The 144,179-nt window shown below is 38.4% G+C and overlaps 3 protein-coding genes across 9 annotated transcripts; 1 reads left to right on the forward strand and 2 right to left on the reverse strand.

Moving 5' to 3' along the window:
- Positions 1-3,800: 3,800 nt before the first annotated feature.
- On the forward strand, positions 3,801-7,287 carry Dkk4 (dickkopf WNT signaling pathway inhibitor 4). Its single transcript, XM_046443069.1, has 4 exons — positions 3,801-3,911; positions 5,224-5,374; positions 5,840-5,992; positions 7,037-7,287. The coding sequence occupies exons 1-4, from the start codon at positions 3,801-3,803 to the stop codon at positions 7,285-7,287; spliced, it is 666 nt and encodes a 221-aa protein (XP_046299025.1).
- Positions 7,288-8,904: 1,617 nt separating this feature from the next.
- On the reverse strand, positions 8,905-33,601 carry Polb (DNA polymerase beta). Its single transcript, XM_046443089.2, has 14 exons — positions 33,342-33,601; positions 32,936-32,993; positions 30,630-30,696; positions 26,867-26,941; positions 25,813-25,871; positions 23,637-23,686; positions 21,455-21,506; positions 19,651-19,705; positions 19,481-19,553; positions 15,671-15,741; positions 14,658-14,744; positions 10,662-10,726; positions 10,036-10,175; positions 8,905-9,139 (listed from the first exon to the last, which is right to left on the reverse strand). Exons 1-14 carry the CDS (start codon positions 33,400-33,402, stop codon positions 9,045-9,047), a joined length of 1,008 nt encoding a protein of 335 aa, XP_046299045.1. The 5' UTR covers positions 33,403-33,601; the 3' UTR covers positions 8,905-9,044.
- Positions 33,602-41,272: 7,671 nt separating this feature from the next.
- Ikbkb (inhibitor of nuclear factor kappa B kinase subunit beta) lies at positions 41,273-90,253 on the reverse strand. 7 transcript variants are annotated; one of them, XM_046443090.2, is made up of 22 exons: positions 90,096-90,253; positions 89,352-89,474; positions 78,813-78,907; positions 77,690-77,807; positions 74,959-75,028; positions 65,478-65,566; positions 64,372-64,461; positions 62,142-62,266; positions 58,215-58,322; positions 56,738-56,867; positions 56,103-56,297; positions 54,498-54,612; positions 53,321-53,444; positions 52,588-52,739; positions 52,335-52,396; positions 51,199-51,308; positions 50,018-50,067; positions 49,815-49,914; positions 49,463-49,610; positions 46,267-46,394; positions 43,605-43,695; positions 41,273-42,610 (listed from the first exon to the last, which is right to left on the reverse strand). In XM_046443090.2, the coding sequence occupies exons 2-22, from the start codon at positions 89,454-89,456 to the stop codon at positions 42,545-42,547; spliced, it is 2,271 nt and encodes a 756-aa protein (XP_046299046.1). In that variant the 5' UTR covers positions 89,457-89,474; positions 90,096-90,253; the 3' UTR covers positions 41,273-42,544. The 7 variants fall into 7 exon arrangements, with proteins under 7 accessions (XP_046299046.1, XP_046299047.1, XP_046299048.1 ...); XM_046443091.2 differs by lacking the exon at positions 90,096-90,253 and adding an exon at positions 89,895-90,047; XM_046443092.2 differs by lacking the exon at positions 90,096-90,253 and adding an exon at positions 89,663-89,842.
- Between the last annotated feature and the right edge of the window lie 53,926 nt (positions 90,254-144,179).

A 144,179-nucleotide genomic window follows, 5' to 3' on the forward strand; every position in this document is an offset into this window, starting at 1 on the left:
GTAGACGCTGCCAGGAGGGCATCTCATCTTCTTTATTGCCATCCTAGCTGAGGACTGTTACCGATAGGCAAGCAGCCTTGGCAAATTTGAAAATATATCAAAAGTCATTTTCTAGGGAGTACTCCACCTACCTACACCCCTCCAAGTTGCTCTGACCTTTGAGAGACACAAATAGTTTTTGTTTTTTTTTTTTAAGCATTGTACAAAACAACTATTGAAAGCCTGCTATGATATGGCCATGTGATTGCTAGGTGCTAAAGATTATATGATGATGGAATATTCTAGCCTGGAAAATTGACGAGTGACAATTGCTTAGAGTTTTATGAGTGCTAGTTACCCCACCAGGCCCTGTGCATGTATTCAGACACTGAACCCTTAGAATATTGTCTTCTTCAGTTAAATAGTGCTAGCTGTACAGTTGAAGAGATTACAATCTAGGAAGGTGAACTAATTTGCTTGAGGTCACAAAGTTTTGTAAATCCACTCATTTGTGCATTCTTGCATCACATAAAAACATTTATTATGTGCCAAGCACTCAAAACATGAGAATATAAAGATAAATTAGCTATAGGCCTGCCCTCACAGAGCTTAACATTTAGATATAAAGACAAATAACAAGAGTTTTGTAAGTGCTTTGATAGGCATATGGAGGCACAGGGGATGGGAGTGGAAGGAAGCCCAAGAAGGGAAGCAAGGATGGGGACCAAATAAGGTCTGCCTGACTCCAAAGCCAACACTCATTCAGTGCTGACAAAGAGAGAGAGAGAGAGAGAGAGAGAGAGAGAGAGAGAGAGAGAGAGAGAGAGGAGATTAACTCTTCTGTTTCTGGGAGACAAAATGGAGATCTCTATCATTCATGCAAGATGTTAGTTAATCTTATACTTCAATACTACATATTCAGCAAATACTTGATTATTTGAATAGCTTTTCAAGGCAAACTGTTGTCCTGCCTCCCCCAACTTGCTTTCTAGCCTAAAATCCCAGTCCCAATCCCATGACCCCAAATTAGAAATGTCAGATTTATCCTTGGCTCCTCCCTCCCAATCACTTCCCACACCTATACAAAATGGTGTAGATACAATTTCAGAACTCCATCCATTGTTTAGTTCTCATTGCCATGAGTCACTGCCAGAGATTGGACCTCTGCATTGTCATAGAGCAGTCACAGCTGAGTCTTGAATGACCTCCCTGCATCACCTTTTATCCACCACAACCTCAGTTCCACACTACCACCAGCACCATCTTCCTAGAAAGCAAATTAGGGCATGCCATTTTCAGGTTCAAGTATCATTAAGGACTTTCTATGGCAAAGAGAATAAAATCTAGTTTACTTGACATGGTTTATCAGGTGTGTCACAGTCAGCCTCATCTTGTCTCCCCATTATCTGCCCCAGCCACACAGAATCTCTCACTAGAACCTACATACACTTCCCTGCACTTGTCAGGACCTGGGGTGAGACCAATCCATGCCTCTCAACCTAGCAAACCTCTATTCAAAATACAGCCCACAAAATACAGCCCAAATATTACCTGTTCTGTAAACACATTCCTTTGTTTCTTCAGAAGATCTAAATCATGCCCTCCTCTGTATTGATATGTTGGTAGGTCCTCCAACTCTGCATTTATTTTAATGTTTATCATAATATACACAAGTCACCCATCCATATGTCTTCTGTCTGGACTCTGTATACTCAGAGTTTTCATACATTATTTCCAGCATTAAATACAGGTTCTACTACATCCTTAAGATTCTGTATTGTGTTACAGCATCTCTTACCAGCCCTTTTGTCTGTATAGCATCAGTGGCCTTTGGTACCCTGACATTTTTTCTGCATTTAGGCAACAGGAAGTGGAGAGACTCAGCAGACAGGGGACCCTGGGGCTCTCGCCTTTATCCTTGGTCATAATTGCCCAACTTCAAAATAAATTCTGTACCATCCCTACTTGCTGGCTTATCACATTATCAAAGGGTGTTTGATGTTGTCAGTTTAAGTGATTTAAAAAAAATAGTAGTTGACAAAGAAGGAACTCCCAATGTACCACATGAGCAGTACCAAATAACACCAACGCAAGGAAGAGAGCCAAGTAACCTAAAGGCATATTTCCCAGTTCAACTCTTGACCCACGTCGTGCCTTACTCAAAGTGAGAAATGCAGCATGGGTCAAGTGCTCCATAGTAGAGTGCTTGCCTAACATGCATGAGGCCATGGGTTCCATCCCCCGCCTCTCTCTCTCTCTCTCTCTCTCACACACACACACACACACACACACACACACACAGCAAGAATATTCTCATTACACAGAATGTCAAGATCCAAGACCAGGGGCTGATGTGAGGTTGTCCTGGAAGAAGACCTGGTAAAACTAAGGTTGCCACTTATAAAAATGGTATAAAAAAACCTGCCTTTTTTAGATTTTAAATAATATCTTACCTGAGGTACTGGGATGGATTTATCCTGAGAACATAGAAAACAATGAAGAGAGGAAAAAGGAAAATTTTGACCCAGATCTAGATTGTTCTACCCTTAAAGTACTCAAAGCAGCAATACATGACTTCTCTGTCTTTCTAGAAAAAAAAATCAGATAGTGCCAGGCAAGGTGGCACTACTTCTCGTGCAGCTACTGGGGTGGCTGAGGCAGGAAGACAGCCTGAGCCAAAGAGTTCAAGCTCAGCTTGGGCAACATAGCAAGACCCCTGTTTTAAAAAGAAAGAATTTAAAATCAATAACAAAAAGACTAAAACAATTTTTAAACATTCAAATTTGGAAAATTGGAAATGCATGAAATTTCATCTGGAATCAGCTGGAGACTTAAAGACCAGTTCTGCTTATGTTAATTTAACTTAATGCAATACAAATACATTGTTCATAAAATGAATCAAAAACATTCTAATGATCTGCATAAATCTATATAAAATGGGCTTTCTGTGGTTTCCACCATCAAAAATATTTTTAAATGGGATTTTTATATACCCCATTATTTTCCTCATTAAATATCTCTGACTTTAAGCAGTTCAATTTTCATTGTAAGAATAATTTCCCTATTGCCATTTAGTCAGAACAGGCACTATTAACGTTCATAATTATTTTTAAGCTATTGAGATTTTTACATCCAGATGCCAGAGCTAATTGAAGGCATTTTCTCTATCTGTCCACACTATCTGAAACAGTTTAAAGCTTCTCCGAAAATTTGGTAACATTCGCTTTTGGCATCTTCTACAGCATATTGGCCAGTATGATTCATTCTTTCTTTGAGCACAATTAGCTGTGAAAACAGATCTTAGACTCCCCCCACCCCTCCCCAAAGGATTATTGAAGGTCAGAAATGCAGGTGATTATCATAGTTTGCCTTTGATACAGACATCCTGCTCTCCTGCAGGCCCTTTGAACTAACTTTGATATGCAATAATTAAGAGGGATTCAACCCCTGGAGGAGAAGCCGCTGCAGCCCTGCCTCTTGTCTCCTTCTATCTAGTCCTTGTTTTGAACTATTGATCAAACAGATTTGAAAGGATTTGTTGAAGCCTGTGTGGGGTAAAAAGGAAGGAAGCGAGGAGAGGGAGGAGAAGGATGAGGGGGCACATCTGGCTATAAATAGTTGCAGAAAGAACCTGTTGATCATACCTGCTTCTTCAATTTCATACACCTTCCGTAGGCAGAATTGCTTCTCTTTCAGAACAGGGTTACAGGCGACTTGTAGTTTCCAGCTTGGCAGAAGCTCTGCTGTGGGTTTGGAGCATCCCAATTTGGGGGGACACGCAAAGTGCTGTGAACATCAAGGAGACCCCGGGAAACTGAAGGATGGTGCTGATGGCCTTGCTGGGACTCAGCTGGTTCTGCTCACCCCTGGGAGCTCTGGTTCTGGACTTCAACAACATCAAAACCTCTGCGGACATGCAAGGGGCTCGGAAGGTGAGCACACCTAGGGTGAAAGCGCTGGCACTTGGAGGTGGGTGATGGGTGTTGCATTCAGGTTTAAATAAGTTGTTCAAATTAATGTGTGAAATAGCTTATCTCAAATAAAATAAATAAATAAATAGCTTATCTTAATAAATAGCTTATATTAATGTGTGAAATAGCTTATCTCATTAAAAAATTAATGTGTGAAATAGCTTATCTGAATTGATTGTGGAATTGGGAAGGTTCCCAGGGAGAATCCAATTGCCTCAGCATTAACTTACTAAAAGAGCCAAGTGGTTTTTCAGGACATTCAGCTCAGGGAATAAACTAACATTTAAAAAACTCTACCGTGTGCCAGGCTTTTATACACAATATCTCACTTAATCATCCCCACAACTTGAGATAGATTCACATTTACAAATCATAGATGAAGAAATAAGACTCAGAATGTTGAGTAATTTAACCAAGACCACATTGCCAGTAAACATGGGGAGGGGTATAATTTAAATGCAGTAACATGATGCATTGTTATTGTCACCATCTTGCTTCACAGAATTGTTTTAGGGATACATAAATGGTGGCCTTGCTGGGACTCAGCTGGTTCTGAGTCCCAGCAAGGCCACCATTTATGTATCCCTAAAAGAGCATCAACTATGGATGAAAAAACCTGGTCTATGGTATCTTTTTCTCTGTGCAAACGAATGAGGCATCACTAAAAATCAAAGAACTGTTAAATTGGGTAAGGATCATTGAGACAATAACTGATTCAAGAGTAAAAAAATCAAATAAGAATGCTACAAATGCCAACTTTATATTTAACTGAACTGTAGCACAGCCTCTAAAGTTGAAATATAAATTAGACACTTCATAGTCATCTATAAGACATACATAGGAAAACATTTTCTTCCCTTTTCACAAAGAGAATGAGGAAATTAAAGTTTTGGAAAGTATGACAATTTTTCAAACATAAACAACCTTTGCAGTGCCAAGGTCTCTTTGCAGGTGATTTGATCTCCCCTTTGTGGGAGAAAACCAACTATACTGAAAAATTAAAATTCTGCCTAAGTTTTAAAAAAATTTTTCTTTTAATTGTAGATGGACAAATCCTTTTATTTTATTCATTTATTTTAATGTGGTGCTGAGGATTAAACCCAGTGCCTCACACATGCTAGGCAAGCACTCTACCACTGAGTCACAACCCCAGCCCCTGCCTTTGTCACAGCGTTCAAAGTGCTACTATGACTTGGCCTCCTCCATCTCCTTAAATAAAGCCATCTTACTTCTTGTTTGATTACCTAGCCTTGTGACAAGTTTTCCTTCACAGGGTTCACAGTGCATGTCTGACAAGGACTGCAACACTAGAAAATTCTGCCTCAAGCCCCGTGATGAGAAGCCATTCTGTGCTACATGCCGAGGGTTGCGGAGGAGGTGCCAGCGAAATGCCATGTGCTGCCCAGGAACACTCTGCATGAATGGTGAGCAATCAAAAACCCAGCAGGACTGCCTTGCTTCAGTCAAGTGATTTATAAACTGAAGACAGCAATGGAATCTCATAGACTAGAAGATTCCAAGAAAGGCACTCTAAGGGCTTCCTAGAGTCATGCTTGAAATATATTTATACAGCTGTCTCTTCTTGATGAAACAAAATAGTTCATCTCCTGGCAAACAACTGTAGCCAGTGCCTTGGAATGATGATTTTAAAGGAAACCTTCAAGTTAGAATCATTCAAATTTTTCTATTTTTCATTTGGATTCTATTAATTATTTAATTACCTTCTTTGACATATGTCAGCATGTAAATATTTAGTGTATGTCCCAGATATCTAGAAAGTTATGTATAACTGGAAGACAGAAGTGATGCCAAATTGTATAACAGCATAACTAGCATGTCTGTTGTTCTGTTGAAGTTATTAACTCTAGTGCCACCTGCTTGTCCCTCAGATGTCTGCACTACAATGGAAGATGCAGCCCCAATACTGGAAAGACAGACTGATGACCAAGATGGCACAGACACAAAAGGAACAACTGAGCATCCAATGGAGGAAAACAAACCCAAGAGGAAGTCAAATATTAAGAAACCACAAGGCAGTAAGGGTAAGAGAGCATCATGAAGGCATTTTTGTTTTAAGAAAAATATCTTCTCCTTCCAGTCTCATAAGAAAAGGCTGAAACTATTCTTCTCTGCCTTGGAAACAGGGAACGTGTCTTGTTTGTAATCTCTTTCCATAAGAAGTTGCAGAGAGCATGCAAGGAGCAGTATAAGGTAGTCAGTAGGCCAAGAGGACAGGAGAATGGCTGTTAACAATAGACTGGTTAGCAAGAAAACCTTTTATTGAGTTCAGTTTGACACACATACACCTTTTTTTTTTGGTCCCAGGGATTAAACTCAGGGGTACTTTACCCACTGAGCCACATGCCCAGCCCTTCTTATTTTTTATTTTGAGACAAGGTCTCACTAAGTTCCTTAGAGATTTGCTAAATTGCTGAGGGTGGCCTCTAACTTGGAATCCTTCTGCCTCAGCCTCCCAAACTGCTGGGATTACAGGCATGCACCACCATGCCTGGCAAACATACAGCTTTCTTCTGCCTATATGGTAATTTAACAAGTCGTAGTTTCCCTTTTTAGATCCTGAGGATATAAAATAGAAATGAGAGTAGATGCATTAACTTTTCAGCCTTGTACAAAGTTTTTTTTTTTTTTTTTTTTTTTTTTAAGTTGTAGTCTAAAATTCCTCTCTAACATAGCCAGAATGTTTGAAAGTGGTAAACTGGCCATTCTTATTTGTATCTTCAGATTAAGTAGGTCCCTTCATAAGTAATGAAGGGTCTCTCCATACACTATAAATCCCATCTAATAAAACATTGCCAAATGATATTTCATTTCTCAAGACTAGAAATCCCGTTTTCCCTTGATGAATGTTTTAACTTTATACGACAACAATAAATGCTCAGATGGACTGAGATTTCCACTTCATTGTTGCTTTTAGTGTGAAAATCTAACTCTATATGTCCTGAAGACTATTCTTATTTTTACTTTGTGGCCTTCAGTTCTAGATCTCTAATCTTGTCCCATTAGCAATTCGCCTACATCCAGCTTTCCCCCACTTACCACTAAAGTTCATATCAATCTTGTTACAGGACAAGAGGGAGAAAGCTGTCTGAGAACCTTTGATTGTGGCTCTGGACTTTGCTGTGCTCGTCATTTTTGGACTAAAATTTGTAAACCAGTCCTATTAGAGGGACAAGTCTGCTCTAGAAGAGGACATAAGGATACTGCTCAAGCTCCAGAAATCTTCCAGCGCTGTGACTGTGGTCCTGGACTATTATGTCGAAGCCAAGCGACTGGCAATCGACAACATGCACGGTTAAGAATATGCCAAAAAATATAAAAAGCTGTAAACACTTCAACATGAAGAATTTTCATTGTCCTCAAGCAGATTCTCAGACATTAATTTTAAAGTGCTTCCATACAAATCTCTCTTAAAATCAAATCTTTCAGCAACAGAAGTAGACTGAAACTAGAGAACTATGAGATGATACATTGTGATGAATGGAAGCCATCTTTGGCTTTTCATCTGATGTGATTCTGTAAGTTAAAAAAAAAAAAAAAAAAGAGGGGCTAGATTGTGGCTCAGCGGTAGAGCGCTTCTCTCGCATGGGTGGGACTCAGGTTCGATTCTCAGCACCACATAAAAGTAAAGGCATTGTGTTGTGTCCATCTACATGTAAAAAATAGATATTAAAAAATTTTTTTTAAAAAAGAATTCTGATCTAGTGACTCAATTAGTTCAAATAAATTTTTTTTTAGAAAAGGAAATAGTATACCTTAAGGTACACAGAATGATGGTTTGATATATACTATATACATAGATGACTGATTACCATAGTCAAGCCAATTAACATGTATATCCTCTGCTGGGCTCAATGGTGCACGCCTATAATCCCAGGGGCTCAGGAGGCTGAGGCACGAGGATCATGAGTTCAAAGCCAGCCTCAGCAAAAAGTGAGGCACTAAGCAACTCAGTAAGACCATGTCTCTAAATAAAATACAAAATAGGGCTGGGGATGTGGTTCAGTGGTCAAGTGCCCCTGAGTTCAATCCCTGGTACCCACTCCCCCCACAAAAAAACCACATTCCCATAAATTTTTATGTAATTCCTAGTGCAGGGCTGGTACCTAACAGTATCTTAGGGGAAAAATTAGTGATTGTACCTGACATTAAACAAATTCTCATATCTTACTAGGGAAAATTATCAGAGCAAATATAGCAATTTTCTTTAAAAACTCTATTGTTTATTTCCCTTCATTTGTTGAAAGGGAAATTATATTTCACCACAAAATAATTTATGACAAAAAAATAAGACTCAAAGGTAATAATATCTTCTGTTTGGATAGTCCTTTGCAAGTTACAAAGCATTTTCACATATTCTGTTTTCAATAACTTTCCTAACCATTTGATAACTTTTCCTATTTTATATTATTTATCTAATGTTTATATTTGAGAGCTAGAGCTTTCAAGAAATGTTTTTACTTATACATTTTGACTGCTTATACTTAAAAGTTACTTCAGAGGAAAACTCAGGAATGAATTTTTTGTTTCTTTAAGATTAAGAGACTGTCTTATGTGCATAATAGAAGAGGACTTGCTTCAGGAAGCTCTAATGGATTCCAGTCAGGTGCTACAGAATTCACTTAAGAGATAAATCATACACCTATTCTATTTAAGCCATAAGTGTGTATTACAAAAGAGAAAATCAAATTTATGAAGACCTCTAGTTTCTAAAAAAATCTTCCTCAATATATATTTCCCTAGTAAGATATTTGTAATCCAGAAATAGGAGGAAAAGTAGTAATGTGGTTTATAACATAGGACAGAAAATAAAGAAAATGAAATTCCTATTCAAGACTTGCTGTCATCTCATCTCTACCCATACTAAAGTGTGACCGTGAACATAATATGAAATTTAAACTATACAAATTTGCTAAGAAATAAGAACATCACCATCCATAGTAACAAGAGGTTTTATTGATTCTAATGCAAGCTAAGCATGGGGAAGAAATAATCACTTAAAAACACCAAAGACCCTTACATAGCAAAGGTTAAGAAAGACTCCTATTGGGCTATGTCTGGAAGGAAGAATAGGCCTCATTCACTTCGATCCTTGGGTTCTCGGTATTTCCACTGAATGTAATCAAAGATGTCTCTCTCACTGTCTACCGGCAGGGGTTCTCCAGCTACTCCTAGAAGTAGAGAGGGAAAAGAAATTTATTTTAAGAACCAGTTTAGCAATTTAGTTATGAGGGTTCAGGATTGAGAGCTGTGTGAGATTTGCTTTCATAATAAAAAGGAAAACCAAGCTACTAATCCTCTGCATACCAGCTTGTACTTGAGTTTTATTACATATACATTACCAATGCTACAAAAAGAACCTGAGTTTTCCAACTATTTTCACTAAAGTTACCCCAACTTGTGATTTTCCTCTCTGCTGGATCTCCATTATAGCTATCACATTATATAAAATACTCTAGTTAGTTCCTTTGCAACTCAAAATGTTCTAGTACTAGCAGCAGTGGCATTCTGTGGAAGCTTATAGAAATGCAGAACCTTGAGCTCCAAGGAATTAGAATCTGCATCCCATGAAGTCCCCAAGTAAACAGTATGTATGCTGAAATGTGAGCAGCACTGCCCTAGGAATAAAAGCCCTACTTTTTTAGGGCAAAATGGCAAAAATTCATTCTCCAGTAGGGAATAGTAAATCATACAGTATGTTGTGAAATGTTAACAAGATCTATAGAGTTAAGAATCCTTATTCTTTAAACTTTAAAGCATAGGTTTAAAGTTTGGGAGGCATTAAAAGCAATGATATCTCAGAATTTTTGGAACCACACATCAAAACAAAAAAACTCTTTTAAACTAATATAATTTTTTAATAACTATGATGGACAGGAAGGATTTAATAAATGGTCATTACTAAGGAACTGGGAGCACATTAAGCATTCAAGCCCCCTTTGTTCTAAGGGACTAATAATACAAATACATTTGACCAGCTTTTTAGAGAAGCTAAATTTGCTAACCCCTTGAAAATAACTTTCTCTCCAGATAACATGGATCATCTCTAAGGCAGTCACATACTCACCAGTGACTCCCAAGGGGCGGATAGTGTATTCGTTGATTGTGAAACCCTTTTCTAAGGCATGAGCTCTCATATTTTTATTGAAAATGTCACTCCCAGTGAAATAAAGAACCCCACAATAATACTGATCTTTGGGTATCAACCTAAAAATAAAGCAGATAAAGTTTTTATTACACTTCTCAAATTTAGCAAGCATAGAACTCCTAACTAAGCAAGGAACAAAACGCCTAAAATAAATCTTTGTGTCCTAACAATCTGAAGAGAAGACTATCATTAAGTGGAACATTTAAATCACAACCTTGCAATTGTTTAGGTTTCAGTAAACTTTCCTCTGTAAGAGGTGTGGAGAAATGAAAAGCATTATCACTTAGTATAACTCACTTCCCCATGCCAGAAATTTTTTTTGAGTTATAGAAGACACTCTGGTAATGTGCAAATCCACATGAAGAAAAAAAAAATCTGTAGATAGTCATTATTATTTATACTTAAGGCAAGAATATATGGTCCTTCAGAATAAAAGAGGGTTCTATACATACTTGTAAACTTTAATAAGATAATATACAGAGGGAAGAAAGACAAGGATTCAAAAAGGAAAAAGCAAGAATGTCAGAAACAAAGTTTGAGCACACCTGATATCAATTCTTCTGTGAGGGTATTCCTTTTCATCATTTTTACTGGGAAGCTGGCAAACACCCTGAAAAGGATATTTTAAAGAATTTTTTAAAGATATTTTTAAACTTAAGGCTTAATTTTAATCAAATTTTAAATGTGAGGCTAGTTTTGCTTTTATTGGTGGCAGTTTTAGAATTCTGAGCACTTTCATCTTATTAGCTAGCTTCTCTAAGCTACATGTTATCATGAACTTCCTGTGACATTCTATGATAATTTGAGAACTACATGAATCAACAAAGGTTCTAGCCATAAGAATTTCACCTGTATATGATTCTAAACAATAAATAAATCAAGTAAAGCATCATATATGAAAGAGCACAAAACAAACAGGCAAAAGCAACTTGGGAGAAATAATGATCATGCAGAAATAAGAAAATAAACAAAAAAGCTACAATAACAAAAAAAGCGATATTTTTCTCAGACAATAGAAGATATTCAACACATGAATAAGGGCAGAATACTACAGAAAAAAACATTTTGGACGGGTTTAAATATGACGGCAGAAGTAGAAGGGTCTGAGGAAATCTCTTAAATAATATGAGAAAGGTAAGAAAAAATTTTAAAATATAAGAAAATCTGGGTGTAGTGGCACACATCTATAATCCCAGCTACTTAGGAGGCTGAGGCAGGAGGATCACAAGTTTGAGGCCAATCTGGGCAACTAGCAAGGCCTTATCTCAAAATGAAAAATAAAAAGGGCTGGGACTATAGCTCAGTGGTAGAGTGTACCTAGGTTTAATCCTTAGGAGTGCAATAAATAATAAGAAAATTAAAGGATCATTTTTTACCCTTCTTTACAGGTGAGTGAAAACTTCTTCAGTTTCAAGCAAAAATCATCAAAGCCTATGTGGTCATTTTTTTTTCCTTTCCAGAAAAATGGGCAAATTTCTGGACTTGGCAGCAACCCATGCATATGTGAAAAAGAGCTATACACATCACCAGATTTCAAATTACAATTACCTAATACCACATTCTAAGAAAAATAAACAAGTGACAAGCTTCTTATCCTAAATAAAAAAGTAGTCAAGTTAATACACATCACTAAAAGCTGTATTTTTTCACTCAACAAAATAGAAAAATTAAAATTGAAAATGGGTATTTTCTTTAGCCATTCCTATGGTTGGAAGATTAACAAAACATATTTACCTTCAAAATATGAAACCTACCTTCTTAGGCATTAACAAGTTCCAACTCAACTTCCACTTCAAATGGTCAGAATAACTTCCATCAGAATTACCATGAAGTATTACTTATGGGTATAAATGTCTGGATGCCATAGGCAATGATTTTGCTGTTTGTTACATCAGTGATAAGATTTCATCTAATGGCTTTGTTTCCCTTTTCAAGGCTAATTTTATTTCCTGAATTTTTTCTGAAGTGTTAATGTTAAAGAATATTTCTGTATTATTATAAATGCTTTATTAGACTTAATGGATTAGTATTGTTTGGTATTTAAATTCAATAGCTTCAATGAGTGTTTGAAATAAAGCCATTCATTTCCTCAGGGTAGTCCAGGTATCTTCTATGGTCCCTTGAATTCTTAAAGTGGATATTCTATAGAAAAATCACCCAAGGCCAAACATGCACAAAATACTAAAATTTGAATGGCACATACCTAATATGAAACTAACAGAATGTAGAGAAACTGTATATTCTTCCAAATATTATTATATTCACAGTAAGAACAGTTCAGTTGTCTAAAGACCATGATTTTACAAAATGATCTGGAATAACTTTGACTAGTTTCTAGAATTTGATTACTACTAGCTTAAAGGAATCCATGTTTTGAACTTGGCAAGCACATGGATAGACATGTCTTTTTTTAAAAAAATATATATTTTTTAGTTGTAGTTGGACACAATACCTTTATTTTATTTATTTATATGTGGTGCTGAGGATTGAACCCAGGGCCTCGCACATGCTAGGCAAGCACTTTACTGCTGAGCCACAACCCCAGATAGATATAGCTTTAAAACTAGTAAATGGCTATAGCAATAAAAGGCTTTGGAATCAAGAAGAAAAAGGAGAATAGTTTTTTCAACTTCATGAACTGAATTCATTTTGCAGCCAATTTCCTTTCAGAACCTAGAGACCTTCACTTCTTTGGATGTCTCTGCTACTGTCCGTAACTTAGGCTACTGCTCTGACTCCTGCCTAGCCAACTCTTTCTCTAGATAGGTATCTGCTTGGCTAAGTCCTTCACCTTGAGGCTCTAAGTCAGTCTGACCTTCCTATTTAATATTGCTTCCTGCATTCCCATATCCTCCATACCTATTCCCCCATTTTTGAGCACTATTTTATTTTTTTTTGAGCACTATTTTAACCTAATATATTAAATAATTTACCTATTTATTTTGTTCATCACTAATGATCAGTTCCTTCCATGAGTCCTAATGTAAGTTCTACTTAATTAAACTCACTGATTTATTCTCAGATCCTAGAACAGTGCTTGAAACATAAGAGATTCATTCAGCAAATATATACTGTCGAATTGACTGAATACACTTTCACAGCTCATTTAAAATCACCATGAGGAACTTAATGCAATAATTGTGTATGCAGTAATTATATATAACATCCAATTTACCATATTAATTTTTTTAAATCATCTTGGCCATTTTTAAGTATATAGTATTGTTTTATAACCATCACCACCATCCATTTCTAGAATATTTCCCCAACTGAAACTCTGTATCTATTTAAAAATAACTGCATGTTCCCTCTCCTCAGGGACAGGCAACTGCCATTCTATTTCTATATGACATGATGTTTTATCTTTCTCAATCATCTTTTTACTTTTAGCTAACACTCCTATCAAATCTATTGAGACTCACAAATTTTAGCATGTCTAGGCTCTGACAGCACAGTATCTTTCCTTTAAGTCATATAACTTCATAAAAGTGGGGAATGGAGAAGAGGGGACCCAAAGAAGTCTTTAAGTGATTAGAAGAAAGTAAGCCTAAAGAAAGAAAAATCTTGATCCTACATTTTTATTGGCTTTCGATTGGTTATTATACTGGGCCATTTATTAATCTATTTTTAATCCACTTGCCATTGGTTTTGAGTCTTTAGGTTTCTAGACAGCACATCGTAAGGGGTTTCACTGTGAAAATCTTTGCAAGTGTCCCCCTCTATTAGCTTCCCTGTTTATCATTTCATGTAACAACATCCTTTATATAAGACAGACCCTGATTCTTTTTCTTTCTTTGAGGTTGTAATAGATAAATACCCTTCAGTCAATTCTAATCTCACTCGTTGAAGGATTTTGAGTCAGAGAACATGAGAACCATTTGTGATTTTAGGGGAAAACCTACTATGTGTCAAAGTCATTACAGATATTATGCAAAGGCAAATTATGCCTAATTACTTACTTTGACAGTATATATTATTTAGAAATGGGGAGTTTAAAAGAAAATCCATATATATATATATTTTTTTTTCACAGTGTTAGGACCTGAACCCAGGGCTCATGCATGCTAACAAGCACTCTACCACTGAGTTAAATCCCAGCCCCTGAAAGAAAAAAGTTCTTAACTAAAACATTGTAAGAGTAGCTATAAGAATCAGGTGTCGTATCAATTATTTTTCTCTAAGGTCTCAAGGACATCCTTTTTTTTTTTTTTTTTTACGGGGGCGGGGGGAGAGGGTTTGTACTGGGGATTGAATCCAGGGGCACTCAACCACTGAGCCACATCCCCAACCTTTTGATATTTTATTTGGAGACAGGGTATCACTAAGTTGCTTAGAGCCTCACTAAATAACTGAGGCCAGCTTTGAACTCATGAACCTCCTTGCCTCAGCTTCCTAGCCACTGGGATTACAGGTGAGCGCCATCCTGCCCAGCTATTTGTTGACCTTACTACAAAGCTACAATAAAGTCACATACTCAGAATGGTTACTAAGCAATCTCTAAGGATTTTTTTTCACATATGTTAATTCAAATGGGTACTTACCATGAACTTTGTTTCCCCCTTGGATAGCATATCTGTAATAAAATGGACCTTTTTTAACTGCTCCACAACACGATGTAACAGCTTTGGCTGCAGAATCATAATCAGGGAATAAGAAAAAAGAGCAATTATTCTGTCATATGAAAAAATCTTTTTGTTTGGTGCTGGGGATTGAACCTAAGGCCACTGAGCTACATGTCCAACCTAAAATATTTTTAACATGAGTTTTCAGATTATTTATGGAAAAATCTCTATGATTTTGTTTTATGTGAGGATTTTTTTTTTGGGGAGGGGGGGGGATTGCTAGGGATTGAACCCAGGGCCTCCAGCATGCTAGGCAAGCAATCTACCACCGAGCTACATCCCTAGCCCCACACTCTTTTTAATGTTCTGATTAAGTATCTTTCCCCTCAAACAAAGAATTCATTTTATCAAATAAAACATTTTCAGAAACTAGTTTCTCACCAATCTCATGATACCCTAAAACAAACACAATTTGTGTTTATCTGTTTCATTAAAGAGTTAGCTGCTTTATCTTTAAAAGGCATATGTCATCCAAAATCAAAAATGTTTTGTTTTTTAGGATTGAGGTTGTGGTTCAGTGGTTGAATGCTAGCCTCGCATGTGTAAGGCACTGGGTTCAATCCTCAGCACCACATAAAAATAAAGGTATTTGTTCATCTACAACTAAAAAAAAAAAAAGTAGTTTCTCAATACTTTTTTTTTTTAAAGAGAGAGAGAGAGAGAGAGAGAGAGAGAGAGAGAGAGAGAGAGAGAGAATTTTTAATATTTATTTTTTAGTTTTTGGTGGACACAACATCTTTGTTTGTATGTGGTGCTGAGGATCGAACCCGGGCCGCACGCATGACAGGCAAGCGCGCTACCGCTTGAGCCACATCCCCAGCCCAATACTTTCAGAAAGATTAAAATGATTTGTTGTGAAACAATTTAGAAAATGATATTTACTGCTGCACTGCTGTATGACAGAACATATTTGATTATAAGTTCTAGGGTACCTGTTTGGTTGATTCCGAGGTAAAGTTTGGATGGGTCAGAAGAACATCCATGTCACCACTAGATTCTGCACCTACAGTAACAAGGAATATGGAAGGTATTCTCCATGTAAATCTATCAATTAGGCCAATGAAGAACAAAACTAATGACATACATAGAAGAGCCTTACTTCTTATAGCCTATTATTCTATTTCACTGTGCTTCATATTCAGAATTAGTTAAAAGATTTCAATTTTCTGTCCAATAATTCAGGTTTATTGATAGAGACAGCAGAATCTGGGATAACAACAGTAATTGGCATTAGATACATATTGCATACAACTTGTATATTTAATGTGCTAATAATGCACTTAACCACTCAACAATAAAGACAATTTTTGAAAATGGCTTTGGAATACATCTATGAACAACTAAATATCTAAAAATCTCAAACAATATGCTCTCTTTAAAAGGTAATTTATTTAAATTCTTATGACTGAAGTCATTTAATAAATATTGGTAAAAAATTATTATTATAGTATCATGGATAAGAACACAGCACTTTATAATGACTCAGGTTTTGATCTTTATAACCATATAACTTCAGGCAAGTTACACATAGCTGTTTGAACCTTACTTTGAACTATGAAATTTTGACTCTAATTAGATGTTTTTCACTTTTAGTACTGCAAATGAGGACTCTTACATTTCTCTAAACCTCAGTTTCTTTGTCTGTAAACTACTAAAAACTATTTCATAGGCTACTGTGCAACTAGATAAGAGCTAAAGCATCTACTATTGTGCCTCATTCGGCATAAAATAATCCTATCTCCTCTCTTTTCATTTTGATAAGTATAGTACATGCAAAACATACTTTAGGTGACCATGCAGATCATCATCCTATGTATCAATCTTTAACCAGATACAGTAGTCCCCCTTTTCTGCAGAGGATTTTAAGGCCCTCCCTCAGTGGATGCCTGAAACCACAGATAGGACCAAACCCTATAATTTAATACCATTTCTATATTAACTCAGTACCTATTACACACCATGGCCATAATTTTTGCAGTTTGAGATGTGACACCAAAACTAGCATAAATTTCATTTTCCTTCTTCATAATTTCATGGGTAGAAGATGTGTTCTTAATGTAGACCTTAACAAGCTTAGCATACAAGTTTTTTCTTTTCCTTATTAAGTCATGAACTTTCCCAATTTCACTTAAAGGACATACTTTATAGATGTTCTTTGGCAGATTTGAATCATCAGCATCACTACTCTTATGCTTTGAGGCCCTTATTCAGTAAAATAAGGCCCTGTGATTTCAATAGTCAATCTGAGATCAGAGATCCAAGATGGTTAAGTGACGAAGTGCAGGACAGGTAGAATAAACTGTGGATATACTGGACAAAGGGATGATTTACATCCCAGGCAGGATGGAGGGAGATTTCTTCTTGGTACCCATAATAACTTAAAACTACAAATTGTTTATTTCTGGAATTTTCCATTTAGTAGTTTCAGACTGTGGTTGTCCTGAGTTACTGAACCCTCACAAGGCAAAACTATGGATAAGTGGGGAATTCTTGTATTTACATATAAAAAAGACAAGGGTGAATGTGTACTGATTTCAGGATATTTACAAAAGCTATTTTAATAAAGAAAATTCTATTGTGTTCTCATTTCTTTCTCCTATAAGTTGAATGCTTTCACTATGCAGTTACCACCAAAATCACTTTATTATTTTTAAAAAACAAAAAGAAAATCATATTAGCAAAGGAAGACCGGAAGGAAAGATAGACTCAAGGGTCCATTAATAGAGGGCTTGATAAATAAATTATGGCAAACCCACAAAAGCAAATATTATACAACTATAAAAAAGAATAAAGACAATCTCTGTATACTGATATGAAAAATCTCCAGGATATATCTTTAATTTTTTAAAAAAAAGGTATAGTATTATGCAAATATAATGTTACCTGGTGAAAAAAAGGGAAAGGGAAGTGGAGGAGAAAATAAAAAATGTATACTCATATTAGTTGTTATCTTTAAGCAGAAACATTGAAAAGAATTCAAAAGAAAGTGATTATTAATGGGACAATGGTGGCATGTAGTATACAGAATGAACAGAGACAGAGTAAAACTGAGACTTCACAGTGTATGCCATTTTTTTATATATTTAAAAATTTATTTTAATTGTAGATGGGCACAATACCTTTATTTATTTATATTTATGTGGTGCTGAGGATCGAATCCAGTGCCTCATACATGCGAAGCAAGCGCTTGCCACTGAGCCAAATCCCAGTCCCCTTTTTTAATATTAAAGCATACAGCCATATAACATAGTCAACAACATAAATAAAAATAAAATATATAAATCCAAAAAGTTTGTCATATTCAGAGTGTGCATTTCAGCTTGCTTTGCATCAAAATATACATTTTGAACTGGGTGTGGTGGTGCATGCCTTTAATCCCAGCGGCTCAGGACGCTAAGATAGGGGGATCATGAGTTAAAAGCCAGCCTCAGCAACTTATCAATGCTCTAAGCAACTTAGACCCTGTCTCCAAATAAAATATTAAAAAGGGTTGAGGATGTGGCTCAGGTGTTAAGCATCCCTTGGTTAAATGCCTGGTACAAAGTATGTATATATATATATATATATATATATATATATATATATATATAAAAAATATGTATATAAAAATATACAAAAATATATATTTTTTACACACATATATGCACGTATACACATACACACATTTTGAAAATAGATAATCCAAGTCCCCACCTAAGGTAATTTTTATTTAGTAGGTCTGTAGCAGGGTATAACAATGTATATATATTTTTTTTAAATTCCCAGGTGTTTCTGATATTGACATACTCAAATAACTGGTTAACTTTAATCCTTTCATTTTGAAAATATGAAAATTAGGATAAAGCAAAGACAGATTTACTTAAAATCATATAGTAGTAAGAAGACTTGGCCTCAGAACCCAGGTCTTTTTATCCCAATTCAATGTTCTTTCCACTTATCAGCAAATATGGATTTAATCCAACTCTAAATTCTTACAGAAAATACCTGGAATATTTCTGATAGCCCATTGCCTACTTTCTACCCAAAATTCTACTGGTGACCAGAGATTCAATCTAGGTATTTACTCTAAAATGTTTTAAACAAAATTTTTCTATTCCAATTTAAAAAGCTATGTTAGCCTCCAAAGAGACTAGGATTGTGTGGTTCTCACTTTGCTTGCTCTCACATAGTAAGTGAAAGACCTGAAAAACCTGGTGATTGTGAGAATGGGTTTTGAGCTGGTGATTTTGAGACACTATTCTTAGATTCATTAGAGAAAATGTAGAAAATTTAAAAAGTAAATAAAACTACCTACAACTCCATTAGCGTATAACCAGATAACCACTATTAGTGTTTTTTTCTTATAGTTTTTTTTTTTTTTAGTTGTAGATGAACATAATACCTTTATTTATTTATTTTATGTGGTGCTGAGGATCAAACCCAGCGCCTCATGTATGCAAGGCAAGCGCTCTACCACTTGGCTACAACCCCAGCCCCACTATTAGTGTTTTAATATACCTAAATAATTTTATAAATTTTGTTAAAAGCAGTTAAAAATATTATTCTATAATAAAATTAGAATGACTCTCCTCTAATTATTTATACATATTCCCATCTATGAACAAATAAATAGCTAATACTATAGGGTCTTAGTAAATCCAAGAAGTAATATAAATGACACATTTTTAATCCAAGTTTTTCACATATTCTAGGCAATTTTAACATTGAGGCATGAAATAGCCCAAGATTAGGAAGTATGTTACCTCTTCTGAAACTGCCACAGACTGTAGCTATGTATTCAGAATCCACTTTTTTAACTTCATTTAGTACAATATCCTAATAGAAGAAAGATTAAGTCAGTATTCCAAAAACAGCTTTTCACCAAGTGATGTTCTCAACAGTAATCAAAAAATACAGTTCAGCATATTCTTACTTGCATTTGTAACATCTCTTCACGAGGGATTCTTTTTTCAAAGTCCTCAAAGTATCTATAAAGACAGAAAAAGTACACAAAAGATTTTTGCAAAATTTAAATCTTTTTAGAAATTAAATTGCCTACCATACATAGTGTCCTTATACCAGCAGATTACAATTCTCACAAATCAAGAATAGAATTTATTGAGAAGACAACAGCAAAACTGAGATGGGGTGTCTGTTTCTTAACTGGATCAAAATCCTGAAGTTCATTCTTTGTAATATTCAAGAAACTGCATCAAAACTTATATGTAAGTAAGTTTCATATTCACATTACAATAGTAAATAAACATATTTAAGTTGGGACATGTTTTCAAAGTACTGCTCTTTACTGGTAAATCAAGGGGTTGGTTACAGTTAACTGCACTTAAATCTTGCAAAAATAGGAGTAAGAAATTCTGTTGTGCTATTGCACTGTAGGATAACTATAGATAATGAGAATTTGCTATATATTTTAAATAGCTAGAAGAAAGGATTTTGAATGTTTTCACCATAAAGTAATGATAAATGTTTAAGGAGATATGTTTACTCTAACTAAATAACACAGCATATACATGTATCAAACATCACATGGAAACTCCCAAATATGTACAGTGCTATTATATATCAGTTAAAAAATAAATATAAATTCAAAAATAACACAAAAATTCTGCAAATTGTTGCATTTTAAAATATTAGCCTAAAACATGGATGAACCTCGTCAATAATATGGCAAGTGAAAGAAATCAGTAAAGACCACATATTGATTTCATTTATATGAAATGTCCAGAAGAGGCAAATTTGAACAGCAGATTAGTGGTTGCCTAGGGCTGAATGAGGATAAATGGGGAATGACTGCTAATGGATGAGTTCTTTTGAGGATAACAAAAATGTCCTAAATTTGTAATAATAGTTGCACAACTCTGTGTACATACCAAAAATCACTGAACTATATCCTTTAAATTGATAAATTGCATGACTTATGACATATCTCAATAAAGCAGTTATAAAGATATTATCTCTGTTTGAAATGATATCTAAGCATATGGCTAAGAATGATAATGTAATTCTTCAAAATCAGTTCTCATGATAGCCACGTTCTTCACAATACCTCCATTTACTATATAAATGCAAAGAAAGTAAGAATCACACCATCCTGGTCTCTTAATGGCTCAAAATTTTAGAATAATAGTATAAGTTTAAGAGGAAATACATATACTGCTTATACACTATCATTGTAAATAATCAATATCTAGCACACAAAATAATTATTGATACTGATAGAGAAACATACATACTAGTTATTTATACTGTTTTTAGTTGTTTAGAGATTTTTCTTCTTATTAAAAAACTTTAGTTTTTCATGTTCATGTAAACTGATGTTTACATGTTTCATGTTCTTCTCAGACTAAATAAACTGCTACACTGAATCTCTTTAGTATTCTTCCCCCAGACCTAGTACAGTGCTGTGTACTACAGAATCATGGAATGAACACCCAATGACTGTCTAAGTCACTGCACTAAGCTTTATGTATTTTAAGAGGGAGTTGTCCACTAAAGTCAAGTGAATGAGGGAAATTCTTAAAATAAGTAAACTATAAAACAATAACAAAATGTACGTACATATACATAAACTCTACAAGAGTCTGCAACAAATCTTAGCATTCCTAAATTGGAAAATGCTTGTGTTTACCTAATTTGAGGAATTATTATGGTGTATAAAAGAATGTCTATAAAAATTTTTACTTTCACATCTCAAATATCAAAAGAAAATTTGCTCTTACTTCAGCCCAATTCGTTGATGATGATTCAATTTATCTTCATTTTTTCTGAGATCTGAATAGAAGATAAGTTTGAGGTGTTAATTTGAACACTTTTGGGAGAAAAAATACTAAACTCAGCTACTTTTTTTCAAAGAACTAGCTGGAGGGAAAATACATTGAAATGGTTTTGATAAAAACAAGGAGAAAAAAATTTTTAGATATTAAGAACTAGAAAAAATGACTCTTCAAATCAATATAGTAAAAACTTAACATCTAATTTTATGATCATTTCCATTTACTGACTCAAAATTTGAATGAGAGTTACATGAAATGATAAATATACAGGAATTATATCAAATTTTGCTGGCTATCATAAAAGGCGACCTTATAAGAACTAATATTGCTTAATTTACTATTCATAGCAGCAGCAATCACAACTTCTGAAGACTTTATGATTACTTAGGTTCATTCATAGTGTACATTTGTTCATTCACTCCACTGAATTAGTGTTGAATACTGATTTGTGCATTTTACTTTCACATTTCAAATATCAAAAGAAAATTTGCTCTTACTTTAGGCATTGTACTAAAAATCCTGTTGAAAGTAAAGGTATTAGCTTCATTTTTAAATTTGCAAAAGTTGTCCTAACACTGTATCTTAAAAGTGACTGAGTTCCATTAGGTGTTCTTCTTTTTCTAGGCATGAGTACAGTAGTGAACCTCGTTAAAGAAAACAACAAGCATGGTTTAAAAGCAATTCCTATGATCACCCTTAGATTAACAAATACATAAATTCACTCTGGAGATATAAAACAGAGAAAAATAAGCATCTTTATGACACATCGAACATTTAACATCTCCCACAGGAAATACTAAATATATATATCTGAAAATGAAATGGAAATAGTGATATATATGTATATATCTATAAGTTAAATATATAGACATTACATAATTATGAAGTAATATAAAAACAAAATGTTTGACACTACCAAGAGATAAAACCTGAATACCTTTGAGAAACCCACTTTTTTTTTTTTTCCATTTTCTTTCTATGTTGCCCAGGCTGGCCTGACTCAGCCTCCCAAGCAGCAACCAGCTTGAAACCCACAAACTTGAGTGGGTTTAAGTGCTTTAGTCAATCATTTTCTTCAGATATACTGTATATGTCACAAGGAGAAAAGCACATAACCTCTCTGAGATGCACAGAAAGAGATCAGTCTCTAGAAATTCTCGGTTTAGTAATACTTAGTTTAGTGAACAGTATTTCATAAAAGTAAGTTAATCATTTTTCAGTACTTACTATTAAGCACTCTGCTAAGTGCTTTACAGACTGCATTAAATTATATGAAATATTTGTTTTGTAGCTAAGAAACTGAAGCACAATGCTCATAAAGGCCTCTGAGATAATATGTAATATAATATAATATAATATGAAATTTAAATGACAAAGAGCCAGCTATGAAGGATCAAGGGAAAAGGGAAAGTCAAAAGCCCTCAGGCTGGCATGAGTTTGTTGGCTATTCAAGAAAGGAGAAAAACAAGTATGGCTAGTTGGGATTCAAACCAGGTCAGTCTCCAAAACACGTTCACCTAACCACTGTGTTGCTTATAATAGTTGAACCCACAAATACTAAACCCTTAATGCCATGGATGTACTATAATGAATTCATATATATATATAGTATACACCTTGAAAAGTATGAAGAGATAAATTAAATTGAAAGGATTGCTATGTTAAGTTTATGTGTTTTAAAATTACTTGATTTAGGCTCTATTTTTAATACTTCCTTCAAATTAAAAATTCCTTCAATAAGCACTCAACTCTCAATATATATAACTCAGCATTTAATCTTAACATATAAGATTAAATGTTTTATTATAGAAACAAATGTTTTTGTTTTATTATAGAAACAAAAGTAATTTAAATCTTCTAAACATCTATAAATGAGAACTATTTTCATTGTCTTTAAACCAAGAAATCACTTCCTGGTTTTGATTTTCTTCTGAATTACAAACCTAAAAATGTTTAAGATGGGACTATAAATTATACATCTATATTCTACTACAGAGTTAAAAAGAAAATTTTATTTGTATTTATTAATTGAGAACAGGTTTTCCAGGTTTTAGTTTGTTAGAGTATTTATTAATGGTCCTTCAGGACCATATTTAAGCTGGAATTAGCAACCTGTGGTCATACTTACCCTCTAATGTTTTAATTCCTTCATCTACAAACTTCCTTGCAGCAGATGGACTACAAAGAAAGAAATGCATTGTCTCAATATCGAATGGAATTCAGGGTCACTGTAACAATCAAATATTTAAAAAATAAAATAAAAGGGAAGGTCAAACATAAAGACCTGATATTATGCTAAATAAGACCTACCAAAATGGTTACTTTGGTAATGTGCAATTTTATTCAAAGTAAGAATTTTTGAAGTTTCAATCATTAGGAAGATAATCCTGAACTTGGACAGGGAAAAAAACACCTAAACAGCTAGCCATCATAATATCCACATTCAAACATATGGGCACTTGAAAATTGTTCATTCACTCAAATAAGATTTACTGAGGACCATATCATATGCCAGACACTGTGCTGAAGATACAGCATAAATAAGATAAATAAGAGCACTAGATATCATCTGCTTACATTCTAGTAAGGGGACACATAAATACATATACAAACAAGAAAAATATCAAGTGGAGGAATTCAAATCCAGACATAACAGAATGACTGAGTTCTGCTTTAGACTGGGTGGTGAGTAAAGGGCTCTGAGATAATACATAAGCTGAGATTTAAATAACAAAGAGCCAGCTACAAGGGATCAAGGGGAAAGGGAAAGGGAAGGTCAAAAGCCCTCAGGCTGGCATAAGCTTGGCTTGTTCAAGAAAGAAGAAAAACAAGTATGGCTAGAATGAGATATCACTGAGCAGTACACAGGGGCCACACATTATCATGTTTTTAAAGCCAGGGTGGTAAGTTTGGGTTTTATTCTGAGTGCAATGGGAGGCTGTTAGAGCATACTGAGCAAAGCAGTGATAAAATCTGATTGGGTTAATGAACAATCACTGTGATTGCCATGTTCACATAAATAAATCAGAACATTAGAAAGAACTAAGGATGGGCTGGGGTTGTGGCTCAGTGGTAGAGTACTTGCCTAGCATGTGTGAGGCACTGGTTTGATTCTCAGCACCATAAATAAATAAAGAAAGGAAGAAAGGAAGAAAGGAAGAAAGAAAGAAAGATCTATTGACAACTAAGAAAATATTAAAAAAAAAAAAGGACTAAGGATGCTCTTATGGAATGGCAGGGACAGAAGGAACCTTAGAGATTAATCAAATCTCCATCTCATTTTATAAAGAAGGGCATCAGAATCTAAAAAACTGAAAATAATTTGCTAAGGTAACAAATTTAGTTGGTCAGGACCAGTACTCAGTTTTCCTGATTCTCTTCCCTTATATCAATTTACAGTAAAAGTGAGAACAGAGATCAGAAAGAAAAGCACACATACACATTCATGTTCATATAACAGCCCGAGTCATAGTTTTTGGAACAGTGTGCAAACATTATGATATTATAGTGTGGTATAATTGACATGGATATTAGTAAGGCAATGTGGCAAACAAAAAACAGAATTGAACGCAGAGTCAGGAGACAAGAGTTCTAATTCTGGCTCTGCCACAGTACTTTCTACACTCAAGTTTCAGCTTTCTTCCTTAAAAAAAGAGGATAATATAACATGCTCTCTAAAACATCTTCTAATGAAAATTTTAAAATAGCCTTGGGTCCATAAGGAGTCATGATAATTTTCAGTATATTATGCTTAAGAATGTAATACAGTTTAGAATAACTTCTATCTAAAATGTGGTCACTTAAAGGAATAATCATCATATAATGTAAAGGAATGCCTTGTTTCTTAAAGATAAGAGGTAAGGAAAACATTATGGCCTTAATATTTCAGTGTTAATCTTTCCTTTGTCCAGTGTCAAAAGACCTTTTCAGTGCTAGTTCCAAATCTGAGATAAAGATTCCTGCATTAAAAAACATCTGAGTGCTTATTCCAAATTCATGGTTCTAAAGAAAAACATTATGCTTAGAGAAGCAGAAGAGACACAATCTGAAGAGGGCAAAAGGTGTACACAGCAAATACTAGTAGAGTTTAGAGGAAAGAAGAGAGAAGGTAACATTTGCTTTAAATGAGGCATCATGTGAATAATCAGCTTCACATCCATAAGCTATGAAAAGGTGAACTGTATGAGTAAAGGCAAAGAGGTAGTGAAGCACAGGTTTAGAAGAAAAACAGCAGGTAACTTAGCTTGATTGACATGAAAAATATAACCAATCTATGACTATGTCTGTTAAAAAGTAGTTCTTACCCAATGCCACTAACTCGAGTTAGGAAATTGATGGATGAACTTGTATCATCCTGCCGAATCTTAAAGGAAAAAAAAAAAAAGTCTAACAATGATTTAAGAATGCTTTGAGAACTTAAATGATCTTATTAAAAACCAAAATCATTTACATTTACCTGGTTAACACATAGTGAAATATTCATATATAACCTAGGTAGTTACAGGCGAATAACAGAGCAGCTGAAGATGTCTCATGTCTAATTTATTCAATACTTTTGGATGGGGGTATAGTACTGTGGTAGAGTGTGTGCATTAGGCTCTGAATTCAATCATCAGCACCAAAACAAATAACTTTTTTTCTTTAAATTGACAGATAAAATTGCATGTATTTATCATATACAACACAATGTCTTGAAATATACATAAGTTGTAGACTGGTAAAATCCAATAAATTTGCTAATTAACAAATGTACCACTTCATATAGTTATTTTCATGGGAAGAACATTTAACATCCAGTCTCTGAATTTTTCAATTTTCTAATACTTTTAAGAGGCCTATCCATAAGAGACTAGAAATGATATAATTATTATCATTAGAGTGAAATAAAAGCATAAAAATACTTGGAAGAATTAAAGAACAGAAATTCTAAATGACAATGACCTTTTAGTCAAAATTTATAATCTCTTTTCTGAATAGTAAAAAAAATAAAGAGCCAACTGTATCATGATGCTAAAAATCTCTTAAATGTCACATAAAATAAGAGGGATTTTTTTGTGTGTGTGTGAGACAAAGTGGCCCAGGCTTATCTCAAACCTGTGAGTTCAAGTGATCCTTCCATCTCAGCTTCCTGTGCATAAGGTACTACAGGTTGCACTACCATGCCCAACTAATAAGTGAAAATTTTATAGAAGCAATGTTCACATTTAAAAAATAGAATACGTAAAGCCATAAAGTCTACTCATCTCTTTCCTTCTGGAAAAGTGAGTAAAGACATCAATTGCCCTGTAAGGACACTACATGATAGTTGCCATAAAGGAAGCCACTGTAACCAAATAAGTAAATCAGTTAAAATTTTACCTTTTCCAGTTTACGCAATTTTCCAGTTGCTAAATACTCATCAATTTTTTCAGCAATTTTTGTTCCTACTCCAGGCTACACAAAAAATGAAAAATATAAAAATCATATAATTGTAATGCTTACCAAATTACTAAATGATAAAGTGGGAAAAGATAAACAAATGCTCATAAGCGACAAGTTTTCAAACAATGGACAGAAAATTGAACCCCAGTAATGAATTCTCCCAGCAGCAAAATGCTTAAATGATTGACAAAAGAGAAACCTTTATAAAATAAGTCTAAATGACTCATTTAAAATTAAATTTTGTTGTAGAAAAATTAGAAAAGTTACACAAATAATACTAAAATCACTTGTCAATCTCATTGCCCTGGAAATTATTATTTGATTTCTTTTTTACTTATAAATATACATCTTTACATATATGCTTTTTCCTAATACATTATGAACACATTTTTATATCAATAAATAAATACAATGGTGTCTTTAGTATATCATCTTACAGATGTATAATTTACTTAATACCCTACATGTAAACATTTAGATGGTTTCTAATTATTTGATAGTATAATAATGCTATTATGAACTCCCTTTAGAACAGAGGTGCATGCATTAGCATCACCTGGACACAAGCAAAGTGTCTACTGACACACCTGGGTTCTCTCATCCAGAAATTATAGAAACAGGGTCTATCAGTGACAGAAGTCGGGTTGAGTTCTACTTGGATGACAATGCCAATTACCCATTCATGCTGCCCACCCTAGGCAATGACACAGAAGCAGTATCTATATCAGTTCCACATGAACACACACATATATATACTCAATAACAACGAACACTAAAGCAGTTGACTCTTGTCGCTGAAGACATTTTTTTTCCAAATGAAGAATGGATTTAATTAAACTATGTATTGAAAAAAAAAAAAAACAACAGCCTAAGTATTAGAGATGGTGATTATATCCAGTTTGAGTTACAGAACCAATTTCCTGAATTTTAGCATTCAGTAAGCTGCCAATTTTGATTTTGTATTGCTCTTTATCCAAATGACATTTTCTTTCTTTTTTTATTGGAGGAGGGGGAAAAAGTAGTAATACTGTGTTTGAAAATTATACTCTGTATCTGGCTTTCCTGTGTATATAACCATTTCGGTGTTATTATCCTGCTTTGGTTTTATAGTGATTGTGAGGCATTTGATGCAAGTATACAGACATTTTCTCATTAAAAACCCAATATGTGTTGTGTCTGTATTAAAAAAAAAAAGCACAGTGTCAAGTCCCACCTTAGCGTTTCTGATTCACTTTATCAGGGATATGCCAAGGATTTGTACTTCTAAGTTCCTCAGTGCTGTTGTTGCTGCTGGTCTAGGTATCACATTGGTCTAGGAATCATTGCTCTAGAACTACAAAGTCCACATAATGACAATTTAATTAAAATTTAGAATTCTTCAGTTACACTAGCCACATTTCAAGGACTAAATAGTCAAATGTGGTTTATGGTTGCCATATTGGACAGTACTGTTCTAGAATGTAAGCTCTAAAAAAGCAGAGATCTTATCTGTTCACTGCATATCCCTAATGCCTGGTATATAGGTGCTCAAAAGTTGTAAGTTGCTTAGTCCTTGTGTACACATAACTCTACTGGTTTTCTTAGAACAAATTCCTCAAAGTGGAATTGTTGGGTCAATACATACAGTATGCCAAATTTTCCCCAGAAAGGCTGTAACAATCAAGACACCCTTCAGCAGTAAATGAAGGTTCTTTTTTTTTTCACAACCTTATTTACATTTCATACTAGTTTGATAATTTGAGAGGCAATATATGGTATATTGTTTTATTTTCCAACTTAAACTTTTTTTTTCACATTTATTGGTCCTTTTAAACATTCAACAAGCAAAATAACATGTGTGTCAGTTATTTCCTACTGACCTTTAGCCCTAATTCACCCTTGTGTACTCTCGATGTCTCAAAAACTACTGAATGCATATTCAAGTTCTGAAAAAGCAATAACCAAGTAGAAATGAACAAAAGATTTAGGAAGATTAGAAAAGGAAAACTGCTCAGACTTCTCATTTCTAATATTAAATGATAAAAAGGTAATTATTTTTTCCTTTACAGATAGTGCTACAACAATTTCACTCAATAAATAGACCTCAAGCAATTTAGACCCAAGCTATTTTCTGTATCTAACATTAAGGAATAAAAGACAAACAACTCATTCTGGAAATGTAAGATTTCTGGAATTATTGAGAAGCACTCCTATGGGCTAGATAATAGGTCTTTGATTCTTAAGTAATAGTAAAAAGAAATAATGTTGATATTTTTATGTGAAGTCCAGTCTAATGGAAAAGGAGTTTTGGATACTTTCATGCTTTTTTTTAGGGTCATATCAGGAGCTCAGATTCAGGATGAAGTGTATCAGAGCTTTTCAAAAACTTTAATAAAATTTATTTGCAATCAGCACAGAAAAGGAAGTTCAGGAGTTTCAATGAAAGGGGAACAGAATGAATAGGTGTGGTCTCTGAGGTTAACATTGCAACAGTTCACTAAGACAGAAATTCAGAATAAGAAGTAAATGTCTAATGTATTTATAACTTAGTTGGACGCTGTATTGGGGGAAAATATACTATTGCTGGTAATGGTTCATGGCACAAAGGATTTAAAACCCATGCACCAAAGTAGGATTTGTATTGGTTAACAAATTCAAGGTTAAGATGTGGCACGTGATTAATGTAAGAATCACAAGATTCATGGGTGACTATGAAGGGTGAGAGAACAAAGGGCATTTATGGTTCATACTTTTAAGGCTCTCATTAGAAAAATTAAGGATGATCAAATATAATACTTAAAATTCCAGAGGACTTTTGTAAAACACAAGAACAACAAATGGAGATGATAACTATCATCTGGAATAATCAAAGCCATGTCAGTTTGGCATTTTTAACAAAATGTAAGATATTTAAGCAACTTTGAATCATTTATGTAAGGTTAAATAAGAGAGAATCATCCATCAATAGGGAGATCTTCCAAGGACATTCTTAGTGATATTATTACAAATTACGTATTACTAGGACACTACTAGCACATAGAGTTTCATGGAAATGAAAACAGGGCTAACTACCATATTAGAAAAAAGGTCTACTCATGTGCCTATTTGTAGGTAAAAATCTCTTTGGGGAATACTCTCCCCAAATGTAACTAATGTAAGTCCCTATACCTGGGGATCAGAGAAGGATAGATAGGGACCAGATATGATAGTATCATTACATCACCATAGTTTTGGGGGGGCAGTGGGGTACTGGGGATTAAACCCAGGGATTCTTTGCCACTAAGCTACATCCCAAGCTCTTTTAATTTTCTATTTGAGAGAGGGTATTGCTAAGTTACTAAAAGACTCATTAAATTGCTGAGTCTGGCCCCAAACTTGCAATCTTCTTGCCTTAGCCTCCTGAGTTGCTGGGATTACAAGTGTACACCATCTGACAATGGCCACCATTGTCAGAGGAATTCAATGTGAGAGTCAGTACATGCATATGTGATAGAGTAGAAAAAGAAAAGTACAATTATATATCTATTCATCTCCAAATAAACACATTTTGAGCTTGAAAGAGTATGCTTTAAATGGCATTAATTTTATTCCAAAAAATTAGGAGTAGTGAAATCTGTTTGTGTGGGTCAAGACAGCTTCAGAAAAATGAGTTTAGTTTTGTGGGAACCCCCCAAATTTGTACACGTGTAAACTGTTCGACCAGTGTGTTCACTAAACTTACCAATTTCTTAGCTTCTGCTCCACTCTTTACTTTGTGTGGGTACTTTGCTATAACAGATGCTGCTTTTCTATAAGAGAAAAAAAGGGAAAATCAATTAAAAAACAAGCAAGATCTTAACTTTTCTTAAACTAAAATGCACATACAAATATCTACCTTACACTTTCACCAAGATAACTAATTTTCCATTCCCATGTAAGACTTAGAATTTAGAGAGCTGATAGATTACCTACTATATCTCTAATTCTTAAGTTTCTTGAAATTTCTCACAGATGAGGATAATTTTAACTGTTTATGTAACACTAGAGGGATCTGGGATACCAGTAGTCTTCTTTCTTGTAAATAATTGAAAAATAGCATATAACAATATATTTTAATTGTTTCTGCAGATGATTCATAATTCTTAATTAAAAATGTGCTAACAAACTAATTGAACTATTAGATATCAAATTTGCTTACAGATGGCTATTTTAAAATTCATGGCTTCAAACTGCAATTCCCTATGTCCTTATATCAATTCTTTTTAAAAAAAAATTGTTAACATTTCAGTTTAACATAAAGCAGTGATCATGTGTTTCTTGCCTACTTCTACGTACACCCAGTTTAATAATCTGATGATAGATTAGGTATACTCTGGGTGCTCAACAGGGTATTCTGTCTAAAATTTCAATGCTAAATGTAGTTTAGAATTGTTGCTGATAAAAAGCAATAGTACAACTAAATCTAAAGCACAAATGTTGAATAATCTTTTGAACCTGTGATTTTTACTCTATTCTAGCATATATATCTTTAGATTTGAATTATACCTTATTTATTAGCATATGATTGATGATGGCTCTAGAAAGGTTATAATTATAGGGGAAGCAACAGGCTAAGGCGGTTTATGGAAGGGATTAGCTAAGGAAAGGCAAGTAGATCCAGATAACTGGAACTGGGTACCCAAGCCTGAAAGGAATAAATTAGATCATGAAAGGCCTTTTGTATGCCATCATATATTTAGGCTTTATCAAAAAAAATATTGAATTATTTGATATGAAATACCGACAAGACTAGATTATTTTTAAAAATACTTCATTCACAATCAAGAGAAATGTATACTAGGGGTGAGTATGTATGTGAGTAGTACGTAGGGATAGTAGGGGATTATTTGCTTTTCTGGATTTATTTCCCACTCATGCTATATATAACCCTTAAGTCAACTGAATTACTGACTTTTAGAAAATGTTATATTCTTTCATCTCAAGGACTTGCCCCATTTTGTATCCTTTGTCTAGATTTCTGCTCCTGTCAACCTCTGATGAGCTCCTTCAAGATTAAACACTGCTGTGACCCAAACAGGGTTGAATATCTGTGTGAATTCTAGGTCACTAATGTATGAATGATAGTACAATTACTTTACATAGGAAATCATAAGAAGAAAGCATAATCAGTTTTGAAATATGTTTGAGTGGGAAGGAAAAAATTCTGGTGAAAGCCCAAAGTTTTGGAGTCTATGACTTAAGTGGTACTCAAAGGCAAGAAAGAGAAAGTATTGAAAGGGCTACAGGAAGACTTCTGGAAACTAGCAACAGTAAAAGCTAAGACAGATGAAAAAAATGAAAGAATAGAAGGGATTACCATCGTGAAAATCAAGGGAAAGACTTTCATGGAATGAGCTTATGATGAATGCCACTGAGACTCCAATAAGATGAGATGTAGGTGAGAGTATTTTCAGAGAAATGTCAAGATGGGAGTTATACTGCAATGACATAAGGGAATGACTACTGATGAGGAAGTCCAGAAATGAAACATAGATTGTTCAAGAAGGAAAAATAAGGTACTAGCTAGAGGGAAGTTAAGACTGTTTTCATTTTGCTGTTAAGAACTGAGGGACTTGGGCACATTTATAGGCTAAGGGGTTGAGACAGGTAAATGTGGAAATAATGGCTAGGAAAAGGCCCCTGATAATGGACAAGGACTAGATCCGACGAAGGTGACAGGATCAGCCACAGACCAACCAGATGGAAAGATATGATTCGTCGCACCACAAATGTTTGAGTACATATTGCAACCACTGCCTTTCATTATGGCTTAAAATCATACTGCATTTCCAATCAATCACGTTGGATAATTGGGAACTTATCTGAATTGATCCTATAGAGCTCTGTCAAAATTCTTCCAGAAATATTAAGTGAGGTACCACCTTCTTGTTGCTTTTTCTGCTCTTGCAGGTGGTCGAAATATCCATTGGAACCTTGGTTATGTTAAGTGCCACACAAAGCAGGTGTATACCAGATTGCATGCTAGCAAAGAATGCTGCACTGTCCCACCTGTAAGCATTGTACTTGTGGATAGCCTGGCTCACGTTCTTCTCAAAGTTTGCGAGTTCTGAAAAGGCAACAAGAGGCTTGGGTGAACAAGAATTACGAGTAAACGCAGGAAAACTGAGTTCCCTGGAAGAGGATGTGGCAGCATCTAAGGGTCAGTGGCTACCCATTTCTTCACAGGCAGCAAAGGCTGCCCAAGGGATGACCCAGAAATCCCCGGAAGAACTGACAATCAGCTCCCGGCACGGGTGCCTCAGGAAGAGCTCCAAGGAAGACCACCAGCTGCAAGGAGCTGACCCCACCCACTGGACTATAGCGGCAGGCGAGAAGGGAGGGAAGGCAATGGGGAGAAAGGAAGGCAATGGGTAGAAAGGAAAGAGAAAGCCAATGGGGCCGGGCCGGGACTAACCCATGAGCATGTCCGTGATTCCCCCGTTGAGAGTCTCCTGCGGCGCCTTCCGTTTACTCATGGTGGCCTGCACCCGAGGGCTCCAGGGTGTCCAGAGCCTGGGAGAGCCTGGGAGAGACAGGGACTAGCCTGCCTCCCCCAGCCTTAAGAAGGAACGGGGACTTGAGGAAGGGATAAGGATCAATCCAGCCCAGGAAGGCGGGCGCGACCGGCTGAACAATGGCTGCCTCTGACAGGAGGCACGGCGCGGCGCGGCGCGTGTGGTGACGTCACGCGCTGGGGCGGTTCCGGGGCGGGGCTACAGAGGAGCGTCCTTGGTCTGGTAGAAAAAGAAAGGGAGGGTCTTGGAAGCTGCTCTAGAAGCAAATGGCTCAAAGCTTGAGTTTTGCTAGAGGAAATGGGAACCTCAGAATTACATCCTGGTATGTTTCTTAGGGGAAGACCTGGAATCTTAACCTAAGAGATTCTGTTTTCCTGATGTTTCTCTGGAATCCTCTCCCTAAAGAAGGAAAAACAGAAGTCCAATTTTGATGGTAGGAATTGGGTACTGAAGACTGGTCTTGTGAACATATATGTGCACAATAATAGATATTGAATGCATGACAGATTTCATATGTGATAAAGGCAACACTAGCATCATACTTATTTCCAAAGGCTCTGGGAATGTCTTGCAATCCACACTTCAGTGAAATTCTGTACTCGGCACTGCAGGAGCGTGGAATGGTGGACACAAGCAGCTATCCACCAGAACTTTTTTTCTGCCAACTATTAGCTAAAGATATTTTACTTTTTATTCCCCTTTTGTGCTAGGAGCCAAAGTGATGAAAAGACCACAAGAAAGGGAGAATGTAATAAGCAAGTAAGGACCTATAATGAGCAATTAAATTTTCATTATACCATGAGAAGTCGAAATATGACATCAGCTCTATGTTATCCTAAAAGCGTAACACCTAGGTCCATTTATAACCAATTCTAGGCAATTGCTTTGTGTATAAAGTTAAACTTTTATTATGAAATGATACATAATTGCTGTAGAAAAATTTGATAAGTGAATAAAAGGAGAAGAAAATTTAGTGATCATCTCTCTATCCAGCTTGACTACTATCAGTATTTTGGAACATACATTTCTTGTTTTTAATCTTTGCCTTTTAAAAATCCCCATTATCTTAAAATAATGAAGTAAGGCTTTACATAATTTTTTTCTTTAAATAGCAACATATGGTTAATTTTGGTTTTTTGTTGTTTTTTTTTGCAATATCAGTGTACATGTTAAGTGATGCTTATTGAACATTAGTATTTCTTCTTTTGTGAATTTCCTATTCATGTCCTTTGCTTATTTTTCTTTTTTTTTTCTTTTAATACCTTTATTTCACTTATTTATTTTTTTTATGTGGTGCCGAAGATCGAACCCAGGGTCTGGTACATGCCAGGCAAGCGCTCTACAGCTGAGCCACTACCCCTGCCTTTGCTTATTTTTCTAATGGAGGTAGTTGTCTTCTATTAATTTTTTAGATCTTTTATATATTATTACTTACCTTCTTTTGTATATTTTTGACAAAATTTTGTAAATAGACTTGGACTAGTTTTTTTTTTCCATATTCATATTTTTCCTGTTAAATATTGATATGCCAGGTTATATTCAGATTACTTTGTTCGATAGAATGACTATCCTTCATTAAATAAAAGCATTTTTATTTACCTCCAAATTTACAAATGTAGGGAGTTGTGTGAAAAAATTTTATATGAATATTATGGCTGCTTTTTAAAAATCAATACTAGAGAATACAAGGAAAATTATTCCTGATCTTCTTAGACAAGCTACATATGATTCACTTAACTAGTTTCTTTTTGAAATAACTAGTTTTCAATTGACTTCTAAGATAGCACATACTCTGTGTTTTCCTTCCTCTTTTCTGTCCATTTTTCAGGGGCCATGTATGTACATGCTGGTTATTAGCTCCTCCTCGGCTCTCCTCCCTTATTGGGAAAGGAGCTCAGGCCTTGATTCTCTAAGCAGTTTTTCCACCTTCTCTAGTGTTAAAATGCTATGAGTAGCTTGAAGACATCTATATTTATATTTCTAACCTAACCTTTCCCTTGAGCTCACACATCAAACTGACAAAATATTCTAAAGAATTCTTGATTCTTACCTACTCGCTTCTCCTTAACTTTTGCCTATCTCAGTAAATGGCATTTTAATCTATTCTGTCATCGGGCCAACACCCCAGGAATCATTTTAATTGCTTTCTTTTCATACCCCACATCCGATTTATCAGCAAGTTCTTGTCTGTTCAGTCTCTAGAACACAGCTGGCCCTCAGTATCTGAGGACTCCACATCCACAGATTCAAACAAACATGGATCATATTTGAAAAAAAAACCTATCTATACTGAACGTGTACAAACTTATTTCTTGTTATTTCTTAAACCATACAACAGTACATAGCATATAGAGATAATTTAAAATATTTGGGAGGATGTGCATAGGTTCTATGAGAATACTTTACCACTTTATGTAAGGGATTTGAGCATCTGGAGACTTTGTTCCTGGAACCAATCCCCCATGAATATGAAGGGAAGCCTGTTCTGAATCAGATTCCCTCTCACCACCTCAGCTGCTACTATGCAAGTCTGGTGTAGCATGGTCTCTTGAACTATTGCCATAGTTGTCATCAATGGACATCCTGCTTCTGCCCTTTTCTTTCCACAGACTATTCACTAAATAGGACAAGAGTGATTTTTAAAGACATAATGCAAAAAATATCTTACATTTATTTAAATACCCTTTCACTGTTCTTAAAATAAAAACCAAACTCCTTTCTGTGGCCTGCAGGTCTAAGATGACTCATCTCCTGCCTACCCTCTAACTTTATTTCTTGCCAGTTTTCTCTTCATATTCATTGGAGGATGAAAAATGTAATGAGGCTAGCATGATCACTGCTATTGTATGGATCTTAAAAGTTTGCCAAAAGCCCAGGGAAGTGCTAACTGAACTTAAAAATAATCATAAGCAAACATTTTGGGAAGTGGTAGAAACTTTGTGGGGGCATAATGGAAGGTCTTTTGATCATTGGGGGTATGCCCCCAAAGGAGAGTATGGGATCCTAGTCTCTTCCTTTTTTTCTCTTTGTTCCCTGGTCACAAGGTGAGTGATTTCACTCTGCCATCTACTCCTGCCATAATGTGCTGTCTTACCATGTCCTAAAGCAATGGGGCCAGTCAGTCCTGGACAGGAACCTTCAAAATTGTGAGCCAAAATAAACCTTTTCTCTTTATAAGTTGATTTTCTCAGGTATTTGTTATAGTGACAGAAATCTGACTAACACAATCATTCATTTCTGGCTTATGAGATGGCAATTTCATTACCTGAAATAAAATTACAAATATAGGAGATTTGGGTGAGGTATTTGAATATGATTGGTATGACTAGATACAGAAATTTGAAGTTTAGGAGTAGAAATGTAGGTTTATTTAAAAAAGAAGAAGAAATGTAGGTTTGTGAGACATCAACATAAAGTTAAAAATATTGAGCATCAATCTAGGGAAAAAAAATCAGCATTTTCCTTAAACTTATAAAAAAAACTCATTCTATTTTGGAGCTTATGGAAAAATGTCGGCCCTTTTCAGATATAAAAATAAATGTAAAAATCCTAAATATTATCTAACTGAACTTAAAAATAATCATAAGCAAGCATTTGATAAAGTTCAAGTGAATTTATGATCTTAACAGGATTCAGAAAATGGAATATGATAAAACATCTTTCACTTGATAAATACTATCTGACAGAAGCCTATGGTAATCATCCTTTTTGGTAATATAATTTTGGTTTCAGTGGAGGACAGGAATGTCCAATATCATCACTATTGTACAACCAGTACTGGAGATCTAAATATTTACAGAAATTTTCTTACAATGACAAGAGAAATAAAACATCAAAGGGATTAGAAAAGAAAAAAAATCATATTTGCCATGAAGAGTAACTTTTATATAGATAACAATAGAATTAAAATAAACTATTAATATATAATTACATAATCAATGTGTTTAATTTATAATCAATAAAAATGTACCAGATGACTGGATTATTAACATTAACTTATTCCCCTCTACCACTAAAAACCAATTAAAAATTATAGAAAATAAAAAATATTGACAAAATGACATGTCACAAAAGTACAGTGTATAGGAATTAATTTTTTTTAATGTGCAACATCTAGATGGGTAAAATATTTCAGCTATTTAAAAGTTTTATGAGAAGATTTGAATAAATATATAGACCCATGATAAAAATGAATTGATTTTAGAATGAAATTTAGATACTTGAGTGTTATGTAGCTCTGTATTTTATTTAAATCTGAGTAGGCTTCCTCTGGCACTGTTCTATCAAGGGAGACAAAATGCCATCTAATTATTATCAAGTGAAAATGGTAATCTGCCTGTTGCCATCTGGATTGTCTGCTGGATATACTCATTGATGGCAGTAGAGTTCAGTAAAACTCCATTGACAAATACTGGGAGCAGGAGCTCCTTGATACTTAGAAAGATGTGGGAGTTTACTCTCTTAACTATGTCTCCATTAATACAATTAATGGGTGGTTAAAAGTGCCATTCACCATGTAGTCTCCCTTGATACCATGTGGAAGGGGACTTGTTAGCATCTAGCAGACATGTAAGTCCTAGCTCCTCAGTTGGTCTTCTTTTGTCATCACCCTAGTGGGAGATATGGGGACTCTTCATAACAATCTGATGAGTGTGGAAGTCAAAGTTCCTTGTTTGACCTTTGCTGACAGAAAAGCAGTTTTGCTGTGGTATTTGGCTGGAGTAGTCATTGTCTAAGATTCTTTCTCCTGGTCTTATGGCTAATGTAGTAATTTAAATGGTAGTACCCAAGATGATATGTTCACATCTTAATTCTCAGAATTTGTGACTTGCAGCAAAGAAGTAGATACTATCTTATACAACAAAAATTGTAATAAAAGATTTGGGAGGACCATCTTAACAAGTATCATGATAAAAGACACACCGGGGATATTTGATAGATAGGAGGCAGTAAACAATAGAGGCTGAGGCAGTCACCTACTTGAGGTAATTTATTATAGAAAACTAGAAAGGTGATATAGATTTTGGTATTAAGGAATAGGATGCTTTATAACATGTACTATAACACAAAGAGGTGGAAGTAGCTTTGGAATTATATAATGAATAGAAGATGAAGAATATTAAGGTACATGACAGTAAAAGTCTTGACTGCCTTGAATAATGTTGATAGAAATACAGATGTTAAAGACAGATGATGAAGACTGAGAAGGATATTAGGAGCATGGTCGAGAAAGTTTCTATCATCTTGAAGAACACATTTACTATGAACAAAATATTTACAGAAATGAATATACTCTTGGTGTGATTCAGCAGTACAGCCAGAGGAATGAGAAGTTATGTTCCATTTGTGTACAATGTGTCATAATGCATTCTACTGTCATGTATAACCAATTATAACAAATAAATACAAATGTTTTTATTGTGGGCTCAGAAAAAAATAAGAAACAAACAAACATAGTTGGACTCAGAAAAAAATAAGAAACACATTACTGGAAATTGAGGGAAAGATTATCCTTTTTATATAGAGAAGTAAACTGGCTGAATTGTGTTCTGATTTTGTGAAAAGCAGAATTTGTAAGCAATGAATTTGGTTATTCGCCTGAGATTCACAAGCAAAACACTGACAATACAGCCTGGCTTCTCCTTGTTGCTTATAATAAAATGCAAAAAGAATGAGATAAATTGAAGAGTTAAGCAAAAAAGAACCAGAACTTGATGGGGCTCAGTGGCAGAGCACTTGCCTAGCATGTGTGAGGCACTATGTTTGATCCTTAGCACCACATAAAAATAAATAATAGGGTATGCTATCCATCTACAACTACAAAGAATTTTAAAAAAAGAAAGAAAAGGAAAAAAAAAAGAATCAGCACTTGATTACTTGGGATGTCCTTGGCCTACCAAGATTGCAAAACTAAAATTTAAAAATTCACTCTGGGAAAGCGCCCCCCTGGAGAGAAAGTCAAGTGTGTGCTGGACAAACTTTCATAGAAGAGATTAGGCATATGACTCATGGCATATGACCCACTCAACCATTTCAGTAAAAGTCAGGAATGGGATTATTCTGGAAAATATGTGGAGGGCCCTCTTGTCTAATGGTGCGGAACTCCATGACATACATAGGAGACCTACATTATTTTTGAGAATGTGTTATCAACAGAAATCAGCTTAGATTAAAGGGACACGGGATGAAAGAAGGGAAAGGCTAGTGAAATTCCAAAACTACAGGCAGGAAATGGACTGATCAAACTATTAGGCTGCAAGCATGCTGTCTTTCTGGGGTGGGGCGGGGGTGAAGAAAGGAAAAATAATTTTAAGGGCAGAGTCATTGGCTGAGCAGATACAGAGTTAATGGATACAGACCTAGTAAGTTTCTGTGGGCAGAATCAAAAGTCTATAGAGCCACCATGGGCATAAAGAAGTCCATGGTGCTACCGTGAGCACACATGCAAAGATTAACAAAGCTGCTATAGGTCTAATAGGCAGAGCCACAAACCAATTTACAGAACTTGAAGCATAATGGAATTTGCCCTGCTTGAAATCCAAAATTGATGGGACTGATGACTTCATTATTCCTTCCATTTTTCCTTATTGGTTTGGGAATGTCTATCATATGCCTATTCTACCATTGTATTTTGGGAGCAGATTACTTGTTTCCTAATTCCACAGGTCCACAGATGGACAAATTTTGTCCTAGATTATAACTGGCCTGAATCTCACCCACACCTGATTGAGATGATGAAATTCAGGACTTTTAAGCTGATATCTAAGTGAGAATATGGCCTCAGAGTTGATTCTGTAATGGATAGAGACTTTTGGGGATGTTTGACAGACATGAATTCAGGGGATCCAAGGGTGACCCCAAATCACATCCAAATCCCCAGAACCTGTAAATGTTTACTCACATGGCAAAATGTGTGACTGCATAAAAATCCTGAGAGGAGGTACTTATCCTACATTTTCCAAATTGGCCCTAAATCTAATGACAACTGTTATCATAAATTATATACAGGGGAGATTAGATGGAGGAGGCGGTGGCAACATATCCTTGAATCAGAGTTGCAGCCACAAGTCAGGATTGTCTGGATCCATCAGATATTGGAAGAGGCAAGGAACAGAATTTATCTTTAGAGCCTACACAGGAGATATGGTCCTGCCTACATCTTGATTTCAGATTTCTGGCCTTCAGAACTGTGAGAATAAATTACTGTTGTTTAAGCCAGGCAATTTGTAGTAATTTGTATAGCAGGCCCAGGAAAACTCAAAAAAGAGAGCATGCTTTTCTTGGGACCTTTTTGTCTGTGCCCATTAGCTAGCTTCTCCAGCACCCAATCTGGGATATATGAAAGAGAAAACCCAAAAAACTCACTACCAATGTCATTCCTCAAATCCCAAGGTCCCTATACAGTCTGCCTTACCCTCTACCTTCTTATATTTGCTCATATATAATGTCCAAAGATTTTAGTTGTACTTAACAAAAAGAAAAAGCATATCTACTTCATCTTTTTGGAAAAAGAAGTCTTAACTCTTGGGTTTTCACTTTTTTAATTAGAATGGCCCATGACAAACTTTTCAAACTACTGCTTTGGCTATGTCATTTTCTTGTTCAAAATTCTTGAGTGATTTCTAATTGCCTATGAAACAAGTCCACAGCCCTTAACCCAGCCTTCCCTACTGTCCCAGGGTTTCTTGTCTTATTTCCTACTATGTCCCTAACCAAGGTTTCCAAAATCATGCTTTCTCAAACCATAAATCCTTTGGATATTAATGTTAAACACACATGGGGAGGGGTGAAATTCTATGATCAAATGACATTGGTCAATAATGAATTTACCTAAAGTTAAGCAAGTTCCTTTATTATAAGACTTTTCAGAGACTTTACCAGTATACAGAGCAAATCTCCAACAATAGTTTAAGCATGAAGAATTTCCTAAACTTATTTGACCAGGCACTTGCCTCACACTATCTCCATGGAAATTACTTCATGAAATTCCTCTACTTCAAGTCTTTTTTTTTTTTTACCAACAAAACATACCTGTTTATGATCATCTGAATTCATTTTTCTTGCTTTTACATATAAAATCGTTTTATGAAATGCTGAAGCAGAGCTACAACATTGTTTATGATCCAGATAATATTCAATTTTATAAAATTTTCCATTATGCTGGATGTTGAGTTCAGAAATTCTAACCATAGGTATTATAGAAATGGACTGCAGAATCCAGTCTAAGTATTTCAGTCACGTTTCAAAATAAAGAAACTATTTATAAAATAAACCAATTTAATAATACTGCTAGATGATATGAGAGGCTGGAACACCCCTACCCCACCACCACACAGAGACATTTTTTACAAGGTTAAAAAGGTCAGTAGGCTAGTCATTGACAGATACCCTTTTCTTCTTTCCCTCTTCTCCAGGATAACTTACTCCCAGGTCATCATTGGAACTCAAAAGAAGGTAGTAGCTCTTCATCCTGTCCCTAGGAAGTCACTCTGTAGCTGAAAGGACTGCAGACAATGGGGGGCTTGGCAATACTACAACCTTGCTGAAAGGGGGATGACCATGATGCAGTAGGTAAAAACATTTTTTTAGCAGCAATGAAATAAAAAGGAACAGAGATGGGTTCTGGCCAAACCTATGATTTAAAAGTCTGTTTAAGAGAAGCTGAATCCAGACAAAGTCTTAGCTGTAACATAAAAAGGGACAGTGGATTAAGGCCTCCCTGGAGCTCAGGAGAAGTCAGAAGAGGGCAGGCTGGCACCAAGTACCATTTCTAAAAGATTCAAGTTACACATCTGTCCAGTGGTCTGTGTGGCAAACCATACTCTGAGCACTCTTTTCATAGCAGAGGAAGCAGCTGCTGAGGCTCTGTTTCCCTGAAAACTTACAACTGGTATCAACATTTACTGGGCTTCTATAATGGAGGACTTCCAGTGTACAGACAAGGTACTGGCATGGTTTGCTGAGGGCCACAACTTTGGTCCGGGGTGAAAAACACAGATGCTGGGGAAGTAAGATCTCCATCTAGATGCTGGAGAGCACTGGGACGTCAATACCACAGGAGCCTCTGTAGGAAAGTGGCAGGTCAGGTGGTCTAGGCCCCCAGTCATGAGGCTTGCTCCAAAGCACTCTGTTCTTCGTCCTCTGTCTGTAACCAGCTCCAGTCCAGAGCCTGCAAATCAATACGCATGTTAGACATTCTTTCCTTTTCAGGAGGCAACCAATGCAATTTCAAAGTAAGTTTAAAGCCTTCTGTCAGGAACAGTCCTGTTATTGCAGGGCACTCTTGAACTGAGCTACATATTCAAACCATGCAGAATACTTTTGGATCAGCTCAAAGCCCTATGAAAACTAAAAAGAGAATTTTAGTACTACTAATAGCTCACAACACTTACATACTCACTGTAGGTAATACTGACAGTTATCACCTCAACTGTAAGTTTCCAATCTCACAAGAGGAAATGGCCTGATGAGAAACGCTTCTCTCCTGGCAGAGGTCAAGTAGCAGTGAAATGATCAAAATATATATATAGCACCAGGAGGTGAAGAGAAATAAGAGGTACAGAAAGCTCCCACAAAGGAGGACACTTGAACAAATCAGAGACGACTACAACTGGCAGTAGTGTCCTCTTTGATTTTTCTTGAAGTTAGGGAAGAGTTAGAAAATGATTATATTAGCAGAAAAAGTCTATTTAAACATCTAAGGGAAAGATTTAGGATCCTTGCAGTGATTTCAGTTTTGTCTTAATGTACCTCTCTGTCTTGGCTGGGTTTTCCTCATGTAGCTTCCCCATATCAGTACTGCCTACTGCTAAGCTAAGTGTCTAAGGTACAGAGCCATGAGAGATTGCTGTTTTGTCACCAGAATCCAGCACAGTACCCAACACAGTTGCTCAGCAATAGTAGCCAAGGTGGGGCAGGATCTTCTAGGAATAATGTTGCCTCCTCATCAGGATTCAGTCTTGTAAAGATTAAAAAGGATAATGCACACAATGTACTTAGAAACATGCAATAATCAACAGCCATTAATTATTATGAATCACAAAAAAAGTACTAGAAAATCAAATACATACTGAGACCAAGGCTAATGTTGGGTTGCCTTTTTGTTTTCTCTTTTGCTACAGGAAAAAAGGGCATGAAAAGATAGAGTTCCCACAAGTTATTACCATCAAACTCTGGTCCTGCTCCTTCATGGTGTCTTGCATGGCATTTTCTAGCTGGGTGCAGAGAGTATGTGCTTCAGCCACCAGTTCTTCACTAAAGATAATGATCAATTATTAGAAAGGGTCATAAGTATCTTATGAAGCTAATACTTCAGTTGAAAATATGCTAAAGAACCTTTGACACTGTTTTTTGAATGACGCAACAATTATTTTGATCCTAAATGTCTTAACACCATGTCACTGACTAATGATTCCATTCATCTGATTAAGTACTTCGTAGAAGCCCAAATCCAGTCATGAGTATTACTGTTCAAAATGGGAAAAAGTAAATAGATCTGTTTAATTAATAAAGCAAAACAGCTTTTTGACTTACTAGATAGCTATACTGAATTCTTTTCAAATTGCCAAAATCTAAAGGTATCCTCTTAAGTAAATTATTTCCCAGTTTTTGAAATGGAAAAGAAAGAAAGGGTGGGGGGAGGGGAGTAAGCAGTTCCCTGGGTTTCTACAGTTCTTTTTTAAAATTTTTTAGTTTTAGGTGGACACAATATCTTTTATTTTATTTCTATGTGGTGCTGAGAATCGAACCTAGTGCCTCACGCATGCTAGGAGAGCATGCTACCACTTGAGCCACATCCCCAGCCCTCCACAGTCCTTTTTGATCTGCTGAAATGCATAGTTCTGGGATATTATTTCATTGAATCTGATCTCTCTTTTCTATAGTAAGAAATGCATGTTTCTTTTCATGAATGGGCCACCATGAGACTAAGGAGATTCTGTCAAACCATTTGTCCTTTTCTGGCCTCTGCTTTATGACATGGAGAGACCAGAGAATCTCTGTGCTCTCAGTACAAATTTTCTGAACTTTAAGAATACCACTGGAGGAGAAACACCAATTATAGGTCAATGGTGCCCTGGAATTTACTTTGCCCTGTAAAACTTGGTGGGAAAGAACAAAATCCTGGGTAGGAAGGAACAAGCACATTTGTACTCAGGCTCATCTATGGGACTTCTAGCTAAGTTAAAGGCTCAGTATCAGCTCAGAGAGTCACATGACCTGTGACCAGATTACAGTCCTCCAGAAGTTTACAAGAGGTAGGGGACGTAATGAAGAATCTAAAGTTGTGTATGATTAAATACCAAAACTGGCAACAAACTCCCCAAGGAAAAGAACAAATTCTTTCAAAACATTTTGATATATAATTTATACACCACAAAGTGTGCCTGTTCAAAGTGAACAATTCCATGGCTTTAGTATATTTATAGGGTTGAGCAATCATTACCATGTCTGGTTTTAGAACATTTTTTCACCCCTAAAAGAAACCTAGTACCCATTATCAATCAGTCCTTTCCTCCTCCCCACTAACCCTAGGCAATCATTACTTTATTTTCTATGCCTACAGTTTTGCCTACAGGAACTGATTTAACCATCTCCAGTACCTAGGGATCAGCACATAGAAGGTGCTAAATAAATGCCTATGGAACTGAACTAGAAAACAAATCCTAAGAAGGGAGCAAGGCATGTATGGATGCTCAAGGCTTTGAAGGAGGTGGAAAGCAGAGAAAAACAGTGTGCCCAGTGTGTGGGAGGACGACCACAGTGAAGGGCACCTGAGGAATGAGAGCTTGCTCAGTAAGGACAGCAGTTCTCATTCTTCCACATGCAGCAGAATCATCCAGACAGCTTGTAAGACACAGACTCCTAGGCACCACCACTGATTCAGAGCTTTGGTGGAACCCAGGAATCTACTGTTTTAACAAGTACCTGGATGTTATTGCTGCTGCTGGTCTGGATGGGATTTTTTAAGAACTGGGCTAGTGCAAGCAGTTTGTAAGGGATAGTGGATAAGCCCAAGAGCCACAATGAGGTGCTTGCAAGTGCCTGAAAAAGTTCAGACCTGATCTAGAATGGAATGTGAAGCCATTGTTAATGGAATGTGAAGCCACTGTTAAAGTAACTACTTGGTCAGAATAGTATTTGTCAATACATGGCAGCAGGGTTGGGGTTGAAGCTTAGTGGTAGAGCTCTTGTCTATAATGCACAAGGCACTAGGTTCAATTTTCAGCTTTGCATATAAATAAGTAAATAAATAAAAGGCCCATCAACAATTGAAAAAATATATTAAAAAAAAAAGTCTAGGCAGCAGTAACAGATAGGAAGCAGAGGCAGAAAGCCTTGCTAGGAAAAGGGCTGAAATGTTCTGTTTGGGAATTCCACTGAAGTGGTTCAGGAAAAAGGAAGGAAAAGAAGGGATGAATGGGAGATGAAGAGAGGCCCTGGGAAGAAAAATAGTAACTTGCTAACTCAAAATGTAGGTGAATGGGATGGAGGAGGCCAGACAACCCAGGTGTGAAGGGAAGATGGTTTTGAAGAAGAGATGATTGTTGATAGACTATATGTAACAATATGTGACTGACTAGAACTGTATCCTCACTAAACAATTAGTAATCCACCTAGGACAAGGAAACTACTTAGTGGGCAAGTTACAAGGGACTATTCGGGTAAAATATGAATCACCTTTGTCACTGTAAGGCCTTGCATATATAACAAAGAGAAGCATGCACAAAACCAGTAGATGTTTATCAGTGATAAACATAATTTCCGTTTCCATGGTCTCCTGATATGCCCTGAATGTGATACTAGGCATTGTTAACTGTGACTTACCTTTTCTTGGCTGACTCAGGTAAGCTGTCAGGGGCAGTGGATGGCTGAGACATCAGCTGACCGGGGTGACTAAGTCGAGAAGCATTCATGCTATCTGGGCTTCCACTGACAGGACCACGGACCTTGCTCTGAAGGACAAAACCCCAAAACAGTCAACAAAACAAATTCTGCATTCACACCACAGTACTTCCTCTTGAGACAACTGCCTGTAAGACACCATAACTATTCCTAGAAACTACCAGTCAACATCTCTATCCGTGACAACAGCTGGGGATATTGCATTATGCCTCAAAAGTTGAGCTGGGGATACATCTCAGTTGGTAGAGTGCTTGCCTTGCCTCACATGTTCAAGGCCCTGGGTTCAATCCCCAGCACCAAAAAAAAAAGGTGTTTCTGTATCAACATATGTGCTTTTTGAAAAAGGACTCTAAATATAGAGAACTTGAACACCTGAATTTGCAGGCTTTATTTAATTTGATTCCTGGAGTACTCTTAAACAAAAGAAAGGTATTTTTACTCTTCCAAGGAGAATGAGACACACAAAAAGAATAAGAAACTGTGTGAATGGCACAATCTGCAGTAGAGTTAAGAAGAAAATGCAGCTGTTCTGAATCCCAGGAGCAATGTAGCCACTGCCCTTTCAAACAGGGGGTCAGCCAGTGGCTCTAGCTCCAGCTCTTTGTACCTCTTCATATATGCAGCCTGTGAACATGACCTAGTGTGGACATGATCTACTGTAAACATGACTTACTGTCATCTTCTCTGCACCTCAGGCACATCTATGAGTCTCTGGACACCTCCTCCTTCATCTGCTCTACACTCACCATCCCTGCTTCTTACCCTCGCTGGAGGCAGCAGTTCTGCAGTCTCTCCCTAGCTGTCAATCTGGAGACCTTTCTAAGCTTATACTCTTCTCTGGCTAAACATTGAGGTTGTCTTTAACCAGACTTTCAAATATGCTAACTTTTTTATATTTATTTTTTAGTTATAGGTAGACACAATATCTTTGTTTTATATTTAGGTGGTGCTGAGGATCAAAGCCAGTGCCTCATGCATGTTAGGCAAGCGCTCTACCTCTGAGCCACAATCCCAGTTCCTCAAGTATGTTAGCTTTGCTCTTATCTATCTGTTGTGCCTTCCAGGCTGATCAGCCACCTACTCCTTCATTTCTTCCCTGGGTCTATAATTATGGGTGGCAGATCATTTCTACACAATCTGCTCCTAACATTCTCCTGTTAGGTCCTGAGCACCCACCACTGCATGGCCCCTCATAGTTAGTACTGAGGTTTGACAGAGTGCCAAATCTGGACTCCAGCTGCCACCAGAGTGATTCCCATAAAACCCAAATAGGATCATATAGTTTTCATACTTGCATTCTTTGATATGAGGGAAGAACAAATCCTGTTATATTTCCTTAGACTTTGAAAACACAGGGTGGCCTACTTGAGCTAACCCTTGACCTTCCCAGATTTCATTCTTGGTGAAACCCTTTCTCCAACACCACTGCAACCTGCTTCTGCCACCCAGAATGCACGACTCTCTTCCAGGCCTCTATGCTTTCAATGAAGCAATCCAACTGTACTGGAATATCCTTACTGCCATTCCCCCACCTAACTCCTATGTACTCATCAGGAGCCTTTCTTGTCACTCCCTCACCTCTCAGATGAAAGCTGGCTTTCCTCCCCTGCATTCACACCACTGCTCATGCGTACTACAGCTATAGCTGCTTTTTAGCACTTCTTGCTCTAGATTGTTCTCATTCATGTCCTTGTCCATGGCCTTTGCCAGATTATGAACTCCCCAGGGCAGATGTCATGCCCTGTCCCCACTGTATCTTCAGTTTTCATCATACTGCTGAGCAAGTAGCACTCAAAGAATGCAGAAGGCAGGTCAAGTTATCACCTGTGCAGACCTCAACTTCTCTCTCCTTCTTGGATCATCTCCTCCTTTTTTCTTTATCATTTTTCTGATAGGAAAAAATGCTGCTCACACCTTCCAAGGCAAATCTATCACAATGCTCCTGATCCTAACTCTTTTTGGGTCTCAGGACCAAATTAATCAACTGTCCCCCACCTCTCTCTGATTAAGGATCTCCTGGTACACTGTTTTCTGCTTGGCCCACAAACATGCTCTATTCTCTAAGACCTTTGAAAAGCACCATCTTTGTATCTTGCTCCCACCATAAGCAACCATCTACCCTTCCTCCTCCCTTTGTTCTTGAAGCTACTTACTAGTAGCTTCTTATGTTTATAAATCAGTAATTCTGCTGGCAGGAATTAGTCTTCAAATTGCTCTCTTTCCATTCTTTCCAACCTCTCTGCAGCCTTTCATGATTGGGTCACTCTCCTAGTGGCTCTGGCTTCCATAACCAACTTTTACCTGGCTCTTCTTTATTTTTAATTATTTTTTTTTTAGATGTAGATGAACACAATGCCTTTATTTATTTTAATGTGGTGCTGAAGCCCAAACCCAGTGCCTCACATGTGCCAGGCAAGCACTCCACCACTAAGCCACAACCCCATCCCCACTGGCTCTTCTCTTTTCTCTGGCTTTTAAATTTTTATATTTTCACCCCAAGTGGATTTGATGGAATCACAGTTGCATTAAGATGGTATGCACAGAAAGTGCATGGTGGCCCTAAAAGATGTGGGTCCAAGTCCTAACGCCTGGAACCTGCAAATGTGACTTTATTTGGAAAAAGGGTCTTTACGGATATAATTAAGGGCCCCCAAATGAGATCATTCTGTACTAGCTCAGTGTGATCCAGATAGAGTATCAGGTGTCCTTAGAAAGACATCCAGATGGGAGACACTGAGTCATGTGAAGACAGATCCCAGAGTGACATGGCCACAGGCCAAGGAATACTTGGAGCCACCAGCAGCTATAAAAGGCAAGGCAGGTCTCTCCCCTGGAGCTGCTGGAGGGGCCTGGAACTCTGAGAGAATAATTTCTGTTGTTAGAAGCCACTTGGGTTGTGGTAATTAAGGCAGTCACTAGGATAAATAAAAACTACCAGCACAAGCATTCCTCTCATCTCCCCACCTAGTCCTCCCTTCCCTGCCCATTCCATTTCACAGAGATGACAACAGAGCAGTGGCAACTAAGGAGGGCTGTTGGTGACGCTGTGGCTCCCCTAGCAGAATGCTGTCAGTGGCATAGAGCAGGGAGGTGGCTGGCAGGCCAAGGGCTGACTCACACATGCGATCTTCAAAAGGTTCCAGAGCTCCTTCTGCCGCTTCTCCTGAAGCCGAACGACAGTCTTCTCATCCTCATTCATTAGACTCACCACTTCTTCCACCTTGGGCAACAATTCCAATGCCTTCTGCTTACAAACCACAGTTTTGCTGTGAAGAACAAACATGAAAAACTCGAGTGGGCTTTGGGCTGGAGCAAGCAGAACATCACCCCTAATAATATGGATCCAACTAGTAGTTGTGAATAGCTTTTATTGCTGTTAAGCAAATCAGATCAGAGTGAGGGAAATGGTCTCACCCATGGCCTTCCTGCTGCACTATATTCCATCCTCTAGCAGGAAAGAGGGCTCGTACCTGAGCTGTGTATAAATCATTCGCACTTTCTTTTCAAAACCTTGAATTGCCTGAAGTAGTAATCGTACCATCTCCTGACTGTCACCATCTGTTCGTTGGTCTGGGAAAGACAGGGGTAGTAACATAGTTGCTCCAGGTGCCTGGAAGAGTACCAGTGCCTCAAAATGAGATAAATAGGAGCCAGAGGCCCCCATACCACCTACCTCTCGGCTTTTCCCTTAGTCTCCTATAAAGCTCTCTTGCTTGTTCCTCTCTGAAATATATAGGAAGCTCTGTTTAGATTCAAGACCAAATAGGAACCCTGGAAGTCTTGGTTGCTAATTCCTGCCAGCAGAATTACTGATTTACAAACATAAGAATGATGATATGTCTTTCTGGATTGGAGAAGACTATTATTTCTGGTAATGTCTGTGGTAAGTGAATGATTGCCTTCATCATCCAATTCAAACATCCCCAAGCTATCACTAGAGCAAATCTTAAGAGAAGCAGTATTGGCTCCATCCTTCTGAATTCCTCTTCCACTTGAATTCTACAGTAGTGACTACAGGTGCTATCTCTGGATCTGAGCAAGAAAACATGCTTACCCTTGAAAATTTGAGCCAAGGGCAGACACAAATTCTTATCCCATTCCCCTAACAAAGGTCAGGCAATGTTCTCAAAAGAAGACTCTCATTTGAAAACTAGAGAATAAGGATTAAAGAATTAGAGAAAATATGGAACAAATAATTAAAGTTCTGATGCTCAGATTTTTCATCTCAAGAATCCTAGTAAAAGCATCAGGAAATACACTGAGCTCAGCCATGGAGTCCTTAATACACTGATCCTGCTTGCCTGCTTCCTTCTTGTCAGCACACAGGGGAAAGATGTTATTTCTTCAGGTAGGATGCTCTGCCTGTATGCCTCATTCCCTCCTGGAGCCAATGCCAAATACCTAATGAAGACTCAAATGAACCGTGTCTAGATCTAAACTCCTAGACTTGCCAGGCTCCTCCCTCCCTGTTTTTCTTCCTACTCTTTCAGTCACAGCTGAGCCACGGTAGGCAGGATGCGCAGTGATGTCTGATACAATGGTAAAGGATACTTGTATTTTATAGATCTTTATAGATTGTTTCTTATATGCAATTCACGAATGCATCCTCAAAAACTTTGTGAGGTCAGACAGTTTTCCCTGCTATTTAACAGATTTGGAAACTGAAATTCAGAGTGATGGTGATTTCCCCTGGCTCATCTCTGGAACATCTTGACATGATTCACCCGGGGAACATGCTCTGCAGGAGGCTGATTCTACCAAGCCTCCTGAGATGACACTAACACACAACCAGAAACTTGGGCAGGGGTATCAGTATGGGGGAGCAGAATTGGTCCTCTCCCAGGTGGTACTCACAGGTCATCCAGTGTGCCCCCCTGCTTCCGGCCCATTGGGCTCCTCTGCAAGTCCACGATGTCAGTCTGCAGTGCCATCATACGTTCCACCAGATGTTTTACTTCATTCTCCTAATGAAAAAGCTACACTAATATCAACTGATGCAAGAAAAGCATTCTGAAGAACAAGGTTTGCTTTGGGTTGCCAGAGGGAGAACCTCCAAACTCAATGGAAACTTTCAAATGACTGGCTGAAGGAATATGGACTCTGGAGTCAGAATAACTGGAGTTTGGATCTCACATCTACCTCTGTGTGACCCATGGACAGTTATTTAACCCATGAGTTGTAGTTTCCTCTTCCATAAAAAGAATTCTAGTAGGGCCATTTTAGAGATTAAGTAAGATAAAGTATCCGGCACAAAGAAGATGCCCCATGCACATTACTTTGCCTTCTCTCCATTTGTCCATCCCAGTGCCATCATGTGTGTGAAGGCCTGGACTCCTTTACTTCATAGATGATGTATGTAAATGCCAAATAAGGAAATGTCTATATGATATTCACTTCCAAACAAGTTTAAACCCATCAGGACTCATTTTTAAAAACAGACATCAAGGAACAGAGGTGAAAGTCCTCATGCAAGTGCACAGGGTGGAGATGGTAGGAAAAGCCTTGGAGCCCAGGGTCTTGAATTTATGCAAGATTTACCGAGTCACATTCCATTGACTCCATAATTGCTATTTTTTCAGTGGCATCTGATTTAGTGTCCTGAAACTTTCTGCCAAGACCTTTCCTTTCTTATGAATTTCATGTACCAACAAAATCAGGCAAAAACTTTAACAAGAGGGTGCGTTGATCATTCATCTAATTCTCTTCCTAACAACAAGAGGTCTAGGTTTTTCTCCAAGGACATTTGATATTTTGCTCTTTACTTAAATCTGAAACATTGATGTCTACCTTGAGTCTGCCTACAGTAGAGCTTCTTGTATTGGGTACTCTATCAGTTTCTTTCCAACAAGTCTGGTTAAGGAGAAAGGGCATGGCAAAGAAATTTGAATTCTGACATGAAAGATCAACCAGTGTTTGATGAGAAAGTGGGAAATGGTAGAACAAAGCCTAACACATATCACAAGAACAGAAACCTAAAATGAGTCTCCTACCCGCCCACACAGCTCCACAGCCTGTTCCATTTCCCTCCAGGCCAGTAGCAGTTTATCTGATGCTGGAAAAACAAAAATTGGGAAGAAAAAAAATGAAAAACAAAAACAAAAACACCACAAAACCAAAACAGAAGTAAGCAACTTAATTATAAAAGGACAAAAGAAACCTAAGGGAAAAAAATGAATGAATGAATGAAAGGAGAGAAAGAAAGGAAGGAAGGGTTTCTTTATACTCATTGCAGAATACACTCACTGATTCCAAACTCGGTTTGCTCACTATACTTCTCCAGGTCAATCTGAATGCTGGTTTTAAAGAAATCCAACTTGGCCTTGAGCTGCTGAGACATAGAGGCCATGGAATTCTTCATCTTGGAGAGGCAGCTGTTATTCCGGAGGAGATTCATCCTGCAGGAACCACAAGAAACAGAACCTTGGAGCATCTTTGGGATCCAAATACCATTTCCTGTATAATAACAAACCCCCCTCAAACACCTAGGGAGGTCCCTGCTATAATAATAATCATCACTATTATTAAAGAAGCCACTTAAAACCATAAGGACAATTTCCTAGCCCTTAGCAATACATGGGGTTCTACACCAAAATTAGAATTATATACAAACGGCCAATAAATTAAACTCTCTTAAATGAGGAAAGCATCTGTAACCCAGCATAATAATCAGGGGAGTTTTTCTAACCCAAATTGCAATGAGCTTCCCTGAGTTCCAAATTCTGTCCACAGTTCAGCCAACTCAACCCTCAGTTTTGCAATTCTGCTGCATATACTGACCACACTCACCTCATCAGGTTGAAAAGGGCTTCCCTCCAGCTAGCCCACCCAACCACTGCCTACCTATCCAAACCAGTGTCTCCCTCTTGTCTCTCAGAAGAGTTGCTTCTGGGTCCCTGCCTCAGCCACCTCTCTTAGAGCCAAAGCCACCAAGGAATTTTAAATAAATTAAATTTTAAAAAAATGTCTGGCACAATACATGGCAGCTCGCTGTCCCTGCTGTAGCCGGTTACAATCCTCCTTCAGGGTTTGGATGCTGTGCCAGACCTGGCCCCACACTTTCCTCAGCTGGAAGAACGAGAGATTCCTTTTGGGCTCTTGAACTGGAAAAAGAGATGAACAATTGTCAGAAAATAACTCTCCTGCAAAGAACCACATCCTGCTTTGAAACATCACTAGTATTTAAAAAAAATTTATAATTATTATACTATTACATAACTTTTTTGGTATTATACTTGGTTATTATCTTAAATATTTTGTGTAGCCTATTCACAGTATAAGCATGCACCAGATGGTTAATAAACAGCTACTGATTTGATTTGAAGATACATTTTGTGAACCATTTAAAGGCATGTTCACATGTACAGAGGCCCACATATTTTCAACAGAAAGTCTTTTATGTTCACAACATTTAAGGTTCATGAAGTTTTATAAAAACACAGCATCAGCTAACAGTACTAGAGATAATTAAACTAGCGAGAAGCCTAGAGATCTCTAAGACCTTGGACTGCCAGTCTGTTTATTCTAAGTATATGTATGTTTGTTGGGGAGATGGGAGTAAAATTATGCATTAAACGCTCATGCAATGGAATGTTATACAGCTATTAAAAAACAAAACAGCTCTGTATGTACCAACAGGGGAAAAATCTATATAATAAATTGTTAAGTTAAAAGGGTACTACCAGTGGTGTGTGAGGAAAAAAATACCCCTGGGTGGATATCCAAAAATTTGATAGCAGCAGTTTTCCTGGAAGGGGAACTCACAAGCTGGGGAGTTGGAAAGAGAGGCTGGCTTATTTTTTCATGGTATATTCAATCTTTCATATTTCTTCTTAAAGATACCATTTATATACATTAGTTACTAAAATATAAATGCAACTTCAAAAATAACTAAAATGGCTAATATGCAGTATTCTGTCCTCTGCTTAAAGCTCTATTATATTGAAATTAACTGATAATCTCCTTGACTTGTTTTGCTTGTGTTACTCCTTTCACATCCTAGGTTAAGAAAGCTGCCCTTAGGACTGGGTAAATGAATTTCCTTTATGTAGCTCCCTCCCCTGGTTCAAGTCTCTCTCTTCTGCCTTCATCCATATATTACAACTGATCTTTTTTTAAAAAAAAAAAAAAAAAAAAAAAAAAAATGATGTTCTTACGGATACAGCTGACACTTTCAGGTTGGGGTCGTGGGGAGATCTGAGTCTCATAGGCAATTTTACTGTTGTCAAAGAGAAAAACAAGATCCATGTCCAGTGTGCGGCCCTCATTTAGCTGCAAAGAGGCAAGAACAGAATGAAATCTTGTGGATCCAACCTTCCCATTTCCCAGCTAATCATGAGAGGTTCTGGATCAACTTCCATTGTTCAACAAGGGCATCATCTTTAGCCCCAGGTACTAAGCAGGTATGATGATTTTCTTCCTGACTCCAGCCTACACTCATCTTTCCTTTTATCCTCATAATTGAGAAACCAGCCTCTACCTCAGAGCAAAGCCTGTCCAAGGAAGGGGGCATGACCCTTGTCCTTGGAAAGACCCACAGAGCACTCCTAGGCACATACCCACCCTGCTGAGTTGTTTATCTACAAATCACAGGAGAGATCTTTGGCACCAGGTGTCCCTGACTCAGTCAGGCTAGGTGGGGACCCATAGCAACCCCCTAGCAGCCACCAATCAGCATGAGACAGGGAAAATACCTGGGATGCCAGATGACCCTCCAAGTAGTTTATGGTGGTTGATAACATGTTGGGAAACCATGTAGTTCAGCACATACACCCCTCGTGGTTTAAACCAATCAGTTCAAACGTGTCCCCCTCTTGTACTAACCAATCATCCTTACCCAACTTGTTCCCTGCCAGTGAGTGTGCAAATCATGTTTTAGAGTTGTTTTATGATTTTCCTGCGGTGTGTGATGATTGCTAAGTGATGCTATGATGTATGTAAAGTCCCTGCCTTCCCCAAAGAGTATATAAAACTGCTGCAAACCTGGGGCCTCTCAGCGTCACCAGTTGCTGTGTGCGTGGGGAGGATGGAGCTAGCTCGCAATAAACGCCTCCTTGCTGCTTACATGGATCTTGGTCTCTGGTGGTCTCTTGGGGGTCCCGAAATCAAGCATAAAAATAACCTGAACCTAAACCTTATTTACAATACATTGTATTCTATTTTGTTCTCTGATTAACTTTCCTGTCCAGTTAGAAGTTCACTGTATACTTCCCTATGCAATGACTATAAGTTAGTTTATAAGCTCTTTATGAGCAAGGACCATGTCTCACATTGAGCTGGTTAACACTGAGGTGCCTAACAGCTCTAATCATAAATTGTTTTGGTTACTCAGAAGACTAGAGAATCATTTTGGCAATAAAGGCAAAAGAAAGCAAATCTGGGGGGCTGGGGTTGTGGCTCACTGGTAGAGCGCTTGCCTAGCACATGTGGGGCACTGGGTTCGATCCTCAGCACCACATAAAAATAAATTAAAGGTATTGGGTCCAGCTACAACTAAAAAACAAAATATTTTTTAAAAGAAAGCAAATTTGGTCTGGAAACAACAAGTCAAGCATGAAGTCGCGTGTGTCTCCTAGTAAGCCACACAGGAGATCTCATACCCCAACTTAAAAAAAAAAAAAAAAAAAAGCAGGCATGTATATGTAATGCATGATTAACAGTCTATTTGATACAATAAAGTAGCAATCCAAAAGTGTGATTAGTTTACTAGGAGACGAAGTTAGGGGAAAATAGGGCAATCTTCAGGAAGCAAGGAGGCTCACCTTGCCATCTGAAATACACTGAATGGCAGGCTTGTCGGGGATCAACGCCAGACCTGCCTCTTGCAGTAGCTCCTGGTCCTTTTCTGGAATTCCTGTATCTTGCTGGATTCTAGTCTTTAAGTCCTGCAGACTCTCATTCTCTGTCACAGGATAGGTGTGAATGGTGCCCGTGACCATGTTCAAGATATGAACCAGCTACAACACAACTCAGATGTTATATTAAAAAACAAAACAAAAACAACAGTCTTTATGCAGATCCCCATCTATTTGTAGAGATCTTCCACTTCCCAACATTTCCCAGTCCCACAAAGTAAAGGCCTAACTTAAGGAAGGGAGGCTGGGTGCTAGGTTTCCACATTCTAGTCTTTAGTATTCCTGTTTGTATGCAGTAAGGACTTAACTGTCAAGGTCAAAGAGCTCAGTGTTTGCAAACAGTGAGGACTTAACTGTCAAGGTCAGTGAGCTCAGTTGTCAGCCTCTTTTGTGGAAAGACTGTCAGAGAAGCCTAAATTTCCTCCTTCAGCAAGCTGGCCCCTGACCTACTATGTCCTCCAGCAAATCTTTCTTGTCAGAATTGCTATGTCCCACCAGGGGACCCAGCAGTTGCCTCAGGGCTACCTTGCTTGCGCATTTACCTTTAAGTTTAAGATGTCATCCAAGGCCTTGAAGCAGCCGTTTGGACCATACTGGGGATCTGTGCCTCTTTGTCGGGCGTGCCACATAAGCATCAGCTGTAGCCACTTCTCCAGTCGTTCTGCCAGTACGCTGAGAAAAGCACAGTGTAGAAGAGATATTGCCAGCCAGTCTCAGGCTGCCTTTATGTGTAAATTTAAAAGTTTGACCCTGCATATGTCTTGTCATTATGCACATGGGTGGCAACCAATAAATGGTTATTGAAAATGAAATGGACTAATCTGAGAGAGAAAAAAAAACCCTAAGTGCTTCCAACCAATTTAATCATTCATGTGTCATCCCTCCTCTCCTGACCTGCGAACACAGTTCCCCTAAATCAGGGATTTCCAATTCATGGACCAGTACACATTTCTGACTGGCTACCTGTGAATGACCTGTGAACAATGATCTGTGAAGTTTTTAAAATGTACTTTAGGGGGCTGGGGTTGTGGCTCAGTAGTAGAGCGCTTGCCTAGCATGTGTGAGGCACTGGGCTCGATCTTCAGCACCACATTAAAATAAATAAATAAATAAATGATATTGTGTCCATCTATACCTAAAACTTTTTTTAAAAGAATGCATTTTAGGGCTGGGTGTGGCTTAGTGGCACAGTGCTTGCCTACCATGTATGAGGCTCTGGGTTCCATCTGCAGCACTGGACAGCCAGGGAGGGAGTGGTTTATAAGTAATCACTAGCCCACCCCGCAACCTAGCCCCCATACTGCTGGACTTAGCATCTGGTAGGTGCCCGTGACAAAATTCAAACCCCTTCTCCTGGACCCCCAGCACCTGCTTCCTAGATGCACTCAAGCCCTCCCCTGAGACCCACACAGCTACTCATGGCCTCCCTAAAGTGCCTTTGCTCACCCCAGTCTCCCCTCTGAACTTCTTTCCTCCAACCTTTTCATCTGTTCATAGCATACACATCCTCCCAGCACATCCAAAATCACCCCACATAACTCTACTGCTCACCATACCTCTAAATGCTCATGGTCATCATTCCCCAAGCCTTGTAACTTTCCTTTGTATTATGAAACAATTCTGATAACTTAATTAACTGCTGTATTCTGACTGGATTAGACTGGAATGCCATTCAAACTACAAGGATTTGTTGACTCTTAACACAGCATTAGGACAGATGAGGAGTGCAAAGAGAAATAAGGTACAATCTGCTCCCCTTAAAAGACTTACTATGGAAGTAATTACATTGAGTTCTGCGTGAGCTTTATCTTATATATAATTACAAGAAATGAATAAGAAAGAAAGAGAAAAGATGATTTCGAGGGAGGTGAGGGATGGGACTTCACCCTGTTTAAGATTGAGATAGATTATGTCAAGTTCTTAGTCACAGGGTAGTCTGTTTCAAAGTTATCAGATGTTACCTTGAACTTTTATTTCTGAAAAAAGGAAGATATGTAGTAAATTACCATGGTACCTTACCTGTTAAGATTATTGGGGTAGGGTAATGAGCTTGAAAACTTCACTGCTCCATTCAAATCTTCACAAACAACAATATCCATCTCACTCTTCTGCCGGACTTTTGAGTGCCTGCAAGTATGCCACTATCATTTCCCTCAAGTCACTCAGTGGCCTCAAGAGCCATTTAACATTTGTAACATCACTTTACAACTATACAGATGACTTGTACCTCCAGATGGATATTTAATCTTTTGGAAAAATGGTTGGTATCCTGGTAGGTTGGTTTCTTCATTTAAGAATGGTTAGTAGTAGGGTAGGGGAGGTGTAGCTCAGTGGTAGAGCATGTACTCAGCATGCATGTGCAAGACCCTATTTCAATACGCAGCACCACATTATAAGAATGGTCAGTACTACCTGAGCGAGTTTTTAAAGGACAGCCTCTAGTGGTCATTCACCATCTTGTGCCCTGAGTTCTACAAACAGCAGAACTCTCATTCTTGGCTCTTGCTTTTCATTTTCTCTACTTTCCATTCCACCCAATGTAAGTTCTCATGTTTGATACAGGATAAAATTAGGACTTCCAAATCAAGATTACCAAATGCAGGTCACATTTACATGAGATGTGCAATACATGCACACACATATATACTTCCCTTTAAATGTGTATTGCTAAATATTTTTTTCTATGGAGAAATGAACTTTTACATTTCCCAATCTATGGAACCTCTTAGGATATCTGAAGTAGTATTTGAAGGAAAGAAATTTAAAACCAACTGGCTTCAATCCTTCATGGTAACAAGAATACCTTATATTTCAACTTTAAAGATAACTATGTAGTTTGCCATTGTTTCCTTAGTTGCTCAAGTGGTGATATCATTTTTAGTCCAACACTTAGTGATAAGGAGATGAAGATGAAGTGATCTGTCTGAGGTCACACAACTAGAATGGCAGAATTAGGGTCTGAAAATTACTGGTGTAATTTATACTCTGCCTAAATATAAAAATACATCTTTTACTGAAACTCCTGAGAAATTCAAATTAAAAATGCTATTGTCCTGAACAATTCAGTGAACTGGCCTATCAGGAGCATGCATGAGATCCAGAATAGTTGGTGTCTGGCAGAGTCTTGGAGTTTCCACATCTGGCAGAAACTATGATAGGTAGGAATCAGAGGCCCTCTCACTTTCTAATTGAAGTAGGATGGTCCTCCTACAGAAAACTGTCTATCAATAGAAAATTACAAAAAAACACACTAAATGGAAAATTATGTTTTAGGCAGATCCTAAAATATATTTCAAAATTGCTCCTGTTCTGAAATTACTAAGGCCACCTGGCCTTCCAGTACTGATGAGGGTAGTTCTAGGAAGAAGATTCTGTAGACAATAGATTTAACTATGAAGATGCTGAGCCATTAGAGATATATTTTCAAAAACATTTGTTCCTGGACTGGGGATGTGGCTCAAGTGGTAGCGCACTCGCCTAACATGCGTGAGGCACTGGGTTCGATTCTCAGCACCACATAAATGTAAAATAAAGATATTATGTCCACCTAAAAAACTAAAAAATAAATATAAAAAAAATTTTTCCTGCAGTTCTAATGGACTCTAACTCATCTTGTTATAAATAATGGAAAAGTTCAACATCTATATTGAAGAAATGCAATAATCCCTTGATTAATTAAAATCACTATAGATACACAAATAATTTCAAACTTTTTTCATGATGGTTACAGTTAAAATGTGACTACAGTTATGAAATTCTCTAATATTCCAGAATCTATGCAGCTAAAAAAAAAGTCTTCTCCATAAGTCACCACAGGAGGGCATATTTTACCACTTTGCCAGACTCCTCCAGTGAAGGGACTTCATCTCTGTCCTCTTTACATTACCAGTGTCTGGGATACAAATACAGAATTGACTTGGGTTGCCATAACAAAAAACCTCTCTTCTAGAACTCATTTCAGAGGTTACACTTTATTCTCATCAATAAACATTCTCATGATGTAAACACTTGTCCTTTGAAAAGTTAATGTCTTTACTGTTTCCAAAAAGATATTTAGAAAGATGACAACAGCCAATGGCAATGATGTGGAGAAAGAGGCAGCTTTGTGTATTCCTGGCGGAAGTAAGTATTTAAATAACCTTTTTGGCAAGCAGTGTAATACACATCAAAGCCTTTAAAACGTGCATACTCTTTGATCTGTTAATTCCATTCCTACGAATTTATCCTAGAGAAATAACTATGAATGTGCAAGGATTTACATACAAGGATGTTATTCTTGGTTTTATTTTAAGAAGTAAAAATTATAAACCACCCAAGCTTCCAACAACAGAGCATAAGTTAAATAAACTACAATGCAGCCAGACACTCAATGGAACACCAAACGGACATTCAAACAACATGGAAAAATATAAAGTAGGTTCAATATTAGTTTGAAAAGCAAGGTATATCAGAGTATGTATAATAACCTATTTTTTAAAATTATAAAACACATGCACACACTGAAAATATACAAATGTTCATAGTGGTTATTCCCAGACTGTCTGATTATAGTTGTTTATTTTTAAAAATTTTATCTGTATCTTCTAAAATTACAAAAATAAAACAAAATTTATCTGAAGTAATCAAACTGGGCAGACTATTTAGGCTCAAGACAAGGATCTTTTTTATGCTGTAGATAAATTGGCTTTGAAGGAAACTTTTACAGAGTAAAATGCTTTAAAAGCACACAGAGAAAGTGTTCAAATTATGCCACCAGTGGTGCAAAAAAAGGGGGCAAATGCAAAATTGAACAAATAAATATCGGTCAATTTGGTTGAGAGGTTCTAAAAACATCCTCAGAAGTAAACAAAACCAAGTGGTATCAGGTGCCTGTGGGGAGGGGACCAGGTGGTTGGAGAAGGGTATGAGACGACTTTTGAGTACATACTCTTTCACACTTTTGAAGTTTGAACCATGCAAACTTATTACTGCTTAAAATAAACAAAAAAAAACTTGAAATAAAAACTTTTTGAGAAACAACAACATCATTTGAATTAGTGTGTGGCTTCCCAAGAAGTAATTTTCAGTGAAAGTTACTTGACTGGGGAGAATGTTAATTTTTAAATCATGTATTTTAGTAATGATTAAGCTTTTTTTCTTTTCCCTCCAGCACTTGAAGTTATTTTAACTGATAAGTAAAAAATAATTTATTAGATTCACATTTAAAGCCACTTTCTTATACTTTTTTAAAAAAATATTTATTTTTTAGATGTAGTTTGACTCAACATCTTTATTTTTATGTGGTTTTTGAGGATCGAACCCAGGGCCTCGCATGTGCTAGGCAAGCGCTCTACCGCTGAGCCACAACCTCAGTCTGACTTTCTTATACTTTTAAAACAAAAGTTTATATTCAGGCCAGGCATGGTGGTACACACCTTTAGTCTCATTTACTTGGGAGGCTCACACAGGGGAGCACTTGAGCCCAGGAGCTCAGAGTCAGTCTGGCAACATAGTGAGATTTGATCTCTTTAAAAGAAAAAAATAAAAATGTATATTAAGGTGCACTAAAATTTGTCAACACTAAATTTTCATGTAAATATTTCCTCACGTATAATGTGCAGGTATCCTTTATTTTTTACTAATGTACAGCATTTTAAGTACACACATTCACTTAACAGTGGACAAAGAGGCTGACTCGTTACTGCTGAACACAGAACAAGTAAGTAGCACTCACATAGTATTAAATTTTAAGAGGTTTCTTAACAACCACCCATTTTTCTAGATTTGTGGAGTTTGAAATGCCCACATGCTATATGTTAACGGGCTTTCCTCTCAGAAGATCAAGCACAGACCTCTCAGGCTCAGCTTTGGGGCAACCAGTGAATTGGGGACAAAGTGAAAGAGATGAACAGAGCCAGGGGTAACTCCATCTACTAGGCAGCCTTCTCTGCCCAGGCTCTCACTCACCACTGCACAGGCTGCCAATTAGGGAGGAAAGGCCGGAAGCCTGTGATGCACTCAAAGGCCAAGGTGCCAAAGCTCCAGTAGTCCACAGTTACCGTGTACTTCTGCTGCTCTAGCAGTTCCGGGGCCTGCAACAACACAAGATAAAGGCACACCTGAGCTGCCCTCTCTTCTTAGAAGTCACAGCAAAAGGTCCAAGTAGCTCATCTAATCATGTCCCCGCCCACGCAACCCCCATCTCTCTTGGCTCCATCCCAGAGGTTCTAGCACATCCACTCAAGGGTGAGGAGGTAACTACCTGAGGATGGTGGTCTAGCTGGTGGTACCTAAGGTTTTCCTGTAACTCACATACTCTCATTAAATGCTGAGAGAAGAGCTAAGGAGTCAGGGCCCTGAGGGGTTATATTTGGTAGATCAGAGTAAATCAATTATGCATTTCAATGTGCTTTAATTTCTCCCCTTTAAAAATGAGGGCTGTGCAGAAGAATTTCAAGGGATTATTGAAAAGCTAAGACAATGCAGGGCCCAGTCATGGATGCTCTGTAGAGATGCAAAGATACAATACATAAAACAAAGGAAAACAATACCAGGTTATGTATACCAAATAAACAATGCATGCATTAAATGCTGACTGAATCTCCTGAACCAAGTAACATGTGGCCACACAATGGAATGAGATATTTTCAATCAGGCAGGAAAAAGCCAGAAGCCTGACATCTGCCAAAGGTGAGAGAGTTAGGGTGATCCAGGAAGGCAACAAAGCCCAGGTGGGGCCAGAACTGGCCTCAGAAGGTTCATTGAATGAGCAGGAGACAGAGACATTACAGAAGGGACTTTCATGAGCAAGGGAGACAGAACTATGTACAATGTGGGTAGAAATGTGTTACAGTCAGGGAGTCCAAGCCAGGAGAATAAATTTGGGGATGGTCGGGTCAACCTCTGGTTCTGGTTATGAACAGATGTTTTAACTCACACAGGTGAACAACTGGTCACAGTTGTTAGGATCCCCCTAACTGCTGCTGAGCTGATGACGACTCCTGCAGGTACTCAACAGGACAAATATAAGTACACGTTCTATGGATACAAATGCCCGAATCACAGCTCCCCATGAGTCACCACTAAGAAACCTCTATTCCACTGAGCAGGTGATAAACGGAGAGAGTTCAGTAGTAGAATTGGTAGGACACGAAAGAAATATTAACACATGCAAAAAGAGAACAAATGGCTTCTTTCTTATTTAAAAAACAGGAAGATATTTAGGCTCCTCTAGCTTTCAACCTTTTTTATCTAATTATTCTCTACCACCTCACTGCTACCACCAGCTCTGAATGGGCCTGTGGAAATAGGCTTCTTACTGCTTGTCTCTCTTGTTCAGTGCAATCCATTCTCTACACCAAAATGAAAGTAGTCTTTTCAAAGCCTGCTCCTTTTCCAAGGTAAAGCTCTTTAATGTCATTCCAGAGGGTTTAGGATATAGTTTAAGACCCTTAACCAGCTAGCAGGCCCTCGATCTGTCGTCCCTCTCCCTCTCCCTCCCCAGCATCAACTTCAGACTCCCTCTTCCTTCTCTAGGTCTCAGTCATGCTCTTAGGTCTTCCAATGTGCTATTCCTTTGGCCCAAATCTCCCCTTCCTCCACCTTTGCCTTTAATCTCCAGCCCTTATCTACTCATCCTCTGGGGCCCAGACTAGGCTAGGTCCTATATACCCCCATGACATCCTACAGTTTTCCTCTGTAGGGCTCAATGAAATGTAACTCTTAGTTACCTGTGTATCAAGTTAACACCTACTTTCTTGCTAAATTTTAAGCTCCTGGAGAGCAGGGGAATGCTTATTTTCTTTCCCATTGCATCACCAGCTCTAAGCATAGCACCTGGCACACAGACTGCACTGGATCGATATTCTGGAATAAATGGAGTAATTCAGAACTTAGATCACATAAAATAAAGAAGGGTAAGGAAAATACTGAAGGACAGTGAGGTTACAGTTCTGTGTAAAGGCACACTGGCTCAGCCCTTCTGACATCAAAGAAGACTACATCCTTCTGGAGGGCATCTGATGGCAGAATATGCTAACTTGAGCAGATTATGGTTGTGAGCTCATGAGACAATTTCTATATATCTAGGAAACATCCATGAATCTGGCAGGACTTAGGTTCAGGCAGGTAAGGATGGAGAGGAGCCCTACAAACATGAGAGAAACTGATAAGCAAACATGTAAATCCCATTTCTTACCAGGTATTGCAGGGTCCCCACAAAGGAAGTACAAAGACTGCCCTGATCCAGTTCCTTGGCATATCCTAGGTCAATAATTTTGTGTATTAACTGAAAAAAAAATGGAGGAGAAATCTGAGGGTTATCAGAATGTGTTGTTCTTCTACAAAGATTCAGATAATTTGTCATTATAGCAGAGATTATTACAGAATTCCCAGAGAGTATTAAATCCTAGATTCCTAAAGCCAGATACATAGAAGAATGCACTGAATATGGTAGAGAAATCATTCAATGTAAAAATGCTAGGCATATATTCTCCCTCATTCTGCCACCAATCACAAAAAGGCCAAAATTAACTGGTCATGGACCAGCCCTCAAGATTGCTAAACCTGGACTTCTTAATGTCAGAGATCAGGCAAGCTCCTTCTCAGGAAATACTTTAGTTCTCAAATTTTAGAACTACCAGCAAGAATGAATATGCCCTGGAATGAAAGTGAATCCTGTCATAGGTATGGGGTCAGGTCTAGGATGCTGTCAGAGTTGTACCAGGAGGGATTAGTGAACTGGAGCTGAGCTGCTGTATTCCCTTCATCAGCCCAGTCAACAACAGCATCAAGTCCTGTATGGTGGTTACCACCATACCTAAGCAGAGCAGCCATTCAAGAGGGTCACAAGAATTCTGGGGGACTGCAGGCTGGACAAGGCTTGAGATGGCAAATGCCATTTCCAAGCATCTTTTCTCAGACACACTGATAACCAATTTACAGTTGGTTTCCATTTTAGTATTAAAATTTAAGGCTCTTAAAACAAATGGAAAACAATAAGTCTACTTCCAAGAAGTACTAGCCCCAAAGTTTGGGAATAGAGGTAGGACAACAAACAGTATTTTCCTTATCAGAATCCTGCAACTTGGGCAATTAACAATGTGAGCCATTTAAACTTGCCTCAATCTGCCAGTAAGAACTGTTTGCTGAATTTTGTTTCAAATAAAAAAGTATGGCCAGAGGATCAAAGTGTGACTCAAGGAAATGTGAATATAAACAAACCTACAAAACATGTTCCTTCTCTACCAGGCAGCTTCCCTGAGGCAGCCCCTGAGACTTCCTGAGTACAGGAAGGTCACTCACTCTTTGCTCTCCTTGCTGAAGAACGATGTTTTCTGGTTTTAGATCCCGATGAATGATTCTGTTTTCATGAAGGTATCTAAGCGCAGAAGCTGAGGGAGTGGAAAGGGGAGTGAGTTTTTATTAAGTTTAAGAAATGCTTTTCATTTCAGAATCTCCTATCCTATATAATGTTCCCCTGAAATGCACTCTATAACTTTTAGTGCACAAACTCACTGCGGCAGGAAGGGGCCTAGGACAGATGCTCCTCAGTGGGCTGAAGAGAAGCTCAATGGTAGAGCACTTGCCTAGCATGCACAAAGCCTTGGATTCAGTCCCCTGCACTATAAGAAAAAAAAAATTCTTTGTGTCTTCTAATTTGTATCATTGGTCTATGTGTCTATTTTGGTGTCAATACCATGCCATTTTTGTTACTATAGTTCTGCAGTATAGTTTATGGTCTGGGATTGTGATGCCTCCTACTTCATTCTTCTTGCTAAGAATTGCTTTGGCTAATCTGGGTATCTTATTTTTACAAATGAATTTTGTGATTGCTTTTTCTATTTCTGTGAAGAATGTCGTTGGGATTTTAATTGGAATTGCATTAAATCTGTATAACACTTTTAGTAGTATGGCCATTTTGACAATATTAATTCTGCCTTGCACCCATGAGGTCACCAATTATAGTTTAGAGCAGTGATTCTCAAACTGAATTACCTGGACCAGTATCACCTGAACTTAGAAATGCTAAATTCTCAGGCTTACTTCAGCATCACAAGTTCTCTAGTTGTACTGACACTGAAATAATCTAAGTGGAACTTCTCTGGTCTTGAGGTATGAAAATCTAAATTCTGCAGGGAGGGCAAAAAGGCCATTTGGGCAAAGAATACTATGGTCATTAAGACCTAGAGTCTAACGAGGCTGGAGCTGGCTTTAAGAAGATATTGGGAAGCCTGAGAGGAACAGAAAAGGAATGCCTTCAATACATTTCGAAAGTTCGGCAGGTATTTATAAACTGTGCCTAGTTCTCTAGAAGGTTCTGCAGGGGATAAAACAAAGGACACAGCTCCAAATCTAAGAATTTATGTGGAAATCGAGCCTATAGAAAACTGCCTATGAGGTCATTTGACACACACAGCTTCTGCTGTGAAGAAGAAATGGGATATTACACAAGGAGGGCCATGGCACAGAGCAACAGAGATCCATCCGTAACTTGGACTCCAAGAAGAAGTGATTTTTACCTGTAAGAGAGGTTTAATCAACTTTAATAGCTAACAAGAGACTAACTAGGGAAGAGAAAAATGGAATGAGTATTGGAAAGAGATAAAATTATCCCTATTTGAGATGATATGATAAATATGCATAGAAAACTCAAAAGACTAAAAAATGGAAAGAATTTAGTAAGAATCTAGTTGGCTGGAAACAAAACAAGTGTATACAAATCAATAGCTGTCCTCCGTATTAGCTTATCTAGTTGAAAAGGAGAAAAAAAAAATCTCTTTCACATTAGCAACAAAAACAAAAACATCATGAAGTGCAATTAGCAAAAAAGTAGTCTTATGTGAGGAAAACTACATGGTATAAAGATAAAAGCATAAATAACATTAAAAAGTTTTGAAAGTTTACGACAAAGATATTATAAACAAAGTCCAAATACTAGAAATAAAGTGAAAGTCAACAATCACGGAATGGCTGGACAAATTATGGTAGATCCACAGTACAACTGGCAACTCTTTTAAAGTAATTTAAGTTTATAGTTTCTGACTCAGAGGGATGTCAATGATGTACTGCCAAGTGAATGGTATGACCTGTTTTGTTTTTTTTTTTATGAGAGTAAAAAGCAAAAGCAACAGCAACATTAAGAGAAGTTTAAAAACAAGCCCTCTCTATGCCACCACACACATGCTTAAACACTCCCATGCCCATATAAGCACACACACAAAAACACACATAAACTCTCTTTGGGTCAGACTGAGAATGCAGCCGTGGAGAAGTAGGCAGCCTTGCAGGATAGGTGGCTGGTCCTGTCTATTTGCATCAGGAGGGAGCACTGTGCAGAGAGGAGAAAGCCTCCACAAAAACCAAGTGATCAGCATGCTCTGTGAGGACTTTCACCTGAACATTGCCTAAAAATGCACTTGAAAGGCAAAATGAGAGAGCTCAACAATGGAACTACATTTTATTAGGTGGGTTTTAGCTCAGGACATTAAGCCACACTGCAAAGTTGCTAATTATATACCCTTTTAAATCCAGTCTTTGAACATAGTTTTAACATTTCATACTTGTTCCTGATTTTCTTTTCTTTCATAAGGGACATAGTAACCTGACTGGATTAGGTACAATCACCATCCAAATGAAGTCAAAGTTGTGCTGCTTTCCATGTGCCTGAAGAATTCCACTCTATCTTGGTCTCAACCTTGTTTTCTTATTTTGGCAGTACCAGGGGCAGAACCCAGGGCCTCATGCATGCCAAGCAAGCACTCTACCATTGAGCTACATACTCAGCTCAAATGCATTAATTTCTAAAAGTCAAAACTTCTTACCAACACTTTCATTTTTATTTTGCTATTTTTATTAAAGAAGCAAAGTGAAGTATAATAAAACTCTAATAACCACACCCACAAAACCTTACAGTCAGAGATAGCACTACTATTAATCTTGAACTATCTGCCAGCAGGCACCAAGATCACACAATAACTTAAAATTTTACTGATGGATTCAATAAAATTTTGGTATGTGACAAGCTGTTGAAGAATATCAGGATATAATGTATGTAAAAGTGTGGGTTAGTTTATTCCAAAGCAGACTTATGTGAAACTTGAGACTCATGTAATTTGAGGAAGTACATATGCCAGACTAAGACAAAGGCCCTGAAGCCAGAAGTGTAACATTTTAAGGCAAATTACATGGGGTGGGAGCAGGTGAAGTGTTTCAAAAAGTCCCCGATGAGGAGAAAGAGTTCAGATGAGACAACATGTTATTCTCTACACTTCACTCATTAAGTGAAGAGGGATGGCAACTGAGTCCACTGATGACTATTAATAACTGTTTATTTTGATGCTTAAGCAACTGTACATAACAAACTTTAGTTCTCATTTCAGGGTGGTCATTTATTCTCAAATATTTCTGTTCACTTAACGAAGTCTAGAATTAAAGAATCTAACAGGTATAGTTATAGGTAGTTTCTTTACACATTTACACATTGTCTAACTGAAAACAGTAAAAATTCTGACAAGCAAGACATCTTAAATGGTTTCTCTTGCAGAACAGGTCTTCAAAGAGTTTAGTTTAGTCAGACAGAGTCACATTTCACAAAACAGCCTCTGAAGAACAGTGTCAGGAAATAAGTCAAAATTGTCTAAAGCCAAGAGAACCTTAGTTTAAACTGGATGAAAAATGCAATATTGAGATTTAAGAAAAACAGTGTTGCATCTGGAAGTTTATTAAAAAACAACAACAACTCTAAACTCCTGGCAATAGTGATAGTACACATTTATAAAAATTGGGAACTACATCACTCCAATGCATAAAAGCCAAGAGTTAATTTTTCATGTTCTAGTAGCAGAAACAAGTTATGAGAAGTGCTTGCTCTGTGTGAACTTTGATGTTATACCTCAGGGGCTGGGGATGTAGCTCTGTGGTACAGCACTTGCCTAGCATGTGTGAGGCTCTGGATCCATTCCCCAGCAACACACATACACACATACAACAATTGTTGACTAGACTACACTGTGGCATGTCCTAGAAAGGACACTGCAGAAAGAAGAGTCCCAGTTGAAGAATCTTCTACAAATAACAGCAGCTATTATCCTCATCAGGAATGGCATTCAGAGACTTACCCCAGTGCTCCCTTAGCTTATGAGGCAGACACAGACATACAACTGAAGAATGTGACTATCCTGTGATTCTTACTGATAAAACACAATTCTAAATCACAGCCTGTGTATTTTTTCTGGACAACAACCCAAGTTAGGGAATAGCTGGACTCACTAGACTTCAATGTAGAAAGGAGCTTTAGAAGGGTTGTGTCTATGAATCCCTACTTACCACACCACAAGTTTCAAGAGATAACTAAGCTCACTTCAGAATACCTGTTTAAAGTACATTCCACTGGGAAGAAATGGAAAGACAAATGGATCAAAATCTTGAGACAGAGATTAAAAGAAAAAAGTAAAGGTAGTCACCAAAATACAAGTTGCCACTGACTAAGAATGGCAATAGGATGCCCATGCACTCAATCAAAATTTATTTTGTCCCTAATATGTGCCAGCCAGTTTGTGTCCCTGGATTTTGCCAACAAAACAGAGTGGAAGGCCAACTGTGGACATATGGAGAAAGATTTAGTCTGGCTGGGTTTCCCAGCTAAAACAGGCTCTATGACTAATCAGCAAGGTAGCAAGGCAGCAACACCAAGTGCTGAGGAAAGTGTAAAATCATTTCCTCAGTCCTTCAACAAGTACTTGTAGTGTCGTTAGGAACAAGGGAAGAGGAATCCTGTGAAAGAATCACTGTGTGTGCAGTATCAGGTCTAAACCTCTGCCCACAAAGACAAAAAGGCTGAGGGCCCTTGGGGAGGTATACAAACAGAAGCCTAATAAGGGGCAGCATGCACAAAAGTCAGCAGGAGGATAAAAAGTGGATTTTGAGAGTCAAGTATATGGTAGGCTGGCTCTAGAGGGTGGGGAAAATGCTAGATTAAGAAGATTAGCCATTAGCTAATAGTATAATGAAATGTCTTTTCAGAGGCATGATAGATTAGCAAAATGTGGATAAGGAAGCCAGTAAGAGGTCATGACAGTGATTTACTGTGACACTGAATTAGTGGAGGCAGTAGTAACAGGGAAAATGGAATATACAACACAGGCAGGTTAAATGGACTGAAGAATTTTTAAATGGGAGGGTATGGAGCAAGAGTAGGGACAGATTCTAAGAAGAGCAAGATTAAAAATTGACACTCATGTTGGGAAACTGACAGAAAGATGGGTCTAGTGACACAACAAAGTGGAAGCTGGGAAAGGCTCTGGTTTAAGGAAGAAGTCTAGGACTTCAATTTGGAATCAACTCTAAGAGAAATTCTTGTAGATATGGATATGGACTGAGGATAGAAATCAGATTTTAGAAAAGAAATGGTTAATAAAGATGACCCAAGAACAGCCTGGCAAACAGAATACTAGAAAGCAATGGGCCACTGATCCATGTGGGGAAGGATGAATGGGATGAAGCAGGAATGAGGAGAAAGTAGGAAGACAAAGCTCCTGGCAAAAGATCATGCAGATGAGTCTGTGGCAAGCTGTCAGGCTGGGACAGCTGAGGGCAACTCAAGGACAGTCTGGGAAAATCATTCTGCAGATCAGCTACCTAAGCAGTGAAATGAAATAGCTGGGGTGTAATGGACCTTAGAGGTCACTTAGAGGCTCAAACCCCTCATTTAAAATTGAGGACCCTCAGACCCAGAAAGTCACCAGCCTTGCCCAAGGTTAAAGAGCTGGTAAAGCAGAGAAACTCAGGACTGAGAGCCAGCTGTCTTCTCTTTTGTAATTATATTATATTTATTTATTAATCTGGTTATTTTTGCTTTTCGACACACTTTCTATAGAAATGATCTGGGATCAAATAAACATGTTTTGTTATAATCAACAGTAGAGTCAGACTGATGCATTCACTAGAACAAGCAAGAAAATTCACAGGTAGGAAAACACTAAACAGAGCACTCAGTTTTCTGATTCCTAATGGAGTTCTCTTCCCTCAAGCCATGTGTTCTCCCTGGAACCCTCTCTGCTCTTTACTATTGAAATACTGGATGCCATCTAGGAGCAGCTGCCAACAGAAGTGGAGATGGTGATGCAGGGAACAAAGCACAAATAATGTGGGGTGGGATTCCTGAAGACTCGGAGAACAAGATGGTTAGTGTCATAATTTGGATCTGGAACGTCCCCCAAAGATCCATGTGTTAAAGGCTTGGTCTCCAGCCTTTAGCACTATCAGGAGGTGGTGGAACCTTTAAGAAGTGGGGATGAGTGACAGGTCTTCCAGTCACTGGGGGTGTGCTTTTGAAGGGGATAGTGGGACTCCAGACCCTTTTGTCTTCTTCTTTCTCTTTTGCATCCTGGTTGTGAGGTGAGCAGCTTTTTCTAATCTCATGCTCCCCACCATGATGTGCCCCACTTGCCCAAAACAATGGGGCCAAACAAACATGATCTGAACACCTGCAAAACTGAGACAAAATGAATCTTTTCATAAGTTGATTACCTCAGGTATTCATTACAGTAATAGAAAGCTGACTAATATATTCAGTCACCACAGCAAGTCAGCCACCTAGAGAATCAAGGAGACCAATCCTAACGTAAGAACCAAAAAGGCCATGACAATCCACAAAGGGGTCCAGACTGCCCAGCTGGCCTCAGCATGGGCAGGATCCCCCTAACCCCTGGTACAAGGGAGTGCTTGCTGTCTGACCCTCTGTTTTGACTGCTCATCAGTTTCTTCCTCCACTGGCAGAAGGAAACACAGTCCAATGTTTTCCAAAGGATAATGAGCAAGATGTTAATTTACAGTCCACTTGCATATAACTTCCTTGATCTATTTTAGGATCAAGTTGTGTGGAAGGCCAAATAATTTCTGGCTGCTCCACACCTGCCCCCGCATCTCTTGCCAGTGTAAGGGCAATGGTTAGCAAGCTTGCCCTAGTATAGGAAGTGGCGGGCTCCCATGTGCTTGCCTAATTTCCTCATGTGTATTCTGCAGTGTTATCTTGTCAATGTAAAGTTCAGTGGAAAAATCCTACCTATGTCCATTATCTTGATGCTACTCTAGGGAGGGCAGAGGTACAGAAGAAATTAGAAGCAAATAAGCTTAACCCTGAAGAGAAGGCAATAAATCTGGACCTTGCAGACAAGGGTGTGGCTCTGACACTTATCTGAAGTCAACAGGGAAAGGAACAGCAGTGGCAACTCCAACATAGGAAACGTGGGGCCAACACTTGGAACAAACTAGAACAAAATATGCTCAGGAAATGTTTCAAAATACAAAAGAATTATGTTAGATTAGCTGCTCCAAGTAAAGCTTTTGAAATTTGAATCAGTCATGAGATTCCCTGCAAATGAAATAAATCTAATGGGCCCCGTATACAAATCAGAAATGCAAATAAAAATGAATTACAAGTTTATTAGTGCAACCACAAAATCAAGGGGTGTGACTGCATCCAAAAGCTGACTGAGATAGGAATGGATCTGGGGAAGGTCAGCCACTTCCAGGAAGAAAAGTCTCATAACACAACCACCTGTCAGGTTTGCTGGATCCAAACTCAGGTCACAACCCAAATTAGGACCTGACATTTTTCAAAAAGGGAACCATAAATACAAATCCAGAGCAGGAAGGAAATGAGTAAGGAACAGCTAACTGTACATTCTGCTAGGAAAAGAGTGTTATGCTATGAGCTTTGGGTATACCATCTCATTTTATCCTTATAACAATTCTAATGAAGTTAGTCACATTTCTAATTGATAATTAATAATTCAGACATTCTGAAAAATTAAGTAACACACCCCAGGTCATACTGCTAGTAAGTGGAAGAGCTGGTTTAAGGATAATATGTGGGCATCAGGTTTTTGCAAAACTAAGTTCTTTTTTGTGTTAATTTCCTTTAGGGTTTATTTCATTCATTTGATAAATATTGATAGAGAAGATGATATATACAAGGTATACTCTTCTAGAAGCTGGTGATAAAGCAGTTACTCAGGTTTCTGCCTATAAGAAATTTAATTCAGGACTCGGGGTATAGCTCAATGGTAGACTACATGCTTAGCATGTGCAAGGCCCCAGCACTCCCCACAAAAAGTAGTTTAATTCTAGTTTAGAAGTTCTTCAGAGCCTAAATATTTCCAACTTGGGGTTATAAATAGAAACAAGAGAGAATCAGTGACTTAAAGAATTAAATCCCCTATTTCATATAGGAGAGCTGAGCTGTACCACATAAGCACTTTAAAGCTCACCTGTCCTCATTATTCTGATTCACATATAACTTACATCTGTGTGGGCAACTTGCATAATACAAAAGTTACCACACAAGTTAATGGTAAGAAGATTCAAAATATACCCAGGTGAAAAAAAAATCTGCAACCAGTAGAGGTGTTATTAATATCAGTAGAGAACTACTTAGGAAAGTAAAATGGCAGAAGACAGATATGGCTACTTGAGCCAATAATTTAAAGACCTTCTAAATAACTACTTGCTAAACATAAATAATCTGGATGAGCAAGCCATGCTGCAAGGAGTCAATAAATCAAGTGAAATTCTTGACCTCTAGATTAGATGGTCTAGGTAAATAGTGAGGGCCCTTCCTGCAGACACACGAAGGTCCACAGACAGAGAAATCAATGAGGCCAATGGTGACTGCCCAGTCAAGTCAGATAAGACTGATATAATGTCAGCTTGCCCTCCATGTGAACTCCACCCAAAGGGAAAAGACACCACATATAGAGGGAGAAGGATTCAGATTACTGAATCTCAGACTTCATTAATTGATTCCCCACTGTCCCTTCACCCTCTATCCAAAGAAGCAGAGTAAGGGAGATGGACTCACACTAGCAAGGCCAAGTGACTGATAGAGACTAGAGGACAGCTCAAGGGTTGGAGAATACAGCTTCACCAATGTGGCAAAATGCTGACGATGGGTGAATCTAAGGAAAGGGTGTGTGAGTTTCACTACACTACTCTTGTAACTTTTCTTTTTTTGACAATTTGCAAGAAAAAAAAAACTTAAATAAAATGTACAGCTTCAAAAGGTTGAGATAAAGGGGGAATGAAAATGAAGTCATATCCAAAATAGATTCTGACCCTTAAGATCTCAAACTATCAATATGTACTAACAACCTTGGATATTGTTGGATTTTTTTTTTTTAATTTTTAAAAAAGGACCTGAGAAAGTCTCTGTGGCACTTCTGGTGCCTGTTTTCCTAGGCCAGAGCCAAGGCGTGGGAACGGCATGTGACCTCTGCAGGCTGAGGTGACTGTTGTCTCCAAAGCCAGCCTGGACTTCTCAGAGAATGCCACAGACACCCTCATCTGAGGACACTGACAGTACCAAACGATTAAACAAGGGTAGTTTTTCCAATGCCAGCGGCTGGCAAAAAACTATCAATGTGGGAGTGGAAAAATTCATTGCCAACGGATGAAATTCATTCAAATGACAACGTATTCCATCCCTCACCATTCCAGGAAAGTAGGGAGTGGAGTTTTTTAATGGGAAAGGAAATCTGTTGCTCTATATGCATCATAATTCACTTCATGACTTAGTCAGGAAGGAAGGGAAATCTATTTGAGTTCAGTGCCTGTCTGACTAGTCCCTGTTGACCTCCCCATTCCACTGGGGCCCCACCATGACCCCATCCAACCCTCTGTAAAAACCAAAGAACTGAAATGTCTCCCCTCTGTGCTCTGCAAGGACTCACAGAGGTACTACATTCTACCTGAAGGCCTCAGCCTGACTTCCAGGGAAGGGATTTACCAATGTCACTCAGCAGGGTGAGGATGGCTCCTTCTCGCAGGCCACAGCAGTTCTCAAATTGGTTCAGGTACTGCCAAGAAGTTGAAAAGCAGTGTCAGTGTGAGTGTTCACAAATTACCAATCAGCCCCACAGTATCATACCAGTGTCAAAGCCAGCCCTTGGCTTTGGGGACCTGCTTTTGAGGGAGGCTAAGCAGCAAAGTTGGCAGAACGGTCAAAGGAGGAGCTGGAGGAGGCAACACCCCCAGAGGCTCTCGTGCATACACAGCACTGGCCCTGATGGGGGTGGGGTGGGGTGTCTGAGTCATTCTAAGATGAGGAACTTTTGGTCTCACCTGTTGCTGTAGTCCTGAGGGAAGCAGGCCAGAATTTAAGCTCAGCTCAGCGGCCAGGCTGGGAAGGCATTCACTGAAACCCACCCTCTGACCACTTCCCTGACATTGCCTTGCAACACGGTGATGACAGCAGGGAATAGTTAATGTGCACTTACTACATGAGCTCACTAAGGTTTTACCTGCATTATCTCACTGAATCCTCACAGCTTCTGCTTAGGTAAGCACTACTAGAGTTTCCATTTCAGAGATGGGGGCACTGAGACTAAAGGATTCCAATATCTATCAGTTCAAGAAGCTATCAGAGGGCAGGGCTAGAAGGCGAGGCAAGCCACCTGGTGATTGAGCCTGAGCACTTACCCTTTGCCCAACTGGCCACTTGACTTATCAAGGGGCTCCATGTGTGCTGGAAGTTGGTCTCAAACGAAAACAATGGAGAAAGAAACCTCCCAACTAGGGAGTATGGTCACTAATTAATATTAATATTCCTGAATATTCCAAGGACTATTTACCTATATGGCATACAGACTTCACTCTTTTGTTGTTGTTGTTGTTGTTTGTTTGCTTTGTTTTTTGAGGCAGAATCTTGCTATATTGCCCAGGCTGGTCTGGAACTCCTGAGCTCAGTAATCCTCCTACCTCAGCCTCTAAATTAGCTGGGACTACAGGTGTGCACCACTATGTCTGGCTGATTTAACTTGTTAAATCAATTCTGACTTTGGCATGGCTGGCCAAGTTTGTCTGTGTCCATGAATGTAGATTTTGAACTTTTTAGAGGAGGGAAAGACAGGCTCTTATTTGGAGAACAAAAGAAATAACAGATGACAAGAACTCTAAGCAACAGTGCCCTCCCCACAGTGCCACACTCCAGGTAACAGCAAGAACTGAGGCCTCTGCCTCCCCAGAGATCACCTGCAACCCAGGGGAGTCATATTGGAATTTTCATCATCTTCTTCCTTCATTGGCTCTTTGTTGCCTAGAAGACCAAGTGAAAAATACCCTGCTCCACTTCAAGAATCCTTGGTAATCTGGCCATAGTCACCTACTGCCCACAGCTGTCCGCTAGGAATTCTCTATTCAATTATAACAACAAGGTTTTATCTCCACACAGCTGCAGTTAGTAACTGGATGATTGTCAAAAGGTTAGAAAAACAGGGTGGAAAAAATCAAAGCACTGTCACATTCCCATTTCTTACTGGCCACTCCTGAACCATGCCAGTGACTGTATTCACATCCTGCCAGACAATTCACCATTCCCAGGGCATGCCTACCTCCCATGGCTGGAGAAAGTTCCTCACATAGATCAACCCTCATGGAAACTTTCCTTTAAAAAAAAAAAAAAAGGCGGAAATGCCCAGAAGAATGAGAATAGCACATGATGTGAGTCTGGGAAACTGCCATGTATAGACAGAACAGAATGTGCATCCCTTCCTCTGATCCCCACAAATCATGGACTTTCTAGAGTGAAGAGTTGAGAAGAACTATACTAAGAACAGATCCAAGCTTTTATTTTTCCTAAGTGGAACTTCTCAGTTTCACAGATGAGGAGGAGCTTGTGGTTGGGTTCATAGCAGTGTGACCCCAGCTCAGCTCTTGCACTCCTGAGGCCTGAGATGACCTGACCTCTCTGGTCTATAATATCCATCTATACCACAGAAATCCTACTTGTGCACAAACATCATAAGGCTGTTGAAAACCATAAACAGGAACCATGTTAAAGCAGGTTGTGTAGTGCTGTTCTAGAGAACAGCTGGGGGTAGCACATGGAACCATCCCTGAGATGAGGGAGAGGTGCCAACATCCACCTTCGGGTGTAGGTTCTGGGACAGAGAAGGTCTCTTGGTGAGAAGGAAGAAGGCAAAACCCAGCAGGTGAGTCAGCAGTAGGTCTGGAACCACAACCAAGTGCCCCAATGACTAAGCCAGTACCCTTCCTGATATGCTCTGTGACTCTGTGCAGTGATGTCATATCTGTGGAGAAGAGTCCTCCTCATAAGATTGGCAGCAACACTGACCCTAAAGGATTGAAGTGGCCCTAACATGCAAGTGAAGAAAAGTTTGTGTTGGAACTCATCCAGTCTTTCCCCATGCTCCAGACCTGATGATGAGTTTTCCTTGTTACTTTAATAATCACGGTGAAGAATGTACAGAAGGCCCTTCCCTGACTTTCTCATAAGGGCTTCTGATTCAGTCTCTTGATTCACACACATATATACATATAACACCAGCCAAAGTGGGCACAGAGAGGGGATTTGAGAAGAACAAAAAGTTCAATGAAATCATCATGGCTCCTTGAACTTCCTGGTAATGACTTTGGTCAGAGGTCCTCCTTTCTCTCCCTTCCCTGTGTCCCAGCTCTGCCTTGATGAGCTCTGTACCTCACTACCCTCAAAGCCTCACCTTTCGGAGATCTCCTCCTTGGCAGTATTCCATGGCCAGCAGGGGCAAGTCATTAGGTGCCAAGTTCTGCATCCCCTCAGGGACATCACGGGCAGCCACCACATTGGGGTGATTCAGTCTAAGAAGGAGGAGAAAACAATGAGGGCAGAACCTGAGCTTCAGTTCAAATCCATTTCCCCTCTCCATGTATCAACCTTCCAACCAAGGCCTGGAGTAACCAAGGGTCCTCAGAAACAAATAGAGGAAGACAAGGACCCAGGAACAAGCAACTTACCTCAGTCACTAGGTCAATTAGCAACCACCCAGCTCTACTTCCAGCACCCTGAACTCAAGCACCCTGTGAGTATATCATGTGTCACTTAATTTTCTTTAGAGGGCCCCATTTCTAGTCCTTACTGTATTACAAAACTGCTTCTAAAAGCAGAGAAAACAGAAGGACTTCAAGCTCATTCAAGAGGATGACATGTGCATGCATGTGAGCACATAATCAAGGTGGACACCTGCTCCTTTTCCTTTATTTGAAAGGTTGGCAGAGGGAGCACCTGTTTGCTGTCTTCCAGGCTGACAGTACTACCTCCATGCTTTCCTAGCTCAGGGGACAGCATCCACCTGGCAAGTGATAGACCCTGGCTCCACAATGGAGGAATAAATATCAGCAGTAGGCTCACAACAGTAGAGAGTCTCATGCCACCTTAGAATTGGAAATACAGGGGAAAGAAATTTTTGCTAACAAAGGAAAATTCACCATGATAGCTATTTATTTACTGAGATGGGGTCTTGCTGTGTTGCCCAGGCTGGTTGTGAATTTGTAGGCTCAAGTGATTCTACCACCTCAGCCTCCCAAATAGCTGGGACTACAGGTATGCTTTCATAACCATATAAAGTTATTTAATGTAATAAATAAAACTGGCCACAAGGCCCAAAGTAGTCTTTATATGTTACTTCTCTAGAAGTCTCTAGAAGAGGAGAGTCATTTATTTGGACAGCCTGGCAGGTGTCCCAACAGAGGGAGATATGATTCTCTTTTCAAGATGCAGCAGGCATGGCCATTGCTGCAGATTTCATTTCAGCATCCCATGGCCATGGTAGCAGCTCCCACAGCTCAAAATGCCCAGACCCTCACCTTCTCATGATCTGGATTTCCAGGCACCAGCGGTCTCTGTTCCGTGGGCTGAGCTCCTGCCGGCACTGCTTGATCGCGATCTGCTCACCTGTTTCCTATAGGAAGAGCAGAGTGGGGATAGAAGAATGAACTACCAAACGTGGTTACCTCTTGGGGCTCAGAGACCACACAGTTGTCCCTGAGAGAGCTCAGGGTATCTTCTCAATCTGGCTGCTCTTCTCACCACTCCCACTTTTCAGCCTGCCCTTCTCCCACATCACTTCTACATGTAGAATCTACAAACCCTTTAAGACCTTGCTCCATTCCCACCTCCTCTATGGTATCTCTGCTGACCATTCCTGCCCAGAAAAATTTCTACTTCTCTCCAAACTCTGTTTGGAGACTGCTTCTATAATAGGTTGAACCAGGTGATACTGTTAATATATGACAACTTTGACCTACAAAAATGGCACTCATACTGGTTCAACCCAATACTTCATGCCATATTGGGTGTCATCATTGTTTCATGTAAGAGTTTTGTCTATTCAGAGAGAATACAAGCAGAGTATAAGAGATGGGACACAGGCCAGCCCAAATTCCAACTGTCTTTACCACCTATGTGACCTTGGGGTCACTACTTGCTATGACTCAATATCTTCCTTTATAAAATGGAAATATTGATACCCACCTTCCAGGGCTGTCATGAAGATGAGCAGTGTCCTGTCCCTGGTAGGTGTTTGAAGACCCTACTAAGAGGACAACTTATCACAATGTAGATACTCCTTCACTTAAAAACCTCTGAAGTTTGACTCCAACTTGCTTACCCTGCCACTCCCCAATGGTTCAGGCTTCCAAAATTGCAGCTAAATTACACCATCTGTCCTGGTCTGTGCTTTCCACATCTGTGCTCTTGACCACACAGTACAGGCAATGCTAGCCCCTGACGAAGAGGACCTTGTCTTCCTCTGAATTCTTATAACAGGTAATTCTTTCGCTGCATACATCTATTAAAGAGCTATTTTATATAGGGAAACAGGGCTTTTTCTCTTTTCTTTGTTAAATTATAGGCTTATCCATCTCTGTGGCTTTAGCCTCTATACTAGTAACTAGCACAATGTTCTCTACTGTGGTTTCTTAAGTGGAAGAGAAGGCAATCAATATATTTTGTGTGTGTGTGACTAATCAACTGAATGGTTGGTTCCTAAGGATTAGGAATTAATCCTAAGGATTAAGTCACCTCTCATCACTGGTGTACCAAAAAGCCAAGCGGGGCACATATGAGCAAGGGCTCTGAGACTGCAGAGCTGGCAGCAGCTGCGGCCTCCACCAGGGGGCCTCCAGGATGGTTAAGGGATAGCAGTGTCCCCAGCTGCAACTCCAGTGGCATTAGACTGGAAGCTAATCCAACTACTAGTGAACAACTGACCTGCGTCAGTGTCCTGTGCATTCTGTGCATCCGCAGCAAAAATCTCCTTCAAAAACCTCACACTCAGCACACACCTAGAGAAGAGCAATGGCCTTGCAGGATGGTGGAGTAAATGTGACAATAAGGAAATATTTCAAAACTATACCCAAATTCTACAAATTTTGTGCTTTATAATACACTCTATTTATGTAAAGCTTTATTTCCATGTAAAAAGGGCAAAGAATTACAAACTATAAAGATCTTTAAAATCAACTACATCTATATAGATAATACTGTTGGCCCCTTTGAAGGATATCCTGGAGGCCCTGTCAGACCATTTTCCTAGGTTTCTCATTTTATGAAAATGCATACTAAGGAATCCTAAATGTTCTAAGTGTTACATTCATAAGGCACTGAAGGGGACTTAAAGACATGCACAGGATTGTGGCAAGTCTCCCAGTGTGCATGCTGCTATCCTGATGCATCACAACCTCACATATACCAGACTGGCCAAGATCCTCGGCAACTAAGAAGCCAACTAATAAGAAAAGGAACCACGCAAATCTCCAAACACAATCAGAAGTTGTCTAATTAAGATCACTAAATCACCAGTCAATAAGCCAATTCTAAAACTGGCATTCAAGAACTCAAAGCTTCAGAAATAAGGTGGAAGCATCATTTGACCATTACAGCTCCACTGCCAAAGAACAGATATTTACAACACCTCTAGCACTCTTTCAGAAGCTGCTTTTTAAAAAGCCCAAAACTGCTTTGCTCAAGCTCTCTGAGCAGTTATATGTCTACTTTCTATTTTGATGTTTGTTTTTGCAGTACTGGAAATTGAACCCAGGGCCTCACAAAAAATAGGCAAGCAAGAGCTCTACCATTTAGCTACATCTCCCACACCTACTCTTTTTAAACAGTTCTACTGAGATATAATTAATGCAATATGTCAGTCTACAAATTGGAAAATTGTAGTCTTTTGCTGAACACAAACATTATATCTAACACACAGCTACCACCTGCACAATCCTAAAGCCAAGAAAAGATTTTTTAAATTTTTGAATTAAATTTATTTTATTGGTTCTTTTTAGTTATACATGACAGTAGAATCCATTTGGACATAATTATAAAAGCACAGAATAGGGGCTGGGGATGTGGCTCAAGCGGTTGCGCGCTCGCCTGGCATGCATGCGGCCCGGGTTCCATCCTCAGCACCACATACCAACAAAGATGTTGTGTCCGCCGAGAACTAAAAAATAAATATTAAAAAATTCTCTCTCTCTCTTTAAAAAAAAAAAAAAAAGCACAGAATATATCTTGTTCTAATTCAGTTCCCAGTACCTCTTCCTCCCCTCACTCACTGCTCCCTTCCCTCTATTGATCTTTCTGCCATTTAATCCATAGTTTTTTTTTTTTTTTAGTTAATTTATTGGGTCATACATGATGGCGAGTTTCACTGGTTATGTATTCATATATAAACATAGGAAAATTGTGTCAGATTCATTCCACTCCTGTTTCCAACCCCCCTCCCTTCCCTTCATTCCCCTTTGTCTAATCCAAAGTACCTCTATTCCGAGAATAGATTTTTATAATGATGGTTGATATTAAAGGCTGAGGATTAGATTCTGCCCTTCAATCTTCAAACTCAAACTAAAAAGAGTGAACTAACAAGTCTTGGAATAACAGCAGAGTTGAAAAATAACTTTCTACTTATGGATAGCTCAGTTTAGCCCTACAGTTGTAGGGGAAATCCTAACTTCCTAGGCCTAGGAATGTCTGCAATAGATACATAAACTTTTCCTAACACAGTGGCCCTCACTGGTTCTAGGTAATACTCTAAAACATTCCCATTTTTCTGATTAATGATTCATTCAAAACAGAAACCCAAACAGGATGATTTTGTTACTAAAACTATACCTGCTCTAGAAAGCAAAATTCAATTAAATGGTACAGAAACAGACTATGAATACTGGTTTTGAAACCCTGGAGAGTTTATTGTTTCTTTTCTTTTTTTAAGAGAGAGAGAGAGAGAGAGAGAGAGAGAGAGAGAGAGAGAAATTTTTAATGTTTATTTTTTAGTTTTTGGCAGACACAACACCTTTGTTAGTATGTGGTGCTGAGGATCGAACCCGGGCCGCACGCATGCCAGGCGAGCGCGCTACTGCCTGAGCCACATCCCCACCCCAGAGTTTATTGTTTCTTAGCAGGGAAACTCAGATACTAGTCAATGACTTACTGTATTTTGCTTGAACCCCTGGAGTCTTAGTTCAGTTCTATGAAGCCCAGACTTGCCCTAAACGATCTCAGTATCAAACTCTCTAGTCAGTGGATTCCTCATGTGGGACAAAATTTAAAATTGGCTGTATTCTGAATAAATAAAAGGGCCAAAAGTATTATCTATATTGAATGTGGTTGATTTTTAAGGCCCTCACAATTTGCAATTCTTTGCCTTTAATGCATAAAAATATAAAAGTTGACTAATTGGAATAAAAAACAAATAAAAAATAAAACTTGTATATAAATGTGCAATATAAAGTTCAAAAAAGGTAAGGGTGAAGGGAGACACATCCACAGACCTGATGGCCACCAAAAGGTGCTTCAGCAGAAGTGAGCCAGAAGGTCAGTTTTACATAGGAAACAAAAGGGGCTAGCCCAGCTTCCCTAAGCTAGCCCCTTAATGACTCAGGGGAAACTCACAGGAAACCAGAGCTCCATTTAGACCCTTAGCCCAGAAAAGCCATTGCTTGTTTTCATGGCAACCATGAAACCAGGCCACAGTGACAATTAGTAATAATCTCCTCATTCCTTCTCAGACCCTGACTCTCAAGATGAATGTTTTGGAAAGAAGGTGCTAATCTGGACCCAGAGAGATTATGTGGACAGGACCAAGGCTGGGGAGTCAAAAGGTCCAGAGTCCGGCTGCAGCTTCATCTCTAACTTAACAGGTGAGGGAAACATTCTTTCCTCAGCATTGATCAGAGACTGTGACTCCTTCAATTGTACTTAAAGCAGAGCAGAGACACCTAATGGACACAATGGACTCCAATCTTACCCACAGGAGCCAGAAACACGGGCTCAGGAGACAAATGTGTAACTCCTTCCTCCTTCACCAGGCAAATGTGTGGTGTTGAGCCTATTACTTAAGTCTTTGGTTACTTATCCATAAGTGACTCTACTGTTTTATTCATGACTCTACCTCTTCCAGTGTTGCCAATTAAATGGAACTGTAGCATCTGATCCGTAGTAAGCTTTGGATTAACTATAGCACTATCAGTTCCTTTCTCTGATCCAATGTAAATGTTGCTCTACTCACTTGAAAGGTCTTCTCTTTTCCTATCAGGCTATCTACCTCCTTTCAAGATCTTGCTGAAGCTCCATTCCCTCGAAGAAGTCATCCCTTGCCTCTGAGCATTCAAAAGACACAAGTGGACAGGCATCTAGCACAGCTGGCACATGCCATTTGATAAATGGTAGTCATTATTATTTCCACAATATTTTGTGCTTGTATTTAGACTTACTCAATATATTCCCAAGTACTAATTTTATTACCTCAATTATAAGAACATCAAGGACAGGGTCATCTATTTTTATTTCTATATCCCTGATGTAGCTTAGACCCGCCCAGTAAATTCATAGTGAACTCACTAACCAAATCAGTCTTCAGGACTTTAAATCACACAGACAAGCAGAAGTGAGCTGTATTATCCAGTGTAGGATAGTGCTATTTCGCCGGAAGGATAATTAATATTATTGCCTTCTAATAGCCAGTGCATTACCTCCATCCTCACAAGCATCCCATAGGACCCCAGGGAGTATTCCCAGCCTCTTTTACATCAAAGTATACACAGAATATATTTCAAGGCTTCCTGAGATGTTTTCAGATTCTCCCAGAGAGCAGTTGCCCCATGTCCTGCTGACTGTGTTGGGGATCCAAAGCTGAGGAGGGGATCAGTATCTCAGAAACCTCATAATGCATATGGGAACTTGTGACCCAAAGCCAAGACTGTGACACTTCAGGGTCAGGATTTGAAGCAATATCTATATGATTATAAGCCACTTTTTTTCCTTGAATGCTTTTTCCCAAAAGGTACAGCAGGTTGAAGTTACTAGAGTTACCGCATTTTCTTTTTCCTTTGAATGCTAAATAGGTCTTACTGGAACTATTGGGCTATCTAAACTACACTGCTAAATGGTTTATGCTGAGCATTGGACTGAAGATTTAAGAGCAGACTGACAGCAAGGAACATCAAGGCCCACACTTTGTAGGAAAATCAGAGAAACTGGGAGACCAGGGGTGGGATATTTATTATCCTTCCTCACTGGGATATACAGTTGAATGTCCCTTTTCTGAAACACTTGGGACCAGAATGTTTCAGATTTTGAATTTTTTTTTCTGATTTTGAAATATCTGCATATATATAATGAGATATACTGGGGATGGGATGCAAATCCACTTGTTTCACATGCACTTCTTCCACATAGCCTCAAGGTAACTTTATACAGTATTTTAAGGGCAGCTGCATTTTATTTATTTATTTTTATGTGGTGCTGAGGATCAAACCTAGGGCCTCCCACGCGTTAGGTGAGTGCTCCACTGCTGAGCCACAACCTCAGTGCATTCAGCTGCATTTTGACTGTGACCTGTTGCAAGACCAGGTATGGAATATTCCACTTGTGGTGTCATATGGGTGCTCAGAATGTTTTAGATCTTGGAGCATTTTGGATTAAGAATGCTCAGTCTTAATTGCTCAATCTTAACTCTTTTGGGAACTCTTGGTTTAACCAGAAAGATTTACATATTTTGTCCTTCAAAGAGTGTTTCCCCTAATGCTTTAAAATGGTTTGAATTGAGTGTGAAGAATAAAGGAGTACTAGGAATGAAATACTGGGAAGGTCCCAGGGTGTCTCTATTCATGGGCTCTACCTGGAGAAACCATAGTGGTGAAAGTCTGGTATTTGAACAGCTGTATACCTTCCAGCTCCTTTACTTACTAGCCTAGCCTATTTGGGTACATTACTTAACCACACTGTATTTTAGTTTACTCAGCTATTAAAAATGACAATAGACAGTAGTACTTCCTGTGAGAGTTATTGTGAAGACTAGAGATAAAGCAGGTGAGATAAGGCTGGGAGTGTGGGTCAATGGTAGAGCACTCGATTGGCATGCATGAGGCCCTGTGTTCCATCTCCAGTACCACCAAAAAAAAAAAAAAAAGCATGTATGATATTTACCCTAATGCTAGCATATGATGGATTCTCAATAAACAGTGGGTCTGATTAACAGGCATCATTTCTCTGACTATGAGTACCAATTCTTAGGCTTTTAAAAGTAATTTCTCCTGGGTTAACCACAAATTTTCTTCCACTTGCAGACAAGATAAACCACAAGAGTATTGGAAAATGAACATCGTTAAGCATTATACTTGACTGGAGTTAAATAACCAATACTAATGCTTCAGCTACCCTGTTTAAGAGGCTTTGAATAGAACCATATCCTACAGAGAGCAGCTTCTCACATTCTGATCTTAGATAGTGATTGAAGGCCTCCCCTGAGCACCCTGAAGCCCCTCAGGGCTTCCCAAACTGAGGAACTACCCACAAGGATGACAGAAAGCTTTCTGGGCTGAGCAGGTTCATCAGAGAGCATCACTAAAAGTCTGTTAACATTTGGCTCCTCCCTCTCTCTCAACCCCTTCCACTGTCCCACCACCAAGTTTGGTTCATTTTACACCTAAAATAACACTTAAATGTACCCACTTACCATCATCTCCACCACTATCAGTCAGTCCAACCTCTCACTTGGGCTACTCCAAAGACTTCCTAACTGGTCTCTCCACCTTATTACAGTGGTGCCAATGGTGTCCCAGGATCAGCTAATTGTTCAATATTCTTAGTTTAGTAAAACTTGGTTGTTCAACTGTTGGTGGCTTGAAATTAGTCATGCTGGGAATAAGTAACCCCATGGAAATGGTTGTTAACACTAAAAACCAGAACATTTATTTTTCTTCTTTGTTGTTGCTGTTGTTTGTTTTGTTGTTTTTTGTTGTTCTGATGACTGACAAAAATTTCCCAGCACACTACTGACTGCCTGGATCCCATCCAATGTGCCCTTACAGTCAGAATAAGCCTCCAATACCATGGTCCTTCTCCCCAACTTTGGATCAAAAGTAAACCTTCTCGGGTTAAATTTCCTATGAATCTCTGCAGGCTTTGAATAGAAGCATATTCTACAGAGAGCAGCTCCTCACATTCTACCTTTAGCTGCCTACCCGCTGCACACCTTGCTCTCCAAGTCCCCCTTCCAGTCCCACTGGCCTTGCAGTCCCACCCACTTGAAGCACCATTTCCATGGGGATGCCCCCCTCTGACCTCCTGACTGATCCTACCTATGTATAAGGTATCAGTGTATGAGGGGTCTTCAGACTCACTTATCACAATCAGAAGTACACATTTATAATTAGTTGATTAACGGCTCTTTTTCTTCTCTTAAAAAGTTTGTTTTAACCACCATTTAAGCCATAACACACATTCAATAAATACTTAAAGATGAACTGAGTGAATGATTTTGTGCACCTAATACATACATAAGATCTTCACTATGCCAAAATCTAAAGAAATCCAGAACTGACCCATCTTGACATGGCACTCCTACACACAGACAAAAAGTCAGTCTATGAGAGGCATGCCAAATGAGTGGAGATAAGGAATTCAATGGAAGAATGAATTCCCAGGGAATGAAGCAGCCTGTGAAAAAGGGTTGATGGAGGTGGCCTACAGGCCTATTCCTGGAGGAATAGGCAGAATTTATGTAAAGGAGGAGAGGGAGGCTTGTCCCAGAGACAGGGCTCACAGATTAACCTGTTGGAAGCCAAGGTGCTAGAAGGCAAGGTAGACAGGCTGTGGAGGAACCTCAAACAACAAGAATAGTAGTCAGCTTCTGTGTTTTTTGGTTTTTTTTTTTGGAGGTGGTACCAGGGATTGAACTCAGGGGCATTCAACCACTGGGCCACATCCCCAGCCCTATTTTGTATTTTATTTAGAGACAGGGTCTCACTGAGTTGCTTAGTGTCTTTCTGTTACTGAGGCTGGCTTTGAACTAGCAATCCTTCTATCTCAGCCTCCTGGGACACTGGGATTACAAGTGTGCACCACAGCACCTGACTAGACTTTTTTTTTTTTTTAAAGAAAGAAAGAAGGCTTTTGAAAAGGGTAAGTACTGGGAAGCAGTAATACTAGAGAATAGTACGCACGCGTGCGCATTCTTTCTCTCTCTCTCTCTCTCTCTCTCTCTCTCTCTCTCTCTCACAGGTCCACATCTATAAAGCCAAAAATAAATTCCATCTGACAAAAGCTTTTCAAGTCCAGAGAGCAGACAGAGGTCATACTGGGCTAGAGATAAGAGACTCAGGGCACATTACGACAGAACTTTTTTTTTAAGGAAACCAGGATGTCTGCAGTTAAGCTGACTCTAGAAGCACTAGGCTGTGTAAAAAAAGTAACATAGTCAAGGTTTATGTGACTGCAGAATGATCTGGCTCTTTTGTTTTAATGCTAGCTCCTGGCTATACTGACCAGGACAAATATGAAGTAGTTGTATATCTTTCTTTCTTATTTACTTTTTTTTTTTTTTGGTACTAGGGATTGAACCCAGAGGCCTTCTACCACCGACCCACCACCACCCCCAAAACTCTTTTTATTTTCAGACTAGGTATGAGACTTAGGTCTAAGTTGAAAAGGTTGGCCTTAAGCTGCTGATCCTTCTACCTCAGTCTCTCCAGTCACTGGGATTACAAGTGTGTGCCACCATGCCAGACTTGAGATAGTTATATTTCTAAGGGCCCCTTATCCATAGGGTTTGCTGAAATCCTTGTTTCCAAGTTGGGTGTGTGAATATTATCACCTGTGGAATAGTACTCTGCTCTCTAGGTCTGACACCCACATTCCTTGGGGGTCCTTCCACTGGCTCAAAGTTGACAGGACTCAAGACATGGCCTGGAATGCTTTCCAACTAATGATACAGGAGAGTGACCATAATGACCTTCTGACATAGCTGGCTAGCAAACTTGATGACCCTCTCACTCACTGCAGCCAGGATCCTGGAAAGTGGTTGGTAGTTTCCTATCCCCTATTGTCACAAAAGATCCTCAATAGCCCTTAACTAAAAACCATTCCTTCAAGGATTTCAGTGGGTCTGATTTTGGGGTCAGGAACTTAATTTCAGTTATTTGGTGAATGAAGATTCCCTAGAGAAATGGTCTCCAAATTGGATATATGTTCTCTAAGTTTTACCCAAGACTGAAATCTTAAAAAATGAAAAATAAAATTGAGTTTCTGCACACAGCACTCTTCTCAGATCATTTATTGTGCTATGTCTGACACTGGAGGTAACCACAGGAAAGTACGCAAGTAGGTGTTCCATGAGCAGGAGGGTGGACAAGGGCAAGTTACAGCCCCACTTGGGCAGAACTATTGATTTTATTATGCAATTTAAAGTTTCTCATACAGTGAACAAGCAGCTTACAGAGAGTCCTACAGAAAATTTCAGAGCATCTAACATCTGCACAAACACAAATGTGGGAGAACTGACACTTCTAATGTTAGAAGGACTAAACACGATGAGGATCTTATCATATTCAAAAAGATATAAGTTCAAATAACTAAAAATTATCTGAAATATGGACTTTCATCCATTACCCTCAATAATATGCCATCCTTGTGTTCAAGCGGGTCTGTGTATTTTGTGCTATAAATAATACTGGAGAGACATCACAATTAACAAATATTTAAAATATTTTAATTTTTAAAATATTAAAAATTTTATTCTCATCCTTTCAATTTGTCTGTCTTATAACATTTATCAGCATGTTATGTATTAGTGCCTGATATTTGAATATTCTCAGAGACATATAATGTAAAATACGCAAATGGGGTTAAGCACTTAATTTTTTTGTACTATTTAAGTAGTACAGTTAATAGAGGTTTGAGAGTCAGCTTAGCAGCCCCCTCCCATGGCCCCTTTCTCACTCTCCCATATGACCACACCAAAGGGGAGGTCTTCTGTCCACTCAGAACAGTGAGAACAGAAGCTATGAAAGGGGGCCATCTTCCCACTCTCCTCCCCTTCCTCTGCTCAGGCTGCAGAAAGCCCCTACCTGATTGTGCCATCGGATGACGTTTCCAAATCCCCCTGTCCCAAGTCGTTCTTTCATTTCCCAGGCCCCACATGTCTGGGTTGGCAAGGAAGGTGACCAGCTCATATTGATGCCCTGCTAATTCTGTAAGCAATTTGGGGTGGAGGACAAAAGTTAAGGTTAAGGTTCAGGTGAAAAGATTGAGCTCAAGGAGATGGAGAAAGTAATGAGATACTACTGCTTTCCATGTGAGAGAAGAAAAAACTGAATTCGTTTGTAAGTAAGCCAGTTTGTGTGGTTTGTTTGGGGTGGCCAACTTTGGGCTTTCTCACCTTCCCCCACCTTGTCTTCGAAGAAGCCAGCAGGGAAGAGTCACTCGAGGGAGATGCTGCCCCACACGCTACGACTTAGAAAGGGGATCCCCCACCTGACTCCTGCGAGGGGCGCCTAGACTTGCCCGCCTTCTGCCCAAGGGGGCAGAGACAGAATCTATTTCTGAGCTTCCCCACGGTCACGTGTGTCTTTACAAGTCAATGAATCACGGCTGTCTCCCAAACCACCCACCTGCGGCTGGGGCCATCCTGGCCAGAGCAGAGAGAAACGCTCCCGCGCCCGGAAAACCCCGGTTTTTAAACTCCACAGAAATGTCTTCAAAGCCTGAAGTGAGGGGAAAGGAAAACAGGACGGGGGAAAGCCCGCCCCGGGCAGAGGGGACACCAGGTTGTAGGTGGCACCTGGAGCCCCCGGCCCACCCAAGGGACTCACCTGTCGGCGGGGACGCGGGACAGGGGACAGGCTCCCGGGGGCAGGGGAGACAGGGGCTGGGGTGGCAAAGCTGGGGGCTCTGACACCCCCCTGAAGACATTAAAATGTTGGAATCTTAAACCAGCGACTTCCTCAAACACTTCCTGCTCTGACGTCACGATCACATGGGCCCTGGCCGGCTCTTAAAGGAACCGCGCGGGGCTGCGGGGCAGGCCGCCACGGTGCCAGCGAGCAGAGCAGCACGAACCTACCCAGCCCCAAGAACCCTGCCCAGGTGACTCCCAGGGCTCAGGGAGAGGGTTTGAAGGTGGCTTCCAGACAGCTCTGGAGGAAATCGGGGAGACTGCTCACTAAGATGAAAGAATGGCCCTAAAATGAACTAATACGCCCGTGTTCTTAGACGAGCGACTTCTACCTGCAGCGGTTTCTGCGACAGGGGTTTGGGGATTTCCTTACCTGACACTCCTAGGGTGAACTTGACACCGCTTCCTAGACTTTTAACTAGGTGGAATTTCCCGCGCCCCCGCCCCCCGCTAGGATTGACTTAGGGACTGTTTATAAGAATTGCCCGCCTGTCCTCCCACAGCGCTCCCCTTGTTTGGCAGCTACTTGGCTTGATGTCAAGAATGAAAAATAAGAGCGGTACTCCTCAAAGTGACACCCCCTCAAAGAGTCCCAGACAAAGAGAATCGAGTAGTGTTAAACTAACTTGGATTTTCATCTCCAGTAAGGCGGGGGAAATTATGGGAAACTCTCAAGCCTTGAGATTCATGTTCATCACCTACCTACTTAAAATTGTAACAAGGTCTTCTACCATTGAGTTTCTCATATTAGCAGTCAAAGGCAGTGTGTGTGTTGGCACATTTTACTCAAGCAGGAAAAACCATATTAAAAGAAACCTGATGATAATACTTGACATTTTCAGAGTGCTTACCTTGTGCCAGGCACTATCCTAAAGTCTGTACTTAGATTTCCTTAATCTGCAAGTCAACCCTACAAATAGAAAATATAATATTAATATCATTATCCCCATTTTGCCATTGAGAAAACTGATGAACAGGAAAAAGTCTTTATCCCAAAGTCACAGAGCTACTAATTGAAACTAAATCTCAAACCCAAGGAGCTTGCATGTTCTGGGTGCATGTTCTTTAATATTTGGTTGAAAGTAGCATGCTAAGAAATTCAGAAGGCAGAAAACTGAAATTTGAATCTACATAATGCTATGGATGACCTCTGATGTTAGGGCAAGTTACTTAGCCACTCCTACATTCTTAAAATAAAATACAGGCATTATTAGGCTGAGTTACATGAAATTGCCTTTTCTTTAAAAAGAGATCAAGACATTAGTAACAAAGATCAGCAATTTCATCTGGTTCAGCCTAATAGCAGCAGTACTGAAGGGCACATAAATTGTAAAAAGAGGCACCAGAAGAGTTGTGAGGAAGAAATGAGGTATTAGTAAAAGCAACACTTGATACAGGGGACTCTCCTGACTGAACAGAGCCCAGGGCTTGAAGTTAATTCATAGGAACATTTCTTAACTCAAAAATATGAGTTGAGGGTGCCTAGGGCTGTGCTAGGCTCTTGGACTGCTCTTTTGTTTATTTATTTATTTTCTTCTTTTGTGGTATCTCATACAGGCTAAGCATGTGCTGTATCACTAAGCTATAGTATTTCTTGATTACCCTATAGTCACATTTGAATTACATACTCAACTTCAAAGTAAGAAAAAATAGGAGTTAATAGACACAAAGCACTTTGAGTAGTGCCTGGCAAAGTCTAGGCATTGCACTGTTTAATAAATAACTTTTAGAAATAAAACATATTAACTTAGCACCTATGTGTGCTGGATACTATGTAGTCTTTTTCCTGTATGATGTCATAAATGGTTTCTCTTTAGTCCTATCATCTCTGAAAATTAGTGTCCCTAAGAAACTTATCAGGACATTTACTAATATGCCAAAGGTTTACTCTACACCACTGAAATTTAAGAGTTCTCATTTTGTTCAGCTCAAAATAGCTTGGTTTTCAGCTGAACATAAATCATTCTGATGAAGTCGTAAATTAATAGGTTTGGGTTTTTTTTTTAATAAATGATGTGCCGGGAAGGGGCCTCTGGAACTTATCATGTTCCAAGATATTTATCATGTTAAGCCCTATTTTCCCTCCAGATAAGACCATGTCCAGATCACTGCCTGCATCTTGTCTTTATCTTGCTCTGGTAATGTAAGCAGACTGTTGACAGATATTTTTCAGATGCAGCAGAAAAATGTTCCTTTTTCTTCATGCTTTGAGGCTGAGTGTGCTATTTAGCTGTGACTAAAGAGTTATCATGAAACACTGAACAACATGGGACAGCTGTAGGCATCGTTGATCCCCAGGGGACCCCAGCAGTATAATTTGCATCAGAGGCATTCAGAATCTTCCTGGAGTTACTAGACCCATAGACAGCCATCCATTGTGGGGAGATGAGGACCAGGCAATATAAAATTAGTGCTAATTCATTGTGCTACAGAGATAGTACATCATTAGAAATAGGGATAAAGTTTATGAGTATCGTTGATTATAAAATGAAATCTTGTTCCCTGAGGAAGTCAAAGATAACTATCCTCTTAGTTTTTTTGTTGTTGTTGTTGTTTTGTTTTTATGTTATCAGTTGGTTAAGCTCTGCTCACTCACCTAATAGCAACCAGGTGAAGCAGCACTGAGCTCCTTTGAGTGAGGAAGATTGTTTTCAGCACCATCTGGGGGCTAAATCATAGTAGAAGAAGCCAGTCTCAGAGATAGGGATAAAAACAGACCCCTCAGGATGGATTTCCCCAGCCCTCAGAGTCAGCTCTGCTTTAGTGATTTTAGCAATTCTTTTATTATCCTTCCAAGTTGGTTTAATCCTAGACCTGCAGAGAGAGGATTCTGCAAGTCAGGTCTTGCTCCGTCAACAATACTCCTCTGCCAGGAAAGTTGGAAAAACATGTTTAGTTAGAGGACATGAAGAAATCTGCCTTTCTTTGCAGGGAGTTAGCGGGAGGAGGTGGACTGATGGAGACTGATAGTGATAATGAACCTTGTCTCAGATATTTCTAGGCTCAGTGTAGAACTGCAGAAAAGGAAGTAATGAAGAGGCAGGCAACTTGGACTTGAGTAATGGTGAAAACTTTAAGAGGAGCAGAACCAAACAGACCATCCTGTCTCAAACTTTGGATGAAATACTGAAAGCCAAGGATTTGGGGCCCTGAGTCACAGTCTCAGAAGGAATGAAAGCTTGGGGGTGGAAATCACTTTGTAAGCTCCCTTTACTTTTATACACATGTTTTTATTCCTGTAAATTCCAATTAAAGAGGAAGAAGTCACTAAAGGGCAACTTACCATTCCTTGACCTTGGTTGTAGGTATATTTCTTTGCTCATCTCAGTTCTGAGTGTTTCCTTTTGCTCTATGAGAGCAAAGATTTTGTTCACTGTAGCATCCCTAGTTCCCGGTACATATAGGTACTCAATAAAAAATTGATTGACTTGAATGAATGAGGGAATTAACAATGAAAAGACAAGTGATTCTATACTCTTGCAGTTGGTTATACATGATGTCTGGAATCTGAGAGATGTGGATTCTTATCCAGGCTCTGACTTTTCTTGGATTTATAAACTCAAGCAGTTTACTTAACCTCACTAAACCTCAGTTTTCTATAAAATGGAGGCTAATAAAACCTATTCTTCATGGTTATATGATAATGTATTAAAAAGTACAGAGTCAGATACTTATTAAACCCCTTTGAATAGTAGTTATAAATGCTATTGTTATTTGTAAATTATTATTATTTGCAGTGTTGGGGGCAGTGGGGATTAAACCCAGAACCTTGCACACAAAGTACACTACCACTGAGCTATATGTCCAGCCTTTTTTTTTTTAATGCTATAACTTAGAAATCAGCTGAGATCTCTATCCTTTGTAATTCAAATAAAATACACTGAATGATTCATTCCTTCCCTTTGAAGTACAAGATCTCCTGTCTTTTACCCTTCCCCTCCAGGAGCTTGGTTTCAAAAGAGGTATATGATGGCAATGAGGCAGGTGATATGTTTCTTACTTGCTTCCTACTCTGACTTCCTCTTTTTGCTAAATTCTTAACTGACCTTTCTAAACAGATCCTCCTCCCCACCACAACTTGTTATTTTATCACCACACTCTATTCTAATCTTTCTTAAGATTAGAATTTTAATATTATTTGTTTCTTGTTTATTGCCTGCTTCACCCAATATTGGCAACTCCCTATGTGTCCATTCTTTGCCTGATTGTTCAAGCTAATATGCAAACATTACCTCATGCTGGCCATACACAATAATAACAGCAGCAAACATTTATTGGTCAAAAAATAGGTGCTTACTCTGATTTGCATAAGTGTCCCCCTAAGGCCCATGTGTTGAAGACTTGGTTCTTAGCCTATGGAGCTCTTAGAAGGTGGTGGAACTAGTAAGTGAGGTCATCAGGGCCATTCCCTTGAAGGGCATATTGGAACCCAACCTTTCCTTTTTCTTTTTTTGCTTCCTGGCCACCATGAGGTGAGTGGCTTTAGTCTACCACAGGCTCCCTGCCATGAAGTTCTGGCTCATCAAACACCCAAAGCAAAAGGGCCATACAACCATGTCCTGAAAACACTAACCAAAATAAACCATTCCCATTATAATAATTGTTTATCTCAGATACCCTGTCACAGTGATGCAAAGATGACTAGTATTGTACACTATAATTATTTATTAGAGATTTGATCAGTGTATGGATCTTTTAGCCATCTGAGGATCGTGGAATCTTTTTTCTCCTCCCCTCACCCCTCGACCCCCCAAGATGTAGAAGTCAGCCCTTTCCCAGGATTTAATTTAATGATCATTCATAGAAAGACTTAATATTTGACATTTAGTGTTTGATTTGACCAAGAGTTTGGAGAGGTGGATAAATTGACATCAAAGTGTCACAAGCCATTTAAAATTAAACATCAGAGAACTTCAAAAGTCACCAATTCCATAAGCCCATTCTGAGCCATGCATCTCAGCTTTCCCACTCTTGCGCAGCTTCTCAGGCCTCTGGTTTTTAACAAAGAACCAGATTTCTCTCCATTTTTCCTGCAGAGCAACCAGCAATCCTCAGCCACAACTCCCAACCTCAGCACCTGAAGGGCCAGGGAATCTAAAGTGGTTAGCACAGCAGCTTCACTTTGATTTTGAATGCCCTAGGCTATGTACCTGAAGGCTCTCTATTTTGTGGCTGACTGTTCTGCCCTACCAAGGTAAAACTGCTCCTTCTCAAGTTGACACTACTTACCCCAGACCTTCTGATAATTTTAGCACTATTTTCATGACCAAAGTCCTGGGCCAAACAAAGGGCTAACTATACACAGTGTCTAATATCTTTTTCTGTCTGCCCTAGCAACCACTGTCTGAAAGGGAAAGGGCCCAGCAGTGATTTAAAAAAAAAAAAATTTTGTAGTTGTAGGTGGACAGTATGCCTTTATTTTATTTGTTTATTTTTATACGGTTCCAAGGATCGAACCCAGTGCCTCACTCATGCTAGGCAAGCGCTCTGCCGCTAAGCCACAGCCACAGCCTCAGCCCCCACCCCTGCAGTGATTTTATTTGAATTATGTTTCCTCTTAGAAGATAGAAAAACTGACAGATTTTGACATTAAATAACATCTCTTCCTCTTTGCTACTTCTAATAATTACTAACTGCCAATCTGAGTGATTTCACACTAATCAAGTACATGGATAAGCAAAACAGGCAAATACAGCAGAACTAGGAGGGATAACTCTTTTTTTATGTTTATTTTTTAGTTGTAGTTGGACACAATATCTTTGTTTTATTTATTTTTATGTGGTACTGAGGATTGAACTCAGGGCCTCACACGTGCTAGGCGAGTGCTCTACTGCTGAGCCACAACTCCAGCCCCTAGAAGGGATAACTCTTAAGAGGAAAAATTATAGATCCCTACTCATTTTATTATCTGAGGATATAGGCTAATTTACATACACAGATATTCTCTGCTTCATTTCCATCATTTTTTAAAAATCAGAGGTATAATTCATATATAGTTAAATTTACCAATTTTAAGTGTATAATTTAATGAGTTTTTAGCAACTGCACATAATTTTTAACTGTCAGAAGAATCACTGTATGAAACATCACTCCAAAAATTCTCTTGTGCCCCTGTGCTGTCAATCTCTTCCCTTTCTTTCTGCCCTCCAGCCTCTGGTAACCTCTGGATCTGCAGTCACTTTAGTTTCATAGTTTGGTTAGTTTTAATTTAACTTCTTAGCTACGTTTTCTAGAGAACTGCTAAGGTGTGGCCAGACTTCTGGGTTGGGTTGGATTTTTTCTTGCTAAGGAGTCAGAGGAGGTCACAGATGATCAAATAGCTGACCCAATAGGGATGGGTCTGATTCAGCCACCCCAGAATAATGCAGGGATGACCTGGCCATGGTGAAAAAGGACTGCTAATCGCAGAGACTTCAAAGCCTATGCCAAGAATGAGGAAAAAAAGAGAGAGGGAAAAAAATCTGGGTTTGAGGGTGGAGGAGTAGAAAAGGCCATAAAGCCTGCAAAGACGGGAACATTAGGTAAAGGCCTGAGCTGTGATGCAATTCAACTGTCAGACCCAAATCCATCCTGAGCCCAGGCTTCTTAGTACTTCTGCTTGTCCGTAGTGTCAATCCCACCTACTTGCCAGTCCCAACTTCTTTCTGCAAGAGGCTATGGGTGACCTCAGAGCTGCCACATCACTAAAGAAGACCAAAAATATGCAACTCCTAAAGAACACTGTGGAAGCCCAGACTATATTACACCAAAAAACAAAAAATGACTTTTTGGTATAAGGATTGTTTTGAGAAACAAGCAATCAGAGTCTCTGAATACAGAAAAGAAGTTTACCTTTTCATAAGGTGTCCAAATTTTTAGGCCTTCCTGTGCAAGCTCTAACCAACAGGTTAGAAGTAGAGAACACCCCACATATAGCCAAACAGAAATGGGGGTTGCAAACCATTTGCAATTATTCTACCAACCGTTGGCAGATCTCAGTGGACTTGTCTAAGATGATTTCTTTGGGGTGGTTTTTGGGAGTGACTCTGGATTTTCAGAGGGCTGTAACTTTTGAGTCTTCTTTTAGGGATACCTCTTGTATCTGTGGTTAAGCCATAAATAGCTTATTGGTTTCAGATCATCAGGGCTGTATTGCTTTTGGTCCTTCATATATGATAAGTATTTCTTTTATGTAAAAGAAAAAGAAAAACAATTTTTTTTGAAGTTCAATAATGCCAGAAATATTTACTGGTTGTCCCAACTAAATCAATGATAAGATATTTGAAAGGATAAGGGGAAAGAAGATCTCTATGGTCAGAAGTTGTCCTTGCTGGAAGCTAATATTAAGACCCTGATAGAAACTTTTGTTTTCAAGATCTCTCTGCTCTATTTGATCCTCCTCCTCCCATGGGATCTTGTCAGGCACCTGAAACACCCTTTATGTTAGTCAGCCTGCCATCAGTATGACAAAATGCCTGAGAAAATCAACTTAAAGGAGGAAAGATTTATTTTGGCTCATGTTTTTGAAGGTTTCAGCCCATAATCAGCTGGCTCTATTGTTTATGGGTCTGAAGTAAGTCAGAACCTCATGGTGGAAGTGTGAGATGGAGAAAAGCTGCTTACCTCATGTGAGCCAGAAAGGAAGGGGAGGAGGAAAGAGGGAGGGACAAGGGAAGAAAGGAACTAGAGACAAGATATATCCTTCAAGAACAACTCACCAGTGACCTACTTCCTCCAACTTGGTCCCACCTCCTGAAGTTTCTACCACTTCCTGATAGAGTCACTAGCTGGAGACCTAGTCTTCAATATGTGAGTCTTGGGGAACAGTTCAGAGCCAAACCGTGCCACTCTTCTCAAACACCTGCTGACTATATGCTCCTCAAATTCTGTTCACCTCCTATTGTTGACATGGTTTGCTACAGATAATTTGGAACTTCATTGGCTTCTTTTGGATATTAAGCTCTCTCCAAAATACTTTCCCTAAGACCTTTTTCTTCTCATCACTTCTGCTCCTCCTTCTTCCTTTTACCATCTTGGATCCTCTATTCAGTTCTCTTAAATTCTTGAGAATCCCCTTTCAAATCCTACCTCCTGCATCTCTCCGTCCACCACTGCCAGACCTTTTTTCTTTTCACTCCAGCCTCTCAGCCTCTCAACACTTTAACCTTTGCTACCCCTGCTCTCAGGGAGTCTGGGTCTCCCAAAAGCAACTACCTGAGGGTAAGTAAGATAGTCATAGACCAGATATTTTATCCACTCAGATGGTCTTTGGAAACATTCAGATAGCTGCTAAGTGTCTCCTCAGTCACTTGCTTTAAATTTAGTCCACAGCATTCACAAAACTGACTTCTGACCATAGGTAAATAAGCCCCAAATATTCTTTCTTAGAGAAAACGTAATCTATTCTCTGCCTTTGAGATACACATTTCCTACTCTGTTTCCTCTAGGATCTGGGGCCCATCACCTTGAAAGGCAAGCTTTGGGGAAATTATTCTCATCAGAAGGAGGGGGGAGTTGTACATGGAAGCAAACTGGCAAATGAAAAAATCTAGTCTATTCCATAAATATTGGTAAACAACATGAGCCAACTAAGCAATAACCTTCATTTATTCAATCTGGCTGAAACTCAAATTTGGAATGAACTTAAAAAATAAACTAGTGTATTAGTCTGTTTTATATTGTTATAATAAAATATCAGAGGCCATATACTTTATAAAGAGTAGATGTTAGTAGCAGGGCATGGTGGTGCATGCCTGTAATCCTAGCAATTTGGGAGGCTGGGACAGGAGGATTACAAGTTTGATGCTAGCCTCAGAAACTTAGTGAGGCCCTAAGGATGTGGCTCAATGGTTAGTGGTTACTTCTGGGTTAAATCCCTGTTATAAACAAACAAACAAATAAAAGAATAGAGATTTATTTAACTTATGGATGTCCAAGAGTGTGGCTCCAGCATCTGCTTTATCAGTTGAGGGCCTTCTTACTGCAGCATAACGTGGCGGAGGACATCACTTTGGGAGATAGGGCATGCATGCTAAATTTAATGTTTTTATGAGTGCATTGTAGATACACAGTCGAGGAGTTCATTTTTATGTATTCATGGAATATACTTTGCTCCATTTCAATTCGCAGTACTCTGCTGAACTTTCCCTTCTCCCTTCCCCTGCTTCCCTTTCTCTACTTTAATGCTCTACTTCTGTTTATTTATTGTATTTAAATTTGTGCTTTGTAGTTATACATAAAGGTAGAATTCACTATAGTGCATTAATGTCATGGTACATTGCATCATTTAGTCAATTTCACTCCACAGTTCCTCTCTTTTCCTGTCCCTCCTCCTTCCCCTTCAATACCCTTCTTCTATTCCACTAGTCTCCCTTCCATTTTCATGGGATTCTCACCCTGCCACCTTGCCACTTTTTTCTCCTTATTTCTCTCTAGCTTCTGCATATGGGGGAAAACATTTGACCTTTGGCTTTCTGAGTCTTATTTCACTTAGCATGAGTTTCTCTGCTTCCATTCATTTACCAGCAAATGCTGCAATGCTGAGAGCCATAGCCAAGTAGGAATGACTCATGGCATTTTTGGTTGAAAGGTGACCCCAGCAAGCCATTGAGATGATAATGATTATTTTAAGATGTGCATTCAATTGGAGATTAGACCCCTGCTGTCTGCCTAGGCCTGCTACTTTGGAGCTCTCCGGGACTCTTGGAGAGTTCCCATTGGTTGGGGAAGTGAGGTAGGAGGGAATTCCGGAGGAGGGATTTCCTGTTGGAGTAGTGTGTCCTGGGAGGAGCCACGTGGCGTGGCGTTGGGCATTTTTCCGGGAGCTTGTGTGTGGAGTGTGCTTGTGGAGTTCAGAAATAAAGTTTGTTCCTGCTTCAGTGGCTTGTGATTTGTGCCCAGCCAGACTGCGGCACTGCAATTTCAGACTTTTTTTTTTTTGGTACTGGGGATTAAACCCAGAAGCACTTAACTACTGAGCCATATCCCCTGCCCTTTTTATTTTTTATTTTGAAACAGGGTCTCACTACTAAGTTACCCAAGTCCTCGCTAAATCTCTGAGGCTGGCTTTGAACATTCTATCCTCCTGCCTTATGATAGATAGCAACCACGCCCACTCACTATCTCTCTCTCTTTTAATGTAGGCATTTACTGTTATGACCTTATCTCTTAGTATTGCTTTTGCTATAACCCACAGGTTTTGATGTGTTATTTCTCTCTCTCTCTCTCTCTCTCTGGTTCTGGGGATGGAACCCAAGGGTGCTCTACCACTGAGATACATCCCTAGCCCCAACCCCCTTTCTTTGATACAGGGCTTGCTAAACTGTGAATACTGGCCTTGAACTTGCCATTCTCCTGCCTCAGGATCCTGAGTTGCTGGGATTTAGACGTATGCTCCAAAAGGTCTGAGTTTAAATTTCATATGTTTAAAGAAATTTTCACTTTCTATTTTGATTTCTTTATTGACTTGGTCACTCAAGAAAATGTTGGTTAACTTCTATGTATTTTTCTTTGGGTCCTCTTTTAATTTCCAGTTTTATTCCATTGTAGTCAGATAAAACAGATGTTGTTATTTAAATTTATTTTGAATTTGTTGAGTCTTGTTTGTGATGTAATATATCATCTACCTGGAGAATTTTTATGTGCTGATAAGAAGAATGTGTATTCTGCAGGTGTTGGATGAAACTCTGGATATATCTGGTAGGTTCATTTGATGTACAGTTTAATGATGACATTTCTTTGTTAATATTTTCATCTAGATGATCTGTCCACTAATGAAAGTGGAGTGTTGAAGTCCCCAACTATTATTGCACATTAGAATCTATCTCTCCTTTTAGATCTAACAGTGTTTGCTTTACATACTTGGACACTTTAGCATTGGGTACATATGTATTTACAACTGTTATTTCCTTTTGTTGAATTGATTCCTTTATAGTGATCTTCTTATCTGTTTTTGTAAGTTTTGACTTACAGTCTATTTTGTCTGATAGAAGTATAGCTACTCCTGCCCATTTCTGGTTTCCATTTGCATGGTATATATTTTTCTATCCCTTCACTTTTAGTCCATTTATGTCTTGTCTGGTGGAGTGAATTTCTGGTAGGCAGCATGTCATTAGGTCTTGTATTTTTAATTTATTCAGCTAAAGATATATTTTTTTAAAATTTTTATAGCTATAGAGGGAGAGCATGCCTTTATTTTGTTGTTTCATTTTTATATGGTGCTAAGGATCAAACCCAGTGCTTCACACATGCTAGGTAAGAGCTCTGCCACTGAGCTATAGCCCCAGCCCCCAGCTAAATATCTTTTAATTAGAGAATTTAATTCATTTATATTCAAGGTTATTATTGATAAGTAAAGGCATACTCCTACCAGTTTGATAATTTTTTTTTTCTAGTTGTATATCCTTTTTGTTTTCCTTTTTCTTTCTTGTGATCTTTGTGGTTTGGTGATTTAATATATTGACAGGTTTGATCCTCATTCTTTTTGTATCTGTATTCTACTAGTGAGCTTTTGCTTTTGCTTGTTGTCAAGGGTGTAGTTACCATCATTTTGCTTCTTGTGTGGAACTCTCATAAGCATGTTTTTGGTGGAGCCTGTTTGTTAGTGAAGAATTCTTTCAGTTTTATTTCTCTTAGAAAGCCATTATTTTTCTTCATTTCTACAGGTTGTAGTATTATTGGCATATCTGGTGATAGTGTTTTTAATCCTTTTTTTTTTCCTTTCAGGACTTTGACTTTATCATCCCATTCTCTTTAGGCCTACAAGATTTCTGGGAGAAAACTGTGTGGAGAGTCTAGGGTGGATCCCTTTCTATGTGACTTAACACTTTTCTCTTACTATTTTTAGAATTTCCTCTTTGTCTAGTATATTTGACAGTTTGAAAATAGTATGCCTTAAAGGGAATTATTTCTGGCCAAATCTATTAGGAATTCTTTAAACTTCCTGGACCTAGATGTCAGTATCTTTCCTAAGATTTGGAAAGTTTTCCATAATTAAATATGTTTTTCTGTGACTTTTCCCTTATTTTCTCCTTCTGAAACTCATAATGTAAAAGTTTTCTTCATTAGTGGTGCTCCATAAATCTTGGAGAGTTTCTTTATTCTTTTTAACATTTTTCTTTCTTTTTTGTCTGACTGGGTTATTTCAAAAGATCTGCCGTCAAGCCAGGCATGGTGGCACATGCCTGGAATCCCAGCTACTAGAGAAACTTAAGCAGAAAGAATATAAATTCAAGGACAACCTTAGCAAGATCTTGTTCAAAATATTAAAAGGGTTAGGGGACTGGGGTTGTGACTCAGTGGAAAGTACTTGCCTAACACATGTGAGGCAATAGGTTCGATTCTTGGCACCACATAAAAAATAAATAAATAAAATAAAGATTAAGGAAAACTCAACATTAAAAAAGAAAAAAGGGTTAGGGATGTGGAGATGTAGCTCACTAGTAAAGAACATGCCTAGCACATGCAAAGCCCTAGGTTCAATTTCTAGCACCACCAAAACAAGAAGAAAAAAATCTGTCTTTAAGCTCAAAAATTCTTTTTTTTTTATTTCTCAATATAATCTGATGTTGAGGTTCTCAATTGTATTTTTTTAAATTTTATTTATTCAGTTCTTTAATGCCACAATATGTTTGGTTCTTTTTTGTGACTCTGTCTCTGCTGAATTTCTAATTCATGTCATGAATTTTTTTTCCTAATTTATTTGAATAACCTATTCATATTCTCTTATATTTTAAAATTTTTTCATTAAAAATAATTTTGAATTATTTTTCAGGCAACTCACTGATTTTTCTTTGGTGGGGGTCTATTACTGGAGAGTCATTGCTTAACTTTGGAGGCCTTTATTTTTTCATGCTTTTTTTTTCCAGTAGATTGGTGTTTGTGCATTGGTCAGATTAGTTATCTCTACAAATTTTATAGAGTAGCATTCATAATTAAAAAAAAAAAAAACTTTCTCCAGGTAATATGCCCTAGGGTGTTGAATGATTCCACTGTGTTGGCTTTAGTTCAAGATGGGTGCTTCCATGAGATTCCTTGTAACTTTTTCAACTATAATTGTTGATAATGTCTATTCATGTCTTAGTGGCCTTGGCTACAGTGTTGTTGGATTGCTCCACCAGTTGGGATGTAGCTCTCTAAGGTAGGGCAGATTCACTAGCAACTCTGGGCATGATGCATCCTGCTGAGGGTGCCAGCTCTCAGTTTCCTAGAATTACATGGGGGCAGGCTGTCCCAGGGTCCTAGGTTTGTATGGGCTCATCATGCCTAGTAATGGGGTGGGGTACCTGTCAATGTCTGTAGGCCCCATGAGGCTCTGGTCAGACCAGTGGGTCCAGACAGCACCTGTCAGTGTCCAAGAACTATATGAGTGACTTCTGGGGGCTTACTTACTCAAGACAGGCTTCCTAGCTGTTGTTTTCTGGAGTGGAGAGTGGGTAAAGGAGACTGTTTATCTGTTTTTCAGGGCCTCAGTGAATTGATCTTCTGAAAAGAGGCTGCAATGAACTCTTTATTGGGGCTGCAGGAGCATAGTGGGGCTGCTCAGCTGCTTCCAGGGGGGTCTCAGTAGGCTTCCCTACTATTGTCTGGAGGCCTCTATTGTCTATTACTATTGTCTCCCAGCATAGCAGGACTTCCCTACTATTGTCTGGAGGCCTCTTCAGGCCAAGCCAATCAGGGTTGGCTGACCAGGTGCTTCCCTAAGCTGTGGGAGGATGGATGGGGTCACCTAGTTTGTTCAAAGGGCTGGATTGTCTGACCTACTAGCGGCAGCTGCCGGGATACTTCATAGGATCCCAGGTAGACAGAGTTTCAATATTAAAAAAGAAAAAAGGGTTAGGGATGTGGAGATGTAGCCCACTAGTAAAGAACATGCCTAGCACATGCAAAGCCCTAGGTTCAATTGAGCAGCAGGAGCCTGGATTGGGGTGAGCACTTTATGGCTGGGCTCTTTCTCTCATGCAACACACTGTAGGGTGATAATCTGGCAACTCTCCAATGGGCTCAGAATCTTTGAGGGTTGTAGAAATTCTCCAGAACCAAATGTTTGAGTCCATGATATAAGTGTGGATTCCTGGGGTCTCCTGCTTACTCTTTCCCCGGTAAATAAGTCCCTTTTGGTTTAGAGTTGATCTTGAGATGTAGATGCTCTATAGTTTCCTTCTTTATAAGGCCTTCGTATATCTCTGTGCTACACAAAGTCTCTGCCCTACTCCCAACTGCATTATAGGGATGTGCTTCAAATGCTCCAGTGAAATAGCTATTCTTTTCTTTACTAATTTTATTTTTATTATTCTTTATTTTGTTTTCTGTTGTGGAGGGGAAAATGCCAAGCACTTCTGGCTAGCTATCTTCCTGACTTCACTTCCTAAGTGACATCTTTTGACCTTGAGTTAATTTTGGCTTTTTCCAGAGGGACCATGGAAAATCAAAGGATTTGTTTTTCTCCTTATAGAAAGAAAGCCACTAGACTATTGAGCCTAACATAATATGCTAAACTATATTAGAAGCATTGTCAAGAGAGAAGTGATGCTAAGCCTTCTTTATATTTAAATGTTCCAAAATCATATAAAACTCCTAAAGATCTGACATGTCATAGTAGAATGTTATTGACCATAAATTCTATTTATTATCTTAAAATATTGTATGGCACAGAAATAACGACATTTCCTTGCCAATTGCCCTGTAATGAACTCTCATCAGATCTTTTTTTTTTTCCATTTGGCTCTTTTTATTAGAGAAATTGAGAATACAGCAAGTACGGAAAACCCACGGTGAGTGGAAACATCACAGATACCTTCTGGAACCACAACCCCTATGATCCCCAAAATGTGCTTTGTGGCTTCAGCGATATATAAGGGGGAGGGGAAAATACTGAAAAAGGCCACTATTTAATGGTGAAAGAATGAAGCTGTAGAGGTCCTAAACAGCCCAAGGCCAAAATAGAAAATTAAAAATCTGCACAGAGCAAGCCAGCCTCTGACTGCTGAGAGTAAGGCATTCAGGCGCCAACCTAGTGAGTTCTCAGCAGACATGTTGGTCAAGTACACATAGAGGCTATTGGTAGTGTGCTGCACGTGGACACACACACACAAGTGGGCATACACATACCCACACACATTCACACCCAAAAGAGGGAGAGTTGGCTGGATTACACATTGGTGGTGTTGGTTTCATGTTCCCTAAGGGTCTGTGCTATGTTGAACCAGAATCTTCCTGCTTTGGGGTGTGGGGTGACTAGGCCCAAAGACTGCTACTTTCCTGAGTGTTGTTACAGGGCTGCATCTCATACCCCCATACCCCAAAGCGCATGACCAAAGAGCAAGTCTGGCTTCTGATCTGTGCCGTTGCTCCCAGGAAACTAAGTGAACTTCCTTCTAGTTGGCCACTGTCCTGTTGGACTATTTTCTAAAGGGACAAATACTGTTCATTCTGTCAGGCCCTGCACGAGTTCATCCACTGAGTCTTTTTCTTGATCGACCTAGGGTAGTGACCTTATCCAGAACCAAAATACTCCTATGTTCTTCCTAAGTTTCTACACTGATTCTTTCTTCCTGGACCCCAGCTGTAGCTGGAGATTCACAGGGAGAGGAAGGCAGGGATGGGGACAACATTAACAAAACTATTGAACAAATCAGACATCCTTCTCATACTCCCAGACACCCCTTTGACAATTCCAGCCCCTCTGCCTTAGGACCTAAGTGGCAGTTCTAATACCTACCATCTCCAGGATGTAACACACCCTCTTGAAGTCCTAGATGGCAATAACCCGAGACTGGAGTACTATTTTAGAGGTTCACCTGTGAGCCAAGATCAGAATTCTATGAACCAGATCCTTCCCCACCACCACTCTCCCTGACACCATAACAAGGCAGCCCTGGGTCAAGAGCAATCATTTTTCACTTCTAGTAGCAATTCAAAAACATGGACTTAAGGATTCTACGACTCACTAGCAATAACATGCCATTGCCTTCTAAACTCTGCGTCATGTCCCCCAGCAACATGGGGCTCAGTGAGGCTGACAATGCCACAGTGTGCACAAAAGTGATCAGATGAGCCCTGTGCTAACGGTCCCAGAACCCCTCCATTGTCTCCACCAGTATCAAGAGCAGGACTAGCTGGCTCTTCTCTTTAGAAAGGGTCACTGTCAGCCTACAAGACAGCTTTTCAAATGACTGCCTTTTATATAAACATATATTGTCAGTCATTCATGTGCTGCTTCCACTGAAGAAACACACACCACTTCTTTCTACCTTTAATTCAGGGTGCCCAAAGGCTATTGGACTTGAGAGTGATCAAGTGATCACTGGGCTTGGCTAGGGTCCAAGGTATGCGTGTTGGCCTTTAGAAGGGACCTTGGTGCACCAAGACTGCTATACATTCTGGGGCTACCACCTGATCCTCCCTCACTTTGTGCAGTGTGTGATGCTTGCATGTTTCATTCTACAAAAATTCTCCCTCCCTCCCCTCCCCTTATGTTTTAAACATTTATATAAATTCTTTAAACAGCAAGATGGAAATCTTATTTACATTAATGTCTTTGTTCTCCCAAAAGAGCATCTAAAACCACACTGTGAAATCTGTGAATCTGTGTACTGTTAATTATGTCCCCTTTAATGTAATAATTAGATCAAGCAAAGAGAGATATGGCATCTTGAAAAACCTATAATTTGGGGGACTTTCCAGTGCTATCTATTGATCATATAATTAAGACCACATGAGTTTGAGGATCCTGAGACTGACCAGACCACCAGGAACTATCTCAGGTCACCAGACTGATATCATTTCTAATTCTTGTGACTACTTAAAAAACAAACAAACAAAATAAAAAGTCCTGGCAGAGTCAAGATTTATTCAAGTCTGTTTGACAGACTTTAAATGACCACTTTATAACTCTCATTAAATGAACAACTAATATTTGAGGTTACTATGATATGTATTATCCTATATATCTGAGAATATACAAATACACTCATACACATTATACAAAAATGTATTGAAATTAAAGGTTTGTGGGTCTAAGAAATACAAGATAACCAATAAGTTCTCTCTTTTATACATTGTATCTGTACCTTAAACATATAAAGTGTTTAATGAAATGTTTTAAAATTTCTGTCTTTTGTATTTGGTACCATTTATATATTTTTTTTAATTCCCTGTCATTTGAAACCTGGCTTACATCTGTTTGCTTTGACTAAATAAATGTTTCATTATTGCATAAACACTGTTTCCTAAGCCTATGAGGTCTGAAGCTATTTTCTTTTCTTTTCTTTCTTTATTATTATTATTATTATTATTATTATTATTATTATTTTTGGTGGGAGGGCTACTAGGGATTGAACTCAGGGGCACTCAACCACTGAGCCACATCCTGAGCCCTTTTTTATATTTTATTAGAGACAGGGTCTCACTGAGTTGCTTAATGCCTCACCTTTGCTGAGGCAGCTTTGAACTTGTGATCCTCCTGTCTCAGCCTCCCTAGCCACTGGAATTGCAGGTATGTGCTCCCATGCCCGGCTTATTCTTTGATTTTTGTTAATGCTGGTAACATATATAGACCTGTAATTATAGTTATCTTATCAAACTATTAAATTTTGGATTCTATATTTGTTCCAACAGCTAAGTTAATATATAAAGGACTCATTCATAAATGTAATGCTAATTATTATTGGTATTTTAATGTTAAATATATTTGTGTTTCCCAAGTATAAGTCTTGTAAAATGCAAAAGCTTTCAAAAGACAGTTTACCAACTTGATTCCTCCATACTCAAATTACTAGTAATTACAACCTTTTTTAGGTTTATATTTGTGACCATTATCTTAAACAAAAATAATTAAATACCCCCAAACACTTGGTATTCCAAACCATGCTGCTATGCTTATTTTAAAAAATTGGGCATTGGTAACTTAAAGAAAATTATAATCGGGCTGGGGATGTGGCTCAAACGGTAGCGCACTCGCCTGGCATGCGCAGGTCGCTGGGTTCGATCCTCAGCACCACATAAAAATAAAATAAAGATGTTGTGTCCATGGAAAACTAAAAAATAAATATTAAAAAATTCTCTCTATATCATTTTTTAAAAAAGAAAATTATAATCATCTGTAAAGAGTCAAATTTACTTGGGGGTTTATTTACATCATCTAATATTTTTAGGACTATTATTCAAACTGAATTTGTTTTGCAGTTTCCTTGTAGAACTTTTAAACTGTCACCTGTTAACATTTTATAGAAGTACAAATTTTTTAAATATTTATTTATTTATTTTTAGGTGTAGATGGACACAGCACAATACCTTTATTTTTATGTGGTGCTGAGGATCAAACCCGTGCGAGGCCAGTGCTCTACCGCTGACCCACAATCCCAGCCCCCAGGAGTACAAATTTTAACAGAATAACCTAAACAGTAGTTTAGGATGATTGTCATCACCTGCAAGAAGATAGGCTGTAATGTTAATCCTAGTCATTAAAAGGACTGGTGGAGGGGCTAGGGTTGTGGCTCAGTGGTAGAATGCTCGCCCAGCACCACATTAAAAAAAATACAAAACAAATAAAATACAGGTATCGTGTCCATAAAACGAGAGAGAGAGAGAGAGAGAGAGAGAGAGAAGAAGAAGAAGAAGAAGAAGAAGAAGAAGAAGAAGAAGAAGAATTAGCAAAGATTTTTTTTTTAAAGGACTGATGGAACTGACTGTCTGGGTATTCAACAACTGAGATTTCTCTCTTGGAGAGAAATCAGGAAATAAAAGGGCTAAAGAAAAAGGCAGCCAGTATTTTGGCCCTTGCCCTCTAAGGTAAATAGGATCCAGGGAATGATGGGACTCCTCTAAGGATCCTACAACTCTGGTAAGTCACCCAACCTCCTGATTAGGAGGATTGTGAAGACCTGAGAGACTAGGGGCCACTTACGAATATTCTGCAAAAAGCAAAGTCATCGAAGATGGAAAAGTCCCCAGTGCTTCCAAGGAAAGGCATATGGCCAGCCAGGCACTGACCCATCCTGACAGACTGGTAGAGGAAAAAGTCCCTAAGACCTACCTTGGAGGAGCCTTGATTGATCTTAACAAAAATTGTAGAAAAAGATTTTTGCTTATATTGGCAAGACTACCTATGTAGTCTTGGACACCCAGCAGGGAAGCATAACCAGAAAGAGAAAGATTTGAAAGACAGAAATTTTGTCATGGGGGTTAAAAAAAGACAGCCATACTTATGGAGCCATTAAGCCCTTTCCCTACATAAATTATTTAATTAGATGTCTTCTGACTTTGGCTCCTTCTTATATCTTAATTTATAATGGTACTCCTACTTTGGGGATTACAGAATATATAGGATATGGAACTGATTCCCCAAACTTTTGAGTCTTTATAAAATACTATAAAATTAAACCTGTCCCTCTTGAGGTTTTACAGGTCTAGACCCCATGTTACCAAAAAGAGAAAACTTCTTATTCATATGGGCCATGGGAGGATCTATATCCTGTTCACAAAATAAAACCATAAAGCCTGTTTAAGCTAGGTCCCACTCTATGCCATATACCAAGAATCTTGCTTTCTTTCATTCTTGTAGGACTTTTAACTTTTAGCTATGAGAATTACTCTATAACATCAAGAGCCAGTTTCTTAGTTAGGAATCTTTTTATTTTGGAAACCCTGATTATCTTACTCCTTACCTTCTTATGCTTGCACCCTGGACTATAGAATAATGCATATGCCCAAAGTAATAATATTAGCTGGGCTCAGTGGCACACACCTATAATCCCAGTGACTCAGGAGGCTGAGGCAGGAGGATCACAAGTTCAAAGCCAGCCTCAGAAACTTAGTGAGACCCTATCTCAACATAAAAAATAAAAATAAAAAGGCCTGGGTATGTAGCTCAGTGTTAAAGTACCCCTGGACTCAATCCTCAGGGCAAAATAAAGTAGTAATATTCAAGCTCATTTGCCTGTCTTCAACTGACTGTCACCACTGTCAGGACCTGCTATGTTCTTACTGTTATTATTATTCCTTGCTTTCTTAATCATATGACAAAATTTTTATCTTTCAAATTATAACAACTCTATATTAAGAGGATGGCAATAAAAGAATTCCAACCCAACCCACAGATAAAACCAGTGTCTCTTTATATCCTTCAGATCAGTCAGGATGAGGCTTTTGATCCCTAGCTATGTGGGGTCATGGCCCCTTGTTGGCCTGAAGCAGCCGTAGAAGATGGTCGATCCTTCCCCCTCACCAACCCTTAAGATTAAAGGAGCAAAAATCTCAGGGAGGGAAAATGAGGTAGGGTAGAAGAAAAAAGAAACAGGTAGAAAGGAGACATAAAGGAAGGACAAGAAGACAGGATTTTAATTCAGAACTTCTGCATACTTTCTAGGCCTGTCACCTTCTAAGCCTGTCTCCCTTCTTGGCCTGTTACTCCCTAAGTCTGTCTCTATTCCAGACCTGTTACTCCAAAATTCTTGAGAACTCTTTAAATCTATTTGTGCACTATTAATTAACACCCAATAACTAGACTGAGCAAAGAAAGAGATATCTTGAGGAACCTATAATTTAGGGAGCCTTCCATTGCAATCTATTGATAATGAAGACCACAGCAGCCTGAGAATCCTGCAACCGACCAGACCACTAGAAACTATCTTAATATCACCAGCCTGCCATTATTCCCACATACTTTTCCATATGCACCTCTCACCAAGTTTTCTTTAAAAGAAGAACTGGAAATACCCAAAGCATATGTCTCACTCTTAAGAGATAGCCTGCATTCTTCCTTAATGCATATATCTTTTTTTAATCCCAAAGGCATCTCTCTCTCTCTCTTAAGATTGCCCTCATTCTCCCTTGAATTGTATCCACTTCCTGAAGTAAACCTCTGTCTATGCCTTTGACTGGGATGTGGCCAAGAACCCCTTCTCACTGGGAACTCCTTGGACCCTTCTCAGGAGACCCCTCTTCTTTTGTGACACTAAGTTGATTGTATCTGGTAGAAATTGGGGGTAATTCTAGAGACTTAGAGTCTCTAGAGTTTCAGTAGAAAACTCTAGTGCACCAATGATTAGATTCTAGTCCTTTTCTTGTCTCCCTTGGCACTCCCAGACTAGAAATTGAACCCAGGACCTGTAACATGCTGAGCAAGTGCCCTAACACTGAATTACATCCCCTAGCTTAACTTGACTGAGTCCTGAATTCTTTCAGGTTTTTTTTTCCTTTATTTTTTCTTTATCATTTTCTATATCTGACTATCATTCTAATTTTTTTCTTCATTTTTCTAACTTGGAATTACTACAACCAAAAGCCACCTTCTTCAACAAGCCAGAAGACTGAAATTGACAACTTGATATATCCTTCAGAGAGAATCACCACAAGAGCTCATGTATGGGTACCTTCATGTTTGTCACTGCCTGGGCCATTCAGAAACTTCACCGTGCTGCAAACAGCCCAGACATACTGTTTACCAAGCCTAAGGCGAGAACTTGGAGGACTCAGTGAAGAGTTTTTGTACATTTTATTACTCATGCACTCCTTGGTAGTGGCAGGCCAGAACACAGTGGAGGAAGAATATGTGGTACGGGTTGTATGCCCACTGTGTAGATGGATTTCTTCAGGTGTCTTATGAGTACATTCTTTTACTTTACAATCAAGGTCACTCTACTTTTATTCTTACCTAAAGTTTGGAGATAAAGGAAGGGGCCAGGTTCCCATCTCCATTTCCTTTATTTTCGCGTCGTTAGAGTCCTTCTTATCTCATGCAAGCTTTCCTAGACACTTATTTGTTTCTACCCCAACACTTCACCCCTTCAGTGCCTTGGAAACCCCTTAATGTCCCTCACAATCACATACTGCCCCATGTCTTCTGTGAATCCCTCTAGATATGGATCCAAAGGCACATTGCAACCATATCTTATAATAGCAGAACAAGAAGCAAGAATCTGTCAGCAAGTAACTAAGGTAATTAAAATAACACTGATTTGTTTAGACACTGGGTTAAAGCATAAGAGATACTGTGTTTTAGTCCAGTTTTGTTTATCCAAGTCCATTCCATCTCATTTGCAGGTTAGACTACCCAGGAAGTCCTTATGCTGCAGTCAGATCCAATAGTCAGTCCAAATGGCATGATTTGTAGCTTCTGTCACCTAGTCCAGGAATAGGTTCCTTGTCGCTAATCTACGGAGAATATGACAAATGTTAATGAGCACCAATAGTGGCAAATTAGCTTCATGAGGCAGTATATAGGATACTGTATGATCTTGTGTTAGGCTTATCTTGGAAAGCATATCAGAATAATCTATCTTTACTTTACGGAAAAAATGAGACACCTCTGGAATATATAACTGCCATAAACTGATACAAAGTGTTCCTTGGATGATAACACCCTGAGAGTAAACATCAACTGTGCTTGCGAAATCCAGGTTCCCAATACAGAAGGCTTTACTTGAAAATTCAGATATTTTCCTGTCCCTGAACAAAGAGTCAGTAAGGTTAACCATCAGGGGCTTACTTGTACAGTCCATGACCTTGTCTCCAATGTGACCTCTTAAAGAGTCAGCAACAGTAAATTGTTACTTGTGACCTCAATGGTTTAAGAAAATATTCAATGGATATTTTCCACTGAAATTGTCCTTTATCTATAACCGGAAAGCTGGCAAGTGAGGGTAAGATAGCATAGAGGTCTGGGTTTAGTGTCCTCCATGCATCAGGCAGAAGAGCAGCCCACCCCTGCATAAGTTATTTTTAGTCCTTAAGACTTATCTCAGCATGCCATTCTTTCTTTTATTTATTCTACCTCCTGTTGAATTGTATGACAGTGGAAAATCCAGAATATGTTCTGATCTTGAGCCATGAGACATGAGTTCCTGGGTCACTCTTAATTACCTGTGGTGTGCAATATATGGCTCTCAGCTGGATCAGTCCCTTAATAATTGCCGTTTTATTTGCTCTATTGCTGGGAAAGGCTTGCACTGAGCCTGTAACAGTGTCAACACAAGTCAATACATAGGTGGTCCCTCCTGATAATGGGAGAGGGCCAATGTATTCTATCTGCCATCACTGAAGAGGGACATCCACTCATTTGATATGCCCCTTGGTGGCATTCAGTCATTATGAGTAGCACGAGAGCCAGCAACACAGTTCTGGCATGTAGCACAACATTAGACCTCTTTATGGGTAGTCTCTATTGTACCACAGCTACTAACATAGTCTTTTGTCCTGTGTGCTTTAATATACAACATAGCCAAATGGTGATTCCCTGTCTTGGGGCTTCCTCCATCCATCTGTCTTCATTAGTTGTATAATCTTGACTGCTGCTTCTCTGGTGATGGGCTCTGTGGCAAAAGAGTTAGCATAAGTAGTATGAGTTGTTTTTCCAACAAGCTATGTTGTCCCTTGCCCCCCTCCATAACTGTTACCAAAATCTAATGGGGGTCCTAAATCTCTTAATCCGCTAACATAAACCCCCATCCAAAGCCATCTGGAGTGGCATGGATAGTAAACTCTGCATGTTTTGATGTGTCTAGTGTTCCAAGGGCTTGTGCTTATTTTACTGTTCATTTATTTGGACTGATTAAATACCTCAGTATGCCAGTCAGTCCAGTCCCAATTATGTAGGGGGTCATAAAAACAGAGATGAAGAATGAAAGCCTTCTAGTAACCCCACGTATTCTTCTATTTGCTTTACTGTGTTGGGCAGTGGAAATACCTGAATGTTATCACAGCCTATGGTACAAGCTTTATCTTATCTGACCAAACAACAACCAAGAATTTCACTGATAAGCAAGGGTCTTGCACTTTATTCAGGTTCATGGCTTATCCTCTTCCTTGCAAATGAGTCAAAAATGTGGGTGCAGCCTCGGTGAACACTGAAAGAGAATCAGATATGATTATCAGATGTGATGTATACATTTTTACCAGGAGGACTACATTTTTATCATACCGTAACACAAGATGGGGTAATGGAGATATCTTTGAGGTACCACCATAAATATCCATTTTCCACCTTCCTATATGAAGGCAAATGAGTCTTGAGTCTCAGGGAACTTATCTATAATAAAGGAGGCATTAGAAAAATTTAGCACACAGTGATATGTTCCCAACTGCATACTTAGTTCTTCTAGAATAGTGGTTATGTTGAGAACAGCTACATAAAGGAGAGAGATCACCTTATTTAATTCCTGTAGTCCACTGTCATCAGCCAAGTTCCAACCTGCTTTCTCACCAGCCACATAGGGCAGCAAAAAGGACAATAAATTGAGTAAATTTTGTTTAGTCAATTCATGTGTGGTCTCCATTATCTCTTTTTTTAATTTATTTTTTGTGGTGCTGGGGATTGAACCCAGGGCCTTGTGCATGCAAGGCAAACACTCTGCCAACTGAGCTATATCCTCAGTCCTTACATTATCTCTTGATGGCCACCAGGGAGCCAATAACGTTTGGTGGAGACAATTCAGCGGGGTGCAGGCAAAACTACAGGGGGTGTTTTCATGCCCCCTTAATATTGGCTTTATAGCTAACACACACTTAATCTTCCAAAAATGCAAACAGAACTCTCCTATACTAATCTATAGGCATTTACCCCATAGGATATCAGCACTAACAATGTTTTCAGGAATGGGAGTTATGAACACTGGGTAGTGGGGGGTGAGAGGCATCCAAGCCACAGCATCAGCAATACAACTTGGACTCTCACTGTTTTTCCTCATATCTATCAATAGCAAGTTAATTGCCTGAGAATCTGTCAGGACTACCATATATCAATTTACACTCAGCTCTTGTGTTCACCAATGCTGTTAACTCTTGGAATATTTTTGTAAACCAATGATATTCCAGTGTCATATATGGCCTCTGATTCAGAAACATGGTTTGGACCCCTGAATCATGGCCTCACCTCAGTCATTCCACGACCAAAGACCTAAAGACTCCTCAGGAGGAGCCATTGGCTCTGCTTTCATTATATCTCCTAACAGGAGAGACTTGTCTTTGTTTCCTTTTGGAGTAGGAGTCCATTCTATTTTCCTGATTTTCTCTTCCTTATTAAGAGGTAATGGCTGGGGGGAAAAAAAGGCAATTGGTGAATCCTTTTCTCCTTTGGCAGCTGTTTCCATAACTGTACCAGGGTGGCATTAGGTTGTACATCTATTCTTTTACCCACTCCTGCTGCTATTAAATCCACCCCACATCTGTTTATGGGAGACTTGAAGAGATCCTTCCAGTTTGGGCTGGGTTTTAGGGATTCCATTTTCTCCTAGAGTGGCAATCAGTTGTGCTGCTTGCTAGAGGGGTTGCTCTACTATTCGGGGTAATATTGATACCAGGGCATCTTAAATGGACAGAGGGGCCACATGTAACACTGTAACCCTCATTACATTAGGTAAAGTCATACTGTCTGGTCCTGGGAAAGGCTGCTCATAAATAGCAAGTTTTATCCCCAGTTCCTTCAAATAACCCTGTAGCTCTTCCATAGAGACCCCCTGGTTCTAGTTTTAACTTGTCCTGTACTCTGTGGACCTGAGCCTAAGTAGCTAACTGCTTGTTGGTAGCTAAGTTTAATGCACAAAGTGGCCTTGCCACCACTTCAATGGACTTCTTTTTTTTCTTTCTCTTTCTCTTTCCTGTGACTACTTTGGATGCTGCTTCCAACAGCACCCTTCTTTATGTTTCTGGGTGTCCCCAAATATATGTGGTGGTTCCCAGCCCTCCAGTAGGAAACCCACTTCAAACCACATTGAAGCTGTGGCCAACCTAGGATTTTCTCCACAGACTTTATGTCCTTTCCTGACTCAGGAGTCAACTCAACATATTTCTCACCGACTATTCATCTCCAGGGCTACAAATTCCCCAAACATACTGTTTACTGACCTCCCCCCATCCCCCCCCCCAAAAAAAAAAAAAACTTGGAAGGCTCAATGGACAGTTTGGGGACATTTTATTACTCATGCAGTCCTTGGCAGTGGCAGGTCAAGATACAACAGAAGGCTTCACTGCTCCACTTTATGCTTTGAATATAGTCCTTGCTGCTCCGCAACTGTGACATTTTTAAAATGAATGAGTTTCTTTCTCTTCCCCTTTTCTTCATCCTTCTGAATCTTAGGGAAACAGAATTACCTTTTTTCCCCCATCCTTGGCAGAGTTACCTGTCCTTGAGGATACACCCACCGCAGGAACAAAGGAATTCAGACTTCCTTCAGAGATGGCTCCAGAGCTATCTCCCTAATAATGAATTACAACTCCCAACAAAAAGAGAACACGTGGAATTTAGCCTTTGAATCACCTCTTTTAAAAGTTCCCTCTGATGGACAGAATCATAGTCTCTGGGACAGGAGTCCCTGTGTTTCTTCTTTGCTAGCAAAGCAAAAAACTTCTTGGTCCTTTTTCTCAAAACCACGTCCTCATTATTGGCATTGGGGATAAAAACCAAGATTTTAGTAACAAATTTGGCACCCTATATGGGACCTGAGAGCAGCCCCTGCTCTGACTTTCTTGGGCAGTTGTGGCTTTCCAGGCAACCCCACTTCTGTGCTGAGGATGCAAGGTGGCTGTTGAACTTGTTGAAAGCAGAGTACTGGAGAGTTAGGAAATAGGTGAGTTTGCCTCAGGTTTAACCAGAGGAGCTATTCCTATGAGTAATGGAGAGGCTGAGGGACTGTCCCAGCAGTTGCCAAAGTCCCTTTTGCTTTGGGGAACTCCCACCTTTTCCATGCTAAACAGTGCAGGTTGCTCAATCTTGATTCACTTTGAGAAAAAGGAAACTGAATGCAGTAAAGTCATGACACCCTTGGTCATCTGGTAAGTCTGCTGGTGTTCTTGCTAAGACTCTTGATTCCACACATCTGATTCCTCTTCATTGGAACATCTGGTCCCTCTTTGTGGAGATACCCATGGCTCCAAGGGTGTAGGACTCATGGTTAAGCAGGACTTGAGAACCTAGGGATTTTTACTCTCTTCTGGTCTGTTCTAGGTTCTCATCTGTTTGTTGACCTTGGGTTCAGGAATTCCCTCTGATTGTTTGTCTGTGTTTGTGTTTTTATCTATTACTGCCCTTTTTAAGACATGGGCAATGCTGTGTTGATTCTACAGGTAGTCTCTTGGGAAAGATCTTGGCTGGTTTCTTTAAAGGTTGCCATCAGTCAGACAGGGTTTTAAGGATCCTCTCTGGTTGTCTATTTCTGTGTTTCTTTTTTGTACAATCTTGGAGTTGGTCTGTCAGAGTTAAAGTAAATGGAAGAAAGGGTCACCTATATGTATAAGCCTATAGGCAATGCTATGTTGATTTTATAAGTAATCTCTTGGGAAAGATCTTGGCTCAAGGGCCACCTAGAGGTATAAGCCTAAGAAAAAGATAACATTCTTCTCTAATTATCTATCCTTTGAATGGCTTCTGAATTATTATACAATCTTAAAGTTAGAGGTAATCTGTCAGAGGTAAAGTAAGTGGAGGAAATTCTGTATTAAAGGTCTCTCTGTTTCAAAGGTTTCTATGTGTCATCCATGGTTTGGGGGATTTTCTCTGGTTGTCTGTCTTTTATTCTTTCTTTCTTTCTTTTTTGTATCTGTTTCTGGTCCTTTAAGACATGGGTCATGCTATGTTGATTTTACCAGTAGTCTCTTGGGAAGAAAGATCTTGGCTGAATGGGCCACCTATAGGAATAAGCCTGTTTAAGAGAAAGATGTTTGACTATAACACAATTTGGTTTTTTGAATGTTTTTCCCCTGGATTATTAAACAATATTTCAGTTGGAATTGGTCTGTCAGAGGTAAAGTATATGAAGATATTTTTGTATGTATAGGCATTTATGCAGCTGCATGATAAAGAGTCTGAAGAGTCAGAAACTAAATTAAGGATGCAAAAAGGCACTGCCTCTTGTGTGCAAGGATAGCAGGATACCAGAAGAAAGGGTTTTTTAAAAAAATAGACTTAAATAGTTTCAACCCAGTGCTGGTAGTCCCAGCACTATTTCTCAGCCTGGCCCCAGACAGCTGCAGATTATTTCACCATGGGTCAAGGACACCAGCCCTGGGCTGAAAAAAAAAAGAAAAGAAAGGGAAAAAAAAAAACAGGAAAGCTGCCTGGGCTATAGAAAAATCTGTAAAGAGAAACTGGCCTCTGCCCTGCCTTCCAGTCCCTTTTACCCATGGTGGGAGGGGCAGCTGGCCACAAATGACATGGCAGTAGGTTCCAGCACTGTTAGTTTATGACCTGGGAATAGGAATGGTCTCCCCTTTTAAGATCTGACAAGACACCCCATTGGCCAGGAGATATCTGTCACTGGGTCAGAGCAATTCTTGCTGTGATGGTATTCCATCAAACTAAATGCATGGGGCGACTGGGAGGATAAACAACTGTACCCAGAAAAGAAAAAGACAGAAACTAAAGCTAACCTGTGTTTTATTGGCAGCCTGTGCAAAGTTATCTTCGAGGAATCATAAAGAAAAGATGGAAAGGACCTCTCCCACTGAATATGCCCAGTGTAAGAAAAATGCCCAAAAGAAGATTCTCAGTACAATTGACAGGGGGGAACTCACTTAAAGATGATGGCATAGTGATAATGATAAGGGAAATGGGTCAGGCTCAAGAATATTCTGTCCTCCAAACTTTTGAATGCAACCTGGGAGAAAAAAGATTAAGGCACAGTTTTTGTATCTGCTAGATTATTTGACCCTCTCCTGGGATAAAATTTGTTGTGTAAATTAAATGCACAGATAACATTAATAAGAATTGTTTCAGAATATGAATTAAAGAAAGGGTCTAAAACTGGAAAAGAGATATAAGAAAGTTATGGGTATGTAAATATATAAAAGTATGAAAAATTAGAAAGTAAAAGAAATGTTTCTGGATGAGAAAGTATTCTGTATGGTAAAATAATATTCTTGAACTTAAAGAGAGTACAAAACTGTGAATAAGTTGTAGAATGTTTAAATAAGTTGCAGAAGTTTTGTGCATAGTAAATCTCTGAAAGTTTGTATGTGATTAAATCAGCGATAATTAGCACAAAGTTATTCAAATTTTAATGTACTGATATGAAGCAAAGTCTGAAACATTAATTTGCTCTTATCCATAAGATAATTTTCTTGTATCTGTCAAATTTTATTATCTAAGGAAACTATGTCTTAAAGGAATTAGGGTTTGTATCTGTTTCAAAGTCTTTTAAATGATTACTTTGTAACTTATTAACAACTGTTATTTTAGGTTATAATAGTTGATACCTTAAATACATGTGACTAGATATATGTATACATTTATGAAGGCCTTGTGACAGGGGCCACTTCTTCCCCTTATCACATTCTGCTTCTTTAAATACGCTTCCCTCTAGAAACCTGCAGGTGGCCTTCTATCATGTAGACTAGAAATTTTATGGCACCAGATAGCCTATAAATGTTGTGAGAAACTGGAGATGGCGACTCAGAATTTGGAGTCTGGTCTCCTTGGAGCCTGCAGGAATAAAATAAGGTTTGAGTTCTCCCACTCTCCAAGTGCTGTTTATCACTTCTTGACCTGTCTGATTCCCACAATGCCAGTGATAAACAGATCAAGTTTATCCATGTAGAAAGTCAGGAGGATTTGTAGATCTATGAGATCAGAGTCAAACGGACTCAGGACAAACTCATGACTGCAGAATCCTTTGTGATATTTATTATTAGGCACTTCAACACAAAAACCCTTCCTCTATAGCCTTCACCTTTACTTAATTTTGGTAGAGCTGATATAGGTGTACATCTTAAGTTACATCTAAAAAACAAAACAAAACAAAAACTTTATTTTTCCTTTTAAATGTGCATTTGGTTATACTCGCCTCTGCTTTGGTTGTACTCTCCTGTCAGGTGTTTAAGACCAAATTGGTCAAAATTGAACTTGTTCTTATCTACTCTTAAGGTCAGCTGAGAATCCACAGAAATCCCTCTTGGGAATGTGTGAGAAGCCTCTTGGCTTCTTTACCCTTCCTCTACCAGTCATGCCATCTTCCAGAATAGGTCAAGGTCTTGCTGACCATATGTGGCTTTCTTTTGAAGCATCAGGGACATTTCCCTCTCTGATGACCCTCCTCTTTTTAGAATGTGCACTGGTTGACTTCCTTCTCTCTAGGGTCCTCTGTATTCCCCTGGTTCAGAGGTCAGGACTCACTAGAGTTGCAATGCCCTTAGAGGGGTCCTGTCATTCTTTAGGTCCTGGCTGACCTTAGAGGGTAAGGACCAAAATATTGGCTGCTTTTTCCTTGGCCTTTTACTTCCTTGACTTTGGGCTCCAAATTTTTGGTTTTAAACAGCCAGCAGGCCAGTTTCACCAGTCTTAAAGTGGGATTAGTGGGTTATAACTTCAATGTCTATAATTTTGCAGTTACCCCTTTCATTTAATTGTGGTCAGTATTAGTATTGGAAGTCAGCATTATATCCTATCTGTCCTGTTGGTGGTGACTTATTATCTTAAATTAACTCAGGTTGTTCTTTTAGAAGTAATACTTCTACAAAACATTGACAGGCAACAGTTGTAAGTTTTACAAGGAAAATACAAAATGATACTAAATTATCTTTGGGATCCACTTCATAAATCTGTACCCTTGGGTCTGAAGCCTCAACAGGGGAGTATTTCAAAGGGGAGTAGTTATATTCCTAGATGTAGTTATTTACAATCCCAAAGGTAGGGGTCTATGGTGTTAATTAGGTTCCCTGAAGAAGGGATGACTATAAGGGGAGGGGAACTCTTCCTTTCCCAGGCACTAGTTTCCTCGACAGTGTCCTTATAGTTTATTTTACATCCAGGCCTAGTTTTGTCATCTGTTACAGTATGATTATGGTTTTCAGAAATTGGCTGAAATACTAATGCTTTGGGGCTAATTGTTTATAAAAAAGTAATGCTTTGCTATCCTGTTAATTGTTGTCTTAGCATGATCCCTATGTATGCACTTTCCAATCACCCACTGCCTGCCACTGGACCTCTGGATCGCCCTGATTCTGAATACCCATTATTGTCCATGTCCCACCTGATAGAGAACATGTACTCAGGTTTCTTCCTCTAACTTCACATTCTCTCAACAGGAAGCAGCTTGGAGACATCCATTTTTTCCATAGAAATGGAATGCAGAAATTGACTATGGGGAAATGTAACAGTGGTTCACTTTATGCTTTTAATATAGCCTTTGCTATTTTTTTAAATGAATGTGTTTCTTTCTCTTCCTCTTTTCCTCTTGGGGAAACAGGATTACCTTTCTTCCCTATTTTAGGCAGAGTTATCTGTACTTGAGGACACACCCAATATAGAATGAAGTAATTCAGACTTCCTTCAGGGATGGCACCAGAAAATCTAGGAAATGACTATCTGTCAAATTAATAAGTGAACTGCAACTCCCAACAGACAGAAAACAAGTGAATTTTAGCTTTTGAATCAGCTCTTTAAAAAAATACCTCTTCCCCTGATGGGCAGAATCATAGCCTCTGGGATAGGAGTCCCCTATATTCCTCCTTTATAATAAAACTTCTTTTTCCTTTTTCTCAAAACCATGTCCTCATTTTTGGATTTGCACTGGGGACAAGGACTAAGCTTTTGGTAGCACTATGAGCAGGAAGAATATATGATACAGGTTGCATGTCCACTGTACAGATGGATTTCTACAGATTGTTATAAATATAATCTTTTACTTTAAAACCTAGACTGGAGATAAAGGAAGTGGCCAGCTTCCCCTCTCCATTTCTTTTGTTATCACATTCTTTAGAGTCCTTCTGTTACAGGACTGGGGACTTCCAGGAAACTGAAACAGTGCAAAGGCCCCCATTCAAATCCTGATTCTTGCAATCAAATCAAAAAGATTTCAGACATGTTGCTCAGAGTAACAGAAATGAGTTTATTAGAAGATATGGAACAGGGAGAAAGGGAGCACTCTGAGGTTAACAGAGAGGACCTCTCCTGCACTCATTTTATTGGGGACCCCAGAGAAGTTTCCAGAGAGTCCTGCCCAGGTCCACCTCTTGACTTTTGACTGACACTAGGTGACATCAGACTATCAAGTCCCCACTGCCATGACAACTCTAGGTCACTTTGGCCCACAATGACAAGTTCAAATTGGATTCTTAACCATAAATTCTCACAGATTTTATGGATAGGAAGAATTATCTTTATCTCCCTGAGTTCCAGGATCTGGTCTGTAAAAAGGGTCACAAAATTATCCCTCTTTAAGGTAATTTGGCTCCTCTAATTGACATTATTTGGGCCTGCATTTCTCCTACAGTTAACAGGTAGGAATGTGATATAGGCTGATACACTTAAGTCACGCAGGCTCCAGATAAATTGCTTCTTGGAAAAGAAGGCCCATTTTATAGAATTATTCCCTTAACCTCCTGTTCCTACCACTCATTCTTATCTCTGAAAGCTTTTCTGGGCACTGAATGGTGTTTACCCAAACACCAAACCTACTCAAACCACAAAAAATGTTTCAAGCCCATCATCTAGAAATCTTGACTGGTCCCTCCCAGACTCAGAAACTGCCCTATTATTCTTTGCCTTTCTTTTGTTTCCATAATGAAGGATATGGAAAATGACAACCCCCAAGACAGTGGGACCTGGTAGGAGGGAGGAAGGAAGAAGGCAAAACATTCAATCCTTCCCAGTGACAATGGGTCCTTAAGGGAGGAGGCGGATACTGAGTGCTGGGCCCTGGACTGTCACACTTTCCCATTGCCAATGAGTCCTGGAAGGAGAAAAGCAAATGGCGAAGCTCTAGGTAACAGTGGATCCTGGAGGAAGAAGATAAGCAATGAGTGCTGGGCTCTGAGCTTCCATCCTTCCCAGTAACAATAAGTTTCGAACTTTTTTTATAACTTTTTTCCTTACTGCCCAAACTGACCCGGTCTGCTTAAGTCTCCAATGATTTATTCACCCTCATTGTAACCTGTAAAACACAGACCTCTTCTGTAACCAGGGGTCATTTTCTACCCAGAAAGTGAAACCTTCAGATGCCTGACTCTGCTGCTGAATAAAAGGCATGGCTGATCCATGAAGTCTGCTCCCTCCTGGTTATTGGTGTTTTCGTTATGGTGCCAAAACCGTTTTGGCTATTTTTGCTTACACATAAAAAATACTCATTAAATAACTGATCTAGACAGAGGCCTTAAATTGGGCCTAAATCGGTGGAAACCTACCTGTAGCATTGTCTTCTGATGAGACATAACTGTATTAATCAAACATACTCAAACCACAAAAAATGTTTCAAGCCCATCATTTAGAAATCTTGACTGGTCCCTCCCAGACTCAGAAACTGCCCTATTATTCTTTGCCTTTCTTTTGTTTCCATAATGAAAGATATGGAAAATGACAACCCCCAAGACAGTGTGACCCGGTAGGCGGGAGGAAGGAAGAAGAAAAAAATAGTAGTAACTCCAAAAAACAACAACAACAACAAACAGAGATCATCAGGTTATAAAGTGAAAGGTTATTTTGGCCCACAGATTTTGAGGTTTGAATCCAGGATCACTTGGCCCCTGCTTTTTGGCCTGTGATGAGGTAACACAACATAGCAGGAGCACATAGCAGAGCAAAACTTCTCAACTCATAGCCAGGAAGTGAGAAAAAGAGGAAAGGGCTAGAGGTACACACCCATGACCTGAAGATCTTCCACTAGGCCCCAACTCTGGAAGGTTCTGTCTCCCCATACTACCATGCTAGGGACCAAATCTTAAACACATGGACCTTTGGGAGGTCCTTTTTTATTGATTGATTTCTTTTATTGTTTTTGCTCTAAACTTCCTTTCAGGAAGTTTCAAATGAAGGACTGTGAAAGTCCAGAACTTACCACCCCAAAATATGTCTCTTTAACATGAGGATTGTTTTGAGAAAGAGTAACCAAAGGAAAAGCTCTGCAAATCATGTGGAAGTTATCCTTTTGGTAAGGTAAATTTACTTTTGTAAAGTAAATCTTCATTTGTAAGAGTGTCTCCTTCTCTGTTCCAGGTAGCAAAGGGTAACTAAATCACAAGAGACTGTAATCAATGGAGAAGGCAGGTATTAAATCTAAATAACAAATCTACTCTTGTTTACTGAGCTTTTCTGGTCACCACCCTATAACTCCCCCTCCACACACCTTTTTTTGCTCCCACTGGAAATAGATTTAACCCTAAATTCTGAGCTCTTGGACCAGCCTCAACATTTCTCTCCAGGGCATTTTTTGAAGATGAGATTTACTTATTTCTCTACATATTTCTCATATATACATGAGTTATACATACTAATACACTTTATTTTCTTTCTTGTTAATTTGGTTTTGCTACAAGGTTCCCAGCTAAGAAATCAGAAAACTTGGAGGGAAATTTTATTTTTTCTACACTACACTCCTAAATACATGAGGATGTATTTACTTAGAATAGGACTTAACTTTTACATAACCACAGTTCAATTATTAAAATCTGGATATTTGACATTAAAACAAAACTGGAACTTAATTCACAGTCTATGCTTAAATGATATTGGTTTTACTGGTTATATCCTTTATAGTTTTTTTTTTTCTAATCCAGGATTCAATTCACAATAATATATTGCATTTATCCATTGTATCTCCTCAGTCTCTTTCAATTTATAAAAAATATCTCCTTATAAAGTCTAAATGATTCTTCTGTATTTTTTTAAAATTTTTTTAGTGATATATGGACACAATACCTTTATTTTATATGCGGTGCTGAGGATTGAACCAAGGGCCTTACATGTTGCATGCTAGGCAAACACTCTACCACTGAGCTACAACCCCAGGCCTCTTCTTTGTTTTTCTTGACCCTTCTCATAAATTAAGAAAATTAGCCTTTTGACAATTTATTATTTATTCTCTGACATGGTAAATATTTATAAAAATTTAGTGAGGTTTTATGACTCCCAGGCTTTATATTTTAATTAGACAAGTCTTCCCTACTCTAAGTTTACAAATAAATTTCAATCAAGTTTTTTTTTTTTTTACTTTTATAGTATCTTTTTCAGGTGTAATGAATGGTCCATTTGGGATTTTTTTCTTTTCTTTTGCATAAGGAATGAAGAGGGAATGTAGCACCGTTGCCTTGCCCCTCAAGAGAATAGTTTATTGTCCCAACCATTTATTTTAAAATCCATCTTGAAATGCTACCTTTATCATAAACTTCATTCTCATTTGTTTCAAATCTATTTTTAAAAATTTATCTCTTCATATTTCTTCTCTAGGAAAAAAAAAACATTTTAAATGATTGTAGTTTCACAATGTTTCCCATATGGAAGGTGATACATGATCTCATTTAATCCTCAAAGTAATTCAGGGGAAAAAATTCTTTCTCCCATGATTGCAAATGAGGAAATGGAAGACAGGTAAAGCAACTTGTCCCTGGCTTCAGTGAAGTTAGCAGATATGCCGGGATCCGTACCAGTCTCTCCATTTTTCTCCAGGACTTTTTGAATGTATGGTCTTCTAGCAGTGTTTTGCAGGTTCTTGTACATTACCAAGATCCAGAAAGGTCATCAGGTTCCCCTGGCACAATAGAAGACCTTGCAGTTCATTAATCTTGTTGGTTTGGGACCCAACTTTTTTCTCTCTGTAATAGATATTTCTAAAAAGCTGTATTATCCAATTTTTATAACATGAATGCATTTTCAAATGAACAAGAGTCTCAGTTGAAAAGAACTCTCAGAGAAGTTCTAGTAAACAGAATTCTTTTGCCGTGATAAAATTTGCTTATTTGCCCTTCTATTTGTGATTCAGATTTTGAGGATATATTTGGGTCATTTTAAAAAAAGAGGCAAGCCCAATTGATTAGAGCCAACTGTATAATGAGAAGTACATATTAAAATCATAGATATTGTGAAAAGAACAATAAGATTGGCCATCATGGGAAAGATCAGTGCCTCTAGGAGAACCTGTGTCTCCCTACTTCACTAGCATTTCATACACACTGACAGCTGCCTGGCAAAGATGACCGGCATGATAAATGATGGTCCCAATCTAAGAAACCAGTTTATCTTGCTTAGACAGCAAACTTGAAATTGCCATGTAGAGACATCCAAAGGGCAAAAAAGATTCTAAGAATCTGTTTTATACTAGTCTCCACACTGAGATTCTGTGGTTTTCTGCAGCAAGTTCAAGAAATTATGTCTTATACTTAGATGTCTACTGAGATTGCTGAGGTAAGATTCAGTGAGCAACACTTCATGCCTAAACTGCTCGAGGGGCCTTATGCATCTCTTTGGATCCTTATATGTAAATCTTAGTAGACAAGTCTTTCCCATTTGTATTTGTAAGCCTTTCATAGCTATGACCAAAATGCCCAATAAGAACAACTTACAGGAGGAAAAGTTAATTTTATTTCATGGTTTTCAGAGATTCAGTCCACAGTTGGCCAAGTTTCTCGATTTGAGCCTAATGTGAGGCAGAATACCAAGGCAGAAGGGCATCATGGAGGGAAGTTGTTCACTTCATGGTAGCTGGGAAAGAAAGTGGGGGTGGAGAGAAACAGAGAGAGGGAGGGAAGAAGAAAGGAGTGGCAGGAAAGATGAACCCTTCCAGCACATACCCCCAGTGATTCACCTCCAGCTACATCACACCTGCCAACAGTTACCATCGAGTAAATCCATTTTAAACTAGGATGGACTGATTAGGTTACAACTCTCAAAATCCAATCCTTTTACCTCTGAATATTTCTGCATTAAACAGGAGTCCCTGGGGAAACCTCATATCTGCTCCTGAACCCCAAAAGCTCATGTCCATCTCACCAAATACATTTAGTCCATTCCAAGAGTCCCCATAGTCTTAACAGTTTCAACACTGCCCAAAAGTCAATTCCAAAGTCTCATCTGAGATTCAAGACAAACCCTTGGCTATAAAGCAAGATCAAAAGCAAGTTACATATACCCAATATACAATGGCACAGAGTAAATATTACATCATTTTAATGCTTTTTTAAAAAATAAAAAACAATATATCTTGGTGGTAAATAGACCAATATGAAAAATATAATAAAGTGAAAACCTCCATAAGGCTGCTCACAGAGATTAACTCTTATGTAATTTTTTCCGCTATGTATTATGTCTTGAAAACATATCTATGTCAGTTCTTATTTTTTTGAACAGCAGGATCATATTCCATTGCGTGGATGTTTCACTTCTTAATTAACAACTTCCTTTTTGATAGTTGTTTCCAATTTTGGCTATTATAATAGTTTTGCAATCAACATCCTTGAACGTTTTATCTTTGCACACATGCCAAGAATTTCCTAGAAATTCCTGGAGGTGGAATTGCTGACTCAAAAAGTATGCAAATGTAAATATTTTAATAGTCATTGCCAAATTGCTCTTGAAATTGTTTATGTTTTATGTACCTTTTCCAGTTTAGGGCAACTGGATCTGATAAATTAAGAACCGTCTTTCCTCTTTGAGCCTGAGAGTACTTGATTTTACTATGAGCAAAGTAAGATGAAACTATGAGTTCTGTATTAGTCAGCTTTCCATTATTGTAAAAAAAAAAAATACCTGAGATAATCCTATTATAAACAGAAAAGTTTCGTTTTGGCTCACAGATTTGGAGAGTTCACAAATTAGCGCCATTTTGGGGGGCCTGTGGCAAGGCAGCACATCATGGAAGTGACCCATGGTGAAGCAAAACTGCTCACCTTATGATTGAGGAGAGAGAGAGAGAGAGGAAGATTGGGGTTCCTCAATCCTCTTTGAGGGCACAACCCCAATGATTTGGAGACCTCCCACTAGATCCTACCTCTTAAAGTTTCTATTCTGTCCCAATAGTATTAAAATGGGCCCTAAGCCTCTAACACGTGGGCATTCCAGACCCAAACTATAGCAAGCTCCTAAAGACAAGAGTTTCCCTCTTTCTTTATTTGTTGTCAAATACATGCCAAAGTTACCCATATAAAATCCACGCTGCTCTCTGCCTGCTTGTGATTCTCAATTACCAAGAGGCTTCTCCAGGCCAGAGTTGTGTGGCTCAGGGCACTGCTGACAGATAGCCTGGGACCTGTCTGTGAGTCTGATGGGATGAGGTGTCCCAATACATTTTGTTGCTTTATCAGATGGAAAATTGTAAACTAAGGATGTCATCCAATCACAGCCCTCTTCTTTGTTGTATTGAGGAGAAAGCAGAGGTGTTCCTAACATGTAAGCAGGGACACAGAGCTGAGCTGAAATTCAGGGACAGAGTTGAGGTTCATGGCCTGTTGATTTTATTTTATTTATTTGTTTATTTATTTACTTATTTATTTTGCCTGTTGATTTTATGACATGTTCACTAGATAGTCTGATGATGTGTGCTGTCACAAGCAAAAACTTTCCATGCATCCCACAACCAGTCTTGGGGCACTCCTCCTTTTATATTTGGTGGTTTGATGTAAACTCATGGGCCTGGCTTTTCTGATATGTGATTTATATGCCATGTATCCATGTGCTACTGATTTAATCCAATAAGTTCACAGGTGGTCATTATTTATCAGCATGATGATTTTTTTATATCAGTTTATGCCTTATGGTGTGCTAGGGAGTTGGTGGTGGTATACTTGTATAAACAATGTGCAGAATCATTCTCTCTCAGCTTTTATTCTCAAAATGTAGTAACTCATGGCAAAATACTGCTTTGTAGAATGGAGTATCTCAGGGTTAGGCACAGTCTGAAAACTATTGTTCTATTCATCATGGAGTAACTGAGAGCAGGGAACAGCCTGCTCTCCACTTGATACTTCTTTAACATTTACTAATAAGTTAAGGGGGAAATAAGTTGAGACGATGGCTGACATCTCATGAAATTTTCATGAGTAATCAAAGCGTATTTTTTCTTTAAAAAATGAATTAAAAAGCTGTAAGTTGGATCACAGTTCATAAGTGAACTTTTCAATAATGATTATGGTTTATTATATGTCTACTTAAAAATAGTTTCCTAAATCTCTAGTAACTCACACTCTTAGACATTGGATGAATTAAATGATGAAAATTAATTGAATATCTAGATGTTTTCTAAATAAGATAAAATACTGCAATAGTAATTTTTGCTCCTAAGTCTGATTCAAGTTTTAATTATAATTAAAATTTTTTTATAGCTGGGCATTTTGGTGCATGAATGTAATTGCAATTACTTGGAAAAAGGGGCAGAAGTATCCCAGTTTGAAGCCAGTCTGGGAAACTGGGTAGCAAGACCTTGTTTCAACATAAAATTTTACAAAGGGCTGGGGATATTCCTTAATGGAAGAATGCTTGCCTAGCATGTGAAAGGACCTGAGTTCAATCTCTAGTTATGAAAAAAAATTTTTTTAACCTTTTTGTTGATACTGGGGATTGAACACAGTGTCAAACATGAGAAGTATGCACTCTATCATTGAGATACATTCCCAAACTAATTTTTTTTTGTACTCAGAATTAAATCCAAAGCTGTACACATACTAAGCAATTGTTCTACCATGAACTACATCCCCAGTTCTTTTTTTTTTTTTTTTTTTTTAAATCTCATCATTGTTACTAGATTTAGGTTTTGGAAAGTTCAAAACAACATTGAGAAAAACTTGAGTTTCTCAAGTATATAGAGGAAAGGGACAAGTTAGGAATAAAAGTCAAAAAAAGTGGATTATATAGCAAACAAATAACCTAAATTTAAAAAGTATGGCATCACAACTACCCAGTTCTTTTTTAAAATTTTATTTTGAGATAACATCTCATTAATTTGCCCAGGCAGGCCTTAAACATGTAGTCCCCCTTCCTCAGCCTCCCACATTGCTGGAATTACAGGCATATGCCACCATACCAGGCCCCATCCTAAAATTTTTAATGTAAAAATTTTAAATTTTAATTTTAATTAAAATTTTTAATTTAAAATTTTCACTTCAGCTGGGCACAGTGGTACACATCTATAATCCAAGCAACTTAGGAGGCTGAGCAGAAGAATCATGAATTCAAAGCCAGCCTTAACAATGGCAAGGCACTAAGCAACTCAGTGAGACCCTGTCTCTAAATAAAATAAAAATTGGGATGTGGATGTGGTTGAGTGCCCCTGGATTCAATTCCTGGTACCAAAAAAAAATTTTTTTTCACTTTAAATTTATCTACTTAAGCTTCTTATTACAGAGGAACTAAAGATAGTTTAAATTGTTAACAAATGTACTATGTCCACACTGAAGCATTGTAATATAAAATACATACTTCTAGAAAATGTGAAAATTACATATTCATAAATTTGCCAGTCTATAGAATGCTTGTATGACAGCTCATAATTGACTGCTTCCTCATTTTTTGGTAAAAATAAAAATTACTAAGAGTTAAAAATTCTAATTCATGTACGTAATGAAGACTACTAGCAATGATAAGGGAAATAATTGTATATAAAGTATTCAAGGCAAGTAAGACATGTTTTGGGTAAGAAGATTATGCCATATAAGAATGTGCTTTGCTGTTAAGGAAAAGAGTAACTTTTTTCTATTATGATTTAAATATAGTTCCAGAATAAAAAGGGAAAAGGAAGGACAAGAAACTAAGTTGATACAAAGATTGAAAGAGACAGGGGAAGAAAAAGGGAATCTCATGTAGTCAAACTGAATAAAATTAAATCAATTTATTATGAGACTCTAAAAAGTGATCCTCACTATGAAATGTATATTTGGTCTTCTCTGTTAAAATGACATTTTAAAAAATTATTCATCTGCTCTTGATAGAATATTGTTAAGGATGCTTCTTTACCTTCTAAGTAATCTCTTAGGAAACCTAGAATCTGCTTAGAGGAAGAGGGGGAAGAAATTTGTGTCTTTATCAGATCTTTGAATGGTTAAGAAAAGTGAATCTTCTCTATTATAGAAGCTAGGATTCTTTCCTTTGTTTTCACAATTATGTAATTTTCTGTATTTGTATTTGAGTCTTGTCTCTTTGGTTAAATAAATAAGTATTGTTTCACAGTGACCTGTGATCCCATTTAACCAAGAGTTTTAAACTACTTAAAAGTTTTGAGAAACTTCTAGAAATCATAATGTAAGTGAAGTCTTTTGATCCCAAACTAACTTCGGGGATTTCCAGACAGATGTTAAAATAATTAGGCTCATTTGATATTATGGGAAGCATCGTCAATTAAGAAGTGATGCTTAATCTTTTTAAAGTTATATTTATGTGGAGATTAAACATAAATGTTCCAGAAATTTATGGTATTCCTAGAGATCAGATATGTCTTGGTTATAATTGTTAGTTATATTTCAGTTATTGTCAGTTATAATTCTTATTGTCTTAAAATATTGTGACAAAAATGTCAAAATTTTCTTGTCAATTGCATTTTAATAAACTCTCATCAAATCTTTAAACATGGCCATTTAAAACCTTTTGACATGTATAGACAAGTAGTTGTTTTACCTTGGTGCTTTTCTAAATTTTTTTCAAGTAACTATAATCTGAGAGTTCTTTGTCTTCAAGGAGATTCATGGAAAGAACTCTGACAAGAATAGGTTTGTGGTAATTTTAAGACCATTCTTTTGGGTTGGGTAAGAAATTCCAGAACTAATAAAGAAACTGATTTTTTTTTTTTTTTTTTTTGGTACTGGGAATTGAACTCAGGGGCACTTAACCACTGAGCCACATCCCCATCCCAAACTGACAGGTTCTTAAAATTGCTAACCAACATCAAGCAAATAAGAATTGACTACATGGGACTAGAGGAGCTGATGAAGATGATTATAATTTTTATTACTTCTTGTTTGAAATATTGGGTTTTTTTAATATTTTATTTTTCCAGACTTAAGCAAACTTTTTCTTCTTAAGCTAACTATAACTCACAATTTAGTAAATTATACCTTTGTAAATGGAATTGAAATATTTATCTTTTTTTCCCTACCAAACCCTATAGAATTCTCAAACTCTTTCTTATTAAGTCTTCTTATTTTCATGACAATATATTATTTACATAGTTTCAATGAGAATTGTCCCTTGTAAGAGGATACAATTGGAAACACTGCTTATATTACCAAGACTTTGATGGCTATCAGTTATGTTTGAAAATGATGGACATAAACTCAGATTTGATTAGATAGTTTTAAGGAACTAATTTTGACTTTATGGAGCCAATAAAAACTCTTGGAATAAGAGTTGATCTGACTTGAAAACATGCCCGGCCTTATAGATAAGTTAGGTAGGAATGTCATTTCCTGGCAGGCCTAGGATCCTAGGATTTCATGGGAAACTCAAGAAGAGAGGAATTAGGGGATGGGGGTGTTGCTCAGTGGTACAGCGCATATTTAGCATGCATGAAACCCTGACCAAGAGAAAGAAGAAGAGGAAATCACCAATCCAAATCTATAGGTATTATAATGTGAAGTAGTTATAACATAAAGCAATACTTAATTTGGCTTCCTAGCCTGGAAAAGATTTTAAATGTCTAATAAAAGATTCCTTATTAAAGCGCTAGGGGCATAGCTCAGTGATATAGCACTTGCCCAGCATGCATGAGGCCCTGGATTTGGTCACCAGGACCAAAAAAAAAAAAAATCTTTAATATTCTAGAAATGCAGACTTTAAAAGAACTTATATGATTAGTCATTATTCTTGCCTGCACTCATGCAAGCCATATTTAATATGACTAGATTAATATTGAAAACAAATCAGTCTACTTTGACTATCTTTTGTAGAAATGGCATGGATGACTCTAGAAAGAAAATATGTTTCAGTAGAAAATTATAGTGCACTTATTGTCAGATTCTAGTCCTGTTCATTTTCTTTGAAGATTTGTTATTTATTTTGTTATTCAGTCCTACAAATTGGACTGAAACTGAATTCTTTTAGTTTTCTCCCATATTTGTAGATATCTCCCATATTTACAAACTAAATTTTCAAATTTTCCTCTTGAAATCACTAAGAACAAAAACTGCCCTTATTCTGAAATCTTGTAAGCTAATGCTCAACAACTTGATGTTCCCTCTGAAGAAATTAGCACAGGAACTCATTGTGTGTGGATGACCTTCACACCTGTCACTCTGTGGACCACTCAGAACAGCCAATGACATCACCAAAGACACTCAAACTGCAAATGACATTTCAAGCCCAATATCTAGAAATCTCTCCTGGTTGCTCTCTGGATTCAGGAACTGGGTTTATAGTCTTCTCCAACTGTTATTATTCTCTGTTTTTCTTTTCTTTCCATAGAAAGAACTTTTATTAAACAACTTATTGCTGCCTATTGAGGTTATATACCTCAATATAGAGAAACATTCATATTGGTGGAAGCCCACCAACTTATAGCTGTTTAACTGGACTGGTCATATTTTGAGGTATCATTATCTAGTCTCCTGTACCAAAATATGTAGGAGACAGGAATATGCTATTTCTCTCTCTCTCTCTCTCTCTCTCTCTCTCTCTCTCTCTCTCTCTCTCTCTTCCTTCCTTCCTTCCTGGTACCAGGGATTTTCTTTCTTTTTGGTACCAGAGATGCTTAACCACTTTGCCACATCCCTAGCCCTTCCTTTTATTTTGAGACAGAATATTGCTAAGCTGCTTAAGGTGTCACAAAGTTGCTGAGGCTGGCTTTGAACTTGTGATCCTCTTGCCTCAGCCTCCTGAGCCACTAGGATTATACGTATACGCCACCACACCCAATGTATATGCCATTTCTAATATGCTTCTATAGAATAAGGATTATTGAGAGACTGTAGTAATAAAGAAGCTCTGAAAACAGAGTAGAAATTATCTCTTTGTAAAGGAAATTTACATCTATAAAGGAATTCTCCATTTGTAAGGATGTCTGACTGCTATGGTTTATCATCTGTCCCCTACAAAGCTCATGTTGAAATGTGTGTGTGTGTGTGTGTGTGTGTGTGTGTTTCTGGAGATTGAACTCAGGGCCTCATGCATTCTAGGCAAGAACTCTACCACTAACATATATCCTCAACCCAGCATGTGGAAATTTAATTGCCATTGTGATGCTATTGGGAAGAGGGAACTTTAAGACTTGATGACAACAAAAGCGCTTAGTCCATCCACTTTCATGAATGGATTAATGTCATTATTCAAGAGTGGGTTAGCTAGATTAGAAGTGGCATTGTTATAAAAGCTAGCCCTGTACTACCTTTTACAATGGAAGCCTTCCACCTTTAACAGTCTAATTTCATTCTAGGACTAGTAAGAATAAGGTCTGTTTATACTATTCTGAATCCACTACCTCCTAAAGACAAACAGAATAAAACAAAATAAACTCTAACCATATGCTTATGAGCCCAGATCTTACTATTTATAGCAATCTAAGTTCTATGGAAAAAAAACTATATTTTGAAAATTGTCACCTTTTTCAGTGTTCAGTTTACTAGGAGTAATAATAGAACCAGTTGAAGTTAATCAGACTTACTTGAAAAGAAGATATATAGATGGCAAATAAGCAAATAAAAATAAGTTCCACATCATCTGTCAATATGCAAATGAAAATTAAAACAACAGTGAGATACCATTACATGCCTAACTGAATGGCTAAAATATAAAACACTGATAATGCCCAAAGGCTGGCAAATATGGAGAACAACAGGAACTCTCATTCATTGTTGGTGGGCATGCAAAATAGTACAATCTCTTTGGAAGACAATTTGGAAGTTTCCTATACAGCTAAACAAATAGTTACCATATGATTTAGTGATCATGCTCTATGGTATTTACTTAAAGCAACCAAGATACCCTTCAGTAGGTAATGAATAAATTAATTGTAGTGCACCCAGGTGATAGAAATTTATTCAAGAATAAAAAGAAATGAGCTCCATGAAAAGATGTGGAGCAAACTTAGGTGCATATTTCTAAGTGAAAGAAACCAATCTGAAAAGGTTAAACATTATATGCTTCTAACTATATGACATTCTGGAAAAGGCAAAACTGTAGAGAGAATGAAAAAGACTGGTGGTTAACTGGGGTTAGAAGGGTGGAGAGATGAATAACTGAAGCACAGAGAATTTTTAGGGTGGTGAAATTATTCTATATGTTACTGTTATGTTGGGTACATTTGTCCAAGCCCATAGGAAGTACACCACCAAGAGTGAACCCTAATATACACGATAGACTTTGTGTGAAATGATGTTCAATATAGGTTTACTGACTATAACAAATGTACTGTGCTGGTGTAGGATGTTGAAAAGGGAGAAGGCTGTCCATGTGTGGGGGAGGAGGAATTTTCAGTACTTTCCTTTCAACTTTGCTTTGAACCTAAAACTGGTCTAAAAATTAAAGTCTATTTAAAAAAAATTTTTTAAGTTGCTTTTCCAATTTTTGGCTGACTCCTAGTAGGAATGTTAATAATGCCATTTGGAATTAATCCAGTTTACTGAAAAATCTTTTACATTTAAACACACATTTTCTTCAAAGCAATTTTATTCATGTGCTTTGGTTCTACTAATCACAGTGTTAATGATGAACAAGACATTGATAACACAGGAGGCCTATGATCCTTTCTTTTTGCTGTGCCACCATTTATCTGATAACCTCCCTTTGGTTGAGTGCATATCTTAATATATTTTTAAAATTTTAAATTATTAAGTATTTCACCTTCACGAGAGTAGAAAAATAATATAATATAAATAATATATAAATAATATAAAAGATGATCACATGACCAATACTAATTTTAATATAGATATTAACACTTTCTCATATTTGCTTCATTGGCATTTTCAAAGGACATTTTTATGGGAAACATATCACATACTATTTGTAAGCCTTGTCACCATGCGTTTCATCTCCACTTTCTTTCCTTGATCTGCAAACTCCTGAAAAAATATCAACCATATTGGAGAGGATTCTTCTTAGCACTGGCCCATTGTTCAAAGCAGTTTCTAGGCTGAAATATAGACAGCTGGTAGTTGAGTCCTTCTTCAAGATTATGAAATCCAAAATTGCCCTTGATTTCTCTTAAATAAAACATCATGATAATGAATCCATAGCTGATTGGTCTATAGTCACCCAAAACAGAGATTCCATCAGTTAGATATTGCTGTAGTTTAGATCTTGATCATCACTCATAGTCCCATGTATTGAATGAAGCCTTGGTCCTCAGCCTATGGCATTAATGGGAGATAGAGGAACCATTAGGAGATAAGGTCTAAGTGCAAGGAAGCTAGGTCTTTGAGGGAGTGTCCTCAAAGTCAATACTGGGACCTCAGCTCTTTCTTCTTCTTCTCATTTTTCCTGGCCACCAGAAGGTAAATAGGCCTTTCCTACCATATGTCTCTACCATGATGTACTATGCTGCCACACACTCAAAGCAACAGAGTCAAATGACCATGGGCTGACACCTCTGAAACTCTGAGCCAAAATAAACCTTAACTTCTTATAAGTTGATTTATCTCAAATATTTTGTCACAGTGATGGAAAGATGACTAAACCAGTTATCTTTTGCTTTATTTGAATGGAACCTGATCACACAGAATAAACTTCATAAATCACAAGGTTACAACTTCATCCAGATCACATAGTACATTATTAATGATGAGGATGCTGTAATCCAGCAATGACAACAGAAAACTCTTGAATAGAGTCTAAGAACTTGCAGAATATAATCTATAAATACTACTTACTAAATGTTTGTTAGACATAAAATAAATTATTATTTTCTCAAAAGTGATGTATAAAATAAATTCTTTTTTCTCATAAAGATATGTACATGGCACAAATGTGGTAGCAATAAACTGAAGTAAATCGAAAATCAAATTAATTTAATTTACTGAGAACCTTCTCACCTCCCTATATTACCCCACCATATTACTTTTATTATCTTGTTAGCCCTCTCAACTAAGATTAGCATATACAATAGCAATAGCTATTATCTCGTACCCAAAGACTAATTATTAAATGTAAATAAAGTCACTAATGTATGCTATAAAATTTTTAAGTTGGATTTACATTTATGTAAATTGCCTGATTTTATGCTTCAGTAGAGAGAGAGCACACAGAAGCTTCCTGAGTTAATTTAGTTTATTAAAACTGGGCAGTGGAAGTACCCAGGGGGCCTTTTATAGGTCCATCTAAAAGCTGAGTCTGGCTTTCTTGTTAGTTGTCAGTAGATTATACATACAGAGCACTAATGAGTAAGGCCTCTACAGCACGGAAAACTAAAAGGCACTAACACAAAGCTTACCATAAGGTGGCTCATCACATCTTGTTTGATCATGTCCCTATGGAATCAGATGTAATTTTTTTTTTTGAGACAGGGTCTCGCTAAGTTTCTGAGGTTGGTCTAGAACTTGCAATTCTTGTCTCATCCTCCTGAGCCACTGTGCCTGGTAATTTTTTTTTTTTTAAAGAGGTAATTTTTTTTAAAGGAAACTTTTTTTTTTTTTAATGTGGTGCCGGGGATTGAACCCAGTGCCTCACACATGCTAGGCAAGTGCTCTACTAGCAAGCCTCAGAGGTAATTTTTTTTTTAAATCAAGCAAAAAAATGAGAGTTTGACTAAATAATCCTCAAAATGTCAAATTTCATCCTAGCTACTGAGTTCATATAATTGACTTAAGCCACATCTCCCCCAAATCTTAGACTTTAGAAGTGAAGTTAAATTTCAACTACATTGTAGATAGCATCATAGCTGAAATAAAAATGAGCATAAAAAGTATTTTATTTTTCCTTTTTTGGTGCTGGGTGGGATGAAGTTTCAAACATGCAGAAAAGTTGAAAGAATGGCACAATAAAAAAATCCATACACTTTTCACCCAGATTAAACAGTTACTGACATTTTGCCATATTTATGTACTCTGTTTCCCTCTTTTCAACCCCAGGGCTGCAAATGCCCTAAGCATACTGTTTACAAAACCCAAAGAAAGAACCTGAAGAACTCAAGAGAGGGCTTGGGTATTTTAGTACTCACATGCTCCTGTGTGGCAGCAGACCGAGATACACTGGAGGGCTGTACCATGCCTACAATAGGGGGAATATATGGGTGGGGCTATGTGCCCACTGTGCAGATGGATCTCTTTAGCTGTTCTTTGAGTATGTTCCTTTACTTGATCACTTTGCTTTGATCCTCACCTAACAACTGGAAACAAGGGAAGTGGCCAGTTTCTCCTCTCCATTTCTTTCCTTGTCACATTCTTTAAAGTCCTTATCCTGCTACCCAGAACAACAAGCTTTCCTAGGCACTGACTAGTGTTTACCCCAACACCCTCTAAATTTCTCTAGATACATAGATAGAAATTTTATGCCTATATTTTGCTGTGTCACTTGGATGTAAGTTGTAGCTTTTGTGACATATGACAGGTCATCCCTAAATATTCCAGCATGAGTCTTCTAAGAATAAGGACAATTCCTCTTATAACTTCAATACTATTTTCAGACCAAAAAGAACTAATCATAATTCCATAGTAGCATCTGCTATATTTTGGACCTGGATGTTCTATTTTGGATCTGGAATGTTCTCCAAAGGCACATATGTTAAAGGCTTGGACCTCGGCTTGGCACTATTTGGAGGTGACAGAACCTTGAAGAGTTGGGGGCCTGGTGGAAAGTCTTTAAGTCACCGGGCATACCCTTGAAAACGATTATGGAACCCCAGATTCTTCCTCCTTTCTTTTGTTTCCTGGGTATAAGATTACTTTTGTTCCACCCACCCCCTCCTGGCCCTGATGTTCGGCCTCGATACAAGCCCAAAAGCAATAGCACCAACCAACCATAAACTGAAACCTCCAAAAATATGAACCAAAATAAAAAATGTTACCTTTGTAAGGTGATTATCTCAGGTATTTATTACAATAACAGAGAGTTGACTAACAAAGCATCTATATAAAATCCATATTAAAAATTTGTAAATAATTTTAAAAAATGTTGTTTATAGCTTTGACTGCCTTGCTATTGCTTATTATGTAGGCTTTGGTCCTTTCAGTCTAGCAATACTTTCTACCCCTTATTTTCCTCTCCACGATCTTGACTTTTTAAGGAAAGATAGTAATCTTGTGGAGTTGAATTTGTCTAGATTTGTCTACCTGGTCTCTTGATATCATTTAACTTTTTTCTTTCCTCCGTACTTCTGGGAAACTGGAAGCTAAGTTTATCACCTGGATTAAACTCAAGTTAAACATATGAGACAGGAAATACTTCATGGGTGATATGGTGTGCTTTTTCTATCACAAGAAGAGACACATACAGTCAGGTTGTCCCTCTATTTGCGGGGTTAATTTTTATCCCTTGATTAAAGTGGTAATCACCAAAGTTCTCTATTACAAAAGTAAATTTTCTCTTTGAAATTTATAATTATTATGCAGATTATTCTTTAGCACCATAAAAGTATTATGTTTACTACAGTTTACTACAGCCTTTCACCTACTCGTTTTAACATTTATTGATGATTCTTGACTTGAGTACCTTATTATAATTAGGATTATAAACTGGTGATTTTAAGAAAATGACTATAATATCAGAGAACAGGTAAATTGAGACCCCAAGGAGAATTAGATACTTTGTTATGCTTTATCCTAAACCAACAAAGACAAAATATTTATTTATTTATTTATTTTGCCAAAGAATTGTTAGTAATGGTGCCCATCAACAGATAAATAGATAAAGAAAATGTGATATATATATATATATATATATATATATATATATATAATTCAGCCATAAAGAGGAAGGAATTAAATCCTGTTATTTGCAACAAAATGGGTGGAACTGAAGGACATATGTTAAAGGAAATAAGCCAGACATAGAAAGTCAAGTATCAATGCAAAAAAAAAAGGAGGATGGATTTGATCAGTGAACGCTTTATGCAAATCTAGAAATATACTGAACCCCATTAATTTATACAACTAATATATGTTAATTTAAATATATTGTTAGTAATGGCTTTAAATGCAAGTAATGCATAGTGCTTATATTTGACTATATATTCTATAATTAATATTTTCCTATAAGACTCAGCTTTTGGGGCTGGGGATATAGCTCATTTGGCAGAGTTCTTGCCTCGCATGCACATGGCCCTGGGTTCAATCCGTAGCACACACACAAAAAAACAAACCCTCAGCTTATTTACTCACCATATCAACACAGCCTTCGGTAAGTGGAAGAGTAAGTACAAGCATAGTTGTAAAAGTTTTAGGAAATGATGCAATATTTGAATTAAAAATAGGATACATTCAGGTCTTGGTATGTAGCTCAGTGGTAAGATGCTTGCCTAGCATGAACTAGAGCCCTGGGTTCAATCCCCAGTACAAGGGAAAAGAAGGAACCTAAAAACCAAAAACTAAGTCTATGTTCTTTCATTTAGAGTATAAAGTTTATGAAAGTCTTCATGAGGATTTAATAATTAATAAAAATAGTCAACAAATCTTTCCTTCTTTCACCTCAATGAAAAATCTGTAATTCATAACTATCTTAATTTTATTGAAACTTATAGAAGAGATGAGACAGAACACAGTAAATAGACTGAAAGATGAATCAAATTATAATTCAATTTAAGCAACCAATTTATTTGAGGTGCTATTGGGGCCACCTGATTATTCTAAACTCACCTTAATCCTTTCCAAGTCTAATTAAACTGTTTAACACTTACTCAAACAGTCATGCTCAATAATTGAAATGGAAAAACACTGGGGATTCAGAAAAAAATAGTACTATCAGAAAATAACCATCAAGTAATTGTAAAAATTAGCAAAAACTAACACATCTTTTGCATAAAAAGTTAACAAGAAGTTGGTGCAGTGGTGCACGCCTGTCATCCCAGCTACTCGGGAGGCTGAGGCAGGAGAATCACAAATTCTAGGTCAACTTGGGCAACTTTGTGAGACCCTGTATCAAAATAGAAAAAAAAAATTTCAGTTTTATTGATTTTATTTTTTTAAATACACGATAGCAGAATGCATTACAATTAAAATTTTTAAAAAAAATTAAAGGAGCTTGGAATATAGCTCAATGATAGAACACTTGCCTAAAAATGCATGAGGTCCTGAGTTTGTACGTGGGAGAGAAAAGAAGTTAACCAAAATTGTGTACTCAAAGTTTTATCAGTTTAGAATCTCATAAAAATGAACAACTCATGAACGATTAATAGGATGAAGTCATCTATGTTACAAAATAGCAAGGAGGGTTTATTTGTGGGCTAGAGATAGTTATCTAAATGGAATTTAAGTTAAACTTTAGCAATAATAACTTTAAGGTCATTTTATGATTTTTTTTTGAACTATTGATTAAACTCAGAGCCTCATGTATGGTACACATGTGCACATCCCCAGTCTCCTTTAAGCTATTTAACAGAAAATAAAAACACCCAAGAGCTGGGGATGTGGCTCAAGTGGTAGCGCGTTCGCCTGGCATGCGTGAGGCACTGGGTTCAATCTTCAGCACCACATAAAAATAAAATAAAGATGTTGTGTTCACCTAAAACTAAATAAATTTTTAAAAAAACCCACTCAAATCCCTCGTGGGCATGAGAGAAGGAAACAATTAAGTGGCTTAATTCCTATAATTAACCATCACTCTTAACAACCCATCAGACTAATCTATTAGCTAATCCATATATTTGTAAAAGAAATAATATTTACATAAGCTAGAAATAAGCAAATCAGATTTCCTACCAAACTTTCATTCAAAGAAGAAGTAGACTGGGACTGTGATTTAGAGGAGTGCTAGCCTAGCATGCAGGAGGCCTTGGGTTCCATCCTCAGCATCCCCTTCAAAAGAAGAGGAGAAGGAGGAGGAAGGGGAGAGGACAAAGAAGAATGAAGGCTTATGAAAGGTGGGATTGAGAGCAAATGTGGGAGACTTTGAATTCTAAGGAATTTCACATTCTCAGCTGGGAGCTGCACACACGCCTGTAATCCCAGCAACAAGGGAGGTTAAGGTAGGAAGATCTCAAGTTTGAGAACAGCCTCAGCAAGGCCCTAAGTAACTTAGTGAGAACCTGTCTCAAAAAAAAAAAATTTTTAAAGGTCTGAGGATGTAACTCAGTGGTAGAACATTCCTGGAGTGTTACTCCCACCTGATACTCCCACCGCCCCACCCCCGCCCTGCAAAAAAAAATAAAATAAAATTCACATTCTCTCCTGGAAAGCAAAGCGCAATGAATGCTTTGCAGCAAGGCAGCAATGTGAAGGCATTGTTTTGGAACCCAGGGCCTCACAGGTGCAAAGAATGTGCTCTTCCACTGACTCACTTCTCCATCCCCAAGAAAGTTGGGAGCAACTCAGAGTTCATTTTTCTCCTCCCTGCAGTGCTGGAGATAGACTCAGAGCCTTGTTCTTGCTAGGCAATCGCTGTACCACTAAACTACAACCTCCAGCTCTCTCTTAGTTTGGGTTTTTTTTGTTTGTTTGTTTGTTATTGTCAGTAGTGGTGGGTGGGTGGTTTGGGGTTTTTTTTGTTGTTGTTGTTGTTGTCTTCGTTGTTTTGTTTTGCTTTGCTTTGTTTTGGAAGGTGCCAGGGAATCTAACTTAGGGCCCAACACATGCCCAGCAAGTGCTATGGCACTAAACTATACCCATAACCTGGGAACAACTCTCTGAGAAACCAGAACTAGTAACCTGTGAGTATCTACTATGTGCCAGACACTGTACAGGCCTAGTGCATACTCTCTTTCTCATCTTCAGAGTCATTCTGCAAGGTGGTTATTGCTCCTGTTTTACAAATAAGGAAGAGACCCAGAAAGCATGTCTTTCACCAAAAGCCACACTATCAGTAAATCATGGGACTAAGATCCAAAGCAGATGTGTTCAGCTCTGAAGTTGGCCATCTTTCATCTACCCATGAAGAAAGCACCTGCCTCAAGCCTGGAAGTGTAGTACCTCTTCAAAGGAGAATGGGGGTCAAGCCAGTGCTGTCTGGTATGAATAGGGATGTGGGGGACCAGGGGGTTGTACTGTCTTTCCAGGGGCAGTGGCACGATGCAGGGATCTTCTAGGTTTAGATGTTCCTCTCCCTCACCTCCACTTTATTAACTGTCCCTTCACCTTTACTCTAAATCTTGAAAGGCTTGGTAAAGGAATGAAGAAGTAGGGCATAGGGTACACATAATCTGTGTAAGATGGGGATTCCAAAGGTGAGGTACTTGGCTCTCACCCTCAATGTGTCATTAAACATTTTTCCACTCTCACTTCCTTCTAACCTATTCAATTATCATTGCACTGGAAAATCTACCTGTCTAACCATGACATTGCTGGTAAAAGCAGGAATGGGGGAGGTACACTCAAGGGAGTTGGAACAGGGAAGAGACCTGTAAGTACTAAACATGTTTTTTGGGTTCATAATATAGCTGGATTCAGAATATGTAAAGAATATCACTTTAGAAATTATCTAAGGAATGGAATTAAGATTAGTGACCATTTCTGGGTAAAATTGCCAAATCACATCTCCAGTGTTTTTCAAAATTTAATTTGTGTATGAACCACCTAAGTATCTTACTATAGTAAAGATTCATATCTATTAAGTCTGGGGATGGGCCTGAGACTCTGCATTTTTTGTTTTTGTTTTCTTTGGGTTTTGTTGGTTGGTTGGTTTGGTGATGCTGGGGATGGAACCCAGGGCCTCACAGGTGCAAAGCATGTGCTCTGCCACTGACTCACTTCTCCATCCCTAAGACTGCATTTATTTCATTGTGTTGTTTTCTTCATTTTGGGGTGGGGGATGGCACTGGGGATTGAACCCAGGGGAATTTTACCACTGAGCTACATTCCCAGCCCTCCTTTATTTTGAGACAGGATCTCACTAAGTTGCCCATACTAGGCTTGAACTTGCAATCCTCCTGCCTCAGCCTCCAGAGCAGTTAATACTGCATTTCCAGCAAGCTCCTTTTAGGAGCCAGTGCTGCTGGTCCAAGTCCTCCCTTTGCATAGTAAGGAGCCAGATTTCTGAAAAGGACAAATCTCTGTAAAACGATTTCAGAAGGTCTTGATGTAGAGCAAGTGCAAAAAACTAAATAAAAGACATTCATATAGACGATGTCCTTCAACATTAGTTGTTTCATCCAACAAATATTTATTGAGAACTGGCCAAATGCATGGCATATGTGATAGGGGGAAAAGAGACCTATTCTTGCAAAATTGTGCCAATTTTCAGAAGGTGGAGTTAAAGAATCATAATGTTCTGATACTAAGCAACCAAGTAAACTTGGCATGGGGAAGAGATGAGCCAGGGCTGACTCCT

Source organism: Marmota monax, unplaced genomic scaffold (assembly GCF_021218885.2).
Source record: "Marmota monax isolate L192 unplaced genomic scaffold, Marmota_monax_Labrador192_F-V1.1 WCK01_AAM20220418_F8-fsc00252, whole genome shotgun sequence".
Lineage (NCBI taxonomy): Eukaryota > Metazoa > Chordata > Mammalia > Rodentia > Sciuridae > Marmota > Marmota monax.

Coding starts and splice junctions, on each gene's coding strand:
- Dkk4 (XM_046443069.1), top strand. CDS start 3,801: ATGGTGCTGATGGCCTTGCTGGGACTCAGCTGGTTCTGCTCACCCCTG. Junction 5,375..5,839: donor AGGAACACTCTGCATGAATG/GTGAGCAATCAA, acceptor CTTGTCCCTCAG/ATGTCTGCACTACAATGGAA. Junction 5,993..7,036: donor GAAACCACAAGGCAGTAAGG/GTAAGAGAGCAT, acceptor ATCTTGTTACAG/GACAAGAGGGAGAAAGCTGT.
- Ikbkb (XM_046443090.2), bottom strand. CDS start 89,456: ATGAGCTGGTCACCTTCCTTGCCAACCCAGACATGTGGGGCCTGGGAA. Junction 77,808..78,812: donor GAAATCCAGATCATGAGAAG/GTGAGGGTCTGG, acceptor CCTCCTTCTTAG/ACTGAATCACCCCAATGTGG. Junction 56,868..58,214: donor TACCCCAATAATCTTAACAG/GTAAGGTACCAT, acceptor TGCTTTTCTCAG/CGTACTGGCAGAACGACTGG.
- Polb (XM_046443089.2), bottom strand. CDS start 33,402: ATGAGTAAACGGAAGGCGCCGCAGGAGACTCTCAACGGGGGAATCACG. Junction 21,507..23,636: donor AGGAATTAAAACATTAGAGG/GTAAGTATGACC, acceptor TCTTCTATTCAG/ATCTCAGAAAAAATGAAGAT. Junction 19,554..19,650: donor AAGAGATGTTACAAATGCAA/GTAAGAATATGC, acceptor TTCTTCTATTAG/GATATTGTACTAAATGAAGT.